The 144,179-nt window shown below is 36.3% G+C and overlaps 1 long non-coding RNA gene across 2 annotated transcripts; it reads left to right on the top strand.

The window, feature by feature from the left end:
• The first annotated feature begins 39,387 nt into the window (after nt 1-39,387).
• On the top strand, nt 39,388-130,430 carry LOC134549481 (uncharacterized). Of its 2 annotated transcripts, none has more exons than XR_010080118.1 (3): nt 39,388-39,978; nt 66,605-66,686; nt 129,572-130,430. It is a non-coding gene; the product is annotated as an uncharacterized LOC134549481 (long non-coding RNA). The 2 variants fall into 2 exon arrangements; XR_010080115.1 differs by lacking the exon at nt 129,572-130,430 and adding an exon at nt 68,774-68,852.
• Nucleotides 130,431-144,179: the final 13,749 nt, after the last annotated feature.

The raw sequence follows: 144,179 nt of genomic DNA, 5'->3' as shown, positions 1-144,179 counted from the left end.
GGCCAATTTCTCCCAAGTACATGTTTTATGTTCCACCTTTCACATCTATGTAGTTTTCCTTCTTCAGATCCACAGTTTCAAAATTTTCTTAGTTCACATATTTAATATATTTAACAAGTTTTCATTAGGAAGGAATCTCTCTGTCTTGGGCTGCTCTTTAAGCCTTTGTCTTTGATGAAATGTTTTCACAGCCTTTATAGTCTCTCTAATTAATGTAAAAAGCCCAAATCAAAACAAATCAGTCAGATTAAAACATTTGCAGTACATTTTAATTATAGTCTTTTTAGGGCTTTTCCTTATGTCTATTTTCAATCCTTCTTTTATGACAGATTAAGAAACAAGGACACAGGGCACTGCCAGAGAGAGAAAAGGACACCTGACTCAATAAACTGTTCCCTTTATCTCACACCCATTTTCTTTCTTAGTAACTATATCCTTTGATTTCCTTCCTGATCAGACATGCAGGGTTCTCTCTTAAATTTATTTGAGCTATTTGCTTTGACGGCTTTACTTGGCAACTGCAATAAGTGAAATTCTCTGCTTGAACTCTTTGTGTGCTATCTCTCTCTCTGCATTTAAATTGTGGTCTCTAATGTCTGAATCATTCATACTGTGAATATTTTGTCCTACCTTTGTTATCATTCCCTTCTCATAATTCTAGATGTTATTTAGGTCATCTCAAAAGTTTTCTATTTCTTTTCACTTGAAAAAAAATTTATTAAAGTGGTCTAAAAATGTTATTTAATTCCAATTGCTTACCACAAATGCCCCCAGTTGAGGAAAAAAAACCTTCGTCTTCATTAGAAAGTCTTAACTGGCACTGCTTACATAATTATCTTTTAGCTTGGTATGGGAATCAGATTCTTTACTTTGACTTCTAAGCACACAGCATCTTGTAACCTATGCAAATATTTTATGTCTGTTTAGTCTGAAATACTTATCAGCTTTATTATTTCAAGTTATTTTAAAACTTCCTGATACTTTTGGCTCCATCTGCCTATATAGGTAAGTAGTTGTTAAACTGAACCTTGGTGCTGAGTTACATCATCTATGGTAGAGCAAAGGAGAAAATTAAATAAAAAAAATTACAAGAGCAAAAAAATGCAACCAAACAAATCCTGAATAAAACCCACCAAAAATTCTAAGGCACTTTAAAAATAATTCTTATGGGCTAAAAATTAGAGTTCAAATCAAATCTGAGTTCTAAGCTCTCAGATCCTCTAGGCTTTAAATATTTTTAATATCTAGAAGTTTTGCCTTATTATGCAATGCAGGTATAGAAACCACTTAAACCTAAAAGGCTATGTGTATTGAATACAATATCAGTGCACTCTGCAGCATGTCTCACAGTTTCCAAGCTGTAGCTGCCTGTACCAGAGCTCCCTTACAAGTACATCCCCTGCCTGCATGCCTGGGCTTTCTTCCAAGGGAGAGCAAAGTGAAGGTCTCATCATCCCAATGCAGCACCACGCTGCAGCTGCAAGGAGCACTGTGGATTCACTACTGTGGGTGTGCACAGAAACACAAAAAGCATTTCTTTTTAATCTAGGAAGTTATACAGACACAGCACGCTTCTCATTAAGAGACTCCAGACACAAGGAAAAGACAGACTTAGGCTTTTTAGAGGGAAAACAAATTTCTGCCCATTTTACCAAAACTGTCATTTAAAAATTAACTAGAGAGCAAACAGCAGATCAGCTCTCAAGATATTCACTGACTCGTGGCAGAGACCTTTGTGGTGGTCCTGCTTTTCAGGACAGTACTAATGGCTTATCCAAGGTATGTTTCAAGTAAAATGGACATGCTACAAGCAAGCTAGGGAAAGAATTGAACTGATTTATCTCATGCTCTAGAAGAACACTGCAGTAACTAAGCTATTAGGTAGAAAAAGAGCAGTCATATTTTATCAGCCAGAAATTATTCTTACTATGCTCAGCTAAAGAAAGCTCATGATGCTACCTGCTTTCACTTCAGGATTTCTGGACTGAGGATCCCAAATGCACTCCCAAGTATGTTTTATAGCAACTGCAGGGAACTCTGATGGGGTTGGATTATTAGACTGATCACACCCCTGTTGTTTCCCTGTAGGTCATCTCTTTCTCATTACCTACTTATGCCTAAGTTTAAGCAAGGAAGCAGAATAGTCATCCCCAGTATTCTACATATTTAATGGGAAGAAATAGCTCCTGTGGAAGATTCATATTTTCAAACACAGGACTCTTAAAACCATTTCCTCGCAGGTTTCTGTAGCTTCATATAAGTTTCAGAACCTACAAATCCCTGCATCCATATGCCTTGCTCACATTTGCATTTATAACCCCTAATTCCTGATAGCCAGGAGGTAATTTGGATCTGCTCCTCAGAGGTTCAGCAGTGGGCTCTGGCATGCCACTATTTTTCAATATCAAATGAAAAAAATCTACCCTAAAAGCAAAATTTGTGGAACGTTTTGAAACCAATTAGAGTGACCTTCACTAAACACATTAGGCTGAAATATTTGCTTCAGTTTGACTTTTTTGTGTTTGTCTTCTCCTACAATCATGATTTTAATTTGCCTTTATTTTGTTGCTTCAGATTATTTTAAAGTGTCATGTATATTACTTAAATAGTAACCTTGGCATTGTTATTCTACCACACTGACCTCTAATACAATTACCTCCATTTTAGATTAATAATAACTGGAAAAATATGCAAATATCCTTTCATGTCTTTATTCAATGCTGAGGTTTGTTTTGTCCTTTTGTTTTGTTTTGTTTGTTTTTGGATTTTTTTGGTTAGTACTTATGTTCAGCTTTCTGATCACCAAATATAATTTTAATCAATATTTCTATAGGACATTTAATATTACTTAATGATGAGAGTTTTTCTTATTAATTCAGAATGTTTAGAGGTTAGCAGAGGTGTTTTATCTTCATAGAACCTGACACAAAAGAAATAATACATTCAGAAGTACAGAAAACATGGGTAGTTTTATCACATCATTCATGCTTGTTTGATTTTTTTATTTCCTCAATCCAATATATTGTCTAATTAAAAAAAAAGTACATTGTAGTTCTTCTCTATAAGGGAATCAAAGTGCAGAACTCAATGACAGAGGCAGAGAGCCATGGCAAAGCATTTGGCTGTCATAAGAGACCACGTAATTGCCCACCAGTACTTCCCAAAACCAGACATTAAACTGGTGAGGGGAAAGATAAATCCTCTGAAAACCTAGCTTCATTATTCAATAATCTCTGTGTGGCTGGAATCAAAGGAAGAAATAAGCAGACCTGATTCCTAGGTTTGGAAAGCAGTTCTTTACTCCAGTAGCTTAAGTAATATGGACAGTCTGACAGCCCTCCTCATCTCTCACCCCAGTGTCTGCCTATTTTCACGAACAGTATTCATCATTATCATAATTGATGGGAGAGATTTGCTACCCAAAATGTAGTAAAAGAGTCACCATTGAAAGAACTTACAGGGACTGCATCAAGACAGTGAAATACTGAATTATTTTACCAACCTACTTTAGCAGTCAATATCAAGCCTGATTTAAAAAAATAAATACCAAAATCCCAATGTGATCCAAGAAAAAGCCTCAACTGTTGTGTTTGTCAGGGTCCTCATTTCATGGGCTAACTCTGAATACTCTGACCTACCTGTAACCTCCACTGTCAATAGCTAGCAACTGTCTCTGCAACCTTGGACCAAACTTCTGGCAAAAGAGCTAAGCTGTGGAGCAAAGTTGTGAGGAGCTTATCTGGGACCTCTGCCTGTGCATCCTCTGCTTCTTGGCTCAGGCACCACATTTAAACCCTGGTGCTAAGTCTGCCACACTGTCAGGAACCTGTCACCACGCCTGTCCCCCTTCTCTTGTTTGGGCACCAGTGGGGCTGCACTCCTTGTCAGGGAGGACACTGTCCTGCTGACCTTGGTGGCTCCCAGATTGCTCCTGATGTAGAGTTGTCAGCTCACACTACTGCTTTCCAAGGTGATTTCAATAAAGCATATCCCTGGAGCAAATCTGTTGTGTTATTTCATTGTCAGTTTTATTAGAAAAGGAATTAAATGAATACTTTGTGGTTTTGTTCACGGTGAGGAGGTTTTGTTGTTTTTATTATTTAAAGGAAACTCAAAGAAAATAGTTCCTGGCTTTTTCAATGGTATTTAAGTGCCAGGCAGATGTGGAACTCCAGTGAAGTACATTGCTTCCCATTTCTTTTTTTTGTTCAACCCCTACTGTGCTGTGCAGTTGAGCTGGAAGGCCCAGATGCCACTGCTGCTCTAAATATCTCTGCAAAATGCAAGTCTGAGAGAAATGCTGCAGCTGTGCCACCTCCTCTCATTGTTTCAGGGGCATTTCTATCCCCAGGACCAGTGACATTTGAATTGCACCATGCTGTTCTGCACACTGCCTATTACTGCTCATGGACTAGGCAGCACTGAAAAAGAAACAGTAATTTGGTTTTGTTGCTATCCGATTTTTTTAATTTACCAACCCCAATAACTTTGGAACTCTTCACTTCTCTCTTTTTTGGTAAAAATATTTCACACTTTAAATAGAAGTCTCTTCTTTCTCAAAGTAAGAGAGGGGGAGAGAAACATGTCTAAACTTATGAACAAAATAAGGGCCCTGAAAATCTTAAGCCTGACTCAAATTACCCTGCATTTCTCCCCTGTAATGCTTTTACATACCTTAGTACAAGAACCAATTCATTTCTTCTATAGAAACAGGGCTCACAGTACCTCAGACTATTTTGTTTGTAATTTCTCCCATTCAGTAATTTGCCTATATTTACAAGCATTTATTTTTGACATTTCTAAAAAAAAATTAACAACAAAGGCACCATCAATTTTATTGGACTTGTGTGGATCAGCAGCACAATTTGCAGGTTGTTATTTTTGATAGATTTGAACAACAAGGAAAGTTTATGGTTTATCTGATAAACAGATAAATAAAATTAATTTTATTTATAAATCTATTTATAAATCACCTACTCAGGAAATATAAATAATGCCATGTAATTTACAGGACAAATTATATAGCATAAATAATGAATACTCTCAATGATCAGTTCATGAATGAATCATGAGTAAAAATTTCTTGACACGAGCTATTTACTGAAGAACTGCAAATGGAAAAATAAATTTGTTAAATTCATAACCTGTATCCAGATAACTTGCAAAGTGAAGAAATTTAAATTTTACACCTTTTTATTATTCTGAAGAGATGAGTAACGTACATGCATGGCAATTCAACTGATTGACTAATCCCCCATTCAGTAGTTTCCTAGAAATCACAAAAGAATAGTAAGGCATCTCTGAGCTAGCTCAGGTGATTGATTCATCTTGGATATATCAAATCAGTTCTGTCTTCTTGGTGTGTTGAATCTCTTCAGCTGTCTCAAACAGCTGCCTCCATTAATACCCAGATACATGAAACTGCTTGAAAAGTGTCCCAAGAACCCAGACTCCACCTGTTTTTGATGTATTTTACCACCAAAATGAATCAGAGTGTTTTGAATGTTTGCCTTGCCATGCAATACTCATTTGTGGGTATTTAAGGGTTGTTGGATGAAGCAGGGTCTGTACTGTGCTACATGGTTTATGAACACGAGACAAAAGGAAGTCCCAGCCTATTATAATTCATAATCTAAGTAATTTAAATAAAATTATGGGTAATTCTAATTTGCATACTGACATTTAGGTTTAATGTAATGTACAGCTAGTTGTGTGAGGTATCACATCTTTTCTTCATGTGAATTCTTAATAGATTACCTGCATTTGTGTTAGTAACATTTCCACAACAGCTAGGTTTTTTTCAGAAATATTTGACGAAATGCAAGAGAAACCTTGTTCCAGGCAACACCACATTTCTTAATCACAGAGCTGGCCAAGACAAAAGTGTGAAGTTGAGCTGCATAACAGGCTTTTGGTTTGCAAAGTTCACAAAAATATTTTCTCAAAACAAGTTGTTACAGCTGAGAAGGTACATGACCAAGTCACATTGAAATTTGAGCAAATATTTGCAAAACTGCATGGCTCATAACTATTAAGCAAATATTTGCATAACTCCCCTGACACAATGCACAAGGTTTAGCACAGTTTGGCTTTCAAGTTCCTGCAGCATGAGAATATAATTCAAGAATGCTATGAAGAGGTCTTTTTTTCATTACTGTGGTCTATCCAAAGACACAGAGAAAGTCACCCAATGAAATATATTCCCAAAAGCACTACTGACTAACAAAAGAACTGAATGGCTTCAGCTAAATGTTGCATTATGGAGACAGATCACCACCACTATCCTCATCTGAACTGCTGAATCACAGATTTTGAGGGTGAATGATTGTGCTGGTTTTGTTCACTTGTTTTCAGCTTTATTAATTAGATCAAAATATTAAAAGAAGGAAGTTGTTAGATCATAGATGTAATTTCTTATGCAGTATGAAGACTTTCATCTCCAGAATGAAGTGGCTACACTGAACTCCTTTCTTTGCACTTTTCTCCAGGTTGAGGTCTGGCAAATTCCAGACTGTTGTAGCTACTGGAATTAATCCCTTACCTTTAAACACAAACTGCATTTTTTACAGTCAAGAAATATATATATATATATATATATATATTTATCAAGCACAAATCTGTATTTCCAGACAAACCAGGAAAAAAAAAAAAAAAAGAAGAAGAGGAGAGAGTAATGAGAACATGTGAGAGAAACAACACCACAGACAGCAAGGTCATTGAAGAATGAGGAAGAAGAGGTGCTCCAGGCACCAGGGCAGAGATCCCCCTGCAGTCTATGGTGAAGACATGGTTGGGTAGCCTGTCCCCCTAAGTACATGGTAGTCCCTAGGGGTGCAGATTTCCACCCTCAGTCTGTGGAAGAGCCCTGGGCCAGAGCAGGAAGAAGTCTGAAAAAGGCTGTGACCCTGTGGGAAGGCAGTGCTGGAGCAGGCTCCTGCAGAGCCATGGAAAGAGGAGGCCAGCCTGGAGCAGGTTTGCTGGCGGCTTGTGGCACCATGGGGTTCCCACACTGGAGCAGCCTGCTCCTGAAGGACTGCACCCTGGGGAAATGAGCCACCTTGGAGCAATTTGTGATGAACTGCAGCCTGTGGAAGGGCCTCATTGTGGAGAAGTCCATGGGGGACTGTCTCCTGTGGGACGGGCTCAACACCAGAACAGGAGAAGGACTCCTCTCTCTGAGGAGGAGGCAGCAGCAGAAAAAACGTGAGAAGAACTGACCATAACCTCCATTGCCATCTCCCTGCACTGCTGTGGGATGAGGAGGTAGAGCCTGGGAAGGAGGGAGGAATGGAGGGAAGGTGTTTCTAAGATTTCTTTTACTTCTCATTGTCCTGCTCCGATTTTGGTTGGTATAAAGTTCAGTAACCAATGAGTGATCTGTCCCTGTCCTTATCTCAGCTCATGGGCCTTTCATTATACTTTCTTCTCTCCAGTTGCTGAGGGGAGTGATAGAGTGGCTTTGCTGGGCACATGGTCTCTAACCAGGGTAACTCCCACACAGCACTAAATTTAAAACTCCTGTTGAAATCACCTGAGACCAACCCCATAGGAATTAACAAGAAGTAGCCTGCACGGCATTGGCATTCTTCAGAGAAATCACTTGACCTGCTCCTGTCATGAATTTTGAATCCAATTTAGATCAGAAAGATCTATCTCTGTGGCTGCAGTATATTATTCTCTGAAATTCCAATATACCGATAAAATAAAAGTGATGATAAAAGTAAACAGTGGCTTTTAATAAACCATTTTTCTTCGATCTTTGTCAAATCCTGCCAGTTTAATAGTGTAGATAGAGTAACTAAGCACATGGGTGTGAAGTGAGGTGACTGCTTTTTATTACTGAAAAACTAAAAGGCCTTTTTGCAACAGCTATTTAATGGTAGAAGGAAACAGTGGGCCTTTTATTAGAAATCTTTGCCTACTCAGAGATCTAATCTGATGACCATGTGGAAATGAAACATAAGAGGATACATTTTGTAGTTTGCAGTCGCAGTGGCTTCTAATCCCCCTGACTCTCAGAACAATATCAAGCTGTTGAAAATTGTGGCAGGTAGTTAATCCCACTTAATTAATACAACACCAGTTGCTTTTCAAATGCCAAACATATAAATACAATGTCAGTTAAAATAAATTCTCTCTAAATTTGTGCACCTAACGTCTACTTTAGCCTAGGCTATAACTCAGAAATGTTTTCTGGTTTTTTTCCCCTCCTTTTTATTTTCAGGAGAGAATATATTGTGATTATTTGTTGGGTGGATTTGACACAATCCATTTTTTTTATGTGACTTAGTGCTTTCCTCAATGGAATTCTTCGCTTATCCTCTTCTGTAACTTAAAAGCTCCAAACAATAAATGCTAAATAAGATTATATCCTGATTTAGCTATTTTTATTTTTAATTACTTGCTTATAGTAAGTAGAAGTCAATTTTCATGAGGAATAATTTACTTTTCATTGTTAGTATCCTCTCTGACTACAGAGGAATGTTTTGTCATTTCACAATTATTATTAAAGGCCACTTTCTCAAATTTACTCAATATGTGGTAGATCATAGTGCTACAACTTCAAGACGAGTTTGGAAATTGAGCTTTGACTTCTTATGTGAAAAAATAATGATCAGATGTCTAAAATATTACTTGTAAGAAAAGAGTGAAAAAAATTGGATTGTTTACTTGGGAAGGTTGTAGGAGAAAGGTAGTCAGCATCAAACATGTAAAGATGAAAGGAATAAATTACTTTGCAGGTCTACTTTATGTAGAATAATAAGATACAGTCTTAAAATACAACAAGATAGATTCCAGTTCCAATTCAGGGGAAAAAAGTCAAGCAAAACAAAGGATAGGATAAAAAAACTAGGATAAAAATAACCAGTTTCCCAGATAGAAAGTTTAAGGATAATGCAATGTTTCCATTACACAGTTTAGACAAATATCACTCTGGAATAACTTAGTTTTAACTGACCCTGCCACGAGCTAGAGAAATCGTCAATATAGCATCACTTGTTTCTTTTGTTGCACACTATAAATCTCAATGTGGATGGGTGCTTTGAAAAAAAAAGATTCTACCTCTTGTCTTTCTTATCAGACAACCCTGATCTCCCCAGGGAAAGGGTTCTCTAGCCTCTTTTTTGGTGCTCTTTCTTTCATTAAATCATCTAAATACTGTTCATCTATCATCAAACATTGGTTGTGTTTCTCTTGTAAACAAATGTCAGAACAAAACACATCCCAAGTTTACCTTGTCATTTCAATCTGTGATGCACAGTTTAGAATACCCACCTTCATAAGATACTGCTGCTAGCAATATTAGGTTTGGATTACTTTTTTTTTTTTCCCCTCCTTTTCCTTTTTTTCTTTTTTTTTCTTTTTTCTTTTTTCTTTTTTTTTCTTTTTCTTTTTTTTTTATGAGTACACTCAAAATAAGCTCTTAACGTTGGTAATCTTTTCCAAGTACTCCATAAGTTATTAAACCAATTGAGAAAGCATCTTTTAAATCCACATTCATTTGCTTTTCCACTCATTCACTCTTACTCTAAATGCGTCAGAAACAGGTCACCAGCTGATGTGAACTTACGACAATCTATTTAGAGACTTATTTGGTGATTGATGATATATATTATGAGTGGACCTGCAAAGCAGCATCTTCCTGCTGTCTCTTGACACAACTAAAAGGTTATCATCTCTTGTACTCATGTGACATTCGACATCTTACGCTGAAATCAGTAGACTTACTAAAGGTCACCCTGAGTGCCAATTGAGGACAAAATTTGGTTCTGCAATTTGCTGAGCAAGTTCGTTTTGAAAAGCTATGAAGGTGTCTGCAAGTGCAGTGAAGTTTGACTCAGCTCACACCTACCTGATACAGAATGAGCAGCAGTGGGGGGTACCTTAAGATCACCCTTTCCTTTTAGCTCAGATATTTCATGAGTTCAGAGAGCTGACTTCTTTTTCTAGACAGTTTCTCCTTTTAGCTGACAAGAATCTCTCTCAAATGGGTCATCATTTGCACAAGGTGATGTTTCTGTTTTGTACTGGAAACACGATTTTGATCAAAGCATCCTAAATGTTTAGGATCTTTTAAGTCTACTAATGATGTTAATAGGATACTTTCCCCGTTTAATTCCAATCTAGTTTTACTTTCATTTCTGGTGACTTTTTATCTCTTAATATTAAATATTACAAGGTAATTTTTAAATATTTCCTTTCTTTTATTGGTGCTATGGATGGCAGCTCTGAACAAACACATGACTAATACAAACCAGACAAGTTTTTCTGTCCTACTCTAAGATAACTTTTTGGTCCACCATATTATTTGTGGCATCCTAATTGTCTGTCTCCTAATTTGCGTCATGTTAATTACTGAGATATTATGCTACAGTGCTCTAACACAGCTATTTGAAATAGCTGAATTCATTTGCTTGTAGTAATTAGAAGTAGATGCAAATAAGAATTTTCATTTTAAGATAATAGGCAATTACAGATTTCTTTTCTCAATATCACATTTACAATTATTCTAGAATTGCATATTTTAGTGTAAAATTCTTATCTTAATTTCTTCTTAACCAAAAATAAATAAATTTAAATGCTGACATTCTGTCACTGTGCTATAAAAAAGATGTTATGCTATTTGGACTAGAATTAAAAGTAGAAATCAAAATGTACTATTAGCTTTTAAGATACTTTTTTCAAATGTCATTCTTTGAGGATAAAAACATGTTTTCTTTGTAATGCTCTTAACATTTCAAGCTGAAAGGCTTGAACAAGCTTTGAACTCTGGTGTTTAAGATTCCTGTAAATTAAAGGGAAAAATAACATTAAATGGTACTGCAACTTGTGAAGCTGCCTTTTTTTAAGTCCCTGAATATCTCAAAGTCCTCAAATGTACAGTTTTCTTGGAGCAGCCTGTGAGCCAAAGAACCCACTGTATCCCATGGAATGCTTTTGCTTTATTTAGAAATACCCTTATAAGAGTAATTTCAAAAAAAATGAATTCTCTGTAATGTGCCAATAAACAGCTGGCTATCCAAACAATTTTCTGTCCATAGATGTTGAAACATGCCAGTGGAAACAAAATGCAGATCTGATTCAAAATACCTTTTTTCCTGACCTGCATATCTGCCACCTTTGACTTGGTCATTATGGCCAAGATTTTTCTCCTTGTAACAAAAAAATGTGTGCTTGATTTTGTACACTTTGAAAAGTCTATGTCTTTTTGCTCTTGGCATTAAATGTTCTCACCTCATCATTCCTTTCCTCTTGAATGCCCCTATTTCCCTGGAACTGAAAAAATTTTGTTTTTTTCTCTCCTTTTGACACAAAATGAGCATAGTTAAATTGATTCTAATTATTCATATATATTTCTCAGCAAAGGTGAAAGAAAGCCTACGAGCTAAAGGAACAGTTACAACACAAACTCCTGGGTTATAAAGTAATTTTCTGCCAAGAAAACAAAGAAACAAGAAAGGAGCTGTTTTCTTAAGAGAAAATTTTCCAAGCAAATAGTTACTTTACAGATATTCCTTTTGTAATTTGTAAGTTTGTGTGGATTTTCCCATCACATCTTTCACCATAAAAAACCTCTCTGAAAAAATGTCTTTTGTCTTATGTGTCCTTCCATTACAAGACAAAGTAATAAAATACTAATAATGGCTCACAGAGGCTATAAAGAGACCCTAAATCCTTTAAACAAATGGTTACAGTCTAATTGTCTCATCTGCTCATTCATATTATAGCCTTCCATCAACAGTGTGTTGCTGAATATGTAGACTCTCCAAGTCACAGATAGGCTTTAAAGTGGGAAGATAACTTTTATTCGTTATGGGCAATAAAGTTGGAGTCTCTATTGACTGTCTGACAAGAAGGTGTCTGGTGCTGAGGATCCAGTCAGGCAGAACACAAATCGAAATAGTGTCTAAAGGGCAAGATAATGGAGGAATGAGAAGTATAAAACCTACACAGTAAAATTATATTGCAATGAGAGAAAATTAGAAAATTAGGAGTAGAGCCTAAAAATAGAGCAAATCTGCCCCTTGAAGGCATATACAGTAGGGATACTTGCTAATGATATGGTACCATGCTGGTTTGCCTTTAGTTTAGACTCAGCAATGGTAATAATGAATCTGGGTTGAAAGGATGTGTGGGTGGGGCTGAAAGTCATCCTTGTGCATATGCACAGCTGTGAATTTCCACACCAAACCACTCCCGGTGCTCCCCTAGGCCACTCCGTGTCAGTAGGACCTCTCTGTGTAGTAGGTATCTCTGAACAGGCAGTTGTGGCTGAATTCTGCATCTTCCAGCATGAATTTTAAAAAACACAGACCTCAGAAATAGGTTCACATTATTTCCTTGCTGGAAGAAGACTTTATGTAGAAAAGTCAGTTATTACAATGAATAGTACAGACAAAAAAAAAATATTGCATGCGCATGGACACAGACGAACATGTGAATACATCCCTTCCATTATGAAGCTTTTTCAGTTTTTCTTTCAATCTGTCTCCAGTTTATTTGCTGCCACTATCTTATAATGACACCTGCTCGAAAAGCTTAGTGCATCCACTGACAGCTCCCCTGCAGTTGCTGCCTGTCAGTGCCTAATTCTCAGTCAGCTGTATACACCTCTCTAATGTACATTATATTTCTAATTTCCTTTTCTTTCTCCTTGGGGCAACCTATGCTTATTATCACTGTGGATAATACTGCTAGGCTGGTTTCCCTGCCACCCCTCCTCCTCCAGAAGTGAAGGTGAGAATGAGATCTGGAAACCACTAGAGTTTCCTTTTACATTTCCATTTTAAATCCCTAGCTAGAAAACAACCTATTGCTCCAATTCCTCTCATGTCCACAGCTAATCCACTCTGTATTTCAACAGAAACACTTACCCTTTGTTTCAGATTGGCTTCTAAGATGAACTTTTTTGCTAGCTTTTACGTATGAACGCTCAGCTTTTGATGCCCATTTTAACTTAGTGTCTCTGAGGACAATGGAAAAATACTTCACATTGATAAAGGAATTTTTTTTCCTTCTGCCTATCCCCCTGGGGCAAATGAGAACATTTCTTGCACGTGTGTCAACTTAAAGCTTGCACTGATAAAACAGGAGGAGTTGTAATTTCCTTTTCATCCACTAAAATCAATGTTGGAGTCCATGTTTCCATGGATCCTCCACAGAGAGTGAGAAGTACAGAGATAGAATTAAAACCTTTAGAAAAATTAGAATATATAAAGCTTTAGATGCATAAGTAGAAATCTAACCCTCAGCTTTAAGTTTTACATGCCCTAAGTCCTAGTTGTTAGTGTACAAGGACAGAGCTTTAGGCCTAGCCATAGAGTATAGACACAACAAAAATAGAGTAGAGTACTGTTTATAATTTTTAGTATGAATTTTATGTACAACAAGGTAGAACCTTATGCTAGTAAGATAGAATTTTGCGTTAATAGATATGCTATGTGCGTAGGTTTTGATACTGATTTTTGTAGTTTTATGAACTTTAGAATTGTATCTAGATTGGCTAGTGTGTAGATAAAAAATATGAATATGCATTTTGCAATTTGGGATAAAAAGCCTCTGGGTTGGAAGTGAAGGTATCGGGGTCGGATAGATCAATCCAATCTATCGATCCAACCTCCACCTCCTGCAGCCTGAGGAAGGAGCCTTGCCAGGGAGCCGGATGGGATTCTAAAGGTACCATCTATTGTAGCCTGGGATCTGGGCCCTGGGGTCCCATCCCTTCCCCCTGCTAGGGTGCAAGACCCCGGGGACCCGTCCTGGCCCCTGCGATCCCGTCCCTTCCCTTTTCCCCTGCGGCTTTTGCCCCGGAGCTCTGTTCAGGGCTGCTGGGGACTCTGTGTGGGTTCGGGACCCCAGGACCCCTTTCTGTCCCTGCAATCCCTGTGACCGGGAACTTTGTGTGAGTTCGGGAGCCCGGGACCCCCTTTCTGCCATCACGTCTCTGCGTTCAGGAACTCTGCCGAGTTCAGGACCCCCCATTGCCACTGTGATCCCCACGGCCGGGAGCCCTGTCTGGGATCTGTGATCTTGTGTTCCCTTTCTGTTATTGTGACCCCACGGTTGGAAAATCCTGCTTGGGGTCAGGAGATGGGAGGCTGATTTACCTAGAGGCTGTAACGTCAGATTTATGCTTGCTTATAGTCTTACTAGAGTTTTGCTTGTTAGGAATTCTATGCTTTGCTTGCTGTTTCATTAGAACTTTGTGTGTTAAGATTTCTATGCTTTGGATATTGTTTTATTTAGACTTTGCTTGTTTATGTTTATAATTGATTGTATTGTAAGACCGCTCTTAGGACTCTCGCACCTTCAGATACATGCTTTTATATAATAAACCACTTTGCTTAGATACTAAAATGTTGTAAGACCTTACAGAGACTCTATACCCGTACAACGACCTCGGCAGTGGTACATCAGTATAAAAGTGGTGAGATCAGATTGTGATTAATTTCTTAAATTTTTCATTTCTGTGCCTTTTGGATAAGTGTCTTAACAGTGTCTCTGAACAGTTCCACAGACACTGCAAGAGGAATTTGGGATCACATTTATGCCAAGTGCTCCAGACAAACTCAGAAAGATCATGCAGGAATACATATAAAATAGTCTTTTCAAGCCATGTTTTAAATGATGTATCTAGAATTCCAATTTACTATGACTGGTTTTATTTTGTTTTATTTTCCTTAGATCAATGAAAAGTTCATTATTGTAATAAGGACGATAGACAGAAATGGGGTTCAACAGACATTGGGGTTTCCATCTGTTTGTGTTGACCTAAGAGATTATTTGTATCAACTTCCCTTGATGTTTCCCTGAACTGTGATCAGAAGAAACTACTTCTAGGTAGAAATCCCTTACCTTTATTTTTTCCTTCCAAGCATGCACATCTGACACTTAGAATTCACTGGCTACCAGGTTATTTGCATAGGTAATTTGACAGAGATTTGCAACAACAAAGACTCTAAGCTCATAATGAAAAATAATAGCATTCACTTTTTTTTGTAAGAGGCTTTCTGATCCTCTTACCCATAGTATATTAAGGTGTAATTGGCTTTTAGAAAAATTTCATTAGAGAAAAAAACCTAACCACTTTAAATTTATATCCGTATGCTTTCACAACAAATTCCTGCTTCTGTCCTGGAGGACTGATCCTGCATGCATGAAGCTGCATCCTTAACTCCAGATTGTGCACTGTCCATGCCAAGAGACTTTTCCTTGATAGAGTGAATACTTTGACAAGCAGGGAAACAAAAGAAAGCTGCTTGACTTAGATAACCAGTCACAAATTGATAGGTAAGTTATAATTTCAGAATACATATTGCAACCTACAGAGTAAACAAATTCATACACAAAAAAGACCTGTCAAGTAATTTAGAATAACAAATATATGCAAGAAAGCTGTGATAAGCTTGTAGATATTCTGTAGACAGAAAAAGAGGCTAAACTCATTTAATAAATGATTCACAGTAAATAATTCTCTCAGTATGGTAGCAAAGTAACATGTATTTTTTACATTACTTCTATGGGAACTTGTAGACATGGGAAAAATTCTTTAAGTACAAAGTTAGGCTTTCTTACAAAGCTATTTATAAGGACATTCAGTAAGCTGGACTTCAGCTTTACAATATAATTTCACAATGCATTTGTATCTTCATGAGTGAGCACATTGAAGGAATAATAAAAGATTTTTCATAATAATCTGCTAACATTGCATGGAAATAGTTCAGCATGAAATCCCATCTACAAAGTGTTGTATGAACTGTTGTCAGTACACCTAGTGAAACCAAACCCTTTCTTCAATTCACTGGGAAGAGCCATTAGAGACTTGTTTTTCCTTCATTCCACTTTCATGAGCTGTCCTTTTCGACAGACCTGGTTTAGTAGCAGCAAATTCTGTGTCTCTTAGGAAAGTGAGCATGGAAGTTTGTCACCTTGAGTCTTTCCCTTTGACACTCTGTGAGTTAGATCCTTGCAGCTTGCTGAGGTGTTTTTATTTTTCCCCTTTTTCTTCTGATAGGGTGATATGTATGCAGTTCAGAAAGCTTTCCCACAGAAAACCCCCAGAGGAGAGACAGCCTGTGTATCTGATTGCAAATCAGCCAACTACCTGATTCCTTGAACAGGGGAGTAATTGGCTGGGGATTTTATCTGTTTCTCTGGCTGATGCCAATAAGCACCCGTGTTTATTAACAATTTATTTACAGAACACAGATTGATTTCAGGAAAGAAACATCACCAGCCTCTGTGAAGTGTGAGCAAACGATTTCTTCCGGTCCCACAAATAATCTATTATTGTCTGTTTGCATTGTCTTTATCTCAGGGTTTGAGACTGAAATACTGAACATGCACAGGAGACAAAACATAGGTGAAAAGGTTCTTCTTGTTTCTAGAAGAAACCCTGCTGAATAAGTGCTTCATAAATTATGTGATTAGCTGAATAAACACACTCCACATCTGCCTCAGGCTTCCTGGGCAATATTAGCCAACTCCATGTTTACTGTTTCACTGGTCAGGAAGCAGATTCACACAGTCAATAATACGTTGAGATGTATTATGCTAGAAAGTGTTCTTGGTTTTAGTCTTAGAAATCTTCAAATTATAGTGATGAACAAGGAAATACAAGTGTTTATGGGGTTTTTTTGTTTGTCTCCTTGACTAGAAATTATGGCTTTTTTTCTCCTTATGTCTTAAAATAGATAAAATTAATTCAAAGCTTTTATAGTATTCTGTTTAGAATTTAAACTGATTTTCCAATAAGTTTACCTTAGCCAAGAATATTTTCTTTCATGAAAATGAGAGTTATTATATTAATATTATTTGGTTATGCTCAGGATCTGATTTAGAAATAGTTCATTTTATGAAGTAATATTGGTAAGTAATACTGGAAGTAATACTGTGAATTGTGAATTTTATTTTGATGGTTCTGTTCAAGGTCACACAGAGCAATTCACAGTTATTCTGCCACAGATAGCTTGTTATCATTCATATATAACTTGTTAGCTTTTGAAAACAGGTTAAGAATGAAAAGCACCGGGCAAATGATGATGATAAATTAATTGCAAGGTTAAGACTTTTCTTAAAAAAATTATAATTTTTATACAAAAAGATAATTGCTAGAGAAAATGGTACATTATTTTTCCTGTAATAATTCTGTAATCTATCTCAGACCAAGGTGTAGATCCTCTCAATGTGATTATCACAGATGCAGGATTGAATTACAATGCAAAACACAATTTACCTCTAGAGAAAAAAGTGAATACTAATAAAAAAATAAATATCTGGGTAGGGTGTCCATAAAATATAATAAAATTCTCTGTAAATCTCCTTCCATTAATAAATGATATGTGACAAATTCATAATTACCTTATTGTGATAAATATTGAATTAGTGGAGTAAATTATTTTGTGCTTAACTTTTGATAAGTTACAAAATAACAGCATGTTATCAGTTGATAATGCAGCTTGAATGCAACCAAAACAAAATCTATATTCTGTACATAATCTTACAGCTGCAATGTTGTGCCTAAGACAATCAAAATTCAAGTTTAGTTTCTCACTGAAATACTAATGTATTGGAAAAGAAAGAAATGCCATAAGCATTAAGACTTTTCCTTTTTTCTTGCAGTTGCTTTTGCTGAACGGTTTTTCTCTGAGTAAGATTTTAATTAAGAAAATCTCTGACGTAAGATATGTCTTAATGGGTCAAGAGACTCCATTGCTTACCACCTTGAAAGAGTAAAAATTAATCCACTGAGATAACAGAATTTTACCTTACCAATACAAATGTATAGAGTTTTTCATATTTCTCTATGGGTGGCAGATGTGTAAATTGCTCACTGATGTATAAACTGCTCTCAAACAGAATGGGCAGCTCACCCTCCCTAATATATGTGTATTCTCACATCCTCAGGGAAATGTAAATGTAGTTTCAGGCCATTCTTATGCAGACCAGCCGCTTCATTAGCTGGTCACAATTCCGCTGAGTCTCTTTGCTTGTAACACATTCCTTTTTCCTTTTTCTTTTTTCCTTTTCCCCTGAAGGGTGGTTTTCAGAGACATGGAGAACTATTCACAACACAGACTTTCTCTCTCCTACTAAAAATCTTTCTAATTCTACTGACTCATAAAATCCTCAGAACTTACATCTCCAAAGAGGGTCATTCTTGATGAGTGGAACCTAATTATGAAGTAAGAATTAGCAAGTTAAATATGGCACTGCAGAGCTCTAAAGTTCTGGAAGACAAAACTGCAGTCTCTAAGGAGTGTGCTCATGTTGATACTGCACCATGGCTTTGAGATTCTATTCCTTTGGTAACCAAAAAAAACTCACTCAGAAGTCTTTGCAGTATTATCCAAAGAATTATATGTTCCTGGAAAAGCTCTTTTAAAAAGAGTGAAAGCCCAGAAGCTGGAAGAAGATGAGGAAGAGAAAAAAACAATTGTAAGAAGAAAGTGACATACCAACAAGAAAAAAAAATGGAATGACGAAAGCAGTTACTTTGCCATCTTCATGCAGGGTTATCTGTACATACAGACATGAAAACACATAATTGTGTATTTTAAAGTACTTTCAAATTTTCTTTCAAGACATGGGCTTTTCATTAATTTTATTGAAAATTAAAGACTGTCCTCAGGAAAGGAGTGGTATGTGGATACACATTCAAAGAACCTCTGCAACTTAGTGCCAACAGAAAAAAAATCAATTTTATAAAAAAATAATATTACTAGGATAAATTAATTTGTCACTGCAAATGAGGACATACATCTGAAGTCTAAGTAAAAGAAGAGTTTTTGTCTCTGATAGCTTACCTGTGTGCTGTAAAATCTTTCAGAATCCAGCAGACACCTCACCACACTAAGAAATTCACTTAGGGCTAGGAAAATATATTTGCTGTTTTATGAATAAATACTTATCACAGTCCTCAATTTTTTTCTTTCCCTTCTTTTAATTTATGATATTTCATTGGATTACTTTCTATCAAGTATATTCTTAGCTTCCTTTTTTTTCATGTAGGTTCATCAAAATTTTCATTTTCTCTTTTTTTGTGCGTGTGTGTTATTCTTTTTGCTCGGATTTGCTTTTCAGCTTACTGTTCATCATGTACTAAACTGATGCCAGAGGCACAGTTTAAAATCCAAAAGAGAATGAAAATGCACCTCAGAAAAAATAATACATCTATCATCCCCAAGTCCTTTTTGACAACCAGCTGCAGGGTCATGTTTAACACAAGGGTCTGAGAAAACATCAAACGAGATCATGCAATCCTAGTTGGGCCACCACTTCTTATGAACTATCAGTATGTCTGCATTTTTATGTTGCACCTGCAAAAGGGAAATCAATAGCAAAAATGGCTAGACATTGTTTAATATGTTTTAATCCTAGCTGGAGTTATGTAGAGTTGTCTGCTGTGTAATTGGACATGACATTGTAGGACAGTAAAACAGTCAACACGCCTTGGAAAAATAAACGTCTTCTTATTTGATGGTATTCAAAGAATGGTCAAATTGCAGTTATTAAACCTTGATCTGGACAAAAACAATAGTTCTAATCCTGTGCAACAATCAGGATAATCAAGTAAGGATTCTGAAAAAACCGGTGATATAAGAAGGGATGTTGATTTGTTCCCATTGATACACTGATTTAAAACTTGATTAATCTGAGCTAGGGTTTGAATCATTCCCAGAAGTGACTGCCAGGGCTAAAATTTGGATAAGGTCATGAATGTAGAGAGTGTTACTACTTGGCATTTTCACAAATCTTTCCTATCAAAGCTTCATTCTCTGGCTGACTCTCATGCAATAAATCTGCAATGTCTTGTGTTTGTTTGCTCAATAACCTACAGTTTGACACTCATAATTCTGTAAGTTTTCTCTTTCTTCTGGCTCTGCCTTAGTGAGAAATCTCTCTTTAATAACAATAGGGAAAAGTAATTGAAAATATAGCCTTAAAAAAAGAAAGAATGAGGTTTTTATTTATTCTGCAAGACAAAGCCAAGGCACTCATCGCAGATATTCTTGACAGACAGAATATAGAGGAAGGATGTTATTTTATTGGGCAGCGTCTTACTTGTGCTCTAGCTCTCACCCCAACACAACGCCTACAATCAAGAAAGGAAATTTGCACATGTCAGTGTCCTACGGAAAAAAAACCCAAACAGATTCTATAATAGAGGTGTTTGGAAATTCAGTTATTACAGAGAGGCAACTCCTGATGCCCAGAGGGACTGATGGGATGGGGGTGTGGGAAGCAGAACAATTTATTTATTGATACAGTAGTTCCTGAAATACCAGCTGTGTGAACAAAAAAGGTATTCCTTACAGAATGATAGAAAGTAAATGGACTCCATAAATGCAATAGTCTGAAGCACTCAGACATTTCTGTCACTTATGAAGTAGAAAACGTAATGGTCTTTAGTCTTGTTCAGACAATTAAAAATTAATCACCATATTAAAATATGAAAAATCATGAATAAACAAAGATCGTGGTCTGACAAGGCATTTGAGACAGAAAACAGATCAATAATTGGCCCACATAAGGAAGGAAACTTTCCTTCAAGGACTTAATCTGCTGAAAGAGATAATAATGAACAGCAGGCCTGACAATATAAAACTAAGATTTCAATTTGATAATTCTGGATTAAACATGAAGCATGTTGAACTCTCTTGTGCTCTTATATCTGCTTGAAAACCTATTTCTCTATTTCTGAAAGTAATGGTGCAAATGGAAGGGTCTCCTTCCTGCTTTCAGACTCCATTGGCAAATGATGATTATAAGGGTAGCCCTAAAATTCTTCCCATACTATGATGTATGAGCCATTTTCTGTGGGACCTCAAAACTAATCATTTGTCTTAGTGGAAGTTATAACCTCTGCGGGGATAAAAGCTCCCACAACTGGACAGAGAAAGGATAATTTGGTGGTGGTTTAACTCAAGGAAAAATCTGGTGTGTCTAATGTATTTTTCTTTACAATGGAAATATTTGTCTGGACAATTTGGAGATAAGCAAAATGCAAGGCTTAATATTCTCAACTCACTTTATTATGTATGTAAAATCATTTGGTAACCAATCATCAAATGCTAATGGTAACACAAAATTGGTCCCTTAAAAGAGGAATAAGGACATATTTTCAAAGAAGATTGGAAATGTAATGGCAGGAAATTACTATAGGGGACTCCAAGCTGTTAAAGCAGCTTGTTTCAGCTTGTAAATTACACCAAATTTTATATATATATATATATTTTTTTTTTCTAAATCAGGAATATTCAGAATATATGAATATCTTTCTTCCTTATTATTATTATCCTCTTATTTTCCTTCATTCTTTTACTTTTTGACTGTTGTTTTCCTTCACTTATACTTCTACAACTTCTTATTTACTTTGTCTCATTTTGAGGATCACATGGGTAATTTCTCATGAATCAGTGTTCTAATTTCCTAGATCCCTTTTTTCTTTCCCTTGCATAAACCTTGTCTTAATTTGATAAACTATTTGATATGATCATATAGGCAATCCAAAACAAGCTTAACTGCATAGCAAAATGTGAGATTGTTTCTCAAATTGGTCCTAAGACAAAATCTTTCAGTGTAAAGCACTCTCTGATATAAACAAGAAACTTGATTTGAATAATTGTAAGAAAAGAATTCCTTTGTCCTGTGGAAGTCAATATTTCTGTGAGAAAGAAGAAAAAAAAAAGGAAAATGGAAGAATCAGGGAAAAAAAATACATATTTACATGTAAAAAATCCCAGCATACAATGAATGTGAAAAATCATCCGATGGCTATTATGAAACTGAAAATCAGCAGCCCCTAATAATATAAATAATATAAATGGAAGAAAGCCTATGAGTTAGCATTTGAGGTGCAGTTCCTTGTAGACAAATAGACAGCAAATGAATGTTCAAAGTTGAGTTCACCAGAGCAGAAATATAGGCCTTAGTGAAAAAAAGGTTTCCAAGCAGGGAACCATGGCTTATATTAACGCTTAATAAGGAGACTTTTGGCATGCAGAGTTAATAGATTATCATTAAATAATTAAGGAGATAAACTAATGAGATCAAACATTAGGTGCTAAAGAAAAATACTGTTCAAAATTCGTTTTCAGAGCAGAAGCGTATGTAAGACATCTGAAGAGCAAATGAGATTTCCTCCTAATGGCAGTAATGGCATGTAATGCTGTGAATGCAGTGGCTGAGCAAGCACAGAAGCTAGAAGGTGGTGAGAGGTTCAGTACTGTATGCTATTTGTATTATTCCAAGAAAAAATAGAGCAAACATCGTCAGGCTTGCAGTGGGTATTAGTTTCATCTTATTGCCCAAGTGCAAAACTATGGAAGATGGTCATGATGTGTCACGGCACAAACCTTCTGGCATGGATGTCTTGCACACATCATCAGAAAAATACAAGGGATGCAGTGGGACGTAACTGTAGGATACAGCAATCAGCAGGGGTCATGCTGTGCTCTTGCCTGCAAGGCAGGTTAAGAAACATAAAAATGTTGAAGTTAACATGTTAAAATCAGTCTAAAGGAAATCATCAGATTTTCCAATATATCAGAGTAATTGTATCCCTGAAACTGAATTAGGAAAAAGGTAGATCACAATGCACCACTTCTTGTATCTGTATTCAAATGATTTGGCACATTCATTGAATATTCAGTTATCATAGACCATTAATAGTGTGTTCAAGAAAAAAGTCAATAACGAGATATCTGTGTAGTAAGTATGTAGCAAAAATAATCCTGAAATGAAATCAGTACATGAAAATGGATCTGTTCATGGAGCCTACACAGGGTATCCATAAACACAAGCAATTGAAAATAAACTAGTATTGTTTTGACAAGGCATTAAGTTATATTGGATATCTACCACAACAGTGGCAGCACAACTGTCCATACCTCTGGTGCCAATTTAATGCCTGTAATATATGAATTGCTACAAATACTTAGGGCAAAAGAATTTTGACATTAAATGTATTTGGATATTTTTATTAGGAAAATGGAGAAATTATAGGTTAGTTTGATGTACTCAGAAGATAAGCAAATATTAGATTGAATAGGTCTTTGAAAAAATAATAACAAAACTTGGCAATTCTCCTTTGTGTTGTATTGCAACATCATTCCCAAATGAACAAGGTAATCAGACCCGAAGTGTAAAGATAAATCAGGAAGAAGAAAGTAGCAAGCTAACCACTTTCAGCACTCCAAAGATGGCATTTCAAAAGACTATTCAACATACAGTACTCCACTGCACAAGAGATATTCCAGAAGAGTGACATGTTAGAAGGTCTGATGGAAGTCAAAGTAACTTCTATGGCATTATAGTACATTTCAGCACAAGAGAAGTGCACAACAAAAGTATAATCGCAGTGTTTACAAATGCAGGAAATGTCACCTAAAACTGAATCACAACAAAATGCAAATCAGAGTAGTGCATATGAATTACTTTGATCGTACCTTAAAAAAAGAAGCATTAGATCTGTTCCAAAATACTGAAAATGAAAAAGCATTTAATAGTCCTCACGCCATCCAAAAGAGTGACAAGTTTCATTTGAGATTATGACCAGCTAAAACCCAAACTCAGGCTCAAAGAGCATCTCTGAAAAATGATAAGTCAGATGCTGAAAGAGTGAAGGGAAAGCAAGAAATCAGTTGTTTCAGAATAATGATCTTCACCAAGTCTGAATGATAACATCGCTTCCGACAGAAAAAAAAAATAGTTACAGTGAAAATGGAGTATAACAATTACCAAAGTACTGATAGATACTTCCCTGCATCTATAAGACAATCATAATGGCAGGAAATGTTCAAGAGATATCAGTGCAAATGTACAGAAATATATTTTGCGTCTACTAGTAAGCATTGTATGCTACTAGTAGTAAGCACTTTGTAGTCCAGCTGCATGCAAATGACAAAAAATGTTGCAGATTTTGTATCAAAATATAAGTATTTGGAACACAAAGCCTTCATATTTTCATTTTAAAACATCCAAAGTGAATTACAAGAGTCATTAAAGTATTAATCTGGATTGCAGATCTTCATTTGCACACCTTTACAGAAGAAGGTGACAAAAAAGAGGTGGAGCAATATGGATAAAATACTATAGTGTTTATCAGTGTTCCCTCAGTGCTCCCCAATAACTCAGGACACAGGATAAGAGAATAAAGTAATGACAAAGCAGTGAAGTTATGCCTTTCAAAGGTAGAAATAAGGTATTGAGAATTTTGAAATTAAAAAATCAGATTTGTTTAAAGAATGTGACTGTGTCTGACTTGTAAAAATATTTCAGTGGAATCAGTCTGAAAACTACTTGTGAATGGATGCTACAATGCTAAAAGCAGCCAAGGGGTGTATTTTATTTATGTAATATGGACATGCAAGTGGAAAAGTTGCGTTTTTACAAAGTGTCTGAGGAGGGGTTGCGAAAAACCCATGGTAGTCAGTGCTGCACTCCAGAGACTTCTGATAAGAACTGGCAGCTGCAATGAGCACAGAGGAAAACTGCTATTTGCTGATAGCTTGTTACAGTCACGCTTTTAAAACCTGAACAAAGCAGTATGTTTGTCAGCGTGGCAGTGAGTCAAATCATGACAATTTCCAGAGACATGGTATTTGCATTTTGGATCATGGACTACGTCATGATGTGGCATAAATTTTGAAAAAAATGTGAGTGACTGGATTTGCACCTTTGCTGTCTGTGCTATCAGCTGTGCTATTAATGGCCTGGCTGAATATAACATTCAAATAGTTATAATCTCTGTTTGCTAAACTTAAGCACATCCAGAGACTTGTCTTCACAGCCTATGAGTGATAGGGTTCAGACCAGTGATTTTCTTTTGCAAGTCTTTTAATAACCAAGAAATGCAAACCACAGCACAGTACAATGGATCTGGGTGATAGAATGAGAAAGAAAGATCATTCACACTTTTCAGAGGAATTTAGGGCTAGAAGGAATGTCTTATGAGGAATGGCTAAGGACTTTAGGTTTGTCTAGTTTTGAGGAAAGGAGGATGACAGGCTACTTCATTGCTTTCCACAGCTTCTTGAGGAGGGGAAGTAGAGAGGAAGCTGCTGATCTCTTCTTCCAGGTATCCAGTGTTAGAATATGGGGAATGGTTCAAAGCTGCATTAGAGTAGATTCAAATTGGACATTAGGAAGCATTTCTTTCCTGGAATAGTGATCAAAAACTGGAACAGGCTTCCTAGAGGGGTGGTTAATGCCCTAAACCTATCTGTTTAAGAGGCATTTGGACAAATCTCTTAACAATACACTTTAAGTTGGTCAGCCCTGAAGTGGCCAGGCAGACATTCTTGTAGGTCCCTCCCAACTGAAGTATTCTATTCTATTCTATTCTATTCTATTCTATTCTATTCTATTCTATTCTATTCTATTCTATTCTATTCTATTCTATTCTATTCTATTCTATTCTATTCTATTCTATTCTATTCTATTCCATTCCATTCCATTCCATTCCATTCCATTCATGATCAGTGGCAAGCTTGTGCTGTAATTATACTGTTAGTACACGACAGATCTTATGGGAACTATTGGAGAGTGGACTCTTCTAGCACTTGTTGCCCTCTGGACAGCACTCTTACTGCAGCTATGTGTAGTCCATGTATGTAGAATCTGTGGTCTGAAATATCATCTAAAGAGACAGCAGACCACATACAGACTTCAGCATTGCTACCAGCAGCAAAACCAGAAGTATTACAGGCACTGGTATATCACCTGCAAGGGCAAATAGCAATATTTGTTTCAGCTAAAATGGAATTTTAGCTGAAAAAGAAGACAGAATACGATATGTACGGATGCAGTTAATAACTAGAACACTAGTAATGTCATCTGCAAAGCTCTTGTATTTACAGAGAACATGCCTTCCTCACAGCTGGGCAGTAACTTTTACCATTACTTTATGGCAAGTACAGGAAGTCCTTCCACTTTTGGCTCCCAAGGGGGGGGGCTAAAAGAGTTTCTAAGAATATATGTATGCAAATTCAGAAATGTCCTATGTCATTTTTCCTAGCCTTGTGGGCAGTGCAAGCAGATGTATCTAAGCAGGCTACCAAAGCATAAGGCAAAGGTCTGGGTATGATCTCCTTGGTCATTGAGTCATCTCATATTAATCATCAGTGCCTACTACTGGGCCAAATACCTGGTGTAATGCCACCAACAAAATTATACAGCTTCATTGTGAATGTAGTTTAGCTTTCTTTTCCTGGCATTCTTTGACAATATTTGTCTTACACTGGAAAGCACTAGCAGTGACCACAGGTCTGTCCTTCTGCAGGTGTTTCAGTGTTGCTCCAGATCACAGCACCACAGACCAGAGAGACAGGACTATGAAGAGAAACTACCATCACCTGCTTGGTGGGAGTTGTCGTACTTTAAAACTTCCTTGGGCTCAGTTCAAGATGTAATTCCAGCAGTGGCAGACAGAACAGTGACAAGTTAGAACATATTTTAAAAGCACAGCAAAATTTAACTGGCTTGAATTTGTTTTGAATTTAGTATATATATATATCAGCATAGCCCAGCTGTTCTTCCTTGTTTTCATTTTCTGATTTGTACTTTGAAATTTTAGTTGGCCCTTACATCATAGAGGGTTTTACTGTAAAAGAACCAAAGAGGTTACTTTATAATTTTTTTTTCACCTGACAGTTAAGCTATCTTTAAAAAAAAAAGTTCAGAAATGCTGAAGAAAATGTAGTAAAAGGTGACAGCAGTTCTTTAATTTGGTTTTCCATTATTTTGAATCTATTCAGTATTCTTTGTAATACTGCCACTCATAATGACTGTATTTCGAATTAACATAGGTTTCATGTGTAATTCAATGGGTATTCAATGTAACTTAGCAACAGCTAAAGCATTTTTTTCTTCTGTAAGCTAGAGCATGATGATTTCACTTGGTAGACTGGGAGACACACATTATTCTGAATTCCTGAATTTCCCAATTAAATGTGTAAGATGTGAGTTATTTATAATGCAGATTTTATATTCTTTATCAGAAGTTATACAAAGGATAGATAAATCTACCATCAAACCTCTGGAAGCTTTTAGGACTGTCTGGATCATAGCATGGGAATAATATTTGAACCATAAAGGTTAAGTTCATTGGCAATTAGAGCTGCTGGAATGGAAAAACCTTTTAAAATATACAGTGTTCACACATCTCTGCATCTCAAGATTTTTTATATGTGTGTGGATGTATTTTGTATAGCAAATGGGGTAGAGGAGGCATTTATCCTATAAATAGATTTCTCTCAGGGCTCATGCTGTGTGTGGCAATATGTTCTCACTAAATATATAGTCAGAAGAAGACTTACTGTATTAACCCAGTTTAAGTCATGAATTAGAGCAAGCAAATACATTAAAATTCCTTTCCTCAAAAAATAAAAAATTGTGCAGAAGAATATTCAGTTTGTAAATTCAGAACAGTTTATAAAAGTTTATTAAAAGATTTGTAGGATGATCTTACCTGCCTACAGGTCATTGATTTGCAATATTTAACAGTCAGTATTCAGGTTTTATAGTCTCATGGAACGGCTTTGTTTGGAAAGTGAACTTCATGAATTTTTCAGTGACCCACATCTCAAGCATGTGAAAGTCTCTCTGGATGATATCCCCTCTCTACAGCCACACCAAACTTGCACTTGATCCCACTTCCCAAGACACTGACAGTGCTGAACAGCACCAGTGCCAATATTGTCCTCTGAGGAGTGCCACAAGGCACTGCTCTCCACCTGGACTGTTGACCATAACTCTTTGACCAATTCCCTATCCACTGAGTGGTCCTTTCATCAAATCCATACCTCTCTAATTTAGAGACAAGGATACCATGTGCAACAATGTCAAATGCTTTACACGAGTCCAGGTAGATGACATCAGTTGTTCTTCTCTTGTCCATCAAAGATGTAATCTCATCATAGGAGGTCACCAGATTTGTCAGACATGATTTACAGTCAGCGAAACCCAGTTGGCTGTCACCCAATCACTTCACTATTTTCCATGTGCCTTTGCAGAGTTTCCAGGAAGATTTGCTCCATGATCTTCTCAAGCACCGTAGTGAGACTGACTGGCCTGTAGTTCCCAGGTCTTTCTTTTTTCCATTATTAAAATGGGGTTTTGTTTTCCCTTTCTCAGTTAATAGGAATTTCACTGGAGTGTCATGATTTCTCAAATATGATGAGAGAGTGGCTTAACCAGCTCATCCAGCAGTTTCCTCAGGACCCACAGATGCATTTTATCAGGTCAGGTGGACTTGTGCACCTCCAGGCAGCTTAGATGGTCTTGAACCTGATGTCCACCTACAGCTGTCAGTTCTTCATTTTTCCCAGTCTCTGCCCTTTCCCTTCCATGACTTGTGTGGTTGACAGGAGCACTTGCCAGTGAAGACTGAGGTAAAAAACTCTTTGAGTACTTCAGCTCTTTCCATGTTCCAGGTCTCCCGTTTCTTTCTGGAGAAAGCCTGTTTTCTCTGAGTTTCCTTTTACCACCAACATACAAATGGAAGCTTCTCTTTTTGCCCTTAACATACCCTGTCAGATTTAATCCCATAAGGGCTTTAGCTTCCCTAAGCTGATACAAATCTGTTTACTGAAGAACGCTGTTTTTCTTTTATTAGTATGAGAACAGATTTCACAAGAGGAAAAAAATGTTGTTGACCCATAAAACACAAACAAAAAAGAAAGATCTGACCAATTTTTTTCTCCTGTACTGTTACATATATGGGATTGCATGATTTTGTGTTCAATTACCTTTTGTTTTAGAATTTTCTAGAAATTTTGAATTTTGTTAGTTGACCACTGTCTTACAAGTGCTCAGTGGTGGGCAGAGAAGTTTTCAACATATTGATTTAGCATTTTATACTTACTATTCTAAATGCATCCAAAAAGTTGTGGTTGTGTTTTCAGGGGACTTCGAGTCTTTTGGTTGTGTATTTAGGTCAGCTCAGGCTTTTTTTTCTGTGCATTTCTAAATTTTCTGTGCCCTTAAAACAACTCAGCACTAGGAAAAATAAAACAAGAAAAACAAACTGCTAAATTTTCCTAACTGATTCAGTCAATTGGGAATGAACTTCGGAAGTATAAATGGAGCAACATCACCTTGGAACATTTGTCAGTCTTGTTGAGCTTGGCAGCTTAACTGTCACAGAAAGAGAAGCAACATGATAAAGTGATATTCTCAAATATGTGGAATGTCATGAGCAGTCATATTTTTATGACCTTAAAGAAATAATCAGTCTTTGGTTCTTTTGAGAACTGAACATATAGCTAAGAAAAAATATGAAAACACACATGCTTGTCCCGCAGCAGAAGTGTAAGGAAACCAAATATCAATCTCTTTTCGATTTAATATTTTGTGGAGTGTTCATGAAATAATGTCTCAAGAAAGACATCACTGATAATTTTGCTACTGAAATAATTTAGAATGCATATTCAATATTTTTTCTATTGAAAAAACACATAATCTCATTAGCATCCTATCTTGCACTGCAGTTCATGAGGTGTCAAAATGATCTAGAGAATTTTTGTTTCATTTTTCTAAATAATGAAATTGGTATTCAAGAAAAAAAGAAAAATTGTTTTTACAGAAAAAACATATGGCTTCTATGTGTTCTGGTAAAAATTGCCTCAGTATAGACTGCAAATGAATGGTTGATAAATTTTTCATAGACTTGAGTTGAGATTTGCAGCTGAATGTTCAAGCATCACCACTGCAACTGGAAATTAAAGTGTTTGTCAAAAAGACTGAGTATGAATTATATCCGTGAAGTAATACACAAACTCAAAAAAAACACTAGGGGAGAAGGAAGTGGGTGGAAAGGACAAGAAACAGAACTCCAGTTACTTAGGTTGTACTTATAGGGTGAAATTCTCTCAAAGAGTACTGAAGGAACATTTCTGCTGTGAGAAGACAATAGCTGAGAAGAGCTAAACAACTTCAAACAGCCCTCCTAATATGAAATGGACACATTGAGGCAATCAGTGCCAGATCTGCCCATTAAGTTAGTGGATCAGGTAATAAAAATATCACACAACATTGATGAGACACATAGGCCAGAATTATGTAGTATGGCAAAAAACCATTGTTGTTTTTAGTTTAATTTAAAAAATTTGGTTTTAGTTCCTTGTTGAACTACACTGAATTCAGATCTGCTGGATACAAAAGTAACCAAACATCATTATCTTTTGTCTTATCCACATAGGTCTCTGCATCTCATTCATTTTTAATGCAGTTCATACCCTTTTCAAAACAATCTCTTGGACATGTGTGAGTCCATGGTGTTCTTTTACAAAATCTCATCATATTTTGAATCCAAAAATAAATCAGAGGAAACAGACAATTTTGTTGTGTGATGGAGCAAAAGTGTATATATAAGGGCAGAGGACTTCCATCATTCTGCAGATAGTGAGTGCAGGCTTCTGAGTCTTTTGTATCAGCAGATCCTAGAAAACTGGCCTTTTTTCATGAACAAATAAACAAATCTCATGACCAAATACTATTTAAACAAACAAGAATTATCATAAACATCATCAAAAATGCATCTAGCTGTCTTAAATATATTGACTCTAATTGCTAAAACAAGCCATTGTAACCTTACTTGTCTTCCAAACTTTTATTTAGAGATCTGTGATTTATAAAAAACATCACCTATGAATTACTGTTTTTTCTTTCTCTAATTTTCCATCAATCCAAACAAATAATCATCCACTTCTGTATGTGTCTTGAACCTTCATAAAGTTCTTTGGTTTGTGGGAATACAAAAGACAAAAGATCTTTAATCTTTCATACAGTTATCTGGGTATTTGCATTCCTTGATGCTCAAACAGTATTGGGTTATGTACTTTGCTGAATATTACATTACATACACTTTATAACATTTGTACTTAACTCATTTAACCTATATAAGGGCAAATAATTTTTTAAATGTATATTATATTCCCTTTGGTCATGCTGTAATAAAGGTGGCTCTTCTTTTTAAAATAATTTGCATAGTCATTTAGAAATAATTTTTGGAGCTTAAGTACCTTTCAGTGCAGTACTTTTCGCACATCAGTCTTCCTTAAGTGATTTGTGTTCTTTACTTTCAAATAAAAAATCTGGAAGTTAATGAATATCAGCTCATCCTTTACTCTTGTTAAACACTTCAAAATATTCCCTTAGAAATTATTCTACTTCCATTAGTAGAAATTTTGAATCCTCAAGAGAAAAAGGATTATTGTTGCTTTTGAAGATTGCTGCTCTCTGACTTCCTGTAGTGACAGTAGACTTGAAGACAAAAGCTTAAGAAAAATAATAAGCAAAATTAACCCAAAGGAATAAAGAAGAAATGACCAAGACAAATAATATGAGTAGGATAAAGTGGACCCACTAGATGCTGGATGTGGAGAGTAGCTACTAGAGCGTGGTAGTGCTTCCCTTCTCCCCTCAAGCTGCTCTATGATCAGAGAAATCCTCGCTATCCCTCAGCCTTGACGAACTGCACCTGGCTGAGTTCCTCTAGAGCTTATCAGAAACACAGTCTGTTCCCAGAGACTGGTGCTTTCTAATGAGCTCCTGGATTTTAACAAACAGCCTTAAAAACTTATTCCTCTTGCCTAAATAACAACCCAAATGGAATAACATCTTCGTTATCAAACTTTCAAAGAAAGTTGCTGACCCACACTGCAGCCAGGATGGAAAATAACTTTGAAACCAAATCTTTTGTGACCCTGTAAGCAGCAGTCCTGAGTGAGATCCTTTGAGCTCTCCTGGACCACAGCAGGATGCAACCAGCAACCTCCCTCTGAGCAGGACACCTCTGAGAGCTAGTGAGGTCTCAAGTTTGCTACATTTGGACAATCACCGAATGTTGATGGTGGATCCTGGGCTGATACCCCCACTGCTCCAGACTCAACCCTTCACCCATTAAGAAGATGCAAGGGTGTCCAAAGTGAGTGCTTCACGGAACTAAAGGGGAATTTCTCAAAAAAAAAAAAAAATAGAAAGTTTTGGGTTTATTTCATTTTTTTGAATTTTGGATTTTTTGTTTGCTTTTTCTCTATGTGCTTTACCACCTAACAAGTAGTAGAGTGAACCTGGACAACAAATTTTGTTGTGCTTTCACTTTAATATAAAACCTGCTTTTGCTGATACCTTTGCTGGTGATTCTTTAAGTGACCCTAAAGAACACATTCATCATATGGTCCAGGGGTTATATTTATGTTTTGGCAATTTCCTCCTGTATATTAGAGCATAAATGCCCTGTTAAAAGAAAGGCTTTTTCAGTCTTTTTTGTTTTGTGATCCTGCTCTAGTCCTTACTTCTCTAATCTTTTAAAAGACCATTTTAATTAGGAGACCTCAATGTTTTCTAGTAAACAACTTCATTTTCTAACATCTATGTCTGACCAGTGCAATGGTATGCTTCACCTGAGTGATATAAATGTAAGAAAATTGCCTTTTGTGGATAGAGAAAATGATATGTATGATTGCCACTGACAAGACATTATGAGAGAAGAAATTTTTCAAATTTCATGAAGCTGTGGTGCTACTGAAAAACAGCAATATTACTAGCAGAGTGTGTATAAGATTTTTCCGGACCAAATTCATACTTAGTATCTCTTCACCTATAATTTTCAGTTAAAAGTGTATTATTGTAGAGAGAAATCCAAGAAACAGCTCATATTCAGCTGTAGGCATCATGACCTCTGAGACACTCTTCATTTGGTAAGTTTTCTCATTGAATAAGTACAAAAAGATAAAAGAAATCATTATGATATTTCTCTAATGTAATGTATAATCAAATATTATATTACTGAGCCTCTTCATACTGTACTCTCCTGAGGTCTAATGCAAGACTGTTTTAATCCTGAAGTAAAATGTGAATGCATTCTGAACTACAAGTGGCCAGAAGAAGTGGGAATTCGTACATTGTTTGTGCAATTTCAAAATATGAAGTAAACTAAGGATAAGTGGTGAAAAATGCAATAAGGAGCGTTCTTGGAGACAGAAATGTGGCATGAATAAGCAAGAAAGCAGAAAAAAATAATAAATTTTAAAAAAAACCCATGAAAGCGTTAAGATTTTTAGAAATGTCTGGAATATGATTCTTAAGATCTAGTAGTATTAGAACATCCTCAACAAGAGACTGTCTTGGGTCCAGTACCTCATCAATCTTGGAAATGATAGTCTTACATAGGATCAATAGTTGCTTTCTAAAGAACAAGACTCAGTTTGGTTAATAGCTGAAAATGATTGTTGCAGTTCCTGCCTGGGCATTATGTATTCCAGTCCTGTATCCCAGCGAGTGCATCAAACTCCACCAGCCTGCTCCAATCATCTTCTAATCTGTTTCCTCAAAGCTTCCTCAGATCTTCCACCAGACCTTTGGAGCAAATACTGCAGGTGTTTCATCTTCACTCTCCCTGGCACACTAACAGGAGAAGGACTTGGAAAACAGGAAGAAGAGGAGAAAGGAGGTGCTATCATTTGCTTACAGAGTTCAGAAATGAAACAAAAATTGCTCTAATATTTGGCACTTTTCTGATTCTCTTCCTTTGCTATTTGTTTCCCAGAGGGAACTAGAAGGGCTTTATTAGGGAAAAAGGCTCAGCCTGCTTTTCCATCAGCAGTTGTTGATTGCTACTTACCAAAAATGTGTGACAAAAAATAATTCAAATGTTTCTTCCAGTCAGGATTAAGACATGGTGCAACATTTGGAGTATCTGTTGGTAGACTCTTATCTGTTTATAAATGATGCAAAAATATATCCAAAGTTACAGAGAACCAAGAAATCTTCCACAGAATCATAATTGTATAACAATTTTCCAGAAAAACATGTCAATACTTATAAATTTATTTCCAATCTAAATCCAGAGATTGATTTAAGAAAATGTGTATTCAGATTATTTGAAATATAAATATGGAAGTGAACCATAAATTAGTGAAGATATAAGAGGGTGGAGGAAATTTTCATTCAGCCTTAACATTTGCCTTTTTTGAGAAGATGTAGCCCCCACATTCATTTTCTTCCAAAGCCAGAGTAAGAGTTTATCAGAACTAAAGAAGAAATTTTCTTTTTTTATCACCTTTTGTTCATAATTTCTGGGAGAGAAAAACAGAGGTAGCAACGTCCCAGTCACTGCTACTACAGAGTCAAAATTCTCATTTCAGTAATTGAAATACCCCCCCAGAGAAATTCAACAAGTAATACTCCTAATTTCACTGACATGGACATTCTAAAACATTTCTAAAACATTTTCACATTGCACTTTTCCTGTTTCTCACAGCTCTTAATTCCTAATGTGTTATTCAGATGAATGTATTCTTTTCAAAGGAATACTTTAAAAATTCAAGTGCTTTGTTTTTATTGTTTTTTTACTTTTATAATAAATACTTTCTCATTGAATCTTTTCTACTAATTTTATATTCCTCCAGACCTCTGAATGTATAACCTAGAGAAAATTTTGTTTAGGCAAATCTGATTTTACTGGATTTTATTTGAAAACACATTCAAGATATAAAAATTCATTCCCACCCTATTATCGGCATGATAAACTGCACTGTTTCAGAGTGGTATATTAACTCATTCTGTTAAAATGAGGCTAGGATGGAGAGATGACTTCATGGAAGCACGTAAAACAAATATCTTAAAAGCAGGACTAATTCTCAAGATCCAAAAGCATCACTGTGAAAGTCTTCTGGCATTGGTAACAAAGAAGGTATGGTTGGTGGGGGGATTTTTGTTTGGTTGGTTTTTGTTTTGGTGGGTTTTTTTTTCTTTTTTTTTTTTTCCCCACCCTAGATGCAAAAAATTTCTGACTGTTTTCTCAGCTATTAAATTTTCTTAGATCTTTTTCCTCTTTCATGTGATGTGAAAGGAGTGGTTTTTCATGGAGGTTTGTTTTTTCTTTTTTTTTTTGAAAAGCAAGTGATGGTGTGGGAGTGAGTAGGAGGAATTGTTTTGCTTCTGAGCCTTCTGATGGGGAAAATTGCTGAAAGATGAAGCTTTTAAGAGTATATTTACAATTTTCTCCTCATTTCAAACCAAAGACCACTGACAAGCTTATCTTGGAGATGTTTAATTGTAGTTTACTTGGTAATGACTATAGTAATTCTAAACTCCTTTTAAAATAATGCTATTTATATTTAGCAAGTCCTGCTAAGGTTCCAGAGCTAACAAACCAATATTATCTCCCAGACATGAATAGCTTGTTTCAGAGTAATAGAAATTATAAATAATCTAGCAAAACTGTTATTTGATAAAAAATTTACTGAATTTTCTGTTAGTCTTGGGCAGTTATAATCTCTGTTTTTACACCCACTTAATATGAAGTATGACCTCAAGAGAAAACTTGAATTCTCTTCTGTAGATTATTTTAACTCCTGTCTAGCTATTTATCACAAAACAAGAAAGAAAAAAATTATATCTTTGTGAATCCACCTCTGTTTTGGTTTGGGGTGAATTTTTGGAGGAAACTTTTGAATGGGCAGGTTTGAACAGCTCTAAGAATAAGAAAAAAAAACCAAAACCAAAAAACCAGTCTAGGGAACTTCTCTGCTTTCTCTGCTTTAGCTAGCTAAAAACTAACTAAAAAGGAAAGGAGAGCTCTTCCTTGCTGTCCAGGAGCAGAATGCAGAGGAGTGAGTACAGTTTCTGAAAACATATTTCTTTCACCCCCTTTCCTCTCAGAACCAGTCTTAAAGATGTGGAACTTAATATCCAGCATAAACAGAACTGACTGTTGGGTATACAAGCATCATAAAGTCACCCCGGGACCACCTCCTACTTTTTAGTGTTTCTCCTAGGCTTACAGGCAATTTAAGCCTCAAGTGTGCTGATGACTTCCTTTGTATGTAAAACTTTTGTCTCTGAGTTTCAGAGGAATTTTACTTCTGAGAAACCAGTTCTTAAAGCAAGCATTGAGGTATAAGGTTCGCATCAGGCACTGAACAGTGACTAACAAACTGCCAGCTGTTTGGCTTTTAGCTCCCTGCATACTGGCTCCCTGCAAACTATGTGCCAGAGAAGTTTCTTGTGATTCTTTGCTTGTGCAACATCAAGGCCTCATTAAGCAAGACTCAGAAGTCCCATTGTCAATGAGGATTCCTTAGGTGGTGCACCTTGTTTTGCTCATCTTGCTCTAAATATATCAGAATACATGAAGTAACTCCCCCTGTCCTTTTGCCCTGCCACTTCCCAAAAAAAGGAGAAAGAAAAAAAAAGGCAGCAATCAATTCCAGTAGGGGAAATGCATGTGAAAATTCTCTTTTTTCCATGGTGCCCAAGGAAAACAAAATTCTTTTGCCCTCTTTTTAAAAACATAATTCTCCCAATATTTTTTAATTTATCTCTTGTAATAGTTAAGAGTCATTGTCACTAAAAGCTCCAATACACGCTTGTCTTGGAAGAACCTCCCAAAGGCCAGCTGGGACATTATTCTGACTAAATAACATATTTAATCTCTATCTTTACAACATCTATTCTCATGGTTGCTCTCTGTAACTTCACTTTCACACTTTGTTGTATTTCTATCTGAAATTCTACCTGAATGACCTTTTAAAAGTCCAGCTAGTGAAAAATGCAGTAGTTTATCAGCTGGAGAGCACACTTCCAGTACGCTTTTACACTAGCTCCGTGTTGTTTGTCACGCAGTGGTGCTTAACCTTTAAAACTCTGGGATGCAGTATGGGGATTTCTTCTTGCCTTCTTTGGTTAGTTCCTAACTGATATTAGGCAGAGGCCAGCTGTGAAGTGCTGAATGAACAGCACAGTGATAAAGACAGATTGAGGAGGCTGAGGGCCCTTGGTCAGGTATATGACTTTGCTCAGAAGGATATGGTCTCCCCTGCAACTCCCTGCACTAATGACAATGCTAACAATAAGCACTCTCGGCAAAGCATCAGCGTCTCCTAATTTTTACCTCCTCTCCAGGGTAATTGTGACTGAAGCCAGTGACCTCCCCAGCATGCTGCAAAGCATGTAGTTTCAGTCAGAATTTCAGAAAAGGTGTATATGAAGAAAGAAGTGCTTTTGTGGAGGTCAAATCACATTGGTGGATGTTGTCACAGTCACTGTTGATGCTAAATGCAGGTGCAAACCGCTGGCATACACCACCAGCCAAAACAAAGGGAACTTGTGAATCCATGCTGTAATTTGAGCCTAGATGGAGTGACTTTACCCACTGCAGTTTTCAAAGGTTCGAGTAAGAAAAAAGGCATAGAAACTGTGAAAGCAGCTGTTGACAGGTGTTGTATAGACAATCAGAAGTTGCTGTACTGAGTTTGAGAAGAAGAACCTCATATTTCAGGCAGAAACTGCTTTAAATTTTGCTGTAGGGGGACACTTTTGTAAGGTTCCTCCTATATTCAGAAGTAACTGTACATCTTTTATAGATAAACATAATTGCAGTGAGATACCTATTTTCGTCATGCAATACTTGCTAAGTAATTACTTCACTGTGTTAGAAGGCTAGCAAAAAGAAGGATAAACTATTCAGTGAGTTCATCTTTCAGTCATAAAGTTTGAAAATCAAGTTACTTGGAAAAGCCTGGACATAAGTAATGGCTAGATCCTCTCCCCTTTCTTTCCCTTTCTTCCCTTCCCACCCCTTCCCTTCTCTCTCCTGTCCCACTTTTGAATAAAAGTCATATATTTATTTTCAGCTGTGCTATCAGACTGTATCTTCCTCTGCTAACCCCAGCTTTCTGAAATAGCATCTTCAAAACTTTCTGAACGCTGAAATCAGTCCAATTATTTGCTCACCAATAACTTTTTTTAAAATTATTATTATTATTTTGTGACTCAAATGACTTAGAGACAAAAAATTGTTAATGCTTTTTCTATGTTCTCCTGTCACTGGGAGAAAAGCCAAGCCCAGCTGCCCTGTTTTATCCTTTCCTACATTGGATAGCACTACTCTCTGCTTGGTGAGGAGATATTTGCTAGTGACCTGTAGAACTGTGAGATTATTCTTAGTTTCTGTATACATCTCAAATACAAAGAATTCATAATATAATTTGATGTCCATTCAGATTAATTTTGAGCTACGTCTTTAAGAGTACATATAGCTATATCTAACAACACAGAGGCACTGCCAGACTATCAGAGTAAGTTTAAAGGCGTTTGAAATGTTTTACTTTGAAAAACGGAAAATCTATAAAGATGGCTTTATCACTGTTGTTTAACATCTTAATATATATTACAATGTAATTTTTTTAAAATTAGTGATTATTGAATAAAATGATATAAATTGTGGAAAACTGTTTCTTCCTTCCATAGAGAGGAGAATCACCTGTATTACTGGGCAAACACACTAAGAATGCTGCCTCTGTATATTTAAATGCAGAAAAGAAGTCATGAGAAGTCATGATAAATGTCACACTAAATGCATTAGACAGGACTTCAGTTTTTATGAAGAGCATGAGCTTGGTCAATAATATCATCCATAGACACAAATTACACTGTGTGACACCTGGACTCTTTAGATCTAGAACAACCAGTTACTTGGAAGTAGTGCATTGATTCTCGCACGGAGATTTTCAGTTTCAAGCTTTTGAAGACTGAAGATGAAAATATAAATGTGCAGTTAAAGCTTTCATGTTCCTTACCAGAGTGCCTGTTTTGGCTATCAGTTGCTGCAGTAAGCAAAGTAATTAAAAACCGCAGAAGCAAATTTTCAACAGGTACAACCTGGTGAGGTTTATTAATTGAGGTGCCCATTAATTGGTTTGCCCATTGTTTGCATGAGGAGTAAATCCTTAGAGTCACTTATACTAATATGGAATCAGGTTAGATCCAAAAGGTCAAGAGCCTTCAGAAGAGAGAGTTAATGCTGAAGACGCTCATGAGGTCTCAGTAACTTCAGGAGTGACATACTTAGCACAGAGCCTGTCAAAGCCAATATTCTGTGTGTGACTCACTGCACTGTCTGTCCCACTGTATGGTTTGATTTTCATGTTTTTAAAATGTATATCTCTAGTGTTTTCATCACAGACTAACATTGTTGATAAAACAAAGACAATGTTTAATTTTTTTTAAAAAAGCCCATTAGTAGAGAATCACGAGTCTTGCACTAAATGTTTAGCTTACAGTTAAAGACACTATCTAAAGAAAAGTGGCCTGGCAAAATTCAGAAAACATTGACTTTTTTTCCTTTTAAAAGTATTATTAAATTTTGAGACGTGTTCCATCAAATCTAAATGATTTGGTTGAACTATTTTGTGATTTTCTGAATTTGCATGATTAATACATTATGAAAAGGAAAAATACACTCAGTGAAACATTCCGTTTGGATGTTCGTACAACCTGTGCCAGAAACAACAGTGACATTTGTCTCAAAGGTCTGAGCCTTTATCCATGTCCTGGTTTCAGCTAGGATAAAATAAATTTTCTTCTTAGTAGCTGGTACAGTGCTGTGGCTTGAATTTAGTATGAGAATAATGCTGATAACACACTGATGTTTTAGTCGATGCTCAACAGTGCTGACTCTGAGTCAAGGACTTTTATACTACCCATGCTCTGACAGCAGGTTGGTGTGCAAGAAACCAGGATGAAGCATATCCAGGACAGCTGACCCAAACTGGCCAAAGGGATATTCCATATCTCAGAGCACCATGCTCAGAGTACAAACTGGGGCAGTAATCCATGATGGGGCCAATCACTGCTGGGGGATGGACTGGGCATCGGTCAGCAGGTGGCGAGAAATTGTGTATCACTTATACTTCTTGGGTTTTATTTCTCTCTCTCTCTCACTCTCTCCTTTTCATTACAACTACTAATAATTTCATCGCTATTATAATAAATATTATCATTATTAATGTTTTTAGTTTTATTTTATTTTGCTTAGTTTCAATTCTTAAATTGTTCTTATCTCAACCCTCAAGGTTTAATTTTTTTCTTTCAAATTTTTTTCCCTCCAGAGGGGCCGGGAGGAAAATGAGCAGCATGATGTGTGCTGGTTAGCTTCTGGCTGAGGTTTGACAACAAGAGTAGGTGAAGGTTTGTGTTTATTTTTTTTTCCTTATTCTGCGAAATATTTTTCAAATATTTGACAGGCTTTCAAACTAGCAGTATTCAAGGCACAGAAACCTTTGTTGTGCCAAGGCAAAAAGTAGCAAAGCCCAAATCAAGTTGCTCAGATTTCATGTCAGATTTGTAGCGTGTTTCTCTTCTGAAAGAGTAATTATTTCAGTAATTGTTTTTAACACTGTAGTGTCACTTAGATAAATTGAAATATTTTGAATAATCACCATATGATACTATAGTACTTTATTTTAAGACTGGTCCTATTCCCAGTTCCAAGAATAACAATGCCTCATTGACAGATTACTTTGGATTTGTCCACACTAGGAAACTGAACCAAGAAACTGCAGCTGCTATGATTAAATATATACTTATTTGTTGTGATTTTCCAGTCCAACTCTTATCCCTTACTCACACAAACTCTCCCTATTTTGGTTATTATGGTGTAATTACCATATATTGGAAGCTAAAGAGAAATTCCAAAAGAGGTTTCTGATGGAAAAGGATAAATGAATTTCCTTAAAATCTTCAGCAATTCTGTAGAAATCATTTATCTTGTTAATATAAAGTCTAGGGTAGAGCATCTTTCCATGTTTGGCAGTACAAATTTCAAAGCAATATTCCAAGGTGCCTGAAATGGTTTCAGCAGAACAAAGTTTTGCTGAAAAAGTTTTCTGGTTTTCCACATAGTCCAGTGCAAGGAAGCATAACAGCTCACAGAATCACTGAATCAATATTGCAAGTCCATTCCCTTAAGTTCTGTTTGGACAGCTTTAGAGGAAGGTTTTTATCAGGCAGAAGGTTGCTTCTGGCCTTGGAGTTGCAAATTTTGCAATTGCTATGGGGCCTAATTGCTATGGGGAGAAGAGGCATAAGTTTGATAATTCAGTGCCTCCAGCACAATTAGAACTTTGCCTGTTTCATTGCACCACATGCAACCATTCCTCATATACAACCAAACTCAGTCCTGGAAACAGCTCTTCACAGTTACCTTAGATTACTTTCCTGTCAATGCTGCATTTTTTCCAGCCATAACATTCACTTTATCTCATTCAGGTGTAAACAAAACTGTGTCCATTCTTTTGCCTATTTAATCAAAGCAGTTTTTCCTTCTTTTCTTCCGAGTCTGGCTAAATTAACTGAAATGACCTGCAAGGTTGTTGCTATCTCCAGACTGGATCAGAGAATGTAGGCATTGCACTACCATCTGCTTTAATCCCATTACAGCCATGTCACTCCTAGGCCTTCATTGTGATTAGACAATTAGATACCAATGGCTTTCTAATGGATTTATTACAAGGCATTAGCTCATGAAAATTCTGCAGTGCTAGCTGCTTGCCTTTTTGTTATAATGAGAAATGAAACACTGTCATGGGAATCTGTTAATTTAATAGCTTCCATAACAATGTTAGGAGTGGTAGTGGAAGAAATTAAACATGATTTGCTGCTGAGGCTAACCTGCTCTGTGACTTTGCCTTGTGGCTATTTGAAGCATTTTAGCTATTAGATAAGCAAAGGTGATTGACCAAACTTTAAAATGAATGTGGTTTTTTTGATTTTCACTCAAGAAAAGTGAGTTACTGAATGTTGTCACATTCAGAATTAGTCAGTAGTTTAGGAGCGATGGTGAAGGGGAGGTGTTTTGTTATGGCCTCTGAAAATACTAGCTAGAGGTTAGCTTATCAGGAGGAGATGGGAACTGGTGGCATCTTTCATCTGTGTGCAAGTCACTCCTATTTTGTCACAAATATGTGACAGACACTTGCAAAAGTAAGACCCAGGGTGTTGTGAACTTTCCTCAGCACTTTCATTGGTTTGAGCTTAAATGTCTCACATCTTGTGTGTGAGACACCAGAGCACTTCAGCTCTTAACACACCTTAAACAATCAACCAGGCAGTTGATTAACTAACAGTAAAATGTGTACCTTTCAGAAAGTCTTAATTATGATCTTGATTGCCATGCCATGTGCCAAGGAACAAATGGGCTCAGAGTGGGTAGTGGGTAAAATCTTCCAAATATAGTAATGGGTATTTACTGGCTTTTTTTTTTTTTTTTTTTTTTTTTTTTTTTTTTTTTTTCTGGTTTTTTTTTGTTTTGTTTTGTTTTGTTTTTTTTTTCATGAGACCGGTGGGCAGATGTGCATCACCACAGAACCAGTACTCATTTTTCACTCTTCTTGGCAGATGGAGAGAAGCCAAGGACTGAGTATGCGTCTAAGATTTTATTACCTAATATTTCCTTCTGCCTGATTCCTGTCAGGCAGCTGTGAGACTCCCTGGGTGGCTGATATGTGTGAGCTTGAATGGCTGTGGTCGTGACCACAGACATTTTGTGCATAAAGGCTTTCATACTCTAATCCTGTCTCTTGAGTGTTCTTCAGAGGCATTTAAAAGAAAAAGGATGATTTAATGTATATTAACATCTGAACCCAATTAGCTGAGCTAATGAGAAAGGTAAACAAACAAGATGTCCAAGAATTCACCCCTTCTCTGGATCTACAAAGCTCTGAGAATTGATGAAACATTGAGATTTCCCCACGATTTAAAAGTAACTGGTAACTAGGCAGATTATTTTAAAGTCAGGCATACTGACTCAAAGCTTTGTGCTATGTTTTGCAGATATAACTGCCTTGCTGTTTACTTTGTTACATGGATTTTGCCAGCATCCACTGCATTAAAAAAGGGACTTCTCTGGCTCCCCTGGTCAGCTTCAAAATTTACAATTTCAGTGAAATTGTACTGTTCCAAGAAGGAGCTAACAATATTTTTTCCTTCTCTTTTTGTTTGAAGTCTTTTCATCTCCAGCATAAAAAATTCTGGTATACAACATCCCAACTCTTTGTTTTGATAACACAAAAATCCTGTAATATCAACAATTTCAGATTTAAAAATATGCAATGTATGTATACATATATTAGTGTATAAACACAGTGTCTTAAAATTAATGTTAACATTTAATCTAAATGTCAAATAAAATGAAGTAGGGTGATTCATTTGAAATGAAATGTTTTGGCATTATCAGACTGAAATAAGAAGGGTGAAATGATTAATTTTGACACTTTCCTGTGGAAAATTTCTTCAAAATTGAAATGTTCATGTAGAACAACTTGATTTCAACAAAACTGAATTTTTGGAGTTGTACGATGTTCCGCTGAAACATTTTTGAGCAGCTGTAGGTGGAGCCTGTCTGTATGTTTATCTCTGTTAGTAAACTTACCTTTCAGGCAGATGAAGGCTACTAGGCATATTAAATCCACCATTCACTTTGGAAACTGTTCATGAATTATGCAACTTCATCTGAAGCCAGAGTCACACTGTGACAAGACAGGGTCAGACCACAGCATGAAATATTTTGATATGTGTCCTCCACTAACAAGACTCTCACACAGAACTAGCATAAACATCCCTCCACCTAGAATGATATCAGTATTAGGAAATTTTCCTCCAGGAGGTATTTGGGCATCAAATGTGCCTAGCATATCATCCAAAAGGAGAATTTGGGAGCTATGGCATTTCCTAACAGCTTTACGAGAGCATTTATCCGACAAAACCAAACATGAAAAACTTCTGCATAGTGATTCATCACCAATTTAATTTCATAATATGGATGATCACTGGTGACTGTTCTTATTGTGGCACTTGGTTTGCATTGCAATACAAAAGGATACCATTTTCAGAATATAAACCCACAAGATATAAAATACATTGGAGGAATGACTTTATGTCCTAAGTCAGACAAAAATCACACTTGTAAGCTGTGAGAGTAAACATGAAGTGAGTATGTGAATCAAATAAAGAAAGCTGTGCCCATGTTAAAGATGATGAATCCTAGCAGCAGGAGCAGCTGTAGCCCAGATATGATTTGGCACCACGATCCATCACCCTGTGGCACAAGGGTGGCTGCTGGGATGGGACATGGACCCGACTGGCCAAGGGGCAGTGCAGGGCATGATGCTGTGGTCTTGATTGTGGCCCCTGGTGGGTTCTGCAAGGCAGGGAAAATGCACTGCCTGGGGAGAAGGGATGCTGGAGGGCTGCTGGGGACACAGGGTGTCCTTCAGAGAGGGCGTGGGTGTGCATGGGTGCCCGTGTGTGTGACCAGTACCAGCTGGCACAAGCTGAAGATGGGCTTTAGAAATTCAGAAGTGTTTATTAATGGTTTGCATGTCTAGCATTGTGGTTTATCTGCTGAATTACATTGATCCTGAATGAACAGTGTACTGATTGCTTGTTAAGTACGTGCCATTAATAATTCAAAAAACTGCCTTGGTTAAATTACATGAGCAGATTTTGCCTGTGACAGATATAAATTGGATAGTTCGAATCTAGGCAACAGCTTTGAGACACAGTTTAAAATTTCCTGTACTTTCATTTATCCTTAAAACCACCAATGATTGATACAACTCTTCAATTTAACTGTATTACTATGTGGCTGTATTATTGAACAGCTTATTCCTTGACTGAAGTTCAAGAGTTATGTTCTGCAGCTTATATGTATTGCTTCCATATCAATTAAAATCTTAAAACTGCTATTTCAAATACCATTTGGTTTATAATGGATTCTGAGAGAAACTAAACCTGCCTTTTGATTAACAGTAAATTTTAATATACTGTTATTTTTCCTGATTTTCCTTTGGATTTTTAAATTTTTATTCTGTAAATTTATTCTCTGCATTCTTTCTCTAAGGTTTCTGTCCATGCAACATTAAAATAAAATTAAGAAAAAAGAAAAAAGAAAAAAGAAAAAAGAAAAAACAAAAACAAAACAAAAAACAAAAACAAACAAACAAACAAAAAACAACAACAACAAAAAAAACCCACACATGCAAAAAAACCCAAAAAAACCCCACCACCACAAAAAAAAAAAAAACACCCACAAGAAAAAGTAAAAAAGAAAGGAAGTCTTTTTTTAATCTAATTTTTTTTTTAATAAAGGTAAGTCTTGATATCAAGGTTCTTTTTGGGTTTTTTTGTGTCTTGACAGGGATTATGTAAACTCTTGCAGTAAGATTTAATATTTTCACACTACAGCTGACATAGAAAGACATGAAGTTCACATGGATGGTATAAAACTCAGAGATTCCTTTAATTTTTTTTTACTTTAATTTCTTGTTTTGAAGATGAAAAAGCCCCAAGTGAAAGCAAGACAATATCAGTTTATTGTTTATGGCATTTTATGGTCAAATAAATGCCCTCTAGCTTTCCACACTATTCGCCAACAACTGTCAACATCGAAAATAATGTCATGATGAGGGGGAATCAAGTCCTATGAATAAATAATGAAAACTATTTTCATTTTAACTTCAGTGTCACTATAGAACAGAGATGAAAACAACAACAGCAAAACCCAGCAGTAATTTCTCTAATGAGTAATAATAAAAATAAAAAATATTTGGATTCAGAAAGGTATAAAGCCCATCAGGAAGTACCCGACATGAATTGTAAAAGATGAATAGATGGGAATTTAGAATTATTCTATACACTAATGAAACAGTCAGTTATTATGGAACTCATTTGTGTTTTCACGGAGAGGCACAAGTAAAATGCTAGCTAGACTCAGTCAGCAATAGCACTTGCTCTTCTGTGAACATTTATAACAAACAATATGAATCTTTAAAATGGCATAGGAAAAAGGAACTATGTGGGGTTTATAAAATGCAAGTTTAAAACATATCTGTGGAAGCTTCTGATGGACTTCCAAGTGCATTTTTCCAGGGACAGCAATGAAGATAAGAAGCCGCAGGTAGAAAAGACACAACTGGGGAAAAAATATTGACTGGAAATATTGTGGGTTTGTTTTTATTTTTTTTTTCATTTGTCTAAGCATGAGCCAGAACTATATGGAATAACATTTAGTCCAATTTATGTATATAGAATGAAACTCCTGTAAGTTTGTAATAACATTCATTTCTGCTAACAGACAGTAAATAATTGCTTGGTGATTCAACTCCATAAGCAGTTTTATCAAGGTTGTTTAAGCCTTTCTTGTTAATTAACTTTCGCAGTAATGAGTTTACTTTTCCAAAGTCCTTCAAAATGTTTCTGCTGATTTTGAGCCTCTACAGTGCAGATCTGTCAGCCTAGCAATCAGCAAAGTAAAATAAACCTTTTTATGGAAAGCCATAGAAAGGAATATGAATTACAGAATTCAGGTCTGTCTACAGCTGTTTCATATTTTTTTCATATTCATTGAAATGTTGTTTTTCTAAAATGGCAGAGAAAGATATTTTTGCTGAGTCTGGAACTCCTCATAAAAATATAATAAGCACAACTATGGATGGTTTGGAAAGCTTTTCAGTTCCAAATCATGAAACAATTAGAAATATTTTGAAGTGATGCACCCTTCTGAGCCGCAACAAGTTTATATGAGTGTTTTATATCGGAATATGTCTCTGAATTTGAAAGCTGTCTTCCAGTCTATTCTTTAAAGTAAGAGTTTTATGAAATCTACCCCACCTCTTTTCATGGAAACCTCCTGATTTTGGTGAATTGGGTTAATATTATAGCAGTGCAGCATTTATTTACAGCAGTCATGATCATGTCATTCTGAATATACATACACTGCAAGTGTATGGATCAACTGTCTTCCAGATTATATATTTATTATCAATGCCTTTCGGGATAAGGTATAAGTCCTCAGGATAACTTTTTTTGATTTAGCTCAGGGATAAAAAATTTGAGTGAGAGTTTAGGGCTTGAGTCTACTCACAGAGAGATGGGAGGTTCAAATTAGAATGACAGCACATGGTTTTATTTGGTGAGAAATTGGTGTGGGTTTACAGTAAGGAGGTGAAAGAAGGATAAATAAGGAGTATGAGGGCCTGATATGAGGAAGTAAAAAATTTTATTAAATTATGATAAATACTTTTTGCTCTATGTTTTTTATTTTCTTGAAAAGTTAATCATTTACAAATGTGTATCAAATCCCATAAGTGTAACAGGTTTTCTCTTAATGGTATTAGGATTTGATATTAGATACTAGAAGAATTCGTTTGAAATTGCTTTAGTGAAGATAAATACTTTTAAAGATAATTTACAAAGATGGAATAAAAAGACTTTGATGAGGTACCTCTGGGAGTCCCAAATTCCATGGAAAAAGGGTTGGGTTCCAAATACGTTGGAACAACTCCAGCTGCCAGTAACAATGGTTAAAAAACCCCACTGTCGCAGATAGTTATCCTTGCATTTAGTGAGAAAAGCAAATCTATGCCTTAGTGTATCTTTTCTGTGAAACTCTACCGGTTTCTTAATGAAATCTTTGTATTATGTATTACTAGTAAGCTTGAATCCTTAAAAGACAAGTGTGTTAAACAAGAAAGAAAACAAAAACAAAAAAAAAAAACCAAAACCAAAACCAAAACCAAAACCAAAACCAAAACCAAAACCAAAACCAAAACCAAAACAAAAACAAAAACAAAAACAAAAACAAAAACAAAAACAAAAACAAAACTATTTAGTGCAGGGCTAAAAGTCAATAATATCTCATAATGACATCAGGTATGAAGGTATGGGAAACATTATGTAATATAACTTTGAGAATTGCTTAAACCTCAGGGATTTTTTGAAATGCTTATAAGTGAAAGAAGAAACTGATACCAATTAATGGGATAATAGTGCAACACAATTTGCTTCTGGTTTGGTATTGGCAACATTGCACCGTTAAGAACTGAAGAAATGACATCTAAAACACATACCAAAGATGAGATATGAACCTTCTGAAAAGAAGATAATGAATGTATGGTACTCTGATACAGCAGCTTTTATTCAGCATATGTGCCACAACATATTCTCACATCAAATTGCATGTTTCTTTTAAGTAACTGAAAAGTGTTGTTTAGTGCTTGAGCACTGAAAAAATTCTAATATTTGCCATAGTAACCCTTACAATGTCTCCAGCTATTCTAATGGGAACTAAAGGTACCATGAAGGAGGCCCAAGAAAATTCTAAGCTTAGCAGTTCTGTGAAATACAGGAGAATGCAACTAAAAATGCAGCCCTTTTATCCGAACCACAGTGAGAGCAGAAGGGAGGACAGAAGCAACCTAGAAAAACAGCCTGAAGGCAGTAAATAGAGAATATGTAAATTAATTTTAAAACAACACAGTCTATTTTTATTTATTTTACTTTTAAAAAGCTATGTTAAACAATATTAGAAAATAATGATAAAAGAAAAAGGCAATTTGCTGAGCAGCAAGGTTTAGTGGGGTTATCTTGCACTTGGAAAGCTGCTCTAATTCTGCTGTGTGAGATTTATTCTGGTCGCTGGCAGGGTTCAATACAATTATGGGAGTTTCTATAGACTTAAACCATTCTTGTTATTAAATTCTCATCATTGAATCAATCCTGGCCTGGGTTTAAATGAACTTAAAAAACCCAAACAGAATATTTATTGCAAAACTATTAAATGTTAAACATGTCACACTGGTTTTCTATGCTTGTATGAAATCATCAAGCACAGTTCAGACAATGAGGCTCTGTTTACTTAGCAGCTACATTTGAACAATATTCTATTCTTCTGTATTTTAACCTGACACCCTATTTATAATAAACAGTGTTGATCAAAATAAAAATAAAATACATTTTTCCAAATTCTGTTTTGAATAAGGGCAGAGTCTTGATCAAGGAAGAGCAGTTATGGCCTTCCATCATAATAAATTAAATGAGACCTTCCTCAAAAGTCTTCAGCATCTGCTTAACAAACCCTTTGTTGGTATTGGTCACTGTCACTTTGCCAAATTTGTAAACCAACCTTCCTTCCTTCCTTCCTTCCTGCCTTCCTTCCTTCCTGCCTTCCTGCCTTCCTTCCTTCCTTCCTGCCTTCCTGCCTTCCTTCCTTCCTGCCTTCCTTCCTTCCTGCCTTCCTTCCTTCCTTCCTTCCTTCCTTCCTTCCTTCCTTCCTTCCTTCCTTCCTTCCTTCCTTCCTTCCTTCCTTCCTTCCTTCCTTCCTTCCTTCCTTCCTTCCTTCCTTCTTCCCTCCCTCTGATTTTTTATATATTTTCATATATTGTCTGATTGATGACCCTGTGCCATCAAGTGCCCTAATACCATAGAGATGTTTCCAAAGTGGCCAGCAGTCAGACTTTTTTTTTTTCCCTACTGAAAAAGGTCTTTTGAAAGATAAACTGAGTAGCTGAAACATGCATGTCTCCATGTTGCTAAAGTTTGGAGAAATCTTTCATGGATTAATCCATAGGAGATGACTAATATCAGGGACAGTGACTAATATTAAAGTTACTTCTTCCTGCTTCTTCTTATTGTAATATTTGCACTACAATATCACTTTTTCTTCAGTTTTTTGTCCTTTTCAACAGGCATTCTTCATCTTCTTAAATATTTATGCTAATAATCTCATAATGTACAATCACTTCAGTCTAGCAATTATCAAACTACAAAAATGTTGCTTTACAGCAAACTGTACACAGATGATGTAGAAATGATTAATATCTCTAGTATTGTTCATTTGTTACTATGGAAATACTGTTTCTCTATAGAGCTATTAGTAAACACTGTATTAGTGATGCAGCCAATGACAGAGAAAGCCTTGGCAAGCACAGTAGTAAAATTAAGATGTATATTGTTAGAGATCTGCAGTTTCAGCATAAATGCATAGGAATTTGTTTATTTCCCTCGCCTTTCTACATTAAAAATATCCAGTTCAAGTGCAGCCTATTTGGGCACAAACTTTACAAGGTAGCCATTGAAATACATTATAAAATATGCATTCTAACTCAAAAGAGATCTTGGGAAAAAAATAAGAAACTTTACCATTTTTGTTATCCATGTAAGTAGAAGTGTATTTTCTTTACTAGATATAATTGATATAGATATACCTACCAGAAATACCTGTAAGTTTGGTTTTGTTTTGTTACCAGAGTTAATATTCTTCGGCCTTCATGTGACACAGAAAAACCCTTCTGTATATATCATCAATATTTCTTTACCTTGCATATAATCACAAGATTAGGAGGGAAAGAGAAATCTGGAACACTAAATAGTTCCTCTAAGGTTTCACTGTGAGCACATTTGTTACTTTCTGATGTCTGAACTTTCCATTCCTAGTGTTCAGAATGGCCAAATTATGTTTTCTTCTCTAGAAGCTGTTAGCATCAGGGAAAAGATGGAAATATTTTCAGTGTGAAAATAATTTTTTGTTTTAAATTGCAATATGTTTTATGGCTTGGTATCTCCTTATTTGCACATATACATTCTGGGAGACCAGTGTTTAACTCATTCTTCCAGTGTCAGTGCAGAAGGGTTGTCAAATACCTATCTATAATATTTCCCCAGAACACGTCATGTTCACTGTCCATGAACATCATGAAAGCTACTTCATTACTCTCTTTCAATTCTCCTGTAGAACACTTTTGAAGAGATGACCCAAGCAAAACTCAGTGTGCTGGGTATTGGCAGGAATGACCGCTGCTGATCCGCTGGTCTTCTGAGCATCTCATGTTCTTTTCTGCACCACATTGCCTCCTGCTCTTGTTTCAAACATGCCTGCAAAACAAAGATATCTCAAGTACATGAAGAAACCTGGCTGGGATTAAATGGGGATCAGCATGGCCTACTTTACGCACATAAGTGTATCAGCTCACCAAACACTTACTATTTGTTTTGTTTTTCTGATTTGTTTTATATTTTCTGGCTTAGAGAAGCAATGGCTTGTGACTGGCTCTATACACATCAATAGCAGTACTAATAATATATACTGATAAATTCATATACATTTTAGAGAGGGAAAGTTCCATTATCCTCTCTAACTACAAAAATACTATGATTCTAAATAATGTGATTTCTATTTATAATCAAACATTTTCTTTATTAAGAATTAGAATAGGGGATAAATTATTTGAAGATAAAACTTCATTGCATCATGTGGCATTATGTGTGTGGCTGGTCCTTCCCTCTGGTCACAGGAAAAATAAACTGAAGTTTTGTAGTCTTTGGAAACAAGATCTGTATTCTATGCTGTGATGGAGGCATCTTTGCAAAATACATTAATTTATTTCTAGTATTTCCAGAATTTAGCTGAAAAGACTGAGAATGCCACATGAATGGAGTTCAGTGATCCTTCATGCAAATACCCATAGAAGATACACTGAAAAAGAAAACCTGTAAGGCTTGTCATGCAAACTTCATGAAGTTCAAGAAAGTCACTTGCAAGGTCTTGCACCTGAGTCAGGACACCCACCAGTATGAATACAGGCTGTGGGATGAATGAGTTGAGAGCAGCCCTCTGGAGTACCTTGGAGATACTAGTAGGCAAAAAAAAAATTCATGACCTGGAAATGTGCACTGGCAGCCGAGAAAGAGAGCCATATCCTTGGCTACACAAAAAGAAGTGGGACCAGCAAGTCGGGGGGGTGATTTTTTTCACTCTATCTATTGTGAGACTTCACCCTCAGTACTATGTGCAGCTCTGGAAGACGTGGAAGTGTTGGAACAGGTCCAGAGAAGAGCCACAAAAATATTGAGAGATCTAGAGCATTTATGCTTTGAAGAAAGGTTGAGAAAGATGAGGTTGTTTGGCTAGGACAACAGAAATCTCTTGGGAGAACATATTGGAGCCTTTCAATATATAACAGAGAATTGTTAGAAACATGTACAGAGGCTTTTTGCCAAGGTCTGTAGTGACAGGACAAAGGACAATGGATTTCAACTAAAAAAGGGTACATTTAGAGTAGATTCTTTACTGTGAGGTAGGTGAGGCACTGGAATAGGTTGCCCAGAGAACCTGTGGATGCCCCATCCCTGAAAGAGTTCAAGGCCAGGCTGAATGGGTTTTTGAGCAACCTGGTCTAGTGGGGAAGTGTCCCTACTCTGACAGGGACAGGGAGTTGGAACTAGGTGATCTTTAAAGATCCTTTCCAATCAAAAGTGTTCTAGTTTCTATAATTTGGGGGGGCAGTTAAATGAGTAGGAGGATGGTGTTCTATAAAATTTGTTTGTATGAATGAGCCATGGCAATACGGAGTTCTAATAGGTAGTCAAAATTATTTTTATGTGTATGATTTCAGGCACATGCTTTTAAATGTGAGATAATAAAAAATGCTCACTGCGACACTGACCTGGAGGAGCTCCATAAAATCACTTAATGGTCTACATCACAGCTTCAAATGATTCAGTTCATTAGAATTAATGAGGGGTGGTAGATCTGGAAAAGATTTCATATTGGATATAGTCACAGTCATTTGCTCTGTTCACTAAATAATTATGTTATCTCACTGGCACAAATCTTTCAATTTTAACATAAGATTTTAAGCTGCCTCTTTTAGAGTTTGTTTTGATAACCTTTGTTGGATGCAATAGCCAAAATAGTTCACTCTGAGGAATAATATATAATTTAAAAAGGCATAAAAATATGCTGTTCCAGTTCCCAAATTACACAATTTTAAAATGTTATATTATGCATAAACAGCTTTGATGAATCCATTTAGCCATTCAGATTGTATTATGATGTTTAGATTTCATAAACTTTGGGATTTCTGTAGAACTCAGGGAGAGAAGTCAACTAACTTTTAAATAATTTACTTAGCAAAATTAAAAAAAAAAGAAAAGTCTTCTTAGACCTAGTGTTATAAAGGAATATCTACATTGAAGGTGCTTTTGTATAATCAACATTAATGCAAGAAAAACTATTTAGATTCTTGTGGGAACCTGAAACACATTTCATCTGGCTCTATCATTATGGAAATTTTGACCATTGGCTCTTAATTAAGTGTTCTCATTTACATGATGAAAGTTCATGAATTTTACTTTATTTAAGCTGCTTTATAAGGAGCAATATATTGCGCTGCAATAAACAGGGGAAAAAAATGAAGACCTTAGCACTTATATTGCATATTTAACATGCAAAAAGGACTTCCTTAGGTCTAAAGCAACCACGGCTAGAGGTAGCAGTTGCCACTGTGTTCAGCTGAAGTAAAGTCTTTCTGAGAAATCCAGTGCTGGTCCTATCAGCTAAATTACTGAAACTAATCTCATGGTTGATGAGATAGTGGCAGTTGTGACCAGCCCAGGGCACTAAGGCAAGAAGACTCAAAAGGGCAAGGATCTTTTGTAACAGTGCACTTTTCAACTCTGATAGCTAAGAAAGAGGGTGTTCAAATGATCATAGACATTGCAGAAATTACAGAGCCATGTCTCATTTCATTAAAACCGAACAAAAATTCATCTTTTTACAAGATTGTCATTGTTCAATTAAGAACCTATGTACACTGCAAGGGAAACTTGGATGAGTTGAAATCCAAATTAGAATATAAAAATTAGCTATTTCTAGAAAAAAATCCTGCCAGCTTAAACGAAACCTTGAGGATGGTGATCTGAACGTGTTAGACTGAATATAGGTTACAAGTATTATCTACCCTGAGATTATTGGTCTCTGACCTTATCCTGGGGCTAGCTGTGAAGCCTGACTGGATATTAGCATATATAATGAGAAAATACATCATATCATTGACTTAATCAAAATATGATAATTAATCATTGCTGTATCTGCCTTTGGGAACAAAATTTTTCTAAATGTTAATTAGCCTACAAACGTAACCAGTGAGCTTTTTAATCTCCTTTACCTCTTTATTAGCCTATGAGCTAAGTACCTCAAGAGAGCCTCAATTTCTGCTTCCTCATTTTGACTCCTTGTATTTTGCCCAAGTATCAGACAACTGGGTCTCCTTCTTAAAAAGTATCGAGTCCAGTGCTCTGTGAAGAACAAAAATGAAAAAAAAATTTGAAGAAGCCAGAACCAGAACTGACATTCTGCCTGCTAAGTATGTTAAAACTATATGATTTGTGTTTTAATTCAGTTTATGACTCTGATGAAATTATTCATTCAATGTTTACAAATCTGATAAGTTCTTGCAACTAATTTTTCACTGTTGAAATAAGTGTAATAAGCGTTATTTATATCACTCAGTTTGCTTCAGATCAGATTTGCTATCATGAAGCAGTAAAAACTAACTAACCAAACACACAAGCAAACAAAAATCCCTCAAAAAACAATCCCAAAAAAAAGACAGGAAACGGGAGCTGGCTCAGTAGGGATTCCTTGAAGTTCAAGCTGTGAATTACTTTGACAAAGCAGGGACAAGGGAGACAAAAATTAAAGAGAGGTTGTTATTGAGAAATAAAATTGAGAGTTTTCTAAATATTTTTAAAGGCCAATGAAAACTTCTGTCCATAAAAAGAAACTTCAGAAGGTAACTCTAAAAAAATATCAGACCACATTTGTAGTTTCAGTCATTAAGGTAAGTAGGTTCTCAGGTTTTTTATTTTTTTAGAACAGCTCTCAAGAGATTCATAAAAACAGAACTAAGACTCATGTTTTAGGCAGACAGGGTTTGCAAATATCTTTAAGCTGTACAGATCCAAACATGAATCTTGTTTTGATTCTTTCAAATCTCCAGGTTCTTAAGGTGCAGATTCCAGTAATTTCTTGCCAAGCTGCAAAATTTGTCTTCTCTATATCCCCAAATCTCCAGGACTGGCTGTGTGACAAAAAGTTTCAGAAGCTCTCTCACCCTGTCATATTTAAGATCAGTCATTTCACACTGCCAGCAGGCCCTTTTTTAACACAGAACTAAAAGCGTTAGAAACACTTGCTTTTGCTAGAATCCCTTTTGGACTGTGTGATAGGACCAGGAAATGTGTGTATGATGAGATGCAATTTTTTTGAGATACAGTTGTCATTTAGAAAAATGTGAAAACCAAATATAAATAAAAATACAACCCTTCCTTCATATACATAATGTATATATTTATGCACACATGTAGAGATATAGATAGATAGATAGATAGATAGATAGATAGATAGATAGATAGATATACTAATTTTTCTGTGCAATGACTGTGTATGTTTCATAAATAAAGCTCCTAAAGGAATGAAAGAGATATTGCAATGCTATGCAATGGGCAATGTTTCTCTGGAAATATACTATTAATTACGGTGAATTCTCTCAGTATTCATGCAATATGTAATCCCTTAGGAATTCTGTTGTAATTTAGCATTAATTAATTTCTACCTACAACAAAGCATTCCTAAACTTGAAAAATGTAGTGCTTATTGCCTTTCTTGCTAACATCTCTGATTTTTTTCCGGCGTCTTTCTCCTTTTACCTCTAGTAGTCAGAAGGTTGTTATATGTATTTTTAGACATCAATACACAGAACTAAGATCTCCCTACTACCACTCAGACCCAAAGTAATTTGAATGCATTATTTATCCCCTGAGTAATTTGCCGTAACTAATCCTCACAAGCAGGTCTAATGCTGGATCCTCTGGGATTCTCCTCATTTCTGATTAATATGAACTGTGAATGCAGGTCCTGAAAAAATACACCAGTGGGGTACTGGTATTAGGCCTCTTCAATGCTGAAATCCAGGATTTTTGTTTTCCAGTACCAAGGGAGCTGTGTCAGGTTTGTGAAACACGTGAAGCCCTGTGACAGAGCTGGGGGAATTCTCCCACCCTGGCCTCCCAGGAGGGAAGCAGAAGAGTTCTGAAAGGTTTTGAACATGGGCTACACATAGCGACCCCCATCTGGTATTCTTTGATCCCAGACCTGAAACTGCTGGCTTATCTTTCCATACTTTGTGCCTCAGACATGTGGATAAAAGCCTCTTGTTAACCATTAGTAAATCTGTGTTTATGTGGTGGTGGTGTAACTGGAGCTCTCTCCCTGCAGAGGTGTGAATTAGCAAGGTAAATCTATGATGTGATGATGTTTCTTTCTCACTTTACCACTCAGCTGATCACACCATTGAACCTAACAGGGTGGCTACATCCTTTTAAGACAGTGTTTCAAATATTCCAGAGTTCAGAGAGGTTTTATTGTCTCTTGAACGTAACAGTAGGATTGCAGCTACCATATTATAAACCCAAATAACTCAGTATTTTGGGATTCAGGAGATTGTCTTTGTTGAAGTGTTTTCTTTTTTTCCTCTCTCTTTCAGATGAAATGTATTTGAACTGTCACATTTTTCAGTCACATGAATGAGAAGAAAGAATTACACAGAGCTTTGCTCTTCTGACAGTACTCTTAAAACCTCCTTTATACTTCTTAAATACTGTTATCAATGCTTCTTAAAAGAAACACCTTTCAGTTAGAAGGCTTAAAAACTACACATATTTTTTATAACAACAGCCACTGATATTTTAGCAAAAAAACCAAAGTTTATAGCATACCAGAGAACAATAAAATATCAGGTCAAAGAAACAGTAAAAAATATAAACAAAATGTATTGTATTAAAATTACTAAATCTCAATTTGAAAACTAACTAGAGGACATTACCAGCCATTTTCCAAGCTACATCCACAGTCAGTTTGGTGGGACAATAACAAGGTAACAATTTCAATAAGATTTTAATGCAAGTCTTTAATGGAGACCCTATTATGGTACCATTTACGACGTGCACTAATGATGGCAAGATGATTTTAATATCACTCTAAAGGGATTCCATTAAGAAGCCATTACAATATGAAGCTGCAAAAGCAAAATACTTTCACAAGAAATCCATAGAGAGAGTGGGATGCTTCCATTACTGGTTCCAAAGTGGTATGATGGCACTCCAAGGATCTCGCTACAAGCCTATAGGGACCACACCAGCGTGTAAAATGATGATATGCATGATAAGCTTCTTTGCAGATAGACTTGTATTTCCATTTTAAAATAGCATTTTTTTTCTGAGACGGCAACAAAAAAGTCATCGTTAGAATCATGCCTTTTTTCTTCCTTGCATTCTAAGAAAATTTCATTTGCCTTAACAAGCAAAGACCTTCAGTCTTCCTTCCTTTTTAACTCTAACATGACTAGCTGTCATGTTTAAGAGATAAAGTGAGCTTAGTTCTATTTCTTTTAGGTAATGTTTGTTTACCAGAAATGTATCATTTACTTCAGCAGTCACCTAGCGATGTCAACATCAATAACCTGAGGTCTGTGCTATCATACAGTAGTCCCTTCAACTGACCCCACTAACAGGGACTGGTAAAACTGTAGGATATGAACTTATTTGGAAAATGTCCTAAACGTATAGAGAAAGTGCTGAATTGAAATAGTTAAGTTTGGTTATCTCTCTTCATTTGTAAGGCTAAATTCTTTCATAATTTTTTATGAAAAGTCCATGTTAGAATTGCTTGTGAAGGTGTTGATAGAACTTTTCATCAAGGGTAAAAAGTTCTACAAAAGTATGCCAAACTTGCCAAAAAACATAGCTAAGTGTCCTTTAGTAACATATTAAGAATGACATAGTTTACAGACTTCTTCTGGAAAATTTGCTGAAACTTCCCCCCTCCCTCTTCCCCATTCTGCTAAATTACAAAATTGCAATCAAAATTGGGGCAGGTGTGAGGGGCTGGAGGGGGTACACGTATGTGTATGATGTGAGTTTTTTAGTTTGGTTTAATTTTCCTAAGGTAAGGAATCTGAATGGACATTCCTTTCCAGAATCTTGGAAAAGTTTTGTTCAAATTTAGCATGAAGCTTTATTTCTAGAATGCTGAAGTCTTCTATGAAAGTGAATTACTATTTTTGTCTCAGCTCTGTATCATATATAGAAAGTTTCACTTGTAAAGCAGCATTCATCTTCAAAACCCTTTGTGAATATAAAAGTTTATAAATCTAAATAATTAAGTATTTCAAATACAGTGCATTTTTGTATGAGTTCTTGCCATGCAGAAGTCCAGATTTTTAAGAAACCCTTGTTCTCTTCTACAATGCTAATACAAGCAAATTTATTGCACATGCACCAGAAAGACACATTTTCAAAAATCACAGAACACACGAGGGTAAATTAAACTACATGCCCTGTTCCTGCTAATGCTCTTTGTCTGACATCTTACTAATTAATATGTTCAGCTCAACAGATCAAGGGCTTTTAGTTAAAGGATCTGTTACCACAGCATATTCCTCCCTTTCCTGGTTTTAACTAGCCGGCTTCCTCAGATCCTGTGGGGTTCTAGTCTTTTTTGGCTATTCTGTTATTGTATTTCCTAATTTTAAAACTGAATTAATGACTTTAAATTTCACAGCAGGTTACTAGTTTTAAAGTTGTAGAGTTGTAGAATTGTAGAATTGTAACAGTTTTAAAGTTGTAAGTTTCAGCAATATAGAAGGCATGTTAGAAGACATCAAAATAAAGTTATTAGTGCCCACACAAGAGGAAAATATGAAATGCTCTTTTTTTTACTACTGCTGTATCCAATGACTTCTTGCAGCACTGATACTGTCTACAAGAGTGAAAGAATCTTGACTCAAAATTCAAAATATTTATGTTAAAATATCATGAACTCACATCTTGCTGTAATTCCAGCTTGCATATTGTATCCAAAGTATTTAGAGGAATCTTGTCTAGAGTATTTCTATACTGCAACCAATATAGTAGTGTAGGTGTATAAAGCAGAAGTTGTTAACAGACCTGAATGTATTTAGAAAAGAAAGGTCAACTACAAGATGGTGTGAACTGCTTTTTGAAAAGAAAGTTTCTCTAGTCTGGAAACTTTCAAAATCACCTAATTCTTAACCAAGAATATGAAGAATTAGAGAGCACTGGGCTACATTGCATTCTTTGTATGATTTCTAACCTTGTAAGAGTTCAGACAGGCATACCAAATTTTATGCTAGCTATGTTTCTTTTTTCTTCTAAGAGGCCTTAATATTATTTCAACATAATTTTTCTCAATAGAATAAATTGAAGTAATTTTCATCCCAGCTCTTCCATTTATTTTTGTGTTGCAGATTTGGAATCTGTTTAGCAATCATTTCTTGGCTGTTTACAATCCTTGAAATGCTTGAAAGAGCTAATACTGTGTGTTTGTTTTATACACCATGTGGAACAGGCATGGAATTAAAGCACTGGTCGAGCTTCAACGCTGGCATTCCCAGCTTGCCTGACTGCAGCCCCCATGTCAGCAGAACGATCTCACAGAATCAAAAACAAGGGCAGAGGAGCCTCTAAAGCAGCCATGTGTTCTGTTGTTTCCACAATTGCAGTCCCTGCAGCCCACGAAGTTCGTGATGCTGTCCAAAAGATAGCAATTTGTGATTTGAAAATGGGGTTTTTGACATGATGTACTTATTTGACACTATAATACAATAATAGAGGAGGGGTAACGTGGCTGTTGCAAAATAAACTATCATTGGAAACAGTATCTTGTCAACAATTAAAGCATGGATACTGAAAACAGGAGAATTCGGGCTGACAAAATGATTGTATGTACTGAACTTGACAAGATGCATTTTAAGGGAGCAGTCACTTCCTTTCCATGGTTTCTTGAGATTCAAAATAAAGTGCTCTTCAAAAAAACTTGACTCACCTGGCTCTTTTGTGAGCACTGTAGACACAAAGAGTTTTAAGGTGTCTGTGTTTATGTCCTTATTGTATTTTTACTGCATGCTGCACAAAAACAAGTGATGCTATTTTCACTGTGTGAGATCTGGGAGAGAAGCAGCCAACTTGTAGCTATAACAAGAAGCAGCAATAACCATCACGACAGGCAAACTCTGGCAGATATTTTTGCTGTCAGCATTGTTTCTTAAAATAAAATCCTTTTTTGTTAAAAACTATCTTCACCCTCATGCCACTTTGATATCTCTGCTTTCCTTGCTGTCTTGGTTAAGGCCACTGGGAGTGTGACTTAAGGAGTTCCAAATTTGATATGGGTCCCTTGTGGAGGTACAACCAGAGTTCATATAGCTCTGATTTTTTCAATCTTCCTTTTTCTCAAGGGGAGTATAAATAGAAACCTGTTTGGCCACCTCTATAGATTTCTGAGTTTCTGTGCTTTTTCTCAATCCAAAATTGATAAAGATAATTGCACTGGCAAAAAATAAAGCATGCAGTTTTAACTCAGAAAACACAGAACATAATCTTTAAGCACTGTATCTTCTGACATTACCTAGTACTATCCACAGAACAGCTGAAAAAATTTTGTTTTAACTAAAACTAAGGAAAACCAAGGAAATTGTTGTCTAACTTTAAAAAGATAAGCACTGGAGTAACTGAGAAAGGAGGAGGAGGACTAGATGGAAACAGTGTGACAATAATTTGTCACTTTTGCTGTCACCGTTGCTATACAAAAATTACAACCTATGGTGCACTGCATTATCCCTGTCTTCAACTGCATCCTCTCATATGATCCAGAGCTTTTCTTTTATGATAAGCACTGCATATCAGAGTTTAGAAGTTGCTAATAATCTTATGTGGGGAAAAAGGAACATATCCAAGACATTATTGTGAGTCTAATAAGGTCTGAATAGTCTGACCAAATTGCCTACCATTTATTATTAGTGTACTTACCATGATACTAACTCTTATAGCTTATAATACACTCCAGATTTCTAGGCACAAGCATCTATCATCTAATAATTTTCTCCAGTGTAAGTTCACCTTCAATGTGTCTCTAGATCTCAAGGTTGGCAGTTTCAAGGAGAAGTAGGCTTTGACCTACAGCAAGTTATCAACACCCCAAGCTGTTTGTTGGGATGAGAAATATGACAGGGATTTCTTCTCCCTCACAGCAGGGTCCATGTATGGTCGGTGGCTTACAAGGCTGTGCTTCTTTATTGATCAGTAACTGGCCACTGTGCTTTGGGCTTGCAGGTTGGGGTCGCTGGTATCCTCCAGCATCTTTGTATTCCCTCATTGTGTTCTGTTCTAGGTTCATAAACAGCTTGCTCCCCACTGACTTGTTATTCCTGTCCAGTAACTTACAAGGTATTAAAACACACAACTGTCCAAAGTTAAAAAATGTTCAGGCTGTAGTATCTTACCACTGCATAGCTGTTGTCAAAAGAAAGATAGATAAAAAAGGGCTCAGCTCCAGATAAGCCAAACAAGTCCTGACACCCTGCTACTGTAGTAAAAGCCTATGACCTTTTGCTAGCAATTAGAAAACTATATTTACTGGATTTACCCTGGCATGTCCTACTGAAGTTCAGCCTGAACTTCCACTGGTCTGTATGATTCATCTTGAGAAAATTTGTTATAGTTCCTTGGAAAGATAGATCACAGATTTGAGAAGCTGTATTTGAAGATTGCAAGGGAATTAAAATACAGATAAAAAGTGAACAGCAAATTTCAAAAGTAAGGGTAGTGTGGTATGTTTCTGTCTGTTGCTGATAAGGACACTTCTCTTGATGCCTACATAAAGAGGATCACATTCACTGTTGATATGACTCCAGAAATATTAGTAAAATCATAAAAGGAATTTATTTGGCTTAAAGACTTGTCTCACAGAGATAACTTGGTGTGTGTCAGTCCTAAAATTCCACCACTCACAGACACATGATAAACTTTTGATTCTGTTATCATTAACATGACAATTGTACTTCCTATGTGTGATGGTTTTTGAATTCTTTTGCTGCAAGTATTCAAAGTCTAATACTTCTTTCCTTGTGGGAAAATGCACATAATTTCTACATGTTAAAAATTTAGCTACCCCACTGAGATAAAAAAAAGGAAAAAAAGTACTTCACAATATTTACAGATCTTCCAGGTTTATCATCTACAGTAATATAGAAGCCCATATGGGACTGCAAAAGATGTAGACATTTCTCCACTCAACTTTCTCTCCTCCTTTTCTCCACATCATGGAAACATAAGCAACTTCTCCTCCAAAAAATAATCTCCAAATGCAAACTGACCTAATAAGAAAGATTTTTTTTTCTCCTTTCTTGGGAAATGTCAAACTACTGTGTGTCTAGTGGCATCAAAAATTTCATGCAGGATATCTTGAAACCATTTTAAAAGCCTACCTAATTACAGAATTGTTTCCAATATAGCTCTAGAAACTAAGATAAACATTTAAAAAATTAAAGTAATCATTTAAAAAATGGATAAATGCCAGAGAGATGGCAATGATATTTTAAAGGAATATTGTATTTTCATTTACTAGTATTGTTGGAAGAGAAAAGAATACTAGTCTGTATTACAGACCTAAATGTCAGAAAGCCATCAATCAGTTGCAGAGAAATGACTCATTTTCATGGTCTCCTTAATCCTTAGCTGTTTGGACAGTGGAACAAAGGCTTCAACAGGAACAGCAGAAAAGTATTTCCAGTAATTTGGCACAATGAGTGACTGAGTCATTGGACTGGACTGACTTTCCTGTGGCTCAAGGAATTTTCCTGATAACATTTTCTCTGAACACAGGTCTATGTGTGTGTTTCTGTCTGCTGTGCTCCAGTTCACAGGGGACAGTCCTTTCATGTTAAAGGTGCCATTCAGATGATTTTGCTACATTTTATGAAGGTGCCAGAGAGTCTGGGGAGTGTCTGTGTGGCAACATAACAGAATCCCTTGTAAGCTGTTATACATTATATCTTTCTTTTTTTCCTTTTTTCTTTTTTTTTTTTCTCTTTTTCTTCCTGATCTCCTCACAGAAACACAGAATAGGAGAATGCCTTGATTGTTTTTCATGAAAAGGCCAATTGTAATCTCATGGCAGATAACTAGTTTGTTGTATGCATATTTTTTTCTCATCTTTAAAATATTATTACATATAGCAAAGCACTTAATGAACACTTATTGTTTTCTCCCAATAGTGTATACTATGGTTCAGAGCAGGATATTGTTCAACACTGAAGCCTATCACATGTCATAGTATATGTGTGTAAAATATTTCTTGCTATGGCAAGAATGGATAGAAAATTAACAAATTGGTTAAAAAATAAAGTTAGAAAATTACAGAATGAAATCCGTTGGTCAAATTGAAATTATCATCCTTTACATACATGCAATTTTTAAATACATGAGCACAAACCAGCATTTTTTCCACACAGACTGAACCTCTAAATTTTCAGGATTTGATCATCAGTGCAAATCAGATCAGCTACATTGACCTCCAAGTTTAATAGTATTCTGAATATATCCCAATATCTCTTCTGCTGTCTAAGATGGTTTGAATACAGCATTAGGATTGTTATACCTACATGAACTGGAAGAAACTACAAGTGTTGAGGTGGAATAGCCACCTGATCCTTGAGATCATTGCAGACATGTTTCTTAAATACTTTTTTGTTGTTGTTTTTTAGTCATAATAATTGCAGGATTGGTTCTGTTGCATTTAACAAAATGCTGCCTTTTGAGTAGCAGTAATATAGAGTATCTGTTTTTTATCTACATGGTAAGAAATGATCCTTCTACACAGCCCCACTGCTTCCATACAAAGGTAGCAGCCCACCTGTATGTCACTACTTACATACAATTTAAGATTTTCATCTTGGCATAAGCAGGCATTAAACAGCATGAACTGCTTAAACTGTCTGGCAGACAAAAGTTGTTCCCTTCTCATTACCTATACAAGTACAAATATAGAGGCCTTTGCTTAGCATTAACTTGCAGATTAGGTTTTGCTTCTTGAAAGTGAAAGAAAAAAGGTGATTTTCTTGCTCTGCAGTAAAAAAAACCAAACAACAAAGAAACACATAAACAAAAGGCAGGTGGGAAGCCTTCATTAAAGAAAGCCACTGCAATTAATTAATGATCAAAAAGGGCAGTGCTGCCAGCCAAGCTTTTAACATGTAATTTTCTAGTATGTGAGTACACTCCAAGCTCCTTCCTTTGTGAACCAGAAATTGAGTGCTTAGTAGTGACATGCATCATCCTCCCAGACAATAAGCAGCCTGTGGTTTCACAAGCTGGGGTCACACCAGCTTGTCGTAACTGGATGTCAATTATTTTCCTTGGAAACAATGGCTACCAGCAGCACTGAACTCCCAGGCTTTTGTGAGCACACAGGATGTTACCTCGTGAAGGTGTCAGCGATGCTGCCTCTTGCTCCTGCAGATAATGTGTCTGTCTGCTGCAGTAGGAACAATGCTCCTTTTCATCTGTGCCACGTCTAACCTGCCCCGTCTGATCGACGGCGTTGTGTGGGTGGAGGAGCCAGGATTAGTGAATCATTCCTGATTAATGGTGATATCATCAGCTGCAAGGTTTTAGACTTAAAGCATTGGGTAGTGCTCGGTGCTGAGGGGAACATTACATAGGTAGGATCACAGGATGCAAATCAGACTCAACTAAGCCTGAGACTTATTGCCGTTTCTTAAAGAACTAAGATAAGGAGATATTATTTATGAGGTGAATTTGGTGGAGGAAAAAATGGTTTACAACCAGTTTTAAATGTGTTTATGTATATTTCTATTATCTCTGTATTCTAAAAAGTATTTTAGCAGTCTAGCCCTAATTTTTCAAAAGCTCATGTTCATGAGGAAGCTGAAATGTTTCTGTTTCCCTCCTTAATTATTTCCACCATCAAAGTTATTTTCTACACTCATCATTCTAGTTAATGAAACTTCTGGTGACTAAAATATTGAGAGAAGGGACTGCTCTGGACCTTAGGTAATCTGAGTTCCCTTCTAATTTCAAATTTAAAATTATACCAATATTGAAATGCCAGTGGGAAGTAAGCATCTAAATAGCCACTGAAAATTACTTAGCTTTTTATCTCTACTTTAAATGGAATACTGTTAAGTATTGGTAATGTATTTTTCAGGGGATATTTTTTTGTTCTCAGACAGTAAAATCTTTACAATACTTTGTTTCTTCCCCATATTTACATACAGGAGAAGAGAATCTCCCGTCTCACCTAGGATAATGCAACAAATATGAAGAAGAAAGGGAAAAAATGGAAATTTGTGCAGGGCGGGTTTGGTCTGCAAGCTTTTTCAATTCCTACCCGACCTCCTTATATCCACAAGAGTTACAGTGATGTCAAACAAACAAAAACAAAAAGAAGAGCGACAGAGAGAAGAGAATCCAGTTGATAAACTCAAGACTGAGTCTTTAATGTTGTTTTCAGAGGAGTTTTCAGAACAAACTCAACAAGCTCTGAAACTTGTCTTGGAAAAGACAAATGGTAAAGAGATGTTAAAGATTACTCAAGTTTCTGCACTCACTGAACCACAAAATAATTTGATTTTGTTGCTCTTTTTATATTTCTGGAGCATGCCTGTGTTCAATAAACACACACTTCTGTTACTTTTTGTATTAATGAAAGTGACCTCTAGGGAATAAAACTTTTCTAGTGGTAATTAGGTTTTTTTTCAATAAACATTTGTGATATATATATATATAAGCTTATAGACAAATGTTCTTTTATATTTGTGACCAGTTCTTATTGGATCATGCCTGTGTTTTCTCTCACTCCTTTCAGAGCTGTTAAACTAAAGAATAACCAAGTAATCCTTTTTAAACTAAGGAATAAGGAATAATGGGGACATTACTCTTTTGTAAATCCATTAATATTCCTCACCACCTATCTTTCTATGTTAATGTAATTTTCAGTATGTTCATAATGTTGGCAATCCCAACATCTCCTGATCATTTTCTATTGCCTGGAATTTACATATTTTTACAGATGAAATGGAGAGATGTGTTACTGTGCATCAGGTGAATGTAAATGCAGTAGGGTTTTTCTGTGTGGTGGTGGGGTTTTTTGTTGTTGTTGTTGTTTTGTTTGGTTTTTGCGTGTGTGTGTGTGGTTTTTTGGGGGTTTTTTGTTGTTGTTTTGGGATTTGTTTGTTTGTTTGTTTTTGGGGTTGTTTGTTTGTTTGGGGGGTTTTGTTTGGTTTTGGTTTGTTGTTGTTGTTGTTTTGGTTTTGTTTTTTCAGAAAGTCCAGTGAACTATTATGTGCTTTCTGCTTTGCTTTGAACAGCATTTGTAATGCCTGGATAAATGTAGACAGGAACGGCATCACTTATTCTATAGAGCAAGCATACTACCTATAATATCATGAGAATACAGATTTCTCTAATTTCTTGTCAATGTTATTCACACTTGAGAGGAAATTTCCATTCTGTTGTAGGCTGTAGCTTAGATAGTGTTCTGAAAATATTTCACTATCACAATAAGATTGTGGTGACATTTCCATAGTGGGCAAATAGAGTGAATTAAATTGGTAGACTTTGCATCAGTGGAGTTTGATTTGCAATGATTTGGATGTAAGGTCACAGAGATCTCAAACTTTTACAAGCCTGTGAGAGAATATTTGTTAAAAGGAATCCAAAGTCTGGTGTCTTAGCTGTTTCATGGGGGCATCAGTTATCCACAGAAGGAGACACCGGCAACATGGATGAGCAGCTGCCGGGCAGAGGTGAACAGGATAAGGAAAACTGTGGGGAAAATCCTTTTCATTTACTATCAATATTTCAGTCCCAAGATAAGACCCGAATTTAGGGAATGATCCAAAACCTGCTGTCTGGACATCACGTTTGACCATATTAAATGCTTACTTGGAAGAAACTGAAATTAATAAACAAATAAATGGTGGAAATTATATTTGAACCAATTAGATAAATTTTTATCTCAGTAAATATGCCATCTAGATTTTTTTGCAATCTCTACATTATTGTGACATCACCTCCTTAAGAAACAGGAAAAAGGATATTTAAGTACTTTACATGCATCCAAAGTTAGCTGTAAGAAGGCTAGAGAGAAAACTTGTCTTATTTATTTGCTTCTACCATAAAATATAACACAATTTTTCAGTTGAGGGTAATCTTACCTGGAACTCTGGGCAAAATCTCAAGTTATGTTAATTAGCTAAATCCAGTAGACCTAAACTTCTACTTACAGCTTGCAAAATCAATTTTTTTTTTCTTGTAGGTCCCAACCTTTAAAACACTTAAAAGAAGGGATCCTCTTCTCCTTTCTCTTCCCCTTCAAGGATCACTGAATGAGCTTCCAGGTAAAAATCATTTTGTTTCAAAAGCTGAAACTCTTTTGACTCTATGTTAGTTCAAATTATGTCTTAAAAACATGAGAAGATTTATTTTTGTCCTTATATAGGTTATATTTATAAATGATTATTTATTTTAATATTTTTTCATGATTGATATCATTACTAGAATCCTTATGTAAAAATACATGTTTATTAAACTGTGCCTCAAATTCTGTATTTGAATTTGTTTTGTATATTTTCATGTATTCAAACATGACAGAAAATAAAATAACTTGCAAAGTTTACTGTAAAGTCTTCCAAATTTACAAGTAGCAAGAAATTTTCAAACTACCTAAAAAGATATAAAGAGCAAATATGAAAATGCTCTAGATTGCCAAATCACACACACAAGTTTTAGATACATACCTGTTCACTACAAGTGGAACTATTTATATGTAAAGGTAAGAATTAAACTACACAAGTAAACTAAGCAAATAACCTACTTATTTTCCTCATACACGTGTAGCCAGAACATGGAAGTTGTTCTTATTCAAATGAGTCTCTGAATGTTATTGTACTTTGTTATTTAAGACTTAAAATATCTGTGTTTTCCCCCCAAATATAAATAGACAATAACATAGTAGTAATAGATGCTAAACTTCAAAAGTACTTAACAAGATTATTACAGGATACAACTTTGAAATGACCAACATGTTAAGGTAAACAACAAAAAGAACAAAAATGTTTTAACATGGTCCTGTAACATTGGGGTCTTTTGTTTGTTTTTCTTTCTTTCACAGTTGCTTCCCTGTGAGAATATATAAATTCCCTTCTCAAGGGTATATGACTCGCTAGGTTAAAGACTCCTAAGCAAGTAATTCTAGGTCAGGAAAGACTATTATCTACTTTATGACAGTAGCTGATGGCATTCCTCAAGCAAGAAATATAAAACATACAGTAATGCTTACCCATCTTTCAGCACTGGGACTTACAAGCTTCTCAAGATACGGATATTATCTTTTTGTTTAAAACTTTAAACAGTTTCTACTTCATTACCGTGTTTAATTGCTTTTGTATCTATTTATAATTTGACATTAACTACTTCTTTCAGCTACAAGTCCCTTCCACAGTCTGATTGCAGTATGGAACAAGTATTTGTTTTTGTTTTAAAGTTCTACATAGTAATTTCGTTGCTTTAATTTTAGTGCTTTCATTATCACAAATATTACATAATCACTCCTTTTTTGTACACCTCATCTGTAGTTGTTTTCTCTTCACTATTAAAAGTTTTCTTTCTGCTTCTTTTGAAAGTTTAGGTCTGTTTTTCTTTACTCATGAAAAATGCAACTGTTCCCTCTATAACTTTTTTGAGTGGTGAGATCCAAGTTCTCACTCAGCAGTCAAGATACAACATAGACTTATTCAGTTTTGTAATGATGCATATAATGTTAAATTCTCTATTCTTTTTGAATAATTCCTTCATTTTATTTGTTTTTGGGGCTAATGTTGTTCACAATGATTCTCACATGTCTTTCCTATTTAAATTAGGTAGCTTAAAGCATATCAGTCAGTACATATGTTTAGGACTGTTTTTCATCTTGTGTGTAAGTTTGAAGTTATCATTCCTGAATATCATGTACCACTTTGTCACTTAATCTCTTGATACCATGATAGTCTCTGTAGCTCTTTAGAGCCAGTTGGTTTTATTGTCCTCAGGAATTTTGAATCACCAGGAAACTTTGTCATCTTATTATTTACCCCCTTCTACACATTATTTTTCAATATGATGAACAGCAAAAGTACAAGCAAAAATCCTTGTGAGATGTTTCTGAAAAGTGATCATTTATTTACTGCTTCCTTTCCAAGTGCTTCATCTTTTAATCTCCAAGTTCTTACTAACACTTGCTGTGTGATTTTGCCCACTTTTCCACTGTTAACATATGAAGTACTTTTAGATACCTGCATAATATTTTATTGTGTGAAAATTGAGAGATGATAATACTCTATGACAATGGGGAATTATTACTGGTTTTCCCTACTTAAAATATACATATGTCTAAAAAACCACAGTAAGTACACAATATTTTTTTCTTTGCCTATGGGGTTTGATGAAGTGCCGCAGTCCTGAGTGTCTGTCACCTTGAGAATGCTCTAGCCAGAAAGACACACTCTCTTCTTTACAAGGTAAAAATTGAATTTTCACTATTTTTGTTGTTATTTGTTCTTATGTTTGTTCTTTTGTTCTTTCTTTTTCTGCCCTTTAAAATTTTCTGTGATCTGGAACTGACCCATTTACAGAAACTGAAATTCCTGCAGAAACCGTAAGGATGAAGGAATTATTTTTCTGAACTTAGATATTTCATACCAATACTCCTGCCAGAAATCACACAGGATTGCCTCTACTTTTCCTTGAATATTCAAAAATAACAAAACATGGTCCTTGTTATAGACCAATCATGGTTAGTCTTTTATACAGCACACATGGCCTTATTCCTTCACACTGTATTCTGTGCATTATTTATTCCTTACCCTGTGTGTTTTTCTGCATTCTAATTTGTGTTTAATAAGAAAGATTCTTCCATTTCCCCAAAAGGCACTTAATTGAAGAGAAGGTGACCAGCAGGTAGTTTGCATAAAATTTCATTAGCCTCTTAGATTGTTTTTGACACCTTTATGAAAGAATGCTTCATTACCATGCAAATGGTCATTGGCCCTGCTTCCAAGCTAATCACCATATAGCATAACATGCATATCACAATGTTATATCCTGTATGATTTATATGATTGCTTCAGCTAATTTCAGAGTTATAATGGCCCGCTTAAATGACTGTAGATTGGCAAATATCTCATATAAGTCATATCCAGTTATGCCATTAAGAGTATCCAGTACAATCCAGATAAGAGGAGACCCAAAGAAAATGTATTTGTTTGATACTCTTAGAGTTCCTATAAAGAAAGTGATGATTTCTTTCCAGCTTTGAGATGACATGGAAACTCAATACAAGAACAAGTATTAACTTTCATTTCTTTAGTTATCTCTCATGAGTGTGAATAAGTGAAGGTCTATTATGCATACAACTTCGTAGTCAAATAATCTATACAATTTCCAAGAATTAAAATTTTGAAAATATTTGAAAATCAATTTTTTAAAATACACATTATTTTGTTTAGTATTAATTGGGGTTTTTTTTCATATTCTGACTTCTTTAATCATCAGATTCTTTGTCATCATTTTTGCTATAATTTCTAACTTGTACAGCAAACAGTAAGCAATAGAAAATTTCAAGTCAATATTTTTCTTTTCACTGGATGCATAATTTACATCTTCTCGTGTAATATTCTAATTTTTCTGAATGCTGCTCTGAACATAGCTTTTGAACATGGATTCAGTTAATTTCAAGTAATACAAGATATGTATACAAGGAAATGCTGCAAAAGTGTGTGATTTTTTACTAAAAAACTTTCATCTTGGTAGAAGTTATTTAGATAAATTATTTGAAGGTAGAGACTGGATGGGGTTTTTTAAAATAAATGGCATCCACTTACAGCAAAGTGTAGGAATGTGCATGTTTTTGTGACTTTTTCTTTTTGTAAGTAATTAAAATGGACTTTGGACCTGCAGATATCTTGTATTAAGGCCATTGAAGGTTTCAATCCTATTTAGCAAGAGCTGAAGTATTGATGCCTGGAAACTGACACGGAAGCTGCATGTAGGCAAAGAAATCCACAATAATATCATGATTGTTACCCTTTTCCTTTCCAGGTTTATAGGTGTACATTTACTCAAACACATTTACTCCTCTTTGAAAAGAGGACTCTTTTGGCAGATTCACAACTATGCATATCCTGGCCCTGTCAGCCCAGCAGGGTTTCAAGTGAGAGTAGCAGACTATTAGCATGAAACTAATTGAAAAGTTTCACTGTTAGCAGTCTTTAAAGGCAGTGTTAGCAAGCCTTTAAGTGCCTATTAAATTAGCTAGTTGAAAATATTGTTGTCATAACAATGGTAGCTACAACTACTCCTACTACAAACAATTTCTGACTTTAACAAGCAGTGTAGCTTCTTCTGAAACTCATATATTGTTGTGATAAGAAATGAAATTATGTGACTTATTTTGACATATTAATTACTCAATTACTGGCATAAATCTTGCTGTAGATCGTGGAAAAGTAGTCTCAAACCCAAGATTTAGGCGTCTGAATTTTTTGACAGCTTAAAAAAATACATCAAATCTCAAGCCTTTTTAAAATTAATTTTAAATATTTATGTCTTTGAGTTGTTTACTTACTGTAATAGTGAAGACTAGTTAGACAATATGGAATAAGTGTAATTAATATAAATCTCAGTAATACAAATACAACCTGATCTATATGAACTTCATATTCTTTAATCCATTATTTATAAACAGACACTCTTTTTATAATCAGACACATACTATTTTTCTTTTACATATTTTTCCTGAAGAATCACAGCATTGGAATATGGTTAAAAAAGAATGACAGTTTCAAAATTCCCCAGTGTGTATCATAAAGCTCCAGTTACTGACCTTCCTCTATTTTATTAAGAAAGAATATAATTTAAAGCATTTCTGCTGACCCAATGGGTAATACAGAATATGAAGAATGAAGTGATTTTTTTCTTATAGGTAATTTCAAATTTCTATATCTCATAGGCAAATCTATAAATTCCATGAAAATATAACTGGGCACTGTCAGACTCAGTTTCTCATTCTGACTTTTTCACCTTATGAATAGGACCAAAATGTGGTACAGTTCTGTGTGAGTCTTTGTGAAAGATATTGACATATTTCAAATACTCTGGTATTCTACTGTTGGTCTGTGTTATGTGCAATAATATAATATGTGAACTATATGGCAGACCATGTTAAATGCACGGTATAATTTGTGCAATGCAGTTGTACAATCTGTGGAAAAAAGAACCCCCGTGTGAAACAATGGATCTGTACCACAAACTAACTGCAGAAGATAAAAAGCTGACTGGAGCACTTGTATAGCAATTCAAATGCCAGCTGGAAGTCTAAAATCATGCTTCTGTTGTAAGTGCCAGTAGATCCTGATGGTAGCCACAGCATGGTGGTTAACTATTAAATCAATGAAAGCAATATTGCTCCCTCCCAATCTGTTTCTCCAGCTTCAATTTTCTGACCTCAGTCTTGCCTTTGCTGAGCCTCAGGAAACCTATTCACCTTAGAGAACTTATCTTACATAACTTCTGCTTGCACACCACTGCCCAAACCAAGCACAACACACAACCCTCATCTGGTGCTTTTCACCAGAAAAGGCTGCAGTGACATCTGTTACTCCAGCTTCTGCTTTGGTTTCCTCTCTTAGTTCTTGATAGTGAAACTCTTAGTTGGTTCAGGCACGTCATATGGTATGGATCAATACTGTGCCCAGAGTCAGATGGTCAGGATAAGCATGGAAGTGCATACACAGGGTTAAATTTTATCAGTTTCCCTAATGTTTGTTTAAAATGCCTAGTTTCCACAAATATTCATTGCAACAAAATCATGAGTTGGAACAGTGGCAGAGATACAAATGAGGGTGTTGTAGAGCCACAATGATTGGTTTCAAGATATAAATGTGTATTTGCAGGTGTTTTGAGGGCAGAATTCAGTTTCACTTTAATGGTAAGAAAAATAATATTTATGTGTTATATACCTAGCACACTACTCATTAGCCTGCAGAAACATCACGAGGTGATACACAGTGTTTTTACTCCAACTTTTCTCTTCTTGAGGACCTTGAGAAATACAGCATTCCCACAGTTAGGAGCATGGAAAAAAGACAAAAAAACGTTTCATAAGGGCCTAACTAATCTGAAAAAGCCAAGGTCTCATCTCTCTTCAAAAAAAGTGTAAAACATCTCAAGAATATGTGAGAGGAGAAATCCGTCAGTACTGTACTTCTAAATCAGAGGATTCTGATAAGAAGTTTTAGTGTCATTAGTTATAATTTGACCTTAAACTCTTCTAGGATCACAGCAGCTGTACACAAATCACAAAGTTCTAGTTAAATGCTGCAATGTAGCCTTTGATATCTTTCTGTGTCATGATTAATTTAATCTATTAATTAATTAAGCATTTCCATATTTATAATTGAGTGGTTCTGCATGGGTAATTATCACATTACTACTTAAGTACCATAAACTCCCTCATTGAAGATTTTTTGTCCTTTTCTTCCCCTTTTCAAATGCACTGTGTTTGTATGTAGCATTATTCATCAAATAAAAATAGTAAGATAAATATTTATGTCTTAATGTTCCTTAATTTAAATGACATTTTCTTTTATATGTTTAAATTTGCATTTGCTGAATGATGTTGAGTAGCCATTATTTCCTGATAAACAACACAGTAGTAGTCATGGTTGATGGCTAAATCCAACCTGACCTTAATTGCTTTAAACTCTGCAGAAAAGGTTGCAACCTCAGAAGTTAGTCAAGATAAGCAAATTTATTCAATGCATGATATATCAGATTTTCTATCACAGCGTTGCCTTTATCCATCTTGCATTTCCTAGGCTGAATTTCTCTTTTCTAGGTTGACATTCACATTTGGTGACACGGCTGCATCAGCGTATATCCACCCCATTGCCAGGCAATTTTTCCCAACATCAATCTGCCTTCTGTGTTTGCTGCTACCCACAGTTGCATCCAGCTGTTTATATGGTGAACTGGGGAATTGATCCAGCTGTAAAAGAGCTCAGACCTTTTTTTTCAGAGATAATTTAGGATAAATTAGTTCATCAATCCAATCCATTCTGTGGCTGTATAAACACTTGTGTCAGCATTGAGCAGGGGCTCCTGCAGCTGGAAAACCTGGGGAATGAGGGTGGGCTTTTGAGCTTAGAGCACAGTGGCTGCTGAAGGATCATAGCCACCATGTCCAGTATTCACATTCAACTCAGCATATCTGGGATAAATAGTTAGCTCCTCCTGATGAAGGTTTTCATAATTGTGCTCTATACAGACATTTTGCAAAGACCCATTTTTGTTAGATTATTTACTGAAAGCTTAAGACTTACCTTTTTTTTTTCCCAAATGAGAAGCTGGTAGCTGCAAATCTCACAGGCCCAAGAGGTACCTGCTTTTCTTACATTTATTTATGAACTACCTTGTGCCCTGATCTTGCCTCTGGATCTGCTAGCTTGGGCTTCTGTGCCTGTCACTTAAATCAGTAGTTTCACAAAGCCCCAAAGGGCCATGACAGTAAATGAAGATGAGAAGAGCTTTAAGCAAAACAGAGCTAGAGAAGTAAAAATAATGTCATAGCTTCCTCATCTTTTTTATTTTCAACCACTGAAGATACTTTCCCATACTTACATCTCTCTACAATATATTCTGTTGAAATTAAAGATGATAATTTTAATCGTTGGTCTTTCTTTTATAACTTCTGTCAAAACAGCTGAATAGCATGTTTGAAAGCTAAATTTGTTTCTGGAATAATTTTTTTAGGAAATCCATTTATTTGTTCCTTCTAGTTTTGTAAGAGGTGTAAATGGAGTCCTGAAGATTCATCTTTTGCTGAGAAATATCTAGCTTGTAGCCTTTACTGCTCATTGTCCATATTGCCTACCAACAGCTCAATTTCATTATGCTGTTTTTGAGCAAAACTGAACACCAGCTTGTCACACTAATGCCTACTGTAAGCAGTAAGGGAACTGGGCTCAGCACTTCAGTGTCTTCCTAATGCAGTATCAAAGCAATAGCTCTAGAAAGCTGAATTAGAGTTGGTAGTTGAAGCAGAACACATTTCCCATTCTCTCTACATTATTCCTGTAAATGATATCTTTTACAGGCAGTGCTCTCTGGAAGAAAAACACTATACTCTTCTTGTGTCTGGGATATGCATTTGTAAAACTACTCAGGCAGAAAGAGAGGTTGAATATTTCAGTATCTGTCTACTTCTACTCCGTGGATACAGGGAAAAAAAAACCTACTGAATGAAAGGTGCTACATTTCTTTCATATGTACTAGTGCAGATTTCTCAGATAACCTTCTAACAAGAAGTGAAGGTGCAGCTGTTGTGTTTGAAAATACTTCCACATCTGGCAATGATGTACCAAAACTCCTTGTTTGTTAACCGAAATCCTTTGCACTGCAGTTTTTTAAGGAATCAGAGTGCATGACTTTGCTGAAAAATACTTTCCCTGCTGATATGCAGAGTGCAGTCTGAATAAATCAGCTAGAAGGACCTAGAAATATACAGATATAAAAACTGCTCATTAATTGATATTTCAATAGCTACCTCTAAAATTGCAGAGTAAGTTTTTCACACTAAGCAATGATAACAGTAAGTACATCATGCTATCTTCCAAAAACTGAACCTGAAGAGCTAAGGGTAGAAAAGTTTTAACTTATTTGAAAAATCCAACCATATAAAGTCAGGAGATATGACTTTTCTAATGCATTTTATATTAGATCCATATTTTGTGGATGTAGAAGGAAAATTGTGGGAGAACCCAAGGTCCTCTCTGATGCTAAGCAGATCATTAGAATTAATATTTATATACAGGATAATTCTTAAAGGTAGAATTTTTTTCTTGACACAAATATTGTAGAGCTCTTTAATGTAGATAGCAACACAAATTTATCTGATACTTTCTCAGTGTACAGAGAAATGATGTCTAACAGGAAAAGAATGTTAATAGTCTACCTGATTACTATCTTATGTCTAGATCTTAATATATCCTAATGTATATATATGTATATATAATATATATAATAACTTCTAACACTCTCAAAATACTGGTTGTTTTGCAGATAACTTGAGGATAGGTAACTTGTTAACCTGAGTCTTTGGAGTTTTCTAATCATGGAGCTCTTTAAATCACTCCTTGTTGGCAGGGGATATAAGCTTGGGAGGATTGAGGTGATTCTGCCTCTTGAGCTCGGCTGGCTCTGCAGCCATACCACAGGGACTGGTGCATTTCCTCATCACAGCAGATTGCAGTGGAGAGGTCCCCAAGCTAACAAAAGAGATTTAAACTCCAGAGCTGGAAGATGTATAAATGCATAGATGACTGTGATTCCTCTGAGCTAATAAGCTCTGCTAAAAGGCAGATCTATTTAGCTGAGACACAGCACCGAACCGACCCTGCCTGCTGTTTTGGAAAATATGTATGTCCAACACCCCAGTTCACTGTGCAGTTGTACCAAGTTGCTCAAAGGTCTCTAATGCAATGCTCCACTAGGATCTGAAGACTCATCTGTTCCTGGAATAGTCTAAAGAAATGTGCAGTATGAAGGTTGCTTGTTGAAAGGATCATATTCCTACCAACAGATCCTATTGTGTTCTGTGTAAAAATGAGAGTAACTCCCTCAGAAAATGAGATATAATGTCTGCCTGAAAAATAAGAGATATATTTTATGTTATTCACTTACTGAAGATTCAGGCAGCTACATATAGAAATAGCTATGGTTACCTGTAGACTCAATTCTATGCAAGTTTCTTAAGTAGTTCCTAAAGGGCAGACTTTCATTTAAATCAATTAACTAATTAATTCTCAGCAATATCATTTGAAGTCCTCCTTTTCTGAAAAAGATTGTTTCCCTTTAATGCAAATACACATGATTAAAAAAAAATTGTGATTATCTTGTATTTTTCATTCTATATAGAGAGTCCCCATTTGTGACTTTGGAGCTGTTGCCCTTGTCCTGCATGTCTGTGTCCTAAATGGGTGTCAATGACCCTCTGATTACAAGCAGTCAATATTTTACAGGCATTAGCATAGGGGATTCATTATACCACTATTCAAGGACTACACTGACACAAAATGAAGTTTATTTTTATTATCATCATTATTAATATTGTTATTATCATTGTGATAATTATTGCTCCAAGGTTTGACAAGTGAGCTTCAACATCTGGTATGTTTTCTTTCTGATTGCTTAGAGGACCTTCCTTCTACTACTCTCCACATTTCAAAACAATAATTCAGTATCTGTGTTTGAATTAATAATCATCCTCTTCAACTTATGATAAATGGTTAATGGAGATTGTCATAGCTTAGATTTAGTTTTGAGATCTGTCTGATGCCCAGTACATGGTACACCTTGCAATCCATCTTCAAAAATCATTAGAGTTGGGACTTAACTGCTCTGGGGTAGTACGTTTACGTTGTGGTGTATGGTTGTATGACTACATCAAGTTTCATGTTCTTTACCCCCATCCCCATTCCAATTTCTTTCTATTCCATGGAGATAATTGGAAAAACAAGCAACAAAGGAAAGGGATTTTTTTGTTGGTTTTTGGCAATACGGTAAATATATGATTTATGTGTCTTAAGAAAACCAAAAAATTACTCCATAGAAGTGAAATTCTCTCTTGGAATACAACAGAATTTTGGAATATTTTATTATCCTTCCACTTAATTTAAGCATAAGTAAAACCAACTTCAAAAATTTATACCAGAGTAAAAAAAACCAAATAAATCTAGTTTTACCTCACCTCTTAAAGGACTGTTTTCTGCCAGCTTTGGACTGAAAATCCCAATACTAGAGCATGGTTTTTACCCTTTTAAGTGGTTCTCCATTCTCCTTTCCCAGCACATCAACCCAGTTTAAACAGTGTAGGAAGATAACATTTGAATTTCTATTTATGCATGCATTAGAGAGTAAAAGCAAATAAATATATAAATAAAACTTCAGACATTCTCTTAACATAGATTTCCTTAGAGTTTACTGAATCGAAGTACTGATAATACCATAGTAAAGTGCATAAGTCAGCTCTGTGCAATATGTTTGTATATTAAAGATGAGGTTTATATGTATGTATAAATATATATCTAGTCCATCTGGATATCTAGACTTCATCCTTCTCTGAAATTGTGAAAGGTCAGAAAGAGACGATTAGACATAGGAGATATAATTCTGAGGAACTGGTTGCAAGAACTAAAATCCAATCATTTACTTTAGATATATATAATTGTCAAACAAGTAGTAAAATAGTCTTTCTTTCTACCCTCCATTCCTGTGGTTTCCATTAGCATTTTTTGCCTTGCATAGTTTTTAGGTGTCTTGTCTGTATCTTGACTACAGTTTTTAAAACCACTGTCAAACCATTGTCAAATAATGACAATGATAACTTTGCCATATTCATTTAGGCATTTTATCAACACAAAATCACCTTCTAAGCTTATGCATATTGGTAACTACCCTATACTTAATCTAAACTTAATCTGATCTCTGAGTAGATTTCAAGTGAGGTATTTCTAACAATTCAGCAGAACTGATCTTGTCCCAATCTTTTCTTGTACTTGTCATTAAATACTTCATATTCTTTATGATTTCAAAGGTCAAATTTCAGCACATCTGAAGTTTAGTTTGTGGTTTGTTTGGGTTTTATTAATTGAACTTTAGAATTCTTTTTCCATATATTAATTGTTACGCAGTTTTTAAGAAATATTTAGTTATTAAGGTTATATACTGGAGGGTTATGTTTTTTAATGGGTAAATATTTAGTATCTTAGGGAAGAGAGAATGTTTTTTAATGGCATAGTAAAGTTTTCCTTCATCTCCAGAATCTCATTTACACTATATGCCTGATAACTTTTCAACTTACCTGAAGGGTACTTCTACTGAGTAGAGGCACTCCAAGGCAAAATCAATCTTCCTAATGGCAGAGAGAATTGAGCCACCTTAGTTGGTATTGCAGGTTATTTAGTATAAACATATGTGTTCCCATTAAGGGCCATCCACATTCAACTAAAATGAGTCACTTGTGTAAGAAGTTTTGTTTATAAATGAGACTAATTTCCCTAGTCTATTTTGTATGTTCCATGTGGTGTAAAATTGTACAAATGTCAGTGTGCAGCCTCACAATACATTTCTCTGAGACCAAAATTATGCAGTATATTTCTCAGCAGAATTATAAATAAATAGAACACAGAAAATAAAAAGTTTGAGGTGAAAACTTTCACTTATACTTATCTCTCAGTTAAAAATGCAAATATTTCTTCTGTAAAAATAAGCCACTAGCATGGTGGTTATATTAATATACAGTTAATGCAGATTACATTAATTATGTGCACAGATATTTCACCTGTTGGTTGAAAGGATCAGTTCCCCCTGGCTTTTATAGTACACTGTCTATGTGTGATCACATGCACAAGACTATAACGTGGTTGTCTTTGAAAGAACATTCTTGCACAGCACAGTGGGATGGAGTCAGTCAGCTTTTTTAACTTTGTTGGAGGTCCCCTCCTTCAAGCTAGAGTCACTTTCATCTGTAATAGTCAGACAGGAGAGTTTTGCATTTCAGAAAAAGTTTGGTCCATATTTTTGGTTGTCTTTTATGTGCTAAAATCTATGGAATTTTCAGCCTTCCTGAACCTGCTTGAGCATTTTATGGGTGCTTCGTGTTCACCCAGCTACAACTGTGCCAGTACTACATGATGAGGACAAGGAAGGAGGAAGGGGATAGGGGGATGATATAGGTATGAAAATCTGGGCTCCCCACATCTGCTCTCCTGCAGACCCCACAATGTCCTTTGTGACCTGGCTGCAGCAGCAATGCCCCTGTGTGCCCATGCACACTCTGGCAGCAGCACTTACAGAGTGTCCTAAGCTATGGTGCTGCCACACAAATCATTGTGCTATCCCATCTCATGAGCTGTCCCCTGACCTATTGGTATGAGGCTGTCCTGGAAGCCACCTCAGGACACTGCCTGACTCCTTGTATTATCAGCACTGTAAGCACAGCTTACAGCACCAGCTTTGTTAGCCCAGCACTGAGGCTTTGGCAGCAGTGACTACAGTCTGGAAGGAGTTTTCCTTTACACCAGATCTTTTTCTACTTGTTTTTCTGGTGAAGAACAGGAGATCCCCATTGCACACAGGGACTGTTTCTTGTTAAAATTTAACACATATGCACTGTTCAGTATCTCTCAGCAGGGAGAGCCTGGGCTTGGACAGGAATCAACAGGGACTGTAAGGTGGCTGCCATGGGTCTCAGTGGTATCTGGCATAGGAACCACAGCCTTTGTCTATGAAGTTGGCTTGCCGGTACAGTGTGTTTGACTAGAGTTGTCTGGCAAATTTGAATCTCTCATTAGTTGTGGTTACAAGCACTGAAGTGTGATGTCAGATCAGAGGCTCCAGATGAAAACGCCGCTCAGAAGCCAAATCACTGGGAGAGGGATTGCAAATATTATGGACTTTTCTGAGGGTATGTATATCATCTTTAGTGGGTCTCATGGAGGAGTTTTGGAGAACAGAAACCTCTAATTGTTGTGACAGCAGAGGCAGCATAGAAAACGGGAACTTCTGGGCATACACACTTTGTACTGGGGAGCTTTCCATGGCATTGAAAGCTGGTCTGTTTGTAGATTAAGGATCATGTACTAATAGAAACTGAAATGTGAAGATGAGCTGTTGTAAACCTCACAAACCTGCATCTTGGAAGAGGTGCTGACTGCCCAGGAAAACTCCTACAATTCTCAGTCCCATCTTGAATGTACCCATGAAGTGCGTGGGCCTGCACAGTCGGGAGGTTCAGGGGGAGCAGCTAAGACACTTTTGTTACACCGTTAGGTGAACCTTCAAACCTTGACTCACTACATCAAGGAGAAAATCTGGTGTCTATGTGCTGATATAACTACTAAAAGAAATAAGTGCAAGAAAATACAGTGAAATTCTTCATTTCTGGCACCTCTGTTTAAAACTGATCACGTCCTACACAGACTCCCTTATATGCTATCAGTTCTGCAAGTTGATACTATTCCTATAATCCATACAAAACTTTATATGATTGTGGGATTGCATTTTATGGAAATGGTTTGCTCTGGCTCACCCTTGGAAAATGTATGGTTTATCCCAAGTCTGTACCCTCCCTGCAGTATCCTGTATCTGTAACCTCATTGGCTGGAGAATGTTACCACGCCCCTTTGAACCTCTGTGATAAGAATGCTAAGGCAGAAGGCTCTGCCCCTCTTGCCCCTCTTCCCCTGGAGGCCTCCTGATGCTCCCTTTCCCTCTCCTCCCTTCCCCCCCCCCTTTTTCCCTTCCCCTCTCCCTCAGTGAATAAACCTTCACCTCATCAGCACCCCACCGGCATCTGAGTCTCCTTGCCTGCAAGCCCGGGAACACCACGACCCCAAAAGACCCCGGGGGTCTCCGGGGGGCACTCCCCGGGGACCCCCCCATAAATTTAAACAACAACAGATGGTGCCCAATGTGGGGCAACAGCATCAGCGACCCTGAGAAAGGATGGACCATGGTAACATCGTTTCGGTGCCGTCTCCGGTGGAGCGGCCGTTCTGGGCCATCGCGGCCCGGGGCGGCCCCTCCCCCACCGCGCAGAGACCTCGTGAGCCACCACGCGGCCGTCCCACCACCGCCGACCAGCCCGGCACGGGCCCGGGTCCCGGCCCCTTGGGGCCCCGGCCCGCCTCGGCGCTGCGTGGGCCGTGCAGCCCCGCCGGGCGGCGCGGCCCGAGCGGCGCGGCTCCACCACGGTGAGGCTCCGGCATGAGCCCCGGCGCGGCGGGACCTCTGCTGCGGCGCGTGCCTGCGGCGCGGCCCCGGCCCGCCTCGGCTCGGCGGCGCGGGCTGCGCGGCAGCTGCGCGGCACCCTCCGGTCCGCGGCAGCCGCGGCGCGGGCGGCGAACCGGCGGCGGAGCGGCCCCGGCCTGGCATGGCCCCGGCGGAGGAGCGGCCCCAGCCCAGCGGGACCGCGGCGCGGGGCAGTCCCGGAGCGAGCCAACACGTGGCCCCAGCCCCGCCGCAGCGCGCGCGGGCCCCAGCACCGGGAGAAGCCGCGCGGAGAACAGGTGCCCCTCCCCCCACCCGGCAACAGCGGCGAAGCAGCCCTGGACAGCAGCGAAAGGAACTCAGCCGGACAGCCATCAGAGAAGGAAAAAGCAGTCTTCAACTGTGCCCGAGCCCCGCACCTTCCAAAACTCGGTTTTGTAAATTGTGTAACCTCCTTCCTTACCCTTACCCCCTCCTCCCCTCGCTGCTCCTTCTCCCTAACCCCCTTTCCCTTAAAAAACCCCCGAGAGTTAACCCCTTCCTGCTCAACCCGGCATGGCACAGCTGACACCACGTGCTGCGCTGTGACCGCATGGCCACCATGGCCACGTGCTCTCAGTCCCATCTTCCGCTTTTCAAGTCCCACAAGGTAAACACTAAGAAACCAAACCCCAAAGCTAAAGTGAATTTGTAATACCAGTTTTGCAGCCTTGTATAATTGTTAATGCTACTTCGATTCCCTTTCCCTGTTTTTCTGCCCCTGTCCCTTGCTGTTCTGGCCAAACAGCAGGGTGTCCCAAACCCCTCCATTTCCTTCCCATCCCCATGAAGTAGTTTTTACAATTATGCCATTCTAGTTTTGTGTGTGTTCATATTGCAGATTCCCCTGTTTTCTAATTTAGAAAGCAGAGGCCTTTTCAGGTCACAAGTGTGGATCCAAGGGAAGCAGTTTTTAGACTGTCTTCTTGTAAAGCGCGAATCAGTAGTAGACTACTGAATCGATAACGCTTTTTGGGTTTATACTGTCCTCAGTTAGTTCTGAGGGTGATTGATAACCTGATAGAGTGTCTGAGAAAGTATTTGACGGTTTTTGTAGTTTTTTTCTTTTGTTTTTCTTTTGATGACCTAAAACTGGGGGTCTTTTGTTAGGCGGTTGAACCAGTTGGAAAGTGAAAGGAGTGATTTGGCTCAGATCCTTGGGTGAGAATCTGAGGCCGTGTGTGGAGCCCGGGGAACTCCATGTGTTTTCCTGTCCCTGGAATGGGAGCAGAGGTCAGCGCCTCAGCCTAAGCTGGGGGCTGTGGTGGTCTGAAAAGCCAGTTGGAAAAGACTAGACACTATTAGGCCAGTCACGCTGGAAAGGCTCAAACAAATTTGTTAACTTGTTTCAAATCTTGCAATATAAACTCACATAACCCGTCTACTGCAATTACAAGGTCAGATCAACTGTTCACCTTATAACATAATCCTTACTGCAATTGTATTTGGTTTCATGCTGCAAAACTGTAATTACTGTTTCATTTTTTAAATTGTTAATGGTCATATGTCATATTTCTCTTCTCACATTTTAAAGAAAAAAAGGGTGACTTGTGGGATTGCATTTTATGGAAATGGTTTGCTCTGGCTCACCCTTGGAAAATGTATGGTTTATCCCAAGTCTGTACCCTCCCTGCAGTATCCTGTATCTGTAACCTCATTGGCTGGAGAATGTTACCGCGCCCCTTTGAACCTCTGTGATAAGAATGCTAAGGCAGAAGGCTCTGCCCCTCTTGCCCCTCTTCCCCTGGAGGCCTCCTGATGCTCCCTTTCCCTCTCCTCCCTTCCCCCCCCCCCTTTTTCCCTTCCCCTCTCCCTCAGTGAATAAACCCTCACCTCATCAGCACCCCACTGGCATCTGAGTCTCCTTGCCTGCAAGCCCGGGAACACCACGACCCCAAAAGACCCCGGGGGTCTCCGGGGGGCACTCCCTGGGGACCCCCCCATAAATTTAAACAACAACATATGATGGTATTTGAAATCAGTCTTGAAAGGTGAGCCAAAAAAAGACAGTACATACCAGAAAAAAAAAGTTAATTTCAGCTCTCAAGGTTATAAAATCACAGAAAAAATGAAATGTTTAAATTAAGGTTGTACTTCTGTTGTAATCTATACAATATAATGTTTACTTACTTTGTCACACTCTTTTTTTTTTTTTCCAAAATATGATTGTGTATCACTGAATAAAGAGGCCTTTTTTACAGATGAATCAGAGTAATATATTCAAGACATTTTTTCCTCCACAGCTGAAAAAAAAATACTGTAAGTTCATGCTTTAAAGTCCCATTCAGTGAGTTTATTTAAAAGAGAATTAAGACACCTCTTCTACTTGAGGTGATGCAAAGAAGAACTTGAAAGAAGTTCTCAGGTAGTTAGAGAACCAAACTGTAATGGCAAACTTTAAAAGATCAGGAAGTTAGCAAAACGTAAAGAAAAGATTCAACCAAAATAAAGCATTTTACAAAACATTCACATAGCAAACTCAACCCATCCAACCTTAAATTTCTCAGATTTTATGAGGAATTTAGGAGAAGAAAAGGAGAGAAAAGGAGAAAAAGTGAGATATAGATACCGCCCCTGGATCCAGCATTGTCTCAGCTGCCATAAAATCCAAGGAAAATAGCAACAAACCATGTGTGTCTTTGTGCAGTGGTTTTTATCTGCTCTGGTCTCCTGTGGCCTCCTCCTCCCTGCAGATGTGGCTTCTGATTATTTGGCCACTTAGGGCTACACTGAGACTCCAGAAGTTGGCTGTAGGGGATTGCCTCAGGTTTGCCAGTGACTGAGAGCTGCTCTAGAGACTCCAAAGGGGACAGGGTGTGGGCCAGAACACCACCCCACTTTTACAGAACTTGCCTTGCCCCCTCAAACACTCACACACACACACACATGCACTTTCTTTGGTTGTTTTGAGCCAGTGATAATTTTCTCCAGTTGCTCACATATGCAATTAAAGACTGTCATAAAACATTTGTTGAAAAGGCAACTTCAATTATGACATTTCTTAGCTTTCTACTATTAAATTAAAAGTTCTTAATGTACTCCTAAAGTAGGTTTTTCTGTGCACTTATTTCCCACTTTAGCTTTCTTTTTGTTTGGTTTACTTTATTATGTAGTCGAAATGAATTTAGTTTGCCTAATTAGAATATATACAAGCCTATATCATCTCTAGAAATGGAGAATTTTCAGTTTAAATGTGCAATAATTAAGAGCAAATGGGACTGAGTATTCAAAATAGTGACAGCTCTGTATTTTAAAATGTTAGTATGCAGTTGTTTGCTTATGGAGAACAAGAAAGGAAAGTTGGAAAGGTGCCAATAAAAACATACTGAGAATTTTACTTTCATCTTGAAGATCAAAGGAATCCAGGATCTTCAGCAAGAATTCAGATTGAAAGTGATAAAATTACAATGCACATTGCAGATGATAAGCAAAGTAATTGTTTAGCAATTTGTGGGAAGGTGGAGAGCTTTTGTGAGAGAGCAAATTAAGACAACCTCTGACAGAGTCTAAACATGTGGTTGGGCTTTATGTTATATCTTGAAATGTGGAAGGGTAACAGCCACTGGACATACACTTCAACTGACACCGAACCCATATCAAAAATAAGGATGCACTCTTGCATAACTGACATAACTGGGGACATCTAATCTTATTAATGTCTCCATAATTAGTACAGATTGTAAAAACAAAGGAAGAGCACAGTTTGTATAATGAGTTAGACTGTTCAACCCTGACACTTGGCAAGAACTTACCCAAATATTTCCACTGTGTACACTATCAGATATAATTAATGCATAATAGAATGACTTCTTTTTTAATGACACAGTTTGACCATTTCTAATATTTATTACACAGCTCAGTCAAGAATGCCCATACATACAAGAGAAGGTCACAGTTTTTGCATTTGCTCCCAGTTTGTCCCACATGAAACTGAAACAAGAATATGTGATACAAGGGCCGGTAATCCTCTCTCCCTCACAGCATTATAGCAGTGATACTGATAATAAAAAGACATAAATCTATCCTAAAATGTACTGAGGTTTAAGACAGGAAAGATTTCTAAAAGCAAGCCTTCCGTACCTGTGGTGAAAAAAGGAGGTTTAAACTAAATCCAGGGCTCTACATCACAAAATGTAAATGCTGTACTTCTACTGACTTGGAGAACTGCTCCTACTTATGCCAAAAGTTAATTTGTCTTCAAAGTGCAATTCAAAGGTTTGATCTCCCACTGCTGAATGAAGAAATGGAGTTTAAGGATTAAATTTATTTTCCCTTTACACTGTTTTTTCTGTAGCTCAGTAATTCTTAAAGGTTTGGGGTTTGTTCATAAAAGCATGAGCTTTTTTACTTTACAGAACTTCAATATTATATCCCTGAAACTTCAGAGACTAGATGAATGACTTAATCTTAACAGTGGCTACTGTCCTCACGGTAAGAATACACATATTATTCATAAAGTGCTCTCACCAGATAATAATTTTGTTTGTGGTTTGTTTTAAATGAGCTGTTTAAAATTCTGTAATTAATTCGGTAAACATGGCAAAAATGACAGATGGTTATGATAAAGGAACTTAATGCCTCATGGAAGCAAGTCAAACCACAATCACTAACAGATGTTTTCTGCAAAGCCAGATTGTGTGTGTATGTGTATGCACATTATACATATATATATATGTACATGGTAGAAATATGGATTTATATATGTGTATTTATGTGCATGGCTAACTCTATGCATAAATGTCACTTGAACGCTTTCCCCACGCTGTTGCACCAGCACTGTTCCTTAGTGCAGTAATGGCCACATTTATTATTATAATCATACAAAAGCCTTCAATCAAGGACAACTCCTTAAAATCTCATTAGTTTAGAAATCATTTACAGATAGCACTTTCAGTGACATTTTCATAAGTTAGAAATATATGGTTCTCATTGTCAGGACAAAAAAAAAAATCAAAGCAATAGTTTCAAAAATTGTTTTAATGCTATGTAAAATTGGTTTCTGAAATGCAGTTACTAGAGGACAACAGTGAAACTAGAGTTTAACAGTAGCCAGAATTATTGTTACCTTACAGACATAAGGTAACACTAACATAGAGCCAGTGAGGTGACAATATTATGGGCATTGTTTTTCAGCATTATCGATTGAAGATCAAGGCACATACTTCATACACATACATAAACACACATTTTTAAATCTAGTAATCATAATCTCACAGAGCAAATTTGACAGGTAAAACACAGCTAAAGAAGAATTGAACATTTCATGACAACTTCCACTATAGTGGCAGTAATCTCTCATGTTAGTAATCTTGCACTCAGACTTGTATTCTGACAAACCCCTTCCCCTGAAGGGGGATGCCACAACAGAAACAGTCTGTAGTAGATGCTTGGAACCATCTAAGCGTGTCATAAACAAGCAGCATAGGTATTCAGGGACCAGTGATTTCATCACTAAGCTTTGTCAGTCTCCAAGGGGCTGAGAACATGATCTGGGTATACACTCTAGACAAGATGCAGATCCATATCTGTTAAATAGCACCATGCTTGCCAGGCCTTCTGCTCACACACTGTTGTGAAGGAAAGGGTTAATGCTGGAAGATTTGGCAAAGAGGAGGGAACAGTTTTACTCAAAGTGACCTTGAAGCTGGGAATGCTAAAAGTACCGGTGTGGGAAAACTCAGTTTATTATACCTGGTGTTTTTCATCCTCTGCCTGTTGTGGGAAGTAGAATTCCTGTGCAGAGATACCAAGCTCTCACAGACACACTTGAGTCTCCTGCTGGGAGAGAGTGAGGGTGTAAAAGCACGGCCTTGTGATGAACCGTGTGTGTGAAGCCTTTTGTTGGTTGGGGCATGTAGGCAGTGTCTCCTCCTACCCTGCTGTGCTCTAGGGTGAACTGAGCCCAATGGAGCCTGTGTCCCCATGTGCCTCTATCCACAGGGATGATCCCAACGGAGCCTGTGTTCTCATGTGGCTCTTTTCACTAGGATGGACTAAGCCTACCGGAGCCCACGTGCCCATGTGTCTCTGTCCACTGGGATGAGCTGATCCCAACTGAGCCTCTTATTCCTCTTGTCTCTGCTGCCTGTCATTAGCAAGGTAATGAAATAAATAAACCTACACTTTGCATTTCAGCAGTGGCTTTGTGGTGGTGGCCCTCGTTACCCATACGTGTCGGTTCACATACATACCCACCCTAAGCAGAAAAGAGTTGAACTAAAGTCACAGTACACTGCAAGAAGTTTCCTGGCTTGGAAGATCAGAATTCCACAGGTATGTAGTGACTGGCTTTTGCAGACACTAGGTGTTCTGAAGTGATATAATTTCATCTGTGACTCTAGACTCTCCCAGCACAGACAGGGTTCACTACTACCTATGAAGATCTTTTTATCCACATACATTGACACTGGATAATCATTTGTGATGTTGGAGAGAAGCGAACAGAAATAAATGATTTCATTTAAATTCTGACACTTCTAAATCTGAAGAACTCACTTGAGCTATAGATAGAATACAAGCTTCTAGCTATCAGAGAAAAATACAATCAGGTGGGAAGTACTTAATCAAAAATCCTTTTGATGGCCACAACAGCAATTAAGTAAAGAACTCTTTAAAGTAATTGTCAATATGTAAGTTAAAAAAATACATCTGAGTAAGGGTCTTCAGAGGTCTTAGATTACAGACATTTATTTAATTTATTCATAAATCCCAGAAAAGTGTTCAGGGTTTACTTTAGAGAGAAAAAAATCACTTTTTAGAATCTTTATATTGTTACAATGTTGTCTTTATGTGATTTCCCTGATTTTCGCCATTTCTGTGATGCACAGAGTAATCAAACCCTCAAGAAACTGAGGAGGGTTAAGTACCTGTAAAGTTACTTGTTGTCCAAAAATAAGAAGCTCACTATTACAGACACACAGTGTATAGAACAGTGAGGTTGTGAAGTCAATACTTTATTCAGGATCTACACTTGCAATAACCTCATCTGCAGTAAAGTCAAGGGAACTGTTGTTCAACTTTAAAGAGAAATTAAATGGCAGTGCTCAAAACCAAGGGCTACAAAATCACAGAATAATTGCTATAAATGAGTGGAAGAAGTGGGATGCTGAATAGTGAGAGCTTATTGTCTCTGAGCCTGCATAACCAGCTCCTTCTGGCTCTTAGCTTAATCATTAGACCAAACATTATGCTGTCTTGTGATGTGGATCCTATCTGGATTTCTAGCATAGTTTTTGTCATGCAAAAGATGCTGTGAGGCTTGAAGTAATCTCACTAAAATGAATAACTCATTTGTAAGTGAATTGAATAGAGACCTGTCTTGGAAACACTTAAAGATTTCAGAAGACTGCATTAGAATATCACACAAAGGGTCCTCCCAATTGTACCAGAGGTTTTACATGTAGTCTCTCCAGATGGAATCCATTAGACTCAAGGAGATTTGAATCAGAGATATAATCATTCTTCTAGAGAGTTTCCACAGTAAACAGACAATACTGACAAGAATAGCAGTACCTTATATATGTGAATACCCATGAATAAATTTCCCAGATATTCACTGATGAGACTGGATTAGAACTCAAGACGGGCCTCCAAAGTGTTTGCAAATGCACAGTTTTATAGCTTGTGATCATTGTGAAAACACATGTTGGGTTTCCACAATGTACTTTACAGAGGCTCAGGCACAATATAAAAAGAAAAAGCAAATCAAATCACATTGTAACATTGTACAGAAAAAAGTGGGACTAACATCACAAAATAAGAAGCATTATCAATTTGAAAAGTTGCATTTCAAATTGTTAACCTGATAATCTGCAAGTTGCTTCATGGAATATTTAAACAAACTTCTAAAATTACAGGAATATGCTGACTTCACTTGAATATTTTCACAAAAATCACCTGCAGCACATACTATAAAGTTATCCTAATTTCTCTTATATACAGTATTTTTGGTACAGTAGAATATTGTGCTCTGAAATTATGTACTTCATCAAGACAATGTTTTTTTTTTTTTTTTTAATTTGGTTAACATATGTTTTTCTTTGATTAATAACTGTGCAAACTATGTCTTACATAAAAAATTTAATTTCAAAGATGGTGTCAATCTTCTTCCTATTGCTCCTGATATGTTAATAGAATACAGAGAAAATTAATTAAATTTCATATAAAATTTGAATCTGTGTATTTTGGCTTTTGTTCACTTCAGAATCTTTTAATTCTTCAGATACATTAAGTTGGAGATTGCCACAAATTTTATAAAATAACAATCAGATCATATTAAATGAAAAAGTATAAGAAATCAGAAAACAAAAAATTTTCTTTGGAGGATTTGAAATCCCTTGTGATGTTTTTCTTCCTTTTTCATTTCTAAAAATGCTACAAGATGTGGGAAATGCCATAATGCTCTTTTCTTACAGGTTTTCAAAGTATCCTTTAGAATTTACCCTCCAGGACAGAAAATCCTCTCTTGAATAAACAGAATTTTTGAATTCACGGGTAGTGGTTTCTCTTTTCCTTTGAATTTTTATCTAAATTTTAAATAAGTCTCTAAACTATAAAGCTCACATTCTGAGGTTTTAGTTAAATAAATTTTAATAGAATTATTTTGGCTAAGGTAAAATCATTTAAGAAGTCTGAAAATATCTTCTGTTCCAAGGGTTTTGATATAAAAGTTGAATCATTATCTATATAGCCCAGAAGGCTAAAATTAATTTTACATTATCAATGACAAGTTGAGCAAACAGATGAGAGTTTATATTAAGAAACTGACAATATATAAGCATAATCACATACCTATTCTCACATACATGCCTGTGTATACATAAAATTGGGATGGGTAACTATGTGTGTATCTATGTAAATGAGGTTATTTTATTTTTCTGCTCTTTAAAATATAATGACCAGACATTTGGGATATTCTTGAGTGTCAGAAGACTTCCAGGAAAAGAAACTGTGAACTTGGACACTGGTAGCAGCATACTAGAGATTAATTTGGATTTTAAATTTTAAATGCGAATGCAGCAGGTCTTTACTCAACAGAAGATGCCATTTCTAGAGTAATCTCTTTATCTTCAGCAGAAAGATGAGGATGACATAAACTCACATGGAGTGATTATAGAGGAAAAAGGAGGTTCATTACAGGTATGGTTTGTACTCCAGTGGCTGCTGATTCCCACCAGTGCTAAAAGACAATAAAGATGTCACAGTGACATAGGCTGAGCAAAGCTTGAAATCCTCGAAACAGCCATACTGCACACAAAATGCTACTACAGAAACTCTATGAGAGACCAAGAAAACACACACACAAAGAAAAAAAATCTATGAAATGTAAATACAATTTCATCAGCCTGGAAAATAGAGATAATATTATTATTACTATGGTAATGTCCCTTATACTGTGTGTTGTCTCATTTGGTTCCTACCTAGGCTTTTTCACAGTTTGATTCTTCTTACAGTACATAATCCTTCCACAAGATTCAGTGCTTACAGTACAATAAAGAGGATTTTCTACATATTCCTCCAAGTTATTTTTCTTAGCATGTGATCGGACTTTCAAAAACTGTTGTTGTTTTGTAGCTGGTTTTGTCATATAAACTTTTGCATTTAGAAATACCTCTGTGAGCAGCAGGAGAATTTGTTCCCTGGCTTGGTCTCTAGATTCAACGCGTGAGGCAGAGATTCTCCCTGGGTGTTGCTGCATGGGCTGAGATTTCTGAAAGAAGAGATTACCAATTGTGATGATCTGTTCCAGAACTGGTAGATAGTAATAACAAAACAAGTAAGACAGTGTTTTTCTGAGTTTCCTGACACTGAAACCACTACAGATGGCAAACTGCAGCCAGAAGGCCATATTGCTATGAGAAAAACAGAAACACTAGCTGAATTTCTCTAGAAATAATTTTGTTCTGTAATCAGGACATACAAGCAAGGAGATAAGAAAGGTTATATACAAATATATATAACTATATAACTAAATGTTTTGAGGCCTACCATCACCAGTAGTTCAAGAATCCACAATACCAAAAATTAAGTTCTAATAAAAACCAACCAACCAAACAAAACCACCACCAAATTAAGAACAGAAAAAAATTAACCACAACAAGAAAAGAAATCAAACAAAACCAAACCCATTCAAACAAGAGCAAGAAAAAAACCATCCAGAAGCAAACCCCCAACACACCTCTCCAAAACCAACTAAACAAGAATCACTAATACAAGATTAACTTCAGCTTCTTCTTATTGGTGTTGAAATCCACTTGTCCTTAAGTCAGACCTTTAATCTTAAACAAAGAAATATTTCAGTCTAAATAACAAATCTGTTGAAATATTAGTTGCAAGTCAATGACATGACAGATAAAGCCCAAAGTTTGGCAATGAAGGTCTCCTATTTTGAGAAATTTGAAGTGTACATTTGATGTAAAATAAAGCGTGGCTTTTAAGAGCAATATGATGATGTATTTACTTGAGTAAAGGTTTTACCTTAAGTTCCATTGCACTCACACTGTCTTGAACAACAATATTTTTAAAAGCCTCACTCCCTGCTGATCTTATTGCTGTGTATCTATAAGAAACACAGTGTGCATGGTGTCAGTAGTTTCTCTTAACAGCATTAAATTAGTCTTATGCAAAGTACCAGGGAGAACTGCAGTGTTCTTTTTCCTTCTTAATAAAATGCCAGGTAGATATCTTCACCCCTCATCCTCTCTCCACAGCCTCTGATTAGAAGAATACACAGTTTTCTCAAGTTTGAAAAACATTATCTAGACCAAACCCTAAATAATTTCTTTCATCCCAAGTCCCTATAAATCTGTAAATTCTTCTTCAGTAATCTCTAATGGTTTTCTAACAAGGTGTGATTGATGCAAAATTTCAACTCTCACTCTTTTTGGGGCGTGTGGGTTGGTAGAGGGGTGAGAAGTAGAATCTGAAAATCACGCTGGTTGCAATTACAGTAATGTCAAGCTGAGAGCCTACACAGTTAACCCTCAGCCCCAGTCCTGGCGCTGGGCTGTGTGCCCCTCAGGCATGCTGAGTGACTGTATCTTCCTTTTACCTTTGTGAGGTAGCTTAGATGCAGGCCAGAGCATCTAAAAAGATAAGGCTGAACGCTACAGAAAGTCAAGAGAGACAGGTGGTTTCTGCCTGAGGCTGACTACAAGTTGCCTGAACTGAGATGGTGTTCACAATCTTCAGAGGATTAAAGGAGGAACTGTGCAAAATAAGATCTACTTCCCTATCAGAGATAGAAGCTTCGCTGTCTGCCTCTTTCAGCTGTCAAAACTCCATCTTATGCTAGATAACTTTTACACAACTAGTTTGGGTTTAACGAGGCAACAAGGCTCACCTTCAGTCACAGAAAAACACAGTGGAAACACAGCATGGAGATCAGCCTGGACATCTCTGAGCAGAAAAAATAATCACAGCTGAAAGACAATTCAAGTTCTGCTCTTAACCACCTTTCCACTGTTAATTACGAAGACAATGAGAGGCATTTATGATTTTGACCTCTGGATTCAGCTAGAAAGTTGCTGCTAAAAGGTCTCAGGATGAAATCAGGTCTTGTTTTTCTTTTTTTTTTTTTTTTTTCCTCTTGTACCTGAGAAGCCAATACCTGTTGAGCAGCCATGCTTGTTTGGTTCCACCTGCTTGCAGCTCCAGGACTTCCTAAATGTTGCATTAGTAGACACTCAAGAAAAATTAATTCTAATATACAACAGAAATTATATATATACACAAATGCTTTGTAAAGCATAAAAATATAAAATAGAGCTTTTCTGCACCAACTCTTTTCCTCAATAAAAGTATCTTTGCATCAGTTGTCAAATAGGAGCTTCACATTAAAAGTAGATTTGATCCTTTGCATCTAGTCTGGTTAGAACACAAACAATTCTTCAAGATCAAAACCTTCTGTGTCCTAAGTGAGCAATGACTGTTTAGATTTTAGATTATAAAGGAGGCATCTTCATTTCATTAATGCACCCTTTTGACAGGTATTTCTATAAACTGTTGTGTGGTTTGTGTTTTGTTTTCTTTCCTGAGTAATGATCTGCTGGCCCTTTTTGAAGTAATTTTTAAATTAAATAATAAATTGATGAGATAGTTAAAAATGTTAGTAACATCATTCTAGCAATTCATTGGTGTGCTCATTTCTACTATTGTATTTTGAGAGCAGCTGTTGGAAGTGATGGAATTATTCTGGCACAGAACTGAACTGCCAAATGAGACTCTTCTGAAAATAGCTATATGCCAGAGCAATCTTGAGGTCTTCTGCTGAAACAGTTGGCAAATGCAGACAATATTTTTCTTAAAAAACTTTTTTAACAGATATTTAATGTTTTCCTACTTGCTTCCTCTATTAAGATCTTTAAAAAGGTTAATTTTAGATAATATGTAATTTTTACAGTTTTCAGTTTCTGTGACTGAACCCACAAAAATACCTATTTACATTTAAATCACCCCTTTTTCCCCCCTTTTTCCTGCCCCACCACTCTCAAAAATGTAGATAATACATATGCAAGTAGGATGTCTATTATACATTCATCAATAGAATACTAGTTCTCTATCACTTACTGACTTTTTGTTGAGCCTTGGGATTATTTTGAAAAAAACTATCCAAATGTCATTTAAGTCTGCTGCTGAAAAAGAATGTGTTGAAATTTTTAGTAAGTTGTTCAAATTATTTATCTTAAAATGTTAATTTTATACCTAGTCTGAACGTCACTAGCCATGCTGTATTCTTGGATTTGAAAGCATGCAAATTCTTTTTGGGAATATTTCTTAAACTTTTTTATATTTGACGTGCTCTTTTTTAGACCAAATATGTTTTTTATCAGGTGTTACACTTGTTTTTAACAAAATTCTCTTCCGGTTTTAGCTTAACATAGATGTAAAAATATGTAAAATACAACACAATTTTCTTCTCACATGCAGAATTCCTCTAAACTGAGTGGCTTGTCTGACTCTGTACCAAAAAAAAAAGGAGGCCTGTAGAATACATGGTTCAATGCTCGTTTCTTGCATCCATGGATCAGACGTTCTGCAAAAGTCATGACATACTAAAGCCTCCTAATTGCAACTTACTACGAGTCAATGTTAGCCATTGTCTTAGGCAAAATGACACTGACTTATGTCATCAAAAATGTACCATGGTGAATTATGTACTTATTCAGATGCAATAATTGGGTCACATTAATGCAGTGTGAATTTGGATTTTGTGGCAAGGGTTATTCAAGGCAGCAAATCTGAAAAATGTTTCTTTTTATTAATGCTCCCAATATGTTGCATTTTGTTAAATTAGTTCAACAAAACAATACAATCATAAAACTCTACATACTCTTTCCTTTGACTGTGACTTGATGAACTAGTGGCACATGCAAGGAATTCTGCAACTCCTCTTAAAAGGAATCCTGTGGCATAGCCTTTGGAGAATTACAGTAAAATATCAATGATAGACCAATAGTTTTAGATGAAAGGACTTTGATCCTTTCCCTAAATGTGGCAAATATGCTGTGGATCTTCCAGGAAACCTAATCTCTACTACCTGAAATTTCCCTTCAAATAAGAATGAAAATAACTTGATCAATGGCACTGTGAGGTATGGACAATTTTCAATAATTATTAGAAATATTATATCGGCCCTCTAGAGGCACTAAATTTTAACAGAGCTCTCCTTTAAGAATACTCATACTTCTGAATATTGTTTATTTCAGCTCCTACTTTTGTGCATCCTGAAAAACTGCATATCACCTCTATGCCATGGAGCTAGTCCCATGACATATGGCATCCCACATCATGTTCTTTCCTTTCAACTGCTACCCAGTCACCAAGTAAATTTCATTACAGTGAGAACCATTTTTCTTATAGATATGTTTTTTTTTTTAATATATCTTGGCACAATAATCATCTTCAAAATCAAAACCAAGGAATATGCCATTGCATGATTCACTGGCTAACAGATGCGCTATCCACACCTACATCATACAAGGTATTCCTGCAAATATGCCAAATATTTCTTGGCCTTCTCCCCATTCAAACACAAGACACACTTGAGATCCTTAATTTTCTTAAAAAATAAACCATAAAGTTCCTAAGAAGTGAAATAAGGACTCATCATGAGCATTAGCAGGAGTGTTGAATCTCATTTAAATGAGAAATAGAATCTCAAAGAAGCTGACTGAACAAAACATGGCATTTTAATTTCCTTCTTGAGCTCCAGTACTCACCCTTATGTTATCCTTTTTTTTAGTAGGAGCACAAAAATTTAGCTTCAGAAGATTTTTTTTAATAGCATGTTCATTTGTTCAACTGTTTGCAAATGAGCCCAGTTTTCAGTCACTTTGGAGATCTAGAACTCTTCTGTTTACATTTTGGAATACACAGAAAATTGAATTAGTGTACACTAGCTACTTTATTTTAGTACCATCCTGACCTTGTCTGTACAGCTAAAAGCATGAGACATCCCTGAGAAGACATGGTTTACATGATCAATCTTTTCTTATCAACAGGCACTTTAGGAAAGAAAACATAGAGTTGTCATTGGCAGTTCTCCAAAATCACCATCTCAGCATTCAATGGTGTCTTTGGTTGAAAAATGTAACCAAAAATGTGTATTCTATTTTCATGTGTTGAAGTTGGTTGGGAGATACTGTTCCTTATCTCTTGTAATGCTAGGGGTGGAAAGAGGGCGGATGCCCTCTTAATGGGACACCTGATAACACCAGATAAGGCAGTTCCTTCTTATCTCTTCCTCCACCCATCCTCCTCCGAGGGACATCACCTGTGAATGGGCCATTTAAGACCTCTCACATGACTGATAACATCACCTCATTCCATTGTGAGATGCTCCACCCAGTGGGGAGGAGCCAAAGCCTTTCCACCAGGATAAAACCAGCAATCCCAAACACCAAGGGAGCCTGTTTCCACTGGAGTCACAGAGGATGACTGGACCCTTTTCTTGAGGATCATCTCTACTTCAATGGAGCCACATCTGTCACTCTGGGAGGACTTACTTTGGGCTGCTTCCAACACCCTGACCAACAGGGTGTCAGGTTTGCATTCTGACTGTCAGTGGTCCCTTGTACTATTGCATTTATCTTATTTTATTTTTATCTTTCTTGTTGTTTGTTCTCTCTCTATTAAATTGTATTTCTGACTTGGAGTCTCACTGGTTTTGCTTTAAACCAGTACAAATGGTAGCCAACATAACCAACCAAATGTTGGATAGCCTCAGGAAGACCACTGACAGCAAGAGAAGAAATATCTTCTACATTTTGAGTACTGGGTGCTGTTCTCATGCCTGTGTTTCATGAAGGCTATAACAGAGTCAGTGACTGCACAGAGAAAATTAGATAAAATTGACTAAAGGGATGGAGCACATGAAAGGGAAAAGTGTTGGTAAGAATCAGTTTGGAGAGCGTGAATGCAAAGTGCACAAAATCATGAAGGCAGTATATGAGAAAAGTGCAAAATTGATGTTCTCAGAATGCTGCTATCATAGGTAGTCACCAAAACCAGTAGGAATTTGTCTTAAATAATAACTGGCCTCTTTGTGAGGTGTGATTTGGCAGGGGGAAAACCCAACAAAGTGTGTGAGGACAAAATAGGATGCTATTAAAAGCCATTCAAATGAAGAAAAAAAATCTGTGAATGTTTTTAGTGATTGGGGGGGCGTGTGAAAACTACCGAGTTTTAAGAATATCTGAGATTCAGAGATAACTGATGACAGAAATGGCATGCATATAGTTGATTCTGCTTCAAGACCAAGTAAGAAGCTGAAGATACTGAGGATCTATTCAGATCTATTATTCTATGATTCCCTATGTAGTGAATTTAGCTAATACAGACCTTACGAGTACTTCATTTGGGTTCTTTCATATCAGCTGCATACAGAGAAATTATTTAGCAAATATTGGCCATCAATAACCAAAGCAAAACTTTGTCAGACTTACCCAGTGTCACAGCAAATGTGTATTCTGTATTAGTAAATGAACATTAGGGTTACCTAAGCCTATTTAACTCACTGAAGTATTATGAATAATTTCCATTAATAAGTAGGACCTCACTGTGTCTATTTTAATATCTAGGCAAATCTGAAGATTCAGCTAAAGTAACCAGGTCGCTGTTTTCTGTAGGTCCAGCAGAGGGAGGTTTGAATTCCTTCTTTTTATTTTTCAAAGAACTAGTGAAACTTCTAAGGCCACAAGGTGTATAGTCTGACATTAAAAGGTTAAGACACATCAATTTTTTCTATAAGTGTGAGAAAATTAGATATAGTATTTCCTAACATTATTGAAAAAGAAACTAAAATTACATGAAACTCAATCATTTGATATTCTTAAATTTTAGATGCATGTGGATGCAACATAATAGCTTTTCTTCTGTTGTTTTCTTTTTAAAGATTTATTTTTTCTACATGAGAAAATGCATCATGCACCTGTGGCAGGCAGACCTCGAGTTTCTCTATGAAAGCTGAAATAATTTGTTGACCATGTCTGACTATTTATATTTTTAAGAGTACATTTCACAGTTTCTTTTCAAGTATTTCAGCAATGCTAAAATATTGTTTGAATTTGCTGTGGAATGGCAGTGGCTGTTTAATCTTCTGTTCAAAAATCCATCTGATTGCTGGCATATTTAGGAATGTGCAGAGACAGAGAGCATTATTTCATGGAATGACAGTGCAGTTACCACAAATTGTATTCTTGTTCTAAGTATGTGACAACATGAAAAAATGAGAGATCTCTTTCATATGATGAATACCATGAAATAGCATATTTGAATATTGGTTTACTGCTGACATTTGTAATAATAAGCAATCAGCTACACAATACAAAAAGATGCAAACACAGATTTTCTAAACAATACACACTCAATCTATATTTTCTAGGTTGCTGTAATGGATATAAATGAATATTTAATGGTTCCAAGGTTTTCTTGGTCATTAGAGTGCATAGGAAGAATTTTAGCAAGTTTAGAAGTAGGTAGAAAAGAAACAGATTTTTCACAGCCTGCAAAACTTGCTCTAATTTTGCAAACCTGTCAATAGCCCTACTGAAAGCACACATGAGACTACTCACACATGTAAAGCTACTTGCAAGTGTAAATATTAGTTCAAAGAGACAGGGAATTGCTGTAGGTAAGTATTCCTCATGTAAACAAGCCTGATAAGAAATGTCTGTGTTAGGAATCTTCTGTAAATAGCAAAGAGACTTAGATGTCTCCACTGCCAATATCACTAAACCTCCTTTAGCCTTTTCAGTGCTGAAGGATCTACAAAAAGACAATATTGTGATAGTTCCTTTAACATAATAGAAGCCATTGATTATTGCACCAAATCAGAACTTTGTTGGTCACTGTTTTTCTCCTTTTTTTTTTTTCCTTTTTTTTCCCTTTGGACTGCCTTTAATACTCTAATCAAGATAATATTCTGGTTAGCAGTAAAATGCTGATACTACCAGAAATGACTTCTTCATGCCTGAATATATTGCAGTATAGTGATAGTCTCATCATGCCTCTTAGCCTTTTCTTTTTTAAGCTTTCTGATACATGCAGCAATATATGCAAATTCATGAATGATTTTCTCTATGCCATCTTTTATTTGGCATATTCAGTTTAGAATCACACAGTAGGGCAAAATGTTCTTCTGTGTAGTAAAAGTGTTTCTTTCTCGCCACTGAGCAAATAGGAACTTGCATCTGTCTAGGTTATTTTGCATTATTTTTATCAGCACATATCAAAGGGTTCTTATCAAAATTGAATCTTTAGTTTACTATCATTCAAATCAATGAAGAGAAAAACATGTGGGTTTTGAAGCTGTCAGATCTCATAAACTAGTTTTCTCTCTGGAGAGCCACATGGAATAATTCCAAGACCAAATATGCCTCTTTTTAATTAGGTTAGGTCCCAGATATTATATTTCTATCATATTTTGTCATAATACTGGCTTCTGTGCCTGAAAATCTTTGCCACAAAAGATATACTTCTGAGTAGAGAAGATTGTCATTAGGGACTGCTTTAGCTGCAAAATGAAAAATGGCCTTACCTAGTCCCCTTGAGAATGAATAATGTACTCTCCAAGAGGCCACTTGCTCTTCCATGAAGGTTTCATAATTTGAATGAGATGATTTCGTCTTGTAGAATTTCTGGGTATAAAGAATCTGAAATAAAAGTGTGATGGGCCTTCCTTTTGTATATTTCAAAGGCAAAAATTCTGAGAAAATATTAAAACTAAAAATCTGCTTCAGTGACACTGTAGTTATATAACAGAATTAGAGTTAGTTATGAAAGAAACATGCATCAATAATTCTTCAGGGTCTCTCTTTGTATTTTTGCAAGATGGTTATGTTTCTGTCATAAGAAAGGTGCAGCTTGATCCTGGGACTCTGCCCTGCAATCCTGCTCCAGAGAGAAAATATCTAAGGCAGAGAAAAGTTAAAGAGAAAAGCCAACAAGATACTTTCTCTCATGTTCTCACAGTCTCCAGAAATTTCACTTTAAGTATCTTCCTGTGTTGCATATGGCAATATTTGGAAATTCTTAGTAGATTTTCTGCCATGTGGTTGTCCAGTTTCCTCTCTAAGCTGCATTTTTTTTTTAACATCTGTAGTATCTTTTGGTGTAAGGTTCCATAGATCTGGTACATATTATGTACATATTTCAGTGTTCATAATGGAATACAGAGATAAAATATTAAATGCCTCTCAGAACATCTAAACAGCAAAAGAGAAATAAAAGGTTTTTTAAAATGTTTACAGATCGTTAAACCAACAGCAGTATCATAGCAGGTGTTGCATCCTGTTTAAGGAATTTTGTCTGTCTTCCAGTCAGCAAGTTTATCAAACACTGCAACTATAACTGAATTTATAATCTTTAGCAAAAAAGTAGTATCTTCTTCACTAGTCCTTTACTGGTATCAGATTACTCCTTTGGAAAGCCTCAAGGAATTTGTATTAAGCATAGTGTATTGAAAGTTTACTTTCAAAGAAAGAGCCAAATCTCTTACTTTGAATTTGTTATTTGTATATAAATATACAGTCACTGCAGAAATGTACATGTTATTAAAATCAACCTGTTGGGCACAGTGAAATTGACTAAGACTCATGTTCCATAGAAAAATTGGACTAACTTGACTAAACATAAAAAAGTAAGAAGAGATTTAAAGTCACCCTGAATGTCTCCAATTAGCATCCTATGGAAAACTGATAAAATGACAAGCATCATTGAATCTGATTCTTGTCCCAGTACTGATATTGAAGGACCTAAATAAATCCTTGCTGTACATCCTGTGGCATATCAAAATGTTATTTTAGAATTTTTAAGCATGTGTTTTTGTGTATATGTGGTTAAGTAATATCTGGCAGCAAGGGTTTGGCACGAACAGGCAAATTAGCTGTTGAGTAACTGCTCACAGATCACTAGATACTCCTGAAAGTCTCCTGCTTGTATTTATAGATTTCTGGCCAAAAGACACCATTAAGGCCTGCCTCCTGAGCATTTGAGGCTGTTGAACTGCTCCGAGTTATTCTTAGAGAAAAGAAAGTGGATAACATCTGAAAGGAAATTAAAAGAAATTCAGAAAGCATTGCACCTTCAGTTTAAAATCTCACATTACAGAGAATCCACACAGACCTTTGCAAACTATTTCAAGCAATACTACGTTTTCAGTCAAACCAACACTTTTTCTAATCCTAAATTTGTTCAGCCTTTACTTCTATTTTTTGCTGTTTCTTTGCCTGAAAAATGACAGAACATTTCACATATAAATATTGTGTTGAATTAAGACTGGGAGCAGAGGGAAATAAATGTGGTTTTTTTTGTTTTAAAAAATGAATTATTTTTCTAAAAAAAATCCCCCACATTAGTTATTATGTAGAAAGGTGTTATAAACTGTAAACATTTGTACAAATGGTACATTTGTGATTGTGGTTATAATGTGCAGAAGTAAGAAGCAGAAACATTCATTTATCTTCTTCATAAGTATTTAGTAGCTTATCATACAACATGATGCAGACTACCTCACAATGGTACACTGTCTGTCACTCATTCTACTCCCAGATGAAGAAAGTTCCCCTGGGAACAGGAACCTCCTTCCCCAACTACAGGGTAATGAGTTTTAATCAAACTCAGCTTCAGAAAATAATTTTTCTGAACCTGAAGAATATAGGGGTAAGGTTTGCTTATCCATGTTGTCTCTGCATTGAAGATTTCAGAAAAGAGATAAAAATCAGCTGTAGAGGTGAAAAAAACCTTGATCACTCTTGGAGAAAGGTTAAGATATAAAAGTTTAATTAAGATTGATTTTGGACTTTGGTGGTCTTTGAGTTAATTAATTAAAAGCAGAAACAGATGAAAGATACATATTAATATTAATACCTAATCAGAAAGAACTTCAGTCAACGTAAGAGGATGAACTGGGGAGACCTTTATTAAAACATGTGACTTGGCCTTCAGGTCCTTTTACAGCACTTGTGACATCATTGCTGGCTGAGAGACTTTCAGGCTCTTTTAGAGCATCAGCAGCATTTACATGCTCTTGTTACTTCATGCCTTGCTTTTGCAATGATCCCCTTCTTCATTAGGAATGCTCTGCAGTATTGACCCTCTACCAGCTACTCGGTGATAATGGCCTCAGCTTGGAGTGGCATGAAAATAGATGACCTCTAGTATCAGTGATTACAATGAACACATGCATGGTTTGAAATGACTCCCATCATATTTCATATCCTCTAATATACAATGAAATTGGAACAGGCTCATGGCAGAGATGTTTATGTAATCAAACTCAGTGAATAGGAATAGAGTGCAGAATTGAATTCAGCAAATGTTGGCAGGCATTCTCAAACCTCACCTATCTTTGTGTGTCCTTTGTCTCTAGAGACATACAAGATTGGATGCCTGTCATTTGCTGTTGAGCAGAGTATTTATCTACACAGCTGATGATAAGCCGTAATTTTCATGGCTAAGACAATCTGAACCACAAAATTCTTTAGCATATCATTATCAAAAACTACATAATATTTTCTCTCCTTAGAATTCCATTTGTTTCAATAGCACTGAGGTCTGTGTGCATTAAAAATATTTTTCAGTAAATTATTTAATTTAAAATTTTAATAAATTCAATTTTAATGTAACTCTAATTTCAAATCTACTTATATTTATGCAATACTTGTAGATCTTTAGGTTCACAGTAGGCATTCTACATTAAATAAGAGAAATAAGACACAATTGTTTTATGGATTTATATGGTTTTCTTTATGCCACCATTACATTTTGGTTTTTAGCAACCAATATTACATAGTTTCAGCAAGGAAAGCATATCCAAGGAAGGCTGAGAGTTTCAGCATGAGGCATTTTCAAAGGATGCTTCCTTCATGAGAAATTTGAAGGAACAAGAAGGATATTAAAAAATGTCCTGAATACCTGGAAAACAGGCAGGGACAGAAAATTCTCTAAGGGACAGAAAAATCTCTACCCAAATGCAGGTTATTCAGACAATTGGTCACTTGCTGCACAGATGTGAGGGACAGAAGGCGGTTGTAACTTAGATGATGGGGCCCTCTGTGTACCTCTGCTCAAAAGTCTTTGCTGCTTGCTCATCCTTTCTCTGTCTCACTGCTCAGTGAAGAACAAAGCAGTAGGTGATTAGCATGTATTAGCCACAGTGTAGGGGTTGTTTGCTTTCTTAAAAGATGGTTTTGTTTGAGGAATGGTGCTCATTTCATCTGAATAGTTTTTAAAACTGTCACATTCAAGTATTTCAATTAATCATTTCTCAGCTGGACTAAGAAATGCTGTTTGGTGCTTCTTAAACATATCCAGTACAAGCAACTGCTGGAAAGAAAGGTTACTTCCTTGTCAGGCTTTTGTATGTGTCCAAAGAAGTCAGAGTCGTTGTGTCTGTGTTTGTGTTCAACCTCAAAAAAAATAAAAGGCAGTTGGTTTCTTTACAATAAAATCAGCCTTAGTGCTATCCTTTGGAAGGACACCTGTGCTTTTTGAATACAGTTTATTTTGAGCACTAAGATACATAGACACATATTGAGCTAAAAGATCCCCTAGGCATATGTGGCAGCCATAAACGCTCCTTTTCTCTCAGCCTCTATGTATTCACCCTTCCTTGCAGGAAGTATGAAATATCCTCTCCTCTCTTGTCAGGTTACTGGTGGTTTCTCACTTCTGACTCACAAGGTCACCTTTTGAAACAACAATGAATCTTTTTAGTAGCAACCCACCTTCCTTTAAAAATCACAACGGCTGTCTGATGGTAGGTGGCATTCTGCTGTCTTTATGGTTTCCATAAAGGATTCTGCTGTCATGACAGTTTTAAGCTGGTATAGCTATGCTAACATTAATGCAGTTGCTCCTGGTTTATGCTTGAGTAAGTAACAATTGACGTAGACCCAATATATTTAAAAGACATGTAAAAGAGCGAGCAGTTTATACAATTGTTTTTTACCAAATTCTACTTTGAGTGGTCAAACCAGGATTATTTCATTAGTATATGGCAATTTTAGACCAGTGTCGCTAACTTGACTCTGAAGTTATCTCCTTCCTTAGAAGTGACTCAATGACCTGAACAATCAAAACTCAAGTTTGTAGTTCAGATTTATTAAGTATACTCAGAAGTCTAACAGGAGAAGATGAACGACCATTTTAAAATAGTATAACTGTATTTTAAACAGTGGAACTTTTTCTGTTAAATAAGTAAAACAGGTTCCATAAAAGAGTTTTGTATTTTCTACTAGACACATATGAACAGTTAAAGTATACAGAAAGATTGTTTTTAAAATTCTATACTGTAAAGGTTTTTGATATCAGGAAAATGTCATTGTAATTCACATAGACAGAATTTCTCTGATATAAAGTCTGGGTTTGATTCAAGCTTATTAAAGGAAATGAAAATACCTCCAACATAAGGGGCAGATGAGGAGAAGTGAAAGAATAACAAAATAGACTCAATTTTCTTCTGTGAACTGATACAGAGATAAAATTGAAGATAACCACAGCAACAGCAAAAACTTATCAGAACTATTCCTTGAATTTTCTGTAACTGTGTATGAAAATCCCCAGACTGCTTTAAGGTTTCAAATCAGACAGTGCCCGTGAAGGTTAGAGATTTCTGGGAAAATATCTCTGTGTGGTGTACTGGCATTAGGAAGCTATCTAACAAAGACAAGCTGATGCTGCATGTTCCAATTACTGAGAGCCTTTATCAGGACTTTTTGCAAAGCTCTTAGATTTCTTGATAAATAAGAGACATACAGTGCTATGTTTTATTGTTATGGTTAATGACAGTGATTTCTTGGCATGACTGCCAGGGAGATACAAAGACAAACTGAACTCTATACAATAACAAGTTATTTTCCTAGTGCTAACATTTTGAACTATTCCAGATTTTTTATAGAAAGAATCAAATGAAACAGCTTCTGAATTATCTCTATCTTTTAACCAAGGTGCAGCTTCCAAAAATGATGGATATTTCTTATTGGAAGAGTCAGTGTGGTTAAAGGGGAATTTCTTTACTGCTTGGACATTTAACTCTCTTGCTTCCTCAAATCATATTCAGCTGTCAAGAAAAGCACAGAGAATTTCTGCCTACTGCCTTAATAAAACAATTTTTTTGTGTCTGGAACCAGTGATGTTTTGGTCAGTTCAAAATAATCTGATCTGACCTCAGTCCTTTTTAGGCCAAGTTTGAATGCACTGACTTCCATATACCATCCAGAAGTGACATCTGCCTAGCAATGGGCACTGAAAACCTAACCAAAAAATAAATGCCAGTGCAAAGACTTCCTCTTCACTAGTTGCTTTTCCTTTTTCTTTAGCTGTTCCTTATTCTTCTAGATGCTTTGTTGCTCTCTCTGCAATCAGTGCCCTGAATGCTGTATGGACTTGTTCAGCTATTTGTTTGCTATTGTCTTTTGACTTCTGAAGAAATTCTATTAAGATGGACAGTATGGAAATAAATAAAATACGATTCTAGAAGGCTACAGCCGAAAATCCTCTTATGGATTATGGATTCTTATTTCCTAAACACAATAGCTGAGATTCTGTACTGTGTGTTGCTAAAAAAAACCCCACGTCACAGCCTTGGGGAGCAAAAGAAAGCCACAATGATGTTAAGCTTGGCTTACTATTTTCTCTGGATTAGATATTGGTCATGCTAGTATTTCAAAAAGCCTCAGGAGACAAGTAGCCTTTCTTTCTGTCTGGTGGGATGTGGTGTCACCTGGAACCTTTGCTGCCCCACATAACCTAGTCCTGGTTTCACTCCGTGTTCTCACCCTCAGCAGGCTGTTAACATCAAATTTGTAAAAATATTACTTTTTTCTGAGCTAAAATTAGCATTCCCAAAGAAATGTGGAATATTAGAGAATACATTGACGATGCAGACCTTCTGCCCGACAAAAAAAAGAAAAGTGGGGAAAAAAAATTACTCAAATTTTTAAAGGCAGGGCTGTTTGTTAGTACAGTTTTATTAATATTATTTTTAGCTCCTCTGTTCTCAATCTATTTAGGATCTAGAGACCTTTAGGAGTTCTTTGATTTCATTTTTTGGCACAGTCTTCCTGCACAGACTGATTTGAATCAGCAAAACTAAACCATAGGGCCTCCCAAAGATAAAATCTTAACCAAACAAATAGACCTTATAATATAAATTGAAGGAAGTAGGTGTAGTTGAAATTCAGAAAAGTAGATTAAAATGATGAAGGTTCTTCAGAGATATTATAGGATTCCAGCTGAAATAAATAAATATGAAAACTGTCAGTCTGAGAAACCCAGGTTTTTCTGGGTTTATTATTAGAAAAAATCTTTCAAAGAAATTCCAATTTGCAATGAATTCCCTTCTCTGTAGAATATGTATATATCATGTACCAGTCATTTAAAAACAGTAGGATAGAAGACAGTTAAAACTGGTGAATAATGTTTGACTAAATAACTCCCATCATTAAACTCCGAAAGCCTTAAATTAACTGAAGTAAAAAATCATTACATTTCAAAAAGTTATTGAGCTTCATATCTGTTTGTATGTATTCAAAGATCCAGTTTTGTCCTGAAAACACTGAAACTGATAAATCAAGTTCAACATGAAAGATATGGTACTTCTTTGATCACCTATGAAAGACTTGATCAGAACCAGAATGCTGTGATTTTTTTATTGGTTAGATTATGTTTTACAGATAATTTCCTTACTGAACATCTGTCATTACTTCCTCAGCCCATAGAGACAAAGAGATAAAATCAGTTTAAAAGAGTTCCCAACTACACGCAGCTATGATGGAGTTAGGGGTTTTTGCACACTCGTTTAGCTACTTGCTTTCTTTCCAAAACAGAAATTCTGGAATTCTAAAAAATTCCTAGTAATTCTGAAAAAAACTAGAATAAATAATTTTCCCCTCCCATTTTATGTGATTAATTCCTTTTGGGCAGAGATATTAACTACTTACCTAATATTTATTAAGTCTTATTCCCCAGCTAATTTTTGTCTGATATTAATCACTTCTTCAATGCGGCTGTAATCTCATTTTAAGGGATCCTTTTAAACATCCACACTATACAGATATTTATAGTGTGAAACTAATGCAAACCGGTAAAATATCTCAGTTTTTCTGCACCACCACTGAAATTTAAAAAAGATCTGTTTATTTACACCTTGTGAACACCTGGCAACTCTGTCCATATCTACAGGAACATACTGCTAGGAACCTAGACAACAAAGATCCTACCTTAGAGAATGTCAAACCATGACAAGTAAATATCCTTATTATTATGTGTTTTTTGAAAGCTAAAAATATTCCAACTTCTTTTCCCATTACATTGTGTTCCTCTGTTTTTTCTATTTTTTATTTGATCTCAAAGCCTCTTGATAATGAATGCAAGAAGTAATAGTCTCAGTTTATTTAACTTCATCTTTCTTTTACAATTAAATTTCCTTTAGTAATTTCTCCTCTATTTTTTTGCCACAGGCAAACTATTTATTTTTATGGTACTTGTGCATTTCATTGTTTTCCGTGAAATTAAAATCAAGGACATGAACTCAGGATGCTCTACTTCACCCTCAAAATCATACTCTTGAGTCTTTGGTGCCAGTGGCTTTGAGATTAATTTATTATTTATTTATTAATTTATTATTAATTTTAGTTGTTATTTTTACTGTTCTCTTCTCTAATACATGTGATGTCCTCTGCAGTCCTATTTAAACAAGTAAACAAACAAATCTCAATCATCTTTTCTCCTGTTTGTTCCCCTGGACCTCTTCTATAATCTTATAATTGATTCTTCCCTGTAAAACTAATGTGCTAAAGTGCAAAGTCACAGAAATGGGCAAACTATGCCAGTAGCTATATTTCCAATCAAATCAGATGAAAGCTGTTCATACCCAACACCCTGATGATTCAGAAATGAAGCTTTTACTTCAAACAATGTTCTTCAAGAATCTTTTCCATATTAGATCCTGAAAGAATTTAATTTCAGATGTCTCACACTTTTAACTGCTTGAAAAGAGCCTTCCAGGACACTTTTTTTACTTCAGAAGAAAAGATATTTTCCATAGAAGAGGAGTTGGGAATAGGTTTGTTCCTCTCACACACTGCATAAACACACACTCAGAAATTTTTATTCCTGAGTTTGTCACTCTTCAGAGTACCAGTCATTACTGGTACAACTGAATGCTACAAGTTCTTGCTTTATATTGCCAGTGATACCTACTTTGTATTTTGGAATAATAAGGAATATGAAGCATCTGGTCTTCTTTAGACCATGCATGCACAATTACTCAAAATACAAAATAACAGCAGAGGATAGGAAGCATAATCTCTAATCTGAATGTTTTTCTTGAAGAAGATGATGTTAAGTGCTAATTATGGCACATCTGCTCATACTGTATAGTGCTAGCCTGAGTAAGAAGTCCAAAGAAAATCAAAAGGTACTGGAATTACCTACTATTGCTGCATACTATCACTGAGTAAGATGGCAGGATCTGGTCCTTATGTTTTTAAAATATTTGTCTCACTAAAGGGTAAACATTTATTAAACTACCTTGATTATTACTCCAGCTTTTTTAATCTGAGATTTATATCTTGAACATGCCAATTATTCTTTTTTTTTTCAATAGAAATTTGCTGGTTTTTAAATTATTATAAATACTACTGAAAAATCCATCTGAGCACAATTATTTTATAATTTGAACACCCTGCATGGCAAGGTGTGATATTTAATAAACTTTCTTGTATTCTGTGATAATGATCTATCTTTTACCCTGAATCTGAAAAAGAAAAAAAACATATTTTCAGAATATAAGAGATATCTTTTATTGTTGCTATAAATACCCTATTGTCTTTTTATTAAGGAAATGATGCCCAGCTTCAAAGCACCTCAAGATGTTTGATCTCCTAAATAAATCAATGAGACTTTTCTATTTTTCACCACATAAATGTCACACATCCCAGATCCTCTTTTCAATCACATGGTTCTAGCAGAGAGTGTACCTGATATTTATTTTATATTATAACCATACGAAGTATGAAGTATATGAAACCTTCACACTGAATCTGCTTCCTGTAACAAGAAATGTGATGTAAAGCATGTGGAATTAAAATAATAAGCATATTAAAGTCTACTTTCAGAAGACTATTCAGAAGTTTCAGTATATTATAATTACTTCTTACTGAGGAAAAAAAAGTCTTCTTAGGATGAGTTGGGACAAACTGGAAAGAAGATGAGTTTCTAGCATAGAAACAGTTGCGTTTTAAAAAAGTAATTTCACTCAATACTCAGTAGTGTAAAGAGACAGCATAAGCAATCAGTTCCCAACATAAAATAAATAAATAAATCAACAGAACAGAGAAGCTCCTGACCTAGTGCAATAAACAGACTGCATGTCAAAATATTCACCCTCAAATTTTAAGTCACTCTCATGCTACTTTAACTACCTTTTTACTTACAGTTCACCTTTGATTTACAGATACCAGCTGTCACATAAACACAGCATCAAATATAATAATAATAATAAAAGGAAGGTGTGTGTTCAGAAAAGTCACAGTGAGAAAGCATTTGGAGATGTGTGCAAGCTAGGGAATTACCAGTGAATGTGTTGATGGTGGAAATACTTGAAAATATGGTTAAGCAGGTAAAGTTGAGACTTGAAAACAAGATAGGTTGCAAGTACACCTGCTTCATCATGACCAAAGTTTCCCCCTTTTCTGGATTTTAATAGCAGTTAATTATGCTTCCACTAGATAAAATAAGAGATAGGATTTTTAAAATGTCATATGCTATTGCTTTATAGACAACTTGGAGCCATTAAGGTCTGTATGAGTTCAATAATACCCATTCTGACACTCAGCAAATAAATATTTATAAATTATAAAGAAACATTGCTCCTTGGAGCCTATCAATTATTCATATTTTAGAAGTCCTTAAATATATGATAAACCATAATGGCTCCAATGGAACAGTCAACTCTCATAAACTTCTAGGAGTTGGGGTTTTTTTATTTTTATTTCATGTAAGTCTCCATTACAATTCTATAGCAGAGGAACCATGCATTAAAATAGTTCTGTAAAAGTGATACTATAGATGTGCTTGGTTTATACTAATACTTTTTGTGGCTAGGGATAAGTTGCTATTTGTGGTAGGCACTATGGGTTTTGATGCTTTTTATGCAGTATTACAAACACAAAGTGCTTAGCAATTCCCTTCATTCCTAATAATAATTATTCTTAGTTGCCTTGCAGCTGCATTGAAGAGGTCCCCAGTGCATTAAATACCACAGAAAATGTAGAAGAACTTAATACACATGCAAAAGTTTTGTTGTTTAAACTGAACAACATAAACCAAATGAGCTGCATGGCATTGTAACATTAAATGGGCATAAAAATGCTTAGACAAAGATATCTCAATTCTGTATAAAAACAGCTATGCATGCAAATTTTATTCCTCCCTGAAGTAGTTATACCTGGGCAAAATATACCTGTGGACAAGGACTAAGAGGGGTTTCCCATGCTGCTTACGATTTTGGCAGGTAAGACAGACATGAGGTAAAGCCAAGAAAATGAGAGACTCATGAGGAGGTGAAATGACTTTCACATATTAACGCAGCAGGTTAATAATGACAGCCATGAATCTTTAATAACCAGGGAAGATATGTGAGATCCTTGCTGCCATGTATGCATCATCCCCTTCTTATGCTGTTCACTTGACAACATGCAGTGAATTAATGATCTTCAGCCTTTAACTCTACATTTTCCTTCTATACTAAGGATTTAAGCTGACTTAGTGAAGCATGATGCTGTGATACTTCCTTTGCAACTGCGCCGCTAGAGAATAATCCGGGTGAAGAGACCTCCTCGTGAAGAGGATCAGGGCAGCAGCAGCACTGAATCATAACCAGGGGGGAAAGATATGTTTTTGTTATGAGGATCTGCCTGAAGTTTGCATCTGATTCTTTCTCTTTTGAAAGCTTCTAGTAAAATGAGACCTCTCAAGATGTCTCTATGTGAAAGATGTACTTGCTATTAGATTTTATTTAATAAAGGAATTACAAAAACAATGAAGTAAAATCTAAACTGTTGGATGTACTCAGTGTAGCAAAGGATCAAAACAATTCTTCTAATTTACTTTAGTAGGATTTTGCCAGCTTTGGGGAGTTCTTCCATATTTCAACCAGTAATAACAAATTTTACTTTAGGTAGTCCCATAGTGAAGGGAAGGCATACGCATACACTTAAGCAAAAGCCAACGTGTTTGCTTAAAGGAAGGATGAAATCTTTTTTTCACAGGGCTCAGCAGGTCAGTAAATTGGTGATGGAACAATTTGCATGTAGCCATCTCCCAAGTTCTCCACTTTGAACTTCTTCCAGGATTTTCTTCCACATCTGCCAGTGTGCCTGCAGGAAGAAGCGCCAGAGCAACGAAACACTTTTTTTTTTCCTACTGAAAAAACAAATTTTCTGAAATACTAGTCATCTCAGTCACAGGAGCTTAGAGCCCTCAGAGCACCACTGGTCCCTATTTTTTCCAACCAGCTCTCCTGATACCCTCACTCCTGTGCTCCCTGTACAGAAGCCCCACAGTATCTCAGGTCTGAACCCACAGATTCAGCAGAGCTAAGACACGGGTGAGAGGGGGCCAGTGGTGTCCCAGGCTGCTGTTTCTTGTCTGCTGGTCACAGGGCTGGCAGTGGATTCTGTTATTGACAGAAGCCCTGCCCAGCTGCTCCTTTTCATGTGCCAGAGGGTGCTGCTGGTTTTGGAGGCAGCATCAGCCCTGTTTGTCCTGCAGTCACCCTTGGCTCTAGCTTGTCTTCCCTCGAAAAACTCAACCCTGACTGGTGCCAGCCAACCTTACCTGCCTGCAGGCTTGCTCTACAACAAGGGGAGGGAATGATGCAGGATGTCGAGGATACTACTAACGCTCCAAGTGAAGGAATCTCAAGATTTGGAAGAGGCAAACCAGGAGTTGCATTTTTTTACTGTCCTTTGAGCCTTGCTCCAGGTCACTCCACCTGCCACACAAAGAGGCACATGCAGATACCAGTCATTGTATATTGAGAACAGTTATATTGACAACTTTACTCTTTTTCAGCGATTTTTGGAGTATAGAGATACAATATTAAGAGTTGCCTTAATATTTCCTGTTTTTAAGAGATCTCTGTTGACTTTAATTACCCTTCTCTTAGGCTACTCCTAAAAACAAATAAAATTGACTGTGTTCCATGGGACTTTCAACACATTTCTAGCTCCTAAAGATACAAATAAGAGTTTCATTAGGCAGATTTTGACAAGATCTGGGTTATTTCTACATATCACTAATATTTCGTTGATCTGGCTAGCCAATAATTCAACATCATTATGGTCCATGTCATATGAATGTTATAAAACTATAAAATTAATTAAGCTGGCATGAGTTTCACAGAACATTTATATGGTATTTTCCTTGATCTTTTATGTTCTTTTTACAGAATTACAACCTTCAAACAGAATGTTTAAAACTTAAGAAAATAATTTGCACTTGATATATCAAAACTTAACTGGTGGCACAATTGGCCAGCCTTAAAATACTACCATGTTGCTGGTCACAGAATCTTTCCAATAGTCCAACTCCAATAGAATTCCAAAACTTCTCGTCTTGGAAGTAATTCAGGAAAATGAATGAAGTATAGGGATATGAGTCTCCTCTGAAAGCCAAGCCTGCCTATAGACAAATTAAACATATCCTCTAAAAAATAAAATCTTGATAAGATTAAGTTGCACTGCCATATACTAGCAGCACAGCTACATATTCTGAAATTCAGTCTTTCCTGAAATGTTACTACCAGGCAGCAATAAAACATTAGTATACAGTATTATATAATTTTTTTCACAAGGCTTTAGCTGAGAATTATTGCATAGAAATGATTCTAAATTACAGTTTATGCCATTCAGCAACAGAAAAGTAATGAGAAATAAAGTAAATCAGTGACTTTAGTTTTACTACCCATTGATGCAACAAAAATAATCCCTGTTCTATCATATGTAGTGTAAATGTGTCTACTTGAGATATAACTAACAGATTTTCTGTGTTCTGAGCTAATATATAGAGATATAGCAGTATATCCAGAAAGGGGAAAACAAAACAAACAAAAAACCAAAAACAAACAAACAAACAAAACCCCACAAAACCCCAAAACAACAAACCACACAACCAAAAAAACCCAAAACACAAATCAAAACAACAAAAAAACACCCTTACTTAATATTTGGTCACTCTTTAGAAATTCTATGAAAGCAGATGGATAATTGTACTAAACTTCTTTGTATGTCACTCTATGTCTGGATTATACATGACAACATTTTAAAGATAAATTAAAAATGATCATAGGTTTTGCTCAATATTACATCGTAAGGCAAAATTTCAGATACCCGTGACACACTGGCTGTACACACCATGCTTACTTCTCAAAGAAGTTAAACTTGAGTGGTCACACTGTAGTGTTTTTCTCTAATGTATTTAGGCAACTTGTGTTTTTTTCTTATGCTGCAGTTCAGCTGATAACCCTCCTGAGTTTTTTGCTTCTCATTTACTGGTTCTCCTGCAACAGCTGCCAGTGTACTAATAAAGTATCTCTACTGATGCTGAACAACCGTGAATATCAGTGTAAAATATGGTTGCTCCACCCCATCTTTTATTTATCTGCTTTCAGAATTGTTTGAGCGTGAAGTCAGAATAGTCTCTGAAGATTGCTCCTGTTTTTCTATTTCAAAGGACAGGGCTACTGTGCTGGATGCTTCTCATGTACTGGCAAAAACTGCATGAAATACTTATTCTTTCTCAGTCTGCAGTGCTTCTATCTGGACAACATTCACTGTTAATCTGAATTACTCCTCTTTGTACTTCAGCTTCAGGAGCAGCACAAAACACAGAGTTTAATGTAAAACTCCCAGACCCCTTGACTAGAATTATCTATCTACCCCATCTATAAGTTTGACCTCTGCAGTCAGCCACTACAGCTAATGGAGCTGACTTGCAAAAAATCACATGTTCTTTGTATGTCTCATGGGTGAGTCTGGTGTAAAAGGGACTCAATTCCTATGCACTATTATTCTTCCCACCCTAGGATTCTTTGGTGTGCCTGCCATTCTTTTAATATATCCTTTTCATATTCTTTTAATAATTTTATTGAGATCATATATTGAAAGGTGCAAAGTCAATAATAAAACTTTCTTCTGAAATCCACACAGAGACAGCAGTACTGAAAGGGTTAACTTTCCCAGTTAAAGCAATTAAATGTTTTATTTATATTTTGGGGATTAAGCAAGCAATTCAGGCATTGTAACAAATCAAGCTGACAAGTCCTATTCACATAAATGACAACGTGCAGACAAAAATTAGATTAATTTCCAAAATAACAATAATTCCTTTACCCAGAATGCCACATTTATGGAAAGTCTTCAGAGCATTGCTTCCAATTATTTTCAACTCCGAAACAAATTATTACAGAACAACCTTTTCTTTACAAAATTACTTTATTTTGGTGACTCATTGCAGCTTTTCATTCTTTCTATAAATGGGCCTTCATTATGTAGACACAGAAGGGATGCAATTGCAAAACAAAAGCAAGACAAAGGGGAAAGAAATAGTTTCCTCGTTTATGTAGACACACATCTATGAAAACTTTACTAAATTAATGTAGCTGCAGGGTTCATAATAACCTGTGTGCACTTAGCCTTGCCAGATGATGCATAGGTTATTTCCCTGGAATTAAGCAGTCATGCATATTTACCTCACAGTAATATCTTCTGACAGACACATCCGCATATATACAAATACACTTACAATCATGCATGAAAAGGTATGAAAATTAATTAAACTAGAGTTTTTCAATAAGAAGAAAAGAAATTAAAGAAAATGGTTGTGCAATATAGTAGGTAAATGTGGCCAACATAGAAATAGTCAGGAAAGAGCAATGCAAGATCCAGCTCTTTTCTCATAAACAGGTCTCTAGTGGTTGGTAGTTTTCTCAGTTTTTAAGAGGTTAGGTTGTTGGTGCTCTGTTACCAGCTGATGATGATCACACTGAAAATTCTGAGTCAGTTTTGTATCACTGATATTTAATTGCTGCAGTTACGTCAGCTTCGCTTTTAGATCTGGCCCCTGCTGTCCAGAGCCTTTTAAACACTAGGTTACTACAATGCATAATTTATCACTACAGATTAAAGTTAGTCATGCATAGAAGACAAAAGACCAAGCAGGGTGCTTGTCTAGTGGGATCTATGCTGAATATTCATACTTGCTAGTCATTGTCTCTCTAGTCCTAAATCAGAGACCTGATTGTCCAAGAGCTTCTCTGTCACCTACCAGCATACATGCTGCCAGCAGGATGTGCTTTGTAAGTACTCCTGGTTCTGTATGACTGGATTTTATTCAGGGACATTCCAGGAACAGGGCCAAAGCCATTTGTGTATAAGGATTTTTCAGAGAGAAGTGTGCTATTTTTTAGGAGACAACTCTTAACGAAAGTACTGGGGTTTATGTCATTCACTGGCTGACTAGCCTGAGCTGATTTGTTCATGCTGGATGTTTGGGGTTTTTAAGCCTGCTAGATGTAGAATACCATTAAATGATTAAGTAGGAGAGCCTAGAGCTTTTTTTTTCTTCTTTTTTTAATGTAAATCTAACTAAAGAACAAAACCTGGAATGAACAGTGGGAGCACCATTTTCCTTTGTCATCTTCCTCTAGTCTATTTTTTTTTCTTTACTTGCTCTCATATAAATTCTTGCCAAGCTTGATATGCACAGCTAAAAGAAAGAAAAATCCTCCCCATAAACTATCATATGGAAACAATATTCAGATGCTATTCTTAATGCTGGACTGTGCTTTGCCCTATGTGCAAATGTTTTTCATGCTTTTCCTAAAAATAAAAGACTTTTTTTCCCCTACTTATTTAAACAAATATGTCTCTTCTTCTTCACTATGAAAATACAGGAACAGTAATTATCCTCTCTCTTATTGTGTTGCCCATTCTCTCAGAATAAAGCATCCTGAGTGAACTGTGTTCCTTCTCCCTCTACTTCCTCTCTCTGGGGACCTCTATGCCCTCTATGTGATTAATTCCTGTGTGATAACACTTTCATTTTAGTTACCATTATCATATTGTGCAGGTAGATTTTTGCATTTCTGTTACTTTTCAGGAGCACAGAACTTTGCTAATGACTCATAAAATAGGGTATTATTCTGCATTCTCTATCATAACACTTCTTTATCACATCAATGTGAATGTAATGAGGCTGTATAAGCAAGGAAAAGAAACACTGTACTGGGAAGGCTTCAGTGTAATTTCTGAAGCAACTGATCATATGCCACAGGAAAAGTATGTCCTTCACCCCCATAAAGCCAAAGGGGGTGACAACAGAGCTGACAACAGTTTAAACAAGTACCTTGCAAAAAATGGCAACTGCAGTTGTTGAGGTACTTTACTAAAAGTGACAGATTTTGGATCTGCTCTTTTTTGCAAGTCCCCTGTGAGTCACACTACCATCATTTCTTTATCTGTAGGAGACAAACTCTGTCCCTTCTGTGAATTATGTCAGCAATCTTCCGTCAGACACATGCAATATTGCTAGGTGACACCTTGCAGCAGGTGTTCACTTCTTCCATATGGTGCTTCACAAATTTACTTGAACTATCATATCTGAAGCATATTGAATTTGTTCAGCCTACAGAAGTTATCAAGGTAGATGAATGACTTTCTTTTAAGTATGCACATTCATCTTGGCTTGACAAGTGTCCATTTGACACTGACTGAAAATTCTTTTCCTGAGAAGGCTCCAAAATACCACATTACCTGCCATTATAATTGCTGTGCTGAAAGAACTTTACAAGAAATGTTTGCAGATTCCCACAGGCAAATTACTTTTAGCTTGATATGTCAAAGTATAAAGTATATACCTCTTCTGAATTGGATAAGTGAGCAAAATTTATGAACAATAGACAAGTCCACAACTCCTTTTAAGCTTTCATTTCATAATGAGAGTCTCGTGTCTGTGTTTCTGGCTGCTTCATTCAATAATGGACTGATGCTAGCTAAAATGACCTCCAATGAAAAGTTGAATTTTTGATTTTTCTAGAACACATACTATTGACAAGCAATGTAATCGTTCTCTGTTCTCTTGTCTAGCACAATGCTACCTGCAGCAGTGAAACTTTAACTCTTCTTCTATTTGCTGAAAGGATCCAGTCACAACCTGTGGGTAACATTTGACATCCTGACTTAATTAAGGCTGCAAATTCATAGACAGTTTAGTAAGAATACTTATTGACTTCAACAAAACAGGGAAGGAGGACACAGTTCCTGTGAGGTGGGATTCAAAATCATCAGGTAACATCATCATTTGTAATTCGACTTTGTGAAAGTAAGACGTTTGTTTGTTTGTTTGTTTGGTGTGGATTTTTTTAACCTGATACCATAAGAGCAAAAATAATAAAAATAATCTTGGTCAACCTATGCTAGGATGGTACATATGAAAAGGCTGGTATACATACAGTAGCAAAAGTGTCAATCCCCCATCTATAGAGTGCTTAAAATCCTCTAGCTTATTTCCTAATATTTTTCTACACTGAACAGATTCTTGGCAGTAGCCCCAAAAATTAATGAAGCACACATGCATCTTCTACAGAATCTCTTCCAAAATTATGTTTTTCTAGAGCAGATTTCACTCCAAAAACTGGTGTCGCTTGATACACAAAGTGAAGTGAAAACATCCATGGAAAATAATATTTGGTTTATCAAAACTAAAGTGGGATAGAAGATCCTTCAACCTTTTATGTCATGAAAAAATGAGGGTTATTATCTGTGTAATTAATTAGATTTAGGGCGATTGCTCATAAAGCATGTTAGCATTGGATCCATTGTCTAGTGCCATGTAGGTGGTGAACTTATGAACAGATATTTCTTGTGTTTGTTTTGACTTCGGTAGAAATCAGGTTCATAAGCAAGGCAATCACAGTCACTGTATCTTTCACCCAAAGACACTGCTATTCAAAAAATTAATGTTCAACCTTTTCAGGACTTTTGGCCTGCTTGAAGAGATTGGGGTTTGTGTGAATTGCTGTAGGCATTTTCCTATCTGATTTGTCCCACTAATGTGGCTAAAAGGAGTCTGTGAGCACTGTTTGAAGAGCCTATACATTCCACTTGTATATTCTGATCCTAGCAAACTGTGGGAAGAAGTTAATGTTTGTGTAGAGCTAGGTAAAAATTCCACATAACTAATTTTCTTGTCCTTCATGATGAACTTGAATAAATATTTTCTGCTTTATCATAATGTCATTCAGCCACACAGTATCTCTGAGATCCTTCTACAAGAACTTCCTATCTCTTTTAGATGAACTCCAAATATTTCACTTTTGTTATAAGTTTTGTATGACCGTTCATCCCTTGACTGACCACTTAGGAATTTCTTTATCTATCCTATTACAGAACCTTTTCACAGAATCACACCATGGTTGAGGCTGGAAAAGACCTCTCTTAGATCATCTTGTCCAACCTCCCTGCTCAAGCAGGGCTGTTCAGAGATAGGGAGGAGACTCTGGAACCCTCCTTGGATTCCAGAGTCTCTAATGGTAGAAACTCTGGAATCTCCAATGGCAACCTGAACCAGTGCTCAGTCACCCAGTAAAAAAGTGTTTTCTGATGTTCAAATGGAACCAAAGAAGCCATTACAGTTCTGCCTCCATTTCTACTTTCTGTGTAACCAGGTCCCATGTCTCCAGCAATGGGCCCACATTTTCCCTATTTCTCCTTTTGTTGCTTATATATTTAGAGAAGCCTTTCTTGTAGTCTTTGACATGCCTGCAAAGATTCAATTCCATCTGAACTTTAGTTTTCATAACTTTATCTCTGGATGCTTCTGTATTCCTCCCAGGTTACCTGTTCTTGCTTCTATCCTCTGTAGGCTTTCTTTTTGTGTTTGAGTTTGTCTGGGGAGTTCCTTTTTCATTTGTGCAGGCTTCCTAGTATTTTCAACTGACATCATATTCTTTGTCATGGAGCTCTCTTGAGCTTGGAGGAGGTGATATTTGAATACTAACCAGATTTCTTGGGCTCCTCTTCCCTCCAAGGCCTTATCCCATGGGTATCTTCCAATCTTGATCTCTTTGAAGAGATCAAGTCTTCTCTCCTGAAGTCCAGGGCTGTAAGCTTGCTTTTCACTTTCATCCCCGTCCTCAGTATCCTGAACTTCACAAACTCATGGTCGTGCAGCCAAATCACCTTTGATGTTCACTTCCCCAGCCAGTCTCACATTTTGATGTGTATGGAGTCAAACAGAACACATTTCATTGGCTCCTCAGTCCTCAGTTGGAGGTGGAATTTGTCATCAGTGCACTCCAAGAACCTTCAGAATTCCTGATGTTCTGCTGTGTGACCCTCCAACAGGTATCAGATGGTTGATCAGGACCATGGGCTGTGAATGTGATTTTGCTCCTCATTTTTGCCTCCTTTTGTTCTTCCTGGTCATACAATCTCTAGCAGACACCCATTATCATGTCACCTTTGCCTGTCCTCTCTTTAGTCCTAACCTATATTCTCTCTTGTCCATCCTCAGGGAGAGCTCCATGCACTCCAGGTGGATTGTCACATTACTGACAATCCTCATTCCTTGTCTTCCCTTCCTGTACTTCCTATAGAGCCTGTATCCCTCCCTGGCAACACTCCACTCCTGGGAGCCTTCCACCATGCCTCCATGAGCCCAAGAAGTTTATAGCTCTGCAAACTCAATTCAGATCTCTAACTCAGTGTTCTCCATACTAAGTTCATTAGCACACAGGTAGCACCAGTTCTGCAACCAATTATTAACTGGTTCTATCAGTGCCCTTCTCCTCTTCCCCTCCGTGGCAGGACTGAGGAGACCAGATGGATCCTCATGCCCTTGACAACTGCCTACAGAGTTTTGTGGTCACTTTTGATGCTGTTATGACTCTCAGTAATTTTGTGGTCATGATTTCCAGCTTTCCCTCTGTGGGTCCTCCTTCATCTGTTGTGTTGGGTATGACAATCTTTGTAAAAGTAACTTATTTTAAAAAACTGATGTCTTTCCTTATGTTAAATCCAAGGTAAACAGCAGATTATGATCTATAGAGAGTTTTTTTTAATCTTAAATTGAAGTTTCTGGAAAAAACTTGGCAACTGCTTAAAGTTGAGCAATTTGTTGCAAAGCCATTTCTTCCAACATTTCAGTTTTACACAGTTCATTATTGTAAATACAAGGAGAAATCATCAGTGTGACAACCTCCCAAAATCCTTCTGAGTAAACCAATGAAAAATGTTAATTAGTCTTGCAAAGTCTAAGTCCTTTTATAGTATCATAATTTACAAGCTTCACAACCTAGTGCTTCATACTTTCAACTTATGCTTCTGTGGTGTTCTAAAGTATGTTAGGATGAGGGAGCTGCCTATAAAAATCTTTACTCAGGAACACTATTATACTTCTGGTTTTAACTTTTCAAAGTTAATTCTTTTCAGTTTTCTCCATCAAGACACAGCTTTTTCTTTCTCCAAGATGTCTGTGGTTGTAATAATTTTTTAATAATTTTGTTTGATCACATTAGTTTTTTTGAATTCTTTTAAATTCATGCCTAATTTGTGGTTTATACCAAAGATCCTCTATGGAAATGATGATCATTCTCATGCACCATACATGTCTTTTCCTATTTGACCATGAATTTTGATTTCTTTCTCCTTCATTTTGTTTGTTCCCATTTTAAAAATAGATATTTACTACATGGTATTTTGTTGTGTTTTTTTCCCCTGTTGTAAGAGTTAGTAATATCACTGCTTTATTGCACTTCCAATTGTCAGTTTTATCTGGAATAATGCCTCCAACACTTCTCAAAATGTAATCAGACTGTCTCAAATCTTGAGGTCTCTAATTGCCTGGTTCAAGAAATGTCCACTGATTTTGTCAAGAATGTTATCATTGCAACTTTATGTGCATTATTTTTCATTTTAATCCAGAGAATTTCATGACCACGTTTTTCTAGCCCCTTCCTATAGCAGCATGACAGAAATTACAGGGAGACAAGAAGGCTGGGAGTCATGTTGTTTTCTGACTCCTGCACATTCTGTCTTCCCCTGTGAAGAATCAAAGCTCTGCAGGGGATATCTTGCATGTCCCAGGAGGAAACTTATCATGGTCCTGAGAAAAATCTACTCCAGCACTGTGCTGCGGTTTCCAACATAGGAAAAAAAAATGTTGCTGCCCTGGGAATATTAAAACAGTATAAGGAAAAAGTGAGGGAGAGAAGACAAACTAGAAATTTCTATCGGCTACTATGACACCAAAAATTAGTATTATTATAGTAACTGATACTACAGTGAAAGATTCAAACAGATCTTGTTAGTCGTGGAAACACAGAAGAAGAAACTTCCAACTATTGCAATTCTCAGTCACTCTTCAGCAAATATGGCAGAATCTAACCTATTCCTTAAACTACTCAAATTTACCTTCCTTATGCACCCATTCTCCTCTGCTCCAAGTTATAAAAATAAACCTGTTCACGTTTCTGCTGCAAACTTTTGTTGGTTTTTTGTTTTTGTTGGTTTTTTGGTTTTTTGGTTTTTGGTTTTTGGTTTTTGGTTTTTTTTTGGAGTTTAGTATTCATACAACACTTGTAACAGAAAGTGTGAAAATATAGAAAAATAATCTATATTGTACATACAGATTTGTCTGCAAAAAAAATTTGACAGTGTGAGAGGAAAGGAATAAATTGTTTAGTAACATCCTTTTTACTTGGCTAAATACATCAAATCCCCTTGCTGGGTATCCCTTATAGGGAGAAGGATATAGGTTGAAGCAACATAATGAGGAGAAGCTCTTTTGTAACTGGCTTGCTCCCAGTGATTATAATGTTGATGATAAATAATTACATGTGTTGCACACAATGTTTCTTATTTTGACAAGACAGAGACAACTTTATTTGTACTTTGTAGGAGGAATACCAAGACCAGGCGTGAGCTCAACTCTGAACATCCTCTTCCATGTGTCATGTGCATGCAGTACACTCTACATTGTGATTGATGACTGGGAAATCATTCCCTACCTTGAGAAAAGACAGGAAAAGAGAAAACACAAAATACTAAAAAAAGTAAAAGCACAGACATAGTTCTCTTGTTACCAGAAAGGCACAACAGTGTTCATAATGAGATATTTTAATCTGGCGGTAACATCACGTTTTAAGGGTTATCAAAGCAAATCCAGACAGAAATTAGAACAGGTGAAAGAAGTGAAATTTAGCCACCCATAAACTTTTTGAGACCTCAGAATCTAAGGAGAGAAGTGTAAAAACATTTAATAATGTTAGTTTTATTTGAAGGGTAGGGAATCAAATAGCAATTTGTGCAATAGAAATTTGACCAAACAAGATTTTAAATGATTCATTGAGTTTCCTGTTTTTATTGTAAAAATAAGTGCATTCATTTGAAGTATTATATATATAAATATATATACAGAGAAGTGGTTGGTCACTTTGAAAACCAATCTGAAAAGCAATTTTCTTTACATGAGATGCAAAGATGGAGTTATGCAAAGCAATTATGTTTTTATACCAGTTTCCAAAAATAACCTAGAATCACTCTAGTCCAAATGATTAAGTCAAGATTAGAAATAAATTATTTACATATATATATATTTATGTCAAGTTCTGCAAAAAGAAGCAAGAATATCCTTGCAATCAGCTTGGGATGCTATGGTCTACTTGAGTTGTCCAACAGAAGGGTGAAAACTGGCTGGATCATCAGCATCTAAGGCAAAATTGCTAATATTTCATATTCTGCCTGGAAGTCCATTCCTAAATAAATCCTCAGGGATATATCTTGGGATCTATCCTGTGAAATATCTCTCTGAAAAACAAACAAACAAACACACAAAAAAAACCCAATCCAAAAACAAACAGAGGAGACACAGTTCATCTTCCTTGGGTTTCTAAATTACGTCAGACTGGGGATGCAGGTGATAACCACAAGAGCAGGCCTGGAGCGGACAGACTGAAGGATGAGGCAAAAGGTAACTTCATGATGAAGAATGATTTCTCCACAACAAGTCCGTGCTATTAACTTCCACACAAATTTTTTCTTTCTTTGGCCTGGAAATGACTTCCATGAGTATATGATTTCCAGAAGCTGAAGTAAGATTGTCTAGCCTGTAATTCCCCATATCTTTTTTCTGGCATTTGTTGAAGACAGCTGCTACATTTATTCTTTTGTGCAAAACCAATGACCCTTTATCATTGCCACAACCCCTTCAAGATATTGGAGAGTGGTTTCAAAATTACATCATCTAAATCCCTATTTTACAAATATATTAAAAGAGCTTAAAAAGAATAGTTAATAATTGTAAGAACTTGGAATACAGTACTGTGCATCCTACAGGTTTGCAGATCTGTGGTCCACAGTATCGGCCATATTTTAACACAGTTACATATAGATGAAAAGGAAGAACCTTACAGTTGGTTCACATACACACCTTTTCACAAATGCAGCTTAAATAGAGCCTTTGTAGTTTTAGAGATCAAAGTAAAAGTGTATGAACAAAATTGCACAAGAATATCACTCATTTTAAGCCCACATATTGTACGAAAGCTAATTATCACCACATTTTTTGCAAGACACTTAAGGTCTTCCAGACTTTGTCAATGAGGGTTACAGAAGGTAGTTTGTCCTCTAATAGCATCAACAAAGATTCTCTTTAGGCTTGGAACTTTACTTCTGACTGCACTTTCTGTCACCAATTATTTTATGTGCACACCAAAGGAAATCAGTCAAGGCTGTCAGTAGCGCTGATCCCACATCTCTCTGCCAGATGTTATTCTTGTCCATCTGCTCACACTTGCCTTGCACAACATGAAAAAAGAATTGGAGGCTGTGAAGTGACACTGCAATTAACCTTGTAAACGATTTCCCCATTTGCAAATGAAACTAGCAATTGGGTCCATAACTTACACAATTAAGAGCAATGCATCTTAGTCATTTTCTGTAATCCTCCATTTAATATTTGATCATTGATTTAATGTTTAATACCGTGGAATCATTGTTCTGGTTCCCTCATTTCTTGAATGTCCTTGATTTTTAAGATAGTCAGCAAGATAGCAGCTTGATCTTGCAAAGATTTACTTATCCAAGTGTCTTGATGAAGGCTAATGTGAATATTTACTTGAGTAAAGGTATTCATGGGAAAATGCATGAAATATAAATTTCAGATACCTTTTTTCTATCTTAGTAGCCATCTTTAATTTGGGGATTTTTTTGGAGGTAGTTTGTTTAAAATTAATTGAGTATTTAGAGGGTCCATAAGTACCAAATGTAACTGTTTTCAAAACCTGGATTTCTGTGCAACATAACATTTTGTTGTTTCTTAAAACAGCTATTAACAATCTCTTTTAACCATGAATAATTGAATCTGTCTGTCAATATCGTTTGCCATCATGTGAATAAGATCATGCATAAAAAAGTTTGCATGTGCATATTTGATATATGATAAAGTGAAAGATTTGGAACAGTGCACAATTCAGACAGATCTTGCTAATCTACCTAGATATTCAAATACCTTAAATTAAGGATGTTTCTGCTATTCCCAGCTTCTGATTCTGTAATGGAAAGGCTTTCAGTATGTTGCAATTTTTTTAAGAAAACTGCTATTCACTAGGAAGTAAATGAAATGAATGACCAGGGGCTTGTTACAATGAATGATTTAGATAACCAGTTCAAAAGTTGAAGTTAAGCTTCCAGAAGTGAAAGCTTCCATTGAATTACAGCAAAAAAATATTAAATAGGTTTACCATGGGAGGATTAGATTAGACATAGGAAAAATTTCTTCACTGAAAAGAGTGGTCAGGCACTGGAATAGGCTATCCAGGGGATAGCCCTGGAAGCATTATCCCTAGAAGAGTTAAAAAACATGTGGAAGTTACCTGCAGATTGGTTTAGTGGTGAACATGGCAGTGCTGGGTTTACAGATAAATTCAGTGGTCTTAGAGGTCTTCTCCAACCTTAAAGATTCTGTGATATCACATGTCTTTGCTGTTATTTTGTTTCATACTCCATAAATATTTTCCAAGTTGGATAAAAACCACTAGGTTACAATAACAGACAGTTGTATTGTTTGACCAAGCTGTCATCTCAGTCATGATCTGGAATCAAAAATTGAGTCTTCAGCTGATGAAAGTGTTGAGTACTGCAGCTGGAGCTACAGGACCCACCACTACTCCTTTTTATAGTAAAATAACAGGTAGGATATGCCACACAGGGCAGGATATGCCATTCACTGCACCCAGTGTTGTTACAGCTGAACCCAAAAATACAAGAAACCAACATTTTGCTAAATTTTAGTAGATGAGGCAAAAACTTCCAGGTTTCTTTAAGTAGCATTTTCTTGGTGTGTTGGAAAAGAAAAATCACCTAAGTCATGTACGCTATAAGTACATTGGGAAATGTATGCTTTCTTCACAATGCCTGGGGACACTTTTTTAATTCAAATAACTAAAATAAGTTTCAGTGGATTGCCTTAGACTTTCCTCATAAAAATAAAATTTTAAACAGGATAAATGTGTTAAGAGAAATAGAACCTTCCATTAAGATACATAATTTGTTGCTGGCTGGTTATCTGTTTTCTAGCTTTTGTGGAACTTTTTTTAAATCTGCTGAGAACATGCATTATGTGTCAACTAAAATAATAATTGTATATTCTCCTGTTGTGTATATAATCCTTCATCTTAAGAGTTCATTGAATTAGTATTTGCAGTCATGTCATCTTCAAAGTTCTTAGTCAAGAGGGTCTTTTGTACATTGCAGCTTTTATAACGGAGGAATGGAGAAATTCTTAAAATAGATTGAAATAAAGAATTCCAGATTGTTTAAATTCTAGTTTCTCTTGATGGAGAAGATAAAATCACGATAGATTCAGCTTTTTTTGCAGTTAATTTCAAGTATTATTAAATAAAACAGTTTTGTCCTTTCTCAATAACCGATTATAAAAACTCCACAGTTCTTTTCATATTGTTTACAAATAATTGACAGATTTTCTTATGCTGTATTCTCATTCATACATGGGCTTATTCTTTGAACAGAACATTATCCTAAGATTAATCATAACGTAAGATACAGTGCATTCTGAACAAGCACATAATTCTTTATGTGAGTGTCCTTGGATAATGGAAGTTCTAGAAATAAACTTATTCCAAACACACTGATGGATATTTTTTCTTCGTATCACCTTCAGAAGTCACCAACATTTTCTCATTGTGGTTTTTTTTTTCCGTATTTAGAAAATGTGAGGTACAAAGAAATGGATATTATCCTGCTATATTATGACCCAAGGAAAGTGACATTCAGGACAAGTGAATCCAAAGCTTATCTACTGTTCATTAGTATTGAACATCAAGTAAAACAGTTCTCTAGAGAGTGAAAACAAACACACCTTCAAAATATGTGCTGATCCACCATAAACAATCCTCTCCTCTCCTCTCCTCTCCTCTCCTCTCCTCTCCTCTCCTCTCCTCTCCTCTCCTCTCCTCTCCTCTCCTCTCCTCTCCTCTCCTCTCCTCTCCTCTCCTCTCCTCTCCTCTCCTCTCCTCTCCTCTCCTCTCCTCTCCTCTCCTCTCCTCTCCTCTCCTCTCCTCTCCTCTCCTCTCCTCTCCTCTCCTCTCCTCAAATCTCCTCGAATCTCCTCAAATCTCCTCGAATCTCCTCTCCTCGAATCTCCTCTCCTCTCCTTGTGGAAATCCAGACTTATATCGCTATTTAGTCAATAAGCAAGAACTTTTGTTCGATCAAACAGTGGTCATCATCAGTTTTTGTCTCATCAACAACTGAGAGAAAAAGCAATCTGTAAAATCTCCCATTGGTCACTGCCCCTTCTCTGCAGACTATCTACTAAGTCAGTAAAAGTTGCTACTTTTTGCACACGTTTGTTTATCTTTCTGTCTTTGTGCTGTCCATTTAATTAAAGGTCAGGATCTATGCCTATAATCTTCTTCTGAGATAATAGCTAAACTTAATAGGGTATCTTCTTTATAGCACTGACAGTCTATCACTGCTGATTCCTCATGGTAGCTATTCTGTGTACCTCATCATTCTGCTGGATCTTTCAGCAGACACTGTCTTTAAAATCCCATTTGTACAATTTGGGTCAGGTCAGGAAGACTAATGGCTCTAATCTCGTTGAAATGATATTATTAATCTTGAAGCAGGTGAAGAGCAAGATGCTTTCTCCTGGCAAAGAACTTAAGACTTCTGTTCTGCAGAGGGTAATCCCAGGTTTACTGCACAGGGCAGAATGATTCAAAGATTAAGCTATCTTTTTTTTTTTTTTTTTTTTTTTTTTTTTTTGTCATTTTAAACCTGTATGCTATTTTAAATCAACTCCAGAAACCTAAAAGGAAGGATTAAAGTTTCTATCTCCAGTTTCATACAGCTTGATTTCAATGTTCTCAATGTTTTCAACAAATAAAGCAAAAGTAAATAGGGGTAGCTGTGAATCACAGCAGTATTCCTCTGTGCTGAGCTCTTTGCTTCTGGGCATAACAGGTGCATATTTGCTGATGTCTAGAAATTTCAGAAATTAAATTCACATTTAACACTAGATTCAGCAATATGACATGTTAAATTCAGGACCTGTTTTTTCTAAAAGCCATTAACAGCAGTTGCAGTCATTGGCACTTCTGAACATTCAGCTAGGATTTTTTAGAATCTAGATTTCCAAAATGTGCTGTCTGTATCTGTTTTGTGTACCCATTTCAATGGGTACTGGTTAAGAGATAAGCTTCAGTGCTTTGTGAACAAGAGTGTTAGCATAAATCAGGGAGGAATATCAAGCTTTTGTTTCCTCTCTGTTTGGGTTCCCATGCAGATTCACCTGGAAAATGGATTGGCTAAGCCTACTGTGCCTAGCCAAGGGTTCCTGTAAATTATACCTCCATATGAGAAATATTGATAAAATACCACAGTACAACACCATTCCTAGAAAGGCCTCAAAATAGCCTTCTGCAAAGATAGATTTGTGGCCACTGAGCCACAGTTCTTCAAGCCTTTCATATTTCCACGTCTTTTGTTCCTCTACTGCAGTTTTCTGCATAATGTAGTTGCTTTCTTTTAGTTCACAGAGCTGCATTAAGCTGGTACAGACTGAGTGCTTGTAACCCCATGTCTTGGGTTATGTAACCAAAAAAAAAGTGTATTCTATTTCGTCTCTAGAAAGCAGTTGGCAGATGGTTTCTTTTTTCTTTATCTCTTGTAACTCCAGGGGGGAGGAGGGTGGATGCCTTCTGATAATAGGCCAGCTGTCAAAACCAGGTGGGGCAGTGTTTCTTTTACCTCTTTTATCAACTTTGTCCACCCCTCCAGGGGATATCTTCTGTTAATTGGCCATTAAGGCTCACCAATGACATGACACATTACACCATCCCGTTGTGAGATGTTCTACCCAGTGGGGAGGAGCCAACCATTCCCCACCCAGATAAAAACGGGGACACAGAGACCCCAGACATCCTCTTTTCCACTGGATTCTCGGAGGAAGACCAGACTCATCTCACCACCTGTTTACATGGTCATCTCTACTCCAACAGAACCACATCTGTCACTCCAGGAGGACTTATTTGGACTCCTTCCAACACCCTGGCTGACAGGGTGTCAGGTCGTATTCCTGACCAGGAATCAGAGTTTTCTAGGACTTTTGTTTGTTTGCTTGCTTTTTTTTTATTATTATTACTGCATTTGTATTTTTAATATTCCTAATAAGCAACTGTTATTCCTATTCCCATTATTTTGCCTGAAAGCTCCTAATTGCAAAATTGTAATGATTTTGAGGGAGGGGGTTTTATATTCTCCATTCCAAGGAGAAAACTCCAGTTTTCCCTGACAGGTACCTGTCTTTCTAGAACAAGACACCCTAAATGAGTTTCAAATCACCAGCTGAGGAATGGTGCACATGGTGGATGTTCCTTAACACTCATCGCTCACGTTGCTCTCAGCTTTGCTGGGATTTCCTTGGGTGCAAACAGAAACTCAGTTGTCAGTGTCCATGCCACTTTTATTAAGCACTGGCAATTGAGGAAAATTCAACATAACATATACTTTATGTTAATCTGTCCACTAGATGGAATCGTGACATTTGGAGAAATAAGATGGAGATGGGGAACCAATTGTTTCCCTTCCTGGCTTGAACAGGTCCACCTAAAATGCTACTAATATATTTTCATCAGGTCATTTAAAAAATAAGCAGTTCCAGTGCATGAAATATCTGTGGTCCTATTTAAGCTTCACTGGAATAAAAACCAAAAGATTAAAAAATCTGTCTTTTTAAGAAAAGATCCTCTTTTTGTTATTATTGAACATTTCCATTTTTCGCTTTTAAAATTTGAGCATTTGGTGATTTTTTTCACACTCAACATTGCTTCTATTCTCACCTGTATTAGTCAAAAGCTTTTAAATGGCACAAAATCTTTCCTTTTGTTAAAAAAAGGCTTTGTATAAAAATGCTCTGCATAAATGATATTTTTCAAAAAAAGACAAGCAATTGAAACTGAGAAACACCTTTTTCCTTCTTAGCTTTATGGTGGAGTAAAATCAGATTTGCAAGGTACTTGCTAAAATGGGAAATTTTGACTTCTCAGTACCAAGAGTTTAGACATAAAATGTTTTCAAAGTATCAGTACTATAAAAATAAGATACACTAAAGCTGATTAAAGGGGTGGTAAACTTCTAACAACTCTTATGCCTAGATGATCTTGGCATTACTGTGAAGAAAAGGCTACTACCAAATATAAAAATCAAGTTCAGTGTCATTTCACGAGCTTAGAAAATATTTTCTGACTCTTCCTCCACCCTAACATATTGATCACTTTGATTTCACCTTCCAGGGACACTGGCACATTTGGGAATTTCAATGAAACCTCAGAAGGACAGGCTAAATGCACAAACCTCACTGAGAGACAGCTGGAGCACAAAGGTGAGTATTGCATCAGATCACTGAGGAGCACTCCATGTTTCCATTGATGGAATTTAGTTTTTCCTCTTTTTGGGTTGGAAGAGGTTCCTTTCTGCTCCCCACAAAGATCTTCAGAAGCCAGGAACCGTCTTGAGGTGGTAAAAATTCTCCCTAAATATCACTGCCCAGTTATTATTTGACTCCCACTTAACACTCTTCAAAAACTTTCAGTAATCCCTAGGCCTATACTGATGGAGAGTTAAGGGCATGAAAAGAATTTGGGTATCTCGAGGGACTTTGGAAAAAATTCTCAGTGCTGCACAAAGCTGTATTCTTTCTTTAGGCTGCATCTGTGTAAGGGAAGGACCCACCTTGCATTTCATTTCAGTTATGCTCGTTCTTATAAGAAAAAAAAAAGTGCAGGGTGAGACGTGACCTACTTGAGATGTAAAGATATGTATATTTAGGTCCACAGTTTCTTACTCAGTTTCAGGATCCCCAGTGTTTTTTGTCCATCTGTATGATTTAAAAACAATTAGTAATTTTAATAAAAGCACACCATTAAGTAATGTTTCTTCCCTTTTGGTTGACCGTATAAATAGGTTACGTGTCTGATACTAATTGATCAGGAGCTCAGTTTTATGTTTTGAAACCAGGTCAGATGTAGGATAAACACAGAGTCTTTTCTTTCTAGGCCCAATTCAATTTGAAGGAGTTAGAGTTAAATTTGAACAATGAAGTAATCTCTGGTATTCCCATTGTAGTGTGGAACTAGTAAAGCACAGAAAATAAGAGCAAGCTGTTCCCTATTCTGGCCACCACTGCTTTGAAAGACCCAAGGCAGAATTTTTAATAATGATAAAAGAAAATTATTGCAAGTAAGGAAAAATTTCTCTTTCTATACTTACATTGCCAGTGGAAAAAAAATGAACAAACAAGCAAGCAAACAACTACTCCGTACAACCCATCTCTATAGAAGGTATTTATTGCAGTTAAATCCACAGGAAAAAAACCCTAAAGACCTCCACATTTAGTATTATTTTAGCTAATAACATTTATTTCTGTGTAAAGCTGTGGTTTAAAAATTAAGCAAGCATGCTTTCAGGGCTTTTCATTTCCAGAAAACACCATATGGTTATCACTTGTCTAATGGAGACGCAAAACACCCCATGGACTCCACTGAATGTTCTCTTTCTTTCTGACAAGAGACATGTTTATAGCAGAAAGAGAACCAGCTTTCTTCGCTGTTGTTACCTCTCCACAACCTGGAAGTATAGCAGGCAACTTTTTTACCTGGTTCAACAATTCCTTCTATGTCCTTTGTGGTTTGTTCTCTTTTGCTTGGTAAATTTACATTTAGTTTGGAAATTACAAATTAGATCTGCTCCAAACTCCTGGGGTTTTTTTTTTGAGTAATGTAAGACTGAAAAGAATTGCCTGCAGCTCTTCTTCAACTGGCTTGGTAATATCATTCTTCATTATAAAACCTCAGTGCTTATTAGGCTCCTGAGTGAATCAAGCCCTTGCAATAATGGCCAAAAAACCTGTCGTCAAGCCATCAGGAAATCTGAGCTGCTGTGTGCAGAGGAACTGTTAGGAGCTACGAAAGTGAGAAGTGATACTATGTAGATCACTGAAATGTGGGCATCTTCTCAGCTTTTTGAAAAATGTGATGAAAGTTCAAAGTCATACTGACACAATTTTGTGAAAGTAGTTGGGCTATTTTCTTCTCTCTTCACATATGCTTAATTTCTTCTGCAGAAATACATGCACTCAGAGATTTGAATACAAACAGAAGAGAAACAGGTGGACATGGGATTAAGAAAATGCAATTTTTATAACAAATGTTCTGAAAATATAAATTATATTGATATTTAAAGTGAAACTTTGTCTGATCTTGAAAAGATTTGCAATCTGAGTAAAATTTTAAGAGGTTTCAAATTCACTTCTAATCCCAAAATCAAATTATTAGAGGGATATGGTTTCTTTGGAAAACATTATGAACCTTCTTACAAGGAAACATTTCCTTTCACAAAGGAAAATCTCTTCTTAAAAGAAACACCCCAACAGATGTGCCAATGTAGAAATAAGAAACTCCAGATGATGTTCAGTATAACATCTTCATCATAAGTGAAGTTACAGTCAAAAATTTGCCTTTCAAATAGTAGTAGTCAATATAAGTAGGAAATCTTTGTCAGAAAAAAAAATACAAATGAGTTTTAGCAACACTGATTTTTTTTTTTTTTTTTTTTTTTTTTTTTTTTTTTTTTTTTTTTTTTTTTTTTTTTTTTTTAATTTTAGGAGAAAGTTTTGTTTAGGTGCATGTTAAATTGTTCTCATTTGATAACCTAGATACCCTTAGAAGGTATGCAATTTTTTCAGGGAATGTTTCATGCCTTAAGCTATAGTTTAAGCTTATCTATTTTTTTTAGACAGCTCAATGTTGTGACCATAAAAATCAACAGCCAAAATTTATAAATATCACATGTTTTTTAAACAAATAATTTTGGTTTCTGTGTGACTACAAACAGGTATTGAATTTATTTTCAGGCAGTAGAGCACCCTCAAAATTTCTGTCTTCTAAGATCAATCACTTGTTTGTGTGTTTTCCCTCATTTGTGACCATTTATAGGTCATGATTCAACCTCAGATAAAATGTAGCAATCTCCTGTGTGTTCCAGGCAAACAAAATATGATTTTTATCAAGTACAGGGTCTATTTTTTCTTTTCTATTTTTTTCTTTTTAATGAAATTTAGAGGAAGAGAGGCAGGCAGACTCTATTGTTCAAACACGTCACTTCAGCTTCAAACATGGCATTTTAAAATATAGATAGAAAATAGAATCTGAGCTCAATAGAAATTAGGGGAGAGGGAGAAAGGAGCATGAAATCAAATCACTGCCTTACCCTGACCTAAGAATATAGTTAAAAATAAGAGTCTTAATATGTCTTTCCTGTGGGTACATGAAGTGCAATAGTTATTGAGAGAGATTGTGGTGACTCACTAGATTGGAAAATGACAACTACAGAGGAAATGAGACTAAATCCCGTGGTTCTTCCACCCTTTTTACTCAGGTGAGTTGCCACTGTCACAAAGAAACCAGCTTAGGAGGGAGCTATAGTTTGTTAGGTTACAAAATCATTCTCTTCTTCCAATGCTAAGCTGCTCCCTCCAGTATACTCTGAATTGTTTTGTCCTAGGGTGCCTAAGTGACACATACAGTGAAACTGAAACCCTTGAGCAATCTCTATGTGCTGCTTAATTAGTCCATTGGTTTAATGTTTAAAATAAAAGGCGAAACCTTTTAATGTTCTGGCTATTAGGCAGTTACTGCTAATATTCAAGCTCCATACCCTTTTCTTCCTTTCATCTCTTATAAGCCTATTATTACACATTGTCTCAAGAGTGATCAAAACCACAGGCAGTGCAGTGGACTACCTTAATTTAACAACACTGCCTTCATTAGATTCCATGTCCAAGAAAGAGAAGTATTTGTCTCTCCTGTAGGTTATCCTGTTGTGTTGGGAAGTGTAAAACCTCTGATTCATTTCATTCGTGCTCAAAGGGCAGCCTGTTCAGTTTTGATGCTGAATGACACCCACTAAGCAAACACCCTTCTAGAGAACCACACAAATTCTAGCTGGGAATAGAGTCAGTTCATCATATAGGGTTTTTTTGCTCGTACTTTCTTTTCTTTCTCCAGCATGAGATTCTTCCCAGAGGAGACATTCCCCCATGAAATTCTCTGGTGTGGGTCCTTCCCACTGCTCTACAGTTCTTCACAGCCTTCTCCAGTGTGTCTCTTCCACAGGCTGCAGTCCTTCAGGGTGGCACGGTGCATCCCCTTGACAGAGTCGTAAGTCCTGCCCACAAACCTGATGCTCAGGGTTCCTCTCTCCATGGTCCACAGGTCCTACCAGGAAGCCTCCTTCAGACATCCATCTCTTCTGGTGTGGTGTCCTGCACAGGCTGCAGATGGACATAAATTCCTTGAAATCTTCAAATCCCTTGGCTTTCCATATCCAATATAGAAAATTCACACCCTATATTTTTTAATACCAGTTGCAACAAGTGTTTGCACTAAATGACATAGAATAACCAAATCAATTTATTTTTTATAAAAAGAAGCCATTTACATTAATACTTCTAAAAATCAGTGCCTGAATGCTTAACCCATGGCCCTCTGACACAGGAATTTAGGAAATTAGTATACAACAGGTTTAAATTATACTAGAATCCACACTTTGCTTGCAAAGTTCTTAGGTGTCTACAAGCTGAAAACTGAAAAACAAAATCCTATAATTGCTGTGCCAAAGAGGAAATACACAATCTGCAATTGAAGGTTGAATATGAAAAGGTAGTAAAAAAATCCACTGTGTTTGAAAATACTCCCAAACACATCCAAATAAAATATAGAATAATTAGAATTCCAGAATAAGATTGGGCAGAATTTTTCTTCTGCAGTAAATTTAAGGAAGACTGAACAATCTTTCTTAGAGTTTATATCAATAAATTATACCATGAATTATTTTACTATGTAACGAGTTTCATATATTGGAAGTAAGTGAAGAAATTTAATGTGGGTATTAGAAAGGTTAATGCAATTTAAAGAAATTGAAAAATACAAGTAATGTGATCTAAATGAGATATTCAACTGGAAGTTAAAATATATTAAGTAGGGGATATCTCATAATTCAATTGTGAGCTTGGCAGCAGCATGAGTATTTAAGCACCGTGTATTTTTAGTAACTTTCTTCACATAATTACTGCCAAATTAACTGCAGTATACAGGATCAACAACAAATGAATATTTCATAACTGATTACAAGTATAAAAGAATTTACTCCTGGAAGGTTGTTGTGATAGTGTTTTAAATGGATACTTGACATTATTAATACTCTATTTATTTATTTATTTCACATTGGAGTTGTATTTGGCATTTGGCAGAGATATAAAAATAGATGATCTCTGACTTGAGTATCTTAGATAAAATGACAATAGGGCAAAGTGGAAAAAGGATAAGAACAGATAAGTTGATAAAGCTCTTTGGAAGTATAAGATGACTGTCTTTAGCTGACAGCCCAAAAATAACCATTAATCCTGAGAACAAAAGAGGGAAATGTTTTTTTCCATCTGCTCTGGGCTTTGCCTCTTATTTCTGACAGGAGAACTGAAGGATTCTTTTGTTATCACTATCCTTTTTTTTTTCAATATTGCAGGTGATTTATTTAGTGATTTAAATTATCCTATCAGCTGGTGGCTGCATCAAATGATCCTTAAAATCCACTTGCACCCTGAAGTTTTACCATCCCTCTTTTTTGAGCTCTAGCCATGTTTCTGACCACCAGACATTTGAAAATATAATTTTAAAGAAACACTGAGTTTTTCAGGGAAACTTGATATTCTGACAGCTGGTATTTTAAGGAAAACACCAAATATCAGGAAACTTATGATAAAAATCATGAGAGTTGACAATGCTGCCATCTAGCCTTAGAAACATAATCAACAGGAGCAATCTGAGACAAAGCCATGATTCTCTGAGTCTCCCCATTAGCTCCCTAAATAGCAGGAATCTGAGACTCCTTTCCATGAAGTCTTAGCAGCTTCACCATGAGCAGTGATTATGAACAATGAGTCCTCTGACATAATTCTCAAGAGCAAGACTGTATTTATTTTGAGCTAGTGACATTGTATAGTCAGATGTACAGAGGCTGTGTACATGGGACATTGCTCTGAAACCCCTCATTATAAAATTAAAAAGCCAGCAAGCTTCTCTGTGCTGTCCTTTAAGGAGGAATTATGATCTCTGCAGCACATCATATGTTCTCATGACTGGCTTCCTCTGTTTGTAAGTTAGGCTGCAGTTATGTAAGGCTAAGCTTAAAAAACTTACAAGATAAAGAAACACATTTTTCTTTGTCTAATCAGCATTTCTTTGATTTAGACCACAAATTTGAGGTATTTTTAGTACCTAAGAAGATCAAAGAGGAGTCATCTTCAAACATACAGGGGTAGAATTTGTTGTGGGTTTTGCTTTAAATGCTATATTTTAAGATGTGTTGGATAAGATTTATCATTCTTATGTTTTAATGTGTGTAGCTTGTTAATACTTATGTTTGAAATGCTAATATGTTGGGGTTTTTTTCCATTCTTGTTTTAAAACTAGCATTTGTCATTGTTTTGTTCTAGCTTGTTTCACAATAATTGATTTTGTGTTCACTTGTTAATTGGTTTACTTGTAACTTTATTGAAATTCATGGATTTGCTGATGTCCTGAGGAGGGTGTGTTTTCACTGGTAGTCACTAATTGCACAGTGTTAAGGATTCATAAGCTTGCAACTTCTTCATAAAGCAATCAACACATTTTATTAACTTCCTGAGTCTGCTCTGCTCCCTGAATCACAGCATTTGTGATCCTGCTCTTAGCTGAAAAGAGGTGCAGTATTTGTATGATATGAAACTCTTTGAAATGAACAGATATTTTACTTTCAAAAGAGTAGTTGCTTGGAGACAGATTGTTGTAATTATTATTATTTATTTCTACAACAGAAGGATTGTGAGCATCAAAATCAGAGATACATTGTGTTAAATGCAGAGCAGGAGAATAAAAGGCACTCAAACACAAAAAGTGCAGAGATTAAGGGCTAGATGGTTCCTGGACATATTAGACACATGAGAAGCTTAGAAATAGAGCAAGAAGAAGTGCCATGCACTTTGCAAAAGCACTGCATACTTTTGCTTAGGAGCTCCATTTCTGGATGCTTCTTTCTGAGACGAACAGGAGAAACAAAGACCAAGCATCAAAGATGGTGACCAGCTGGTGACCACCAAGGACAGGCAGAAACAGCGAGCACCATCTGTCAGCCCTGTGGAGCAGTGGATGTGTAGGAGCTGTGATGTGTCCTACTACCCCACAGATTCTATCACCCTGTCAGCCAGACCTTGTGAGGTCTGAGCCAAGACTGGACAGCAGCCTCTTCTCCTCACAGCCTGAAAAACAGCAGCAAAATGAAACCTAGCTTGATATGAAGCCTTAAAGATTTTACATTTCTACAGCTGTGCTGTGAAAGGAAATACACAATCAGGAGATTAGTCACAGATTTTTTAGTCTTGGTTTCCTCTTTTTTCAATTCTCTAGGTTTTCATCCTTACACCTTTGACCTTTTCCTTACAAAACTATTGTAGCTGTCCTGTAATCTTTTGTAATCCACTTCACAAGAGAAAATTTAGATTAAATTGTCTTTGTAAAGTTTCTTGTAGCTTTTCCAAATCCTTGTCCTACATCAGTGGAATCTTATATTGTTCTCCATTGCTCTCTCTGTCTCAGTACAAATTGGTTTTATCATTGGTTTACATAGGTGTATGTCATGCACCTGTCCAGACAGACACATGAGCTGTAAGATACAAACAATCATACTCAAAACTGTAAAGAGTAGCCCAAATTTACTTACTGCATTGATTACATATGAAAACATTCCTTTGACTCCAGTGCATCTTCTCATTTATAACCCACCCCAAAATACTTTCTGAAAAGAGAATACCATTGGTTGTCCACCATTGAAAGGAAAGTTAGACCTTTGGTTAGATCAAAGGTAACACTGACAGCAAAGATTATACAACAAAATATATACAATTTATTTTACAACTTTTTTTTTTTTCAAAGGATTTCTGAGGAGAAATAAAAAAGAAGGTTTTGTTATGGTTTAGAAACATCACTATAGTCTGATTGTCCAGTTTTTATGCTGTCTGGATTAAATAATACACTACTGGGAGGGACACAGTTGCTCTTTATTTTATTCAGGTAGTGACAAACTCAGCAGAAAAAAACAATTTATACCCCTCAATCCGTTGGGTTCAAACAATCATATATGTATTTTTTTAGCTATACTTTGAACCTGAATAAGGAACTGTATATCTTTGTTGGCACTGGGGTAGGAAGATGCAGCAGTTTTCTGTCCTTTCTGTGAAGCATCCCCGATTCATCTGAATATGGCTAAGAGAGCATGATGTGGACAAAATGGTATTTCTGCAAAACAAGGATGTTTTTGCTTGGGACATTGATAGGAATCTGAATATGTGGTCATTACACCCTTTGTAGCATCGTGTCTAAGAACTTTACAAAGGTGCTCATGTCCATTTTAAACTCATGAACGAGTGCTAAGAAGTAGGTATTGTTTTCCAGTCTGGTATTGTGCATGAAAAAAAAATTCTTCATGCTCTTTATTTAACTTACACATTTATTGTGATTGTTAATTAGTGAATATAGATGAGGCGCCTTGAGATCCCAAGGTAAAAGTTTCTTTATCATATCTACATAGACATTATACCCTTAAAAGAAATTAATTTGTATAACCAGCAGCTATCTACTTACACCTCATGCTATTTCACAGGCTGTTTAAATCAATGATTCAGTTAGAAAATGAAAGCAGAAGAGATTTCAGCCATAGATTTGTGACCTTACCCAACAGATTTTTTCTCTCTTTCATACAAACAACTAATTCAACATACAACTAATCTCACCAAAAAGCTATTTATCCTCTCATCATTTGAGTTCTGCAAGGTTTAAATGAGTTTTAGCAGCATTTTTTTAAAATGGTTTATAGACCTTCACTATGATTAATTTTAGCTCAGGCACAGAAAAAATCTCTTCACTTTAAGAACCATTCAGAAATACTGGAAAATTACTCTATAGTACAGGGGTTTTTATGTCATTTGTTTGTTTGTTTTGCTTTTTAAAAATAAAAATGAGGAATGGACAATTGCAAATTACATCTGAAAGAAATTTTAAGGCAGTGAAATGCAAAAATCAATTAAAAAAAATAGTAGGAATATGAGGATCACAAAGAAAAGCAAAGATTTTCTTAGAAGTAAATCATACCATGGTTTCTAGTTCCCAGTTTCTTATTTTCTCTCTGTGGATCAGGAGTTTCCCTTAAGCAGTGCAGCCAGTTTCTTAAAAGGGGTATTTTTTCCTTGTATAGTTTTCTCTCTTGGTTAAAGTTGTGCAAGACCCCATGGCAACTACAGACAATGTTTACCTGTAAAATGAGCACTGGGCAGACTCTGAAAGCTGGCTCACCAACCCTGTTCCATCTTTTGAACACCCCAGTCTATCTCTTTTAATGGGATTTAAAGGAATTTCAAATAAAGTGAAAGGTACTCTATGACAAGGAAAGGCAGTTGTCTGTGAGCAGTTCACATGGACTCTGGGAGCTCCTAAATTTCCATTAATTCAAGAATGGGAGTGGACCGAATACAAAAATCACAGAAATTGTTTGGAAAAATGGTTATTCACTATGACATTTTATACCAACCACTACATTAAGGAATTCTTTTGGACTTGTAAAAATATTCCTGTGCAAGGTCAACATAAGAATCCTGATTTGGCTGAGATCAAGTACAAACTTATCCTGATAGTCTTCTAGCAAACCTACTTGATCTTCTAGAAAATATTTTAATCAGTTTCTGATGATAGGGGGTAGAAATGGGTGGGAGAAAAAAATGTTTGAGTGTGATTTATTTTTTAGTTTCTCTTTAAATCTTTGCATAGCCTCACCAATTCCCCCAAGACAGCTAAAAACCAATGAGCCAGGGACTTCACAGACCATTGGCAAGTGTCTGTCATTACTCAGAACTTCAGAACAAAGAGGGTGATTAATCCATTTAAATTTATAGTACAGGAAATATCAGAGGTGGCAGATGCTTTCCTCAATTGTGATTTACATAGAAAAGAAAATTAAAACCCTCACCGTAACAATTAACTGCCTGCTTCACTAGATCCACTGTCATCTCTGGCTTTTTCTTCCTGTGGAGAATGTAACTATAAATGCTTCCAGCTTTCCTGACACAAAGATGTGAGGGGCTGGGGGTTTGTTGCGGTTTTTCCTTGTTGTTGGTTTTTGCTCTGTGTTTCATTGTTGTTGTTGTTTGGTTTTGTTTTTTTTTTTTTTTAATTATTAAAGACATTCTATTGCTTGTTTTAGGTTATGATTTTTTGGGGTGGGGAACCACTGGGGAATGCTGCTTTAGAAAATGACTAATCTGTAATCATTAGAACGCTTCACACTGCAGCAAAACTGTCAGTATCTCTTCATTTGCTTCAAGATAAGGAGTTTTATATAAGTAGATCTAAACCTCAGCTGTAACATTCTCCTTGGGGTACATTAACAGTGCAGGATTTCACAATATTTCAGGACTAATTTCCTGCTTATTCAGATACTTTTTCATCACAGGGAATTTACAGAGCTACAGACATCTGTCTTAATAACATTCAGCATGTTAATATGGGTCTTGAGGACATCAGGTGATTGAAACTGTAGCTAGTAAATTCTACCCATAATTTTGGAATGATCAAAAGTGAATCTTTCATGGCTTTGGAAGTTTTATTGTTTTAATTAGTTTTTATTCTGTAAATTATACTCTTCTGAGTTTTTGGTTTGGTTTGGGCGGGTTTTTTTGAGTGGTTTCTCTTTTTTATTTTTTCCCTTTTTTATTTAGTTGGTTTGTTGATTTTGTTGGTTTTTTCCTCTCAGAACTATGGGTTGTATATAATGCTTTCAAGACGTGTAGTGAGAGTTTGAGGAGGAAGACCCATTACATGAAATTATATGCAATTATAACACTGAACTTTGAGAAATTTCTCTTCTGCCACTATAAATCTCACAAAGCCACACATTAACAGCACTCATTAGCAAATGACCAGACTAGGCTGCAAGTAGGTAAAAACATATTTTGCCTGAACTTTACGATTTTAGCAAGGAATAAAACCAAAGGGTTTCTCAACATTACCATTATGTGTTTTTCATGAACAGTCACTGTATTCTTAAGCCAGGGGAGTCTCAGATTTTCATAGCATGGACTATATATATTTTATGAGAAATAAATTATTTTATTCAAAATAAACATGGCTTTCCTCAGAGGAGGCAAAAAGGACTTTGCACCCAACTTTTCTATATGTAGGCACATCAGCAGGTAGCAGGAGTTCAGGAGGCAAAACCACGGTGTGTAGCTCTAAGAGGACTAAGAACATATGCTCTAAGAGGAATAGCCTGATTTATGTGGAAGAATGAAGTGACTAACGCCTCCATCAGAGCAAAGCGAAATCCAGGAAGGTCTATGACCTCCAAGCCACAACTTTTTCTCTGATCTGCTGAGGTATTGTTCCCTTGAACTGCTGCTGTTCAGAGGAAATAACCAAGCCACAATCGGACTTACATCCTTACTGACAAGTTTGCAGGTCCTTTTTTCTCTTCCTGTCATCAACGGCTGGTAATGAGTTCACCTTCAAGAAACAAGTCTAATAAGTTGTGAATATTTTATCCAGGTTTACTGTAGTTATGTAGACTTGGATTTTATATTACTATTCAGTCTGGTTTATACTGTGTTTTTTCTTCCTTCCCTTTTATGTATATAGTAACCTGTGGGTCCTTGGGAATACATTGTCACCAGAGAGGGTTTCTTTTTTCTGAATAACAATGGATTACTCTACTTAAAAAGCATCTTGATATTTCAACTTTTTTGTTGAACCATAAGAATTGTTTTTAAACTATGTTCACAGTCATTGGAACGATTCTTAATTTCTGAAACAACACTCTTTAAACACAACACTTTTTAAACACTAATAGTGACACTAGGCTTATTCCACTCATCAGTTTAGCTGAGATTTAAAAGGATATGGAGCTCTTTCTGAAGTAGTGTGTCTTGAGTCAGACTTGGACGATCCTTCTGGGTCCTTTCCAACTCAGGATATTCTGTGATACTCTATGAAGAGCATTAAAAGTGTGCCACCTGGAATGCAGAGCCTGAAAGATAAGAAAATATGTAAGTAAACAGCAAATCTCTAGTGAGACAGAAGGTGAGGACAGAATCCATAAGAAGATTATAATGATTTTAATAAAGGCTATCTATGATGGCATTTTTAACCTGATCATTCTACGTTATTCATTGTAAACACTAAAACAGGTATCAGCAGTCCCCACTGGCCTTTTATCTTGCCGTTATCCATTGGCTATTGCCAAATCCTGTGGGTCTCAAGATGGCAATTGGAAGATGAGAGGTTAATGGCTTTATGCACTAATTCAAGGAGTGAGCTTTATTTGTAAAAGTCTCCTTTTTAAGACTCCTGTGGCAGAAACTGTCAAGTGAATAGTTTAGGCTGCTATCACTGATGGAGTGGAAACGTCAAAGAGCAATTCATTAGAGTCAGAGAACAAATAAGTAGGGATACTCAGAGCTTTGAAATGTGTGAAAGGCAAGAGAAAAGTAGATGAACAAGGTGTGATGAAAAAAAAGAAGAATCAGTGAAAGAATGTAAGAGAGAGTAATCAGTGAAAAGGAAGATGACCTTGCACATAGCAAAGGGCAAAAAGAGATTGTACACCATCTTGTTCTGCTCATGCTACTGTGACTAATTTTGATTCTAAAAGTCTTCAAATAGGTTTCTATGCACACACATTTTCAGGCTCATACAAATATTTGCTGGAAGGACACTTAACTGTCATCTAGGCATGCTCCTGCTTGAATTAGGACTATATTCAATATTGGATTGGTCAGTTGTTTCCTCATCTAGTGGAATCTTGAAAAGACTTCTATGGACAATCTGTTTTTCTACTTCCTAACTTTATAATGAGGAAGGTAATTTCCTAAGGTCAGTCTGCAGATTCCAAATACTAACTTGTAGCTGTTGCCTTTTGTTTTCTACCAGACACCAATGAAAATACCTTGGTTCAGTTCAACTCACCTTTGGCTTTTTTTTTGTGTTCACATCCAAACATCTTGAACTTCTATTTCATTGTCTGTCCTTGGTTACACCTAATACATGCTGTCTTTAAAATTTTGGTTTTTAGGATATTTTGCTTAGCCTCTTACCAATTTGTCTTGTCTTTTTGTAGAACAGGTTACTTTGTTCCTGAGTGCTAAAAATTACAGTTCTATTCTGTTCCTCTTTATGGTCCCCCAGGAAAACCTGGCCATCAGTTTACTAGACTCTGAGGTCCTAAAGTCCAGAGTGCTAATTGTTGCTTAGACTGACAATCTCAGGATCTGGGTTACAGATTCTTGTCTCATCATCTGGTGCAGGCTGTCAAAGTGAACCATAGACTATGTGGTAGAAAAAATGAGTTCCCAGTTCTGTGTTTAAGTGACAGTAAAGGAAAAAGAAAGGGTATAAAATCTGATGAACAGAACAAAATCTATGCATTTCTTTTTATCAAGGGAGTTCTATTTATTTTCAACTCTTTAAAAAAATGAATTGAAATATTTTTATTGCTATGATGGATTGGAACACAAAACTGGATATCTATGAAGTCTGAGTTGATTGGAAATAATAAAGATTCTTACTTTCTGGGAAAGGGAATTAATTGTTAATTTCTTACAGCATGCACTAGTGAATGAAAATAGTATATTCACTTTCATGTGAAATTCAATTACTACTACTTTGACAGAGTTCATTTCTCATGGAACAATGTAATACCAGGCATGTTTACCAGAGTACCTGTCAGAAGTGATCCCAGCATGTGACCATTTTGAGACATATATATGATGCTTTCTTATGCTTTCCCATACGAAGAGATGTGGCATAAAAGTGCAATGATCAGACCACGCTTCTTTATATGGGAGCCAAGTGGAATATGGAACATGTTTGATCAGCTTCTTCTTTTATTGACAATTGGATGACTACCTAGTACCTGAGTTTACCACAGTATCTACTGGTCTAGACTTCTTATATCAGCTGAAGCTCTAAAATCTTGCATTTTGATTAATTCTCTTTTGATATGTCAATAAAGTTACTCTCCATCTTCTTATGTTCAGTAATCTCAAATATTTACACTCTTGTAAGCAATAATAAACACTCTTGTATGCCCTTGGTCTTTTCAAAAAATATTTTAAATCATTCAGACGAGTTGTACACTTAAGAAAAGTGCAAAGACTGAGGACAAGCTCCAAAAAGATAAGGACACTACAAAGTGAAATTTAGACTCGATGAGATGTACAAAATTACTCGAAGAAAATTCCTTTATCTGCTTGGAAGTTCCAACCATGAAATTTCCTCCAATAAACATATGATAGGCCAGTCTACTGATACAGACCCACTTACTGAGCCTGCATAGTCCATTTTCTGCATCTACTAGGGCAGGATTTTTGCTTCTTATTCTTGTCCCACCGTTCCTGCATTTATATCTGGATGGCATCCAAGCTCAAATAGTACTTGTATGTGCTCTAGTCTATAATTTGGTGGTTAGACTTTTTTAATTCGAATGGGAAGGTCTCTTGGGGTGACAAAATGAACCCATTTCTATTTTCTTGGGCAAATGTTCTAACCATTGTGTTATTACACAGAAGGGGAAGAAGGATAGCAGTGTCCTTTCAGTGAAATGAGTGTCACTTATGCAGCCACTTACCATGTTCATCAAGGCAGAGCGTCAGGGTGTTACTGCACAACGTCTGTAAAGTTGCCACACTAAAGGCTGCACTGAGGAGACCCAGAGTCCAAGGAAAGGGTTCATCATGTTTGTCCTGCTGTTTGTGACTGCTCCATCCAG

Source organism: Prinia subflava, chromosome 1 (assembly GCF_021018805.1).
Source record: "Prinia subflava isolate CZ2003 ecotype Zambia chromosome 1, Cam_Psub_1.2, whole genome shotgun sequence".
Taxonomy (NCBI): Eukaryota; Metazoa; Chordata; class Aves; order Passeriformes; family Cisticolidae; genus Prinia; species Prinia subflava.
The sequence above is the reverse complement of the archived record's forward strand: the minus strand, read 5'-3'. Positions and strand labels throughout refer to the sequence as shown.